The sequence below is a fragment of the Dasypus novemcinctus genome, chromosome 21 (genome assembly GCF_030445035.2).
Source record: "Dasypus novemcinctus isolate mDasNov1 chromosome 21, mDasNov1.1.hap2, whole genome shotgun sequence".
NCBI classification, from domain to species: Eukaryota; Metazoa; Chordata; class Mammalia; order Cingulata; family Dasypodidae; genus Dasypus; species Dasypus novemcinctus.
Window position 1 is genome coordinate 60,844,392 of NC_080693.1, and position 138,686 is coordinate 60,983,077.

Genomic DNA, 138,686 nt, shown 5'->3' on the forward strand with positions numbered 1-138,686 from the left:
CAGCAGAAGCCTTCCTAAGGAAAAGGGAAAGGAAAAACCAGAGAGAGATACTGAGGCCTCGCCAACACTCAGCAGAAGAGAGTTCTGGGGTGGATTAGTGATGTCTGCCTTGGACACATACAGATGCCAGATACTGTAACTCTCACCCCTGATGTAAAATTTTCTTCCAGTGAAATCTCTAAAGGATATTATGGAGGCACGAGTGAAGGATTACTTCATTCTACCTGAGATCATTAGGAGATGTTTCTCAGAGGATATGACCTCTGAATTGTCTATGAAAAGGAAAGGAGAAAACGAGGCAGCCAGAGTGGGAAGGAAGGAATGGGAAAGACAAGGGCCTGTGTGCTAGTTGCAGAGAAGACACCTCTGCAAAGAGGAATAGACTGAAAATAGGAAGGTCTGCCAGGAGACAGGAGGAGGTCGACCCAGACCCAGGTAAAGGCATTAGTCTTGAGAAGGAAATGGTTACATTCTTCTCAGACCTAAGGAATGGAGATGAGGGAGAGGCAAGCATAAGTGAGTTTGTAAGTATCTGAGCCTCACACTGGCCTTCCTGGCTTGGCAGAATGGTGTTAAGGATTACTGGCCCATTTTGCAGAAGAGGAAACAGGTTCCAAGGGTTGGCCCTCAAGGGAGTTCTTAGTCCCACCCATGCTTTCCTAGAATAAGCCTCTGATAATTCATCCCCACAAACCACTCAGACCTGGGGTCTGCCTGGGCTCTGAGGCTGCCTGGCTCCTGTTACCTCCCTCCCCAAATCCGCCCCCCCCTCAGTGTCCCCTCCCTGAGCCCAGGCCACCATCGGACCAACTTCCTATGTATTCCTATGGCTCCATTGGGAGCAGAAAGCCTCCCCAGAAACAGCACCCCACTGCACTCCCGCCTTGACATCAGGGCACTGGTGGGGAGCCCAGGGAGCCAGATCAAAGGTGGGAAAAGGCCCAGGTTCTAGATCTAAGTCCTCCTTGGAGCAGGTTGCATCTACTCCACACAGGACCTTTGCACACATTCACAATGGCACCCCCTCCCCCAGGCGGCCACCACCCCAAGCCAGGTCACTCAGCTTGGTGAGTGGCATGTGGGCTGGACTTCACACCACTTGTGCTCTCTGCTGGACACCCTTGTAGAATAAGCAGTCTACCCCATCGTGCACTGAAGCCCCATCTCTGTGGGATCTTGGCTCATGACATGACTTCCCTAAGCCTTAGTTTCCCATCTGCGATGTGGGGAGAATACTACACACCTCACAGGGCAGTGTCAAAGGTTAGAGGAGACCACAAGGTAGGAGTGCTTTGTAAACCTCCTGGCCTTCATTGGCTCAGGCAGCAGAATAGACAGGCATGGGACGCCTGCTGGGGGCTGCCCTGGTCCCGGGAAGTCTCAAATGAGCAAGGCTACTGCCACCACCACATACCCAGGTGCCTTAGGGCCTTATGGCGAGCCCCACTCTTCCCCAAGCTGGGAAGAATCAAATTCACTGGTCAAAAATGCCTGCTGGGCAGGGCAGGTGGGACAGCGAGGCTAGCCATGGCGAGGCTGGCCATGTGCGACCAGCAGGGCCCCTGCTCACCTGACCCAAGGTTACGGTGTGGTAGAAGTCGAGAGGTTCAATTATTTGCATATAGAAAGGCCCGGACTCAGGAATAATTTTAGGGAAGGAAAAATGACTTATTTACAACCAGCAGGGCTCTAGGAGCTTCTCATTCCAAAATCCAAGCCCTGAACCAGATTTTTGAGTTCCTTTTATACAGAGAAAGGGCCAAATGGTTCTTTGTTTCAGTGTTCAATAGGCTTGAATTAGTATATATCTTCCACATCCTAGGTAAGCTTTTAGCATGGACTTTATACATTCTAGATAAGCTTTTAGCACATTTGGTCTGCTTTTCCCCTGAAAAAAAAGTTTATAGAGTTTTTTATAGCGTTTATAGAGTTAGCATTGCTAAACTGTTTCTCCAGAATTGGAGTTGTCATAGTTCCAAAGGGCAGGGCTGCAGTTCTTACTGTCCCAAAGGCACTGCTCAGAAAACATACAACTCAGGTTATCTACGAAAATATGAACAGCCCCCCACCCATAGCCTACGTCAATCGGAGCTGAACAGTCCCTACAGACCAGGTCTGGCCCCCTCTGTGGCAGCTCACCTCTATCACTTCCCACAAGTGGGGACCCAGGAAAGGTGGTGCAGGGCAGGCTGGCTGGGGCAGGATGGCCCACTGTTCCTCTTGAGTCCCCAGGGTAGGAAAAACCAGCCTAACTGGAACCAGGGCCTGGGAGGGGGCAGGGAGCTGAGCCCTGGAGGGAGATTGTCCCTTGTCCAGGCGGGTGGGGGAAGGGAGAGAGCCAACCCCCCCTCCCCAGGTGCTACATTCCACACCCCAGGAAGGAGGGAGGTGTCAAGGCCGCTCCCTCTCCCCCCACCCCCACCCCTCCTGGGAGCTGGTCTAGGTCTACGTGAGGAAGCTCAGCTCCTCCGGCCCCAGGAAGGGGCCTGGCCCACTCAGCCAGGGTGTCTCCGCTTGGTCGTGGGCTCTTTGGGTCCCGTTTGGAACCCCACTCCCTGCCCCAAGTTGCAGCCCACAGCTAGGGAGAGCCAGGCACTGAGAGCGAGAAAGGACAATGCCGGGTGCCTGCCCTGGTTTGCTGGAGTCCGTGAGAGGCAGCCTGCGTGACCCTCTGCTCCCTTCCTAACCAAATAACTTCCCTCCCACCAGCCCCACCTCTCTGTGGTGGGCGGTGGGCGTGGTGCTGCCTTCCTAAAGAACAAAGACTGGCTTAAGACCCCTGCACTTCAAAACATAGCTGAACCTGTGAGTTCCTGGGCAAACTTCGGAGCCCCTACCCCCACCCTGGGGTGGTTCCCATCCAGGAACTCACAGTGCCTTCCTCTAAGTCAAGCCTTGCTCCTGGACGTGCAGAGGTAACCCTGGGAAGAGCAGAGCATGCTGCACTCCTGCCCTCAGGCCTGGAGCCCCCCATCAGCGGGGTGCCAGTAACTCCAGTTTTTCTTTTAATATTTAGCTTAGGCATCATCACCTCCTCTGCAAAGTCTGCCCTGATCCACGCAGACTGGGCCAGTTCCTCCCACTCCCACCTCCCACAGCTCCCACAACCCCCTGGTCGTTCCTTTGAACCTTGAGAAGAACCAGGAACCAAGCCCTGCTTGTCACCGAACCCCACCCAGGACTGACTCCTATACTGCTGTAGCATTTGAGAGGAGTTTAATTATTTGAGTATAGAGAGGCCAGGACTCAGGAATGATTTTGAGAAGGAAAAATGGTTTATTAACGGCCGGCCGGACTCGGGAGCTTTCTGGTTGAATCCTGAGCCCTGAACAAGATTTTCAAACGTCTTTTATACAGAGAGGAAAGGCCAAATGGTCCCTTTGTTTCAGTTCTCGATAGGCTTTAATTAACATATGTATCTTCCACATCTTAGGTAAGCTTTTAGCAGGGACTCCAGATATTCTAGATAAGCTTTTAGCATATTAGGTTTTTGCATTTCCCCTAAATACTTAAAGTTTATAGCCCTTGCATTGTTAAACTGTTTCCTGGGGCTGGAGCCGTTGCCATTGTCCCTAAGGGCAGGACTGCAGCCTCTTACCATTCCACACCCACAAGTCAAACACCTTAGGTTATCTCTGAAGAGACAAAGAGCCTTCCACTCATAGCCCACATCAATACCAATGAATGCTTGAAGATTATTTGTCAGAAAAAGGGATGAAATGAGAGACACCCCCTTTTTAGTCCTTCAGTAGATAATTATGGACCACCTTCTATGTGCCGGCACCTTCTAGACAGTCCAGGAAATCCCTGTGGCTTTCACTCTGGTGGGACACAAGGGAGAAGAGCACGGAGGGCAGAGGGGATGAAGGGCAGTTAGCCGGGAGAGGCTGTGAAGGATGGCCAGGGAAGGCCTCTGAGGAGGGGACGTGTGACAGAGACCTGAATGAGACTTCCCATAGCTGGGGGAAGAGGGCCCAGCAAATGCAAACTCCTGAGGTTGGTGTGTTCAAGGAGCACCAGGGAGGGCCTGTGGTTAAGAGGCGTAAACAGGGGTGGTGAGTGCAGGAGACGAGGCACTGGGGTGGCTGGGCCAGAACACCTGGGGTTCTGCAGTTCCCTGAGGAGTTGTAGGAGAGGAATGGGGCTTTGAGCAGAGCCAGGCGCCACGCCTCTGGCTGCTTTCTGGAGAATAGACTGTGGGGGCAGGGGAGAAGGAAGACGTCTTACAAAGTCCAGGCCAGGGGTGCTGGGGACATGAACTGGGCTGTCCCCAGTGGGCTTGGGGAGAAGCCGCCTGATGTGGTTACATTTGGAAGGCAGAGTCAACACAGGCCTGGCTAGTGGATTAAGGAGGCGCCTGAGGGACAGAGAGGAATCTGGGCTCAGGCCAGGGTGGAGGCCTGTGCCTGGTATTTGCAATACCTGCCGGGGACAGCTCTGCAGCTGAGGCTCGTCCAATTGCCCTCCAGCGGGGGGTCCTCCCGGGATCTGCTCTGGAGGAGTCCTGGCACCCAAGCACCCACCTTGCTCTATTTCTGTGTCTTCGGGGAGGGCCAAGGCTGTGTCCACCCAGGCCTGCCCTCACGGAGCCCACAGTCAGGGGTGGGGCTGCGGAGGTGACTTCTGACCAGGACCTGTGCTTTCCAGATTTCCAACAAAGCAACCATAGCATGAATCACTTCTGTATTGGGATGTGGGCAAGTGTTTATGTACTTTCATTTCTGTCTTGTCCCAGGCTTCCTGCTGGCTTCTGGCTGGCCAAGGGGGCCACGCAGCCTTGGAGAAGGGTGGTCAGGGCATGAAGGGAATGGCTTGGGTGAAACTGATGTAGGTTATGGGTGGGGAGCTGTTCATATTTTCGTAGATAACCTGAGCTGTATGTTTTCTGAGCAGTGCCTTTGGGACAGTAAGAACTGCAGCCCTGCCCTTTGTAACTATGACAACAATTCCAGAAAGAGTTTAGCAATGCAAACTCTTTAAACTTTAAATATTCAGGGGAAAAGCAGACCAAATGTGCTAAAAGCTTATCTAGAATGTATGAAGTCCCTGCTAAAAGCTTACCTAAGATGTGGAAGATATATGCTAATTCAAGCCTATTGAGCACTGAAACAAAGAACCATTTGATCCTTCCTCTGTATAAAAGGAACTCAAAAATCTTGCTCAGGGCTTGGATTTTGGAATGAGAAGCTCCGAGCCCCGCCAGTCATAAATAAGTCATTTTTCCTTCCCAAAAATTATTTCTGAGTCCTGGACTTCCTATATGCAAATAATTGAACCTCTCGACTTCTACAACAAAACAAAGACTGAATAAGTAAGCTGAGTTTCTGGGAAAAGCAGCTTCCTCTCCAGAAAGGGTCCAGAGAGGGGGTTCTTGGTGGGGGACATTCTTAAGAGCAGCTGGAAGGAGCTTCAGAGCTGCTCTGGAAACAGAATTCTGAGCCCAGCACCGCCTGGCTCTGCCTGGCTCCTCCCGGCTCCTGCCGACTGTGAGATAAACATTCACTAGGCAGAAACCGCAGAGAATCCCGTAACCAGGTGGGCTGCCAGGATCTGGGGCCACCAGAAGCACCCTGGGCCCGAGGGGAGGATGCCCTTGGTCCAGAGAAACAGCAGCGAGGCCTGACCTTGTGCCCAGAGGCCTGGTGTATGGGGGGAGAGTTGGTCAGTGGACAGGCCTTTGGGAAAGTACATTCACCACACCCCAAATACACACACACACAGCAAAGGGACAGCAAAACCTCATTGGCTCCCTCGGGCACTTCATTTCCAGGCAGAACCTATCCGATGCCAACCCCAGCACTCACCAGGAAGGCCAGAGCACCAGCCCCGGGGCCTACCAGCCATGCCAGCACCAGGGATGGACAAGCAGCCCTGCCCCTCCCCAGCTCTGCCTGAGACCGAGAGACCTGGCCCCAGTGTGCTGGAGCGGGGGAAGGGAGCCCCTCCTCTACAAGCCTGGTCTGGGATTAGGGCCAGGCCATGGGGACCAAACCATCCACCAGAGCCAGCAGGCCTGGCTCAGTGTACACAGAGCTAGGCTCCAGATACACAGAAACCAAGCAAACACCTTCCAACAGAGCACCCTGTGTCTGGGGCTTCGCGAGGAAGGGTTGGAGTTCCAGGAGGGGGAGGTGAAGCTGTGGGGATCCTAACCTTCCCATTCCTGCCATGCTTGCCATTTTATCTCATCCTTATCCTCACTTTGACCATTAAGAAACATGCTGGTCCCAGCTCTGTTGGCAACATCCAAAGCATCATAGTCAGGAGCCAGTTGAACATATGCCTTCTTCTCTCCATCAGGCCTGATCAGGGTGTTGACCTTGGCCACATCAAGAATAGAGCTTCTTCCCAGCCCGATCCCACCAACCCCAGTGCTGGCACTGCTGAGATAGACAAGCAGGAGAAGGTCAAGCTCAACTTCAACATGACGGTGTCACCCAAGATCCTGCTGAGCAAGCCCATGCTGACCGGGGGCACAGGCTGCAGGGTTTTACTGTCAGACGTGCCACACTGCCCCATAAGAACCAACTCCTCCGTGCACATGGGCTCCAACGTGGAGCAGGATGCTGAGAAGGCCACATTTTGTGGGATCATTAAACTGAGTCCAGCTGGCTAATTCTAAATGTAAGTTATTGGACCATAAAAATAAAAAAAATGTGCTGGGAATGGATGTGACTAAAGTGGTTGAGCACCAGCTTCCCACGTGGGAGATGCCAGATTCAGTTCCCCGTGCCTCCTAAAAACAAAACAAAAATAACAAACAAACAACAAGCAAACAAACGGAAAAAAACAACTCAGGGGAGCCAATGTGGCTCAATGGTTGAGTGCCGGCTTCCCACACCTGAGGTCTCAGGTTCAATCCCTGGCCCCAGTACTGAGCTTCTACTCAAGCCTAACAAAATGAATTGGAGAGAAGCACTAGATTTGTTAGGATGGAATGTAGAAATCCTCTAGGCCTACAGAATCCAGAGCCCGAAGGTGGGAGCTGAGCAGACCTGTGGCTGCCACCCACATTCACACCCACGTACTTACACACACACACTCCTTCAACCCAAAGCATTCCGGTTCTCACTGGCTTAACATGCCCAGCCTTCTGTAAGAGTTTGCTTAAGCAAGGGATTCTCCCTCTTCCAAACCTCAAAGCCTGCTGCTTTAGCCCAGCTCCTTCAGTTTATAGGTCAGGAAACTGAGCTGAATGGGGCCTCACGTGCCTGAGGCCCCCCAGACGGCTTCCTGCCGAGCTGAGATAAGCAAGCGAGTGCTCTGGTTCCAGGCTGTCTGTCCCCAGGGAAGATCTGAGCTCACGGAAGAGAAAGAGGTAAACACTACAGGCTCCTGAGCAGCACAGGTGGCGGGCAGGGTTGGGGGAGAGGCGGGACAGAGGGCTGCTGGAGCTCAGGGGAGCACAGCCCTCGGAGCAAGGGATGGAGGCCTGGGTGATCAGGGAGGGCACCTGAGCATGTGGTGAGAAGGGGGTGGCAGAGGCACGGGCCATTCCAGTAACAAGAAAGTGTCCTGTAAAAATGGCCGAGGGTCCTGGAGCCCTGGCTGGGTGTCTGACCCTGTCCACGGGTGTGGCATGCACCGGCTTTTCTAGATGGTCCTCACTCTCCTATGCTGTGGAGTGTGTTGTTATCCCTATTTGACTGATTAGGAGACTGAAGGTAACCTGCTTAAGCTTAGAGCTTGGTCAGTGGCAGAGCCGCGACCTGTGGACTAACCACTGAATCGTGGCAGCTGAGGCTGCAGAGGCTGGTTAGGACCAGGCAATGAAGGGCCCTGCAGGTCAGGCCCTTTTACCTGCAGAAGGCAACAATGGTTTGGGAGCCAAGCATTGCCACATGCAAAGGGACAGATGAGTCAGCCAACCAGGTACAGGATGTCCTGAAGCTGCTAACACAAAGGCTCCTGTCCCAGCTGGGTCATCCCAGCACTCCCTTCGCTCCTTCTTCTGTCATCCCCTAATCCTAGCCTTATCACTCCAAGAGCAAACACCATTTGTTTGCTGACCTCGGCCCATCTGTCTCAGCCCCCCTTTAAGGATTTCACTCCCCTGAACGCAAGCTCTCGGCGGCAGCCGGTCTCTGCAGCAGCAGTCCTTAGACCCCCTGCGACAGAATCATCTGTGGTGCTTGTTCAGAACACTGACTGCCCGGCTCCGCCCCAGAGTTACTGGATGGAATCTCTGCAGGTGAGCCCCAGAAGTCTGCATTTCCAATAAGTTCCTTGGGGGATTCTGGGGCTCCCTAGAGTTTGAGAACCACGGGTCCAAAGGAAGAGCTCCATTGTACACCTCTTTTGAAACCAAGCAGGAGGCACTGGAGAGACACAAAGATCCATCAGCCACGGGCCTCTGATCTTCCAGCCGGGGAGGGCTGGGCTGGCCTGCCAGAAATTGGCGTGTGGAGGAAGACTCCTGGTTCCAGACATAGTTTGCTGGGAGACGTTGATCTCAGGTAGTCTGAGCCTTCATTGGCCCAGCTGACAAATTGTCAAGACCTGTGAGAATCTGAGACTCTTACTTACAAGCTAACAAGTTGGCCTACCACAGTTTGATGGATGCCTACGGAAGACACGAGACTCCTGATAGGAAAGATGTTCGAGATATTTCATCGAACAGAAGAATGCAGAGCAAATGTACATAGTTCACCACTATTTGTATGTGTAGTCCAGGGAATATATGCACGTATATGTTTGCAAATGCAGAAGATATCTCTAGAAGGATGCACAAGGAAGTGGTAGCAAGGGATGCTTCCTGGGAAGGCAGCTGGAGACTGGATTCAGAGGGCAGAGAGAGACTGACTTTTTCTCTACAGTCTTTGTCCTTTTTGAATGTTGAACTACACATCGCTTCCCAAAACATATATGTAAAATAAGTTGTTAGGAAAAAAAAGTTGAGCAATCAGTTCTGTCAAGAAGTCTGAATGGGCTGGGGCTGGGCCCAGCAGGATCTCACAGCCTGCAGCCCTTCTGGACCCTGGAGGCTGCAAAGAGCCTCCCTGAAAAGTTCCCTTCTCTCCCCAAAGCCATCCTGGGAAGCATCAGTCACGCATCTGCTGGGCATGTGCTCTGAGTCAGACGGTGGGCTGGGAGAAAATATAGACAATGAGGCCGGCCCAGCCCCCAGAAGCTCCCCAGAGTGTGAGAGAGCAGGTGCGGGGAGAGAGAACCGGCCCCAGGAGCAGAGGGCAGCAGTTAGGAGGAAAACATGCCCATGCGATGAGACGGGGACCAGTGAGGTCTTTGAAACGAGAGGGGCCTCCTTTGAAGTGCCGCTTGTTAGCTTGGCCCGGTTATCTAACGTCCCGGAGGAGCTTCAGTTTCCTCCCTCGTAAACTGCGGACGAAAGCCCTAGCGTGCCCGGAATGAGGTTGAGGGCATGGACCCTGAGGCCGGGGTAGCCCGGGCTTTGTTCACGGATCCAGCATCCACTTATATATATACATATATATAGGTACCAGGGATTGAACCCAGGACCTCATATGGGAAGCAGGTGCTCAACCGATGAGCTACACCCACTCCCCGAGGATTCATTTTAAAGCTGTGTCATGCAAGGCCAGTTACTGAAACTCTCAGAAACGGGGTCACTACCACCACGCTCACAGGGTTGGTGGGGTGTGACGTGCAGTGCTTGGCGTGCCGCAGGCCCTCCATAGTCGATCGCTGTAACAACCAGTGTGAGGATTAAATGTGACATGGCATAATCGCTGCACTGGACAGCCACCTTGGGGTGTGGCGTTTTATAAAAGCTCCTGCGGGAGCCCCCGTCTGCCTCTGTGTGTGGTGGGGAGGAGGGAAAGGGGAACAGGAGGGCGGTATCCCCAGGAACTGAGCCTCGAAGGCTGAGGAGTAAGGAAGGGGCAGCAGGAGGGCATTTCTGATGCAGAGAAAGCTGCTGGGAAAGGCCTGGAAGTGTGAACGAAGGGGGTGAGTTGAGCAGGGAGCGGTTCACTGGGGCTGGGGCAGCCAATCCGAGGAGCGAGTCGGAGGCGTGAGGCGGGCGAGGCCAGCAGGGGAGGGCAGTATGGGCAGGGCGGGGAGTGGGCCTGAGCCCCCCAGGCCAGGCCCGTACTAGGGACTTCCTGAGCCGGCCAACAGCAGGGCCCCAGGAGTGGAAGGGGACGGGACTGAAGCGAGGACACCCCTGAGCGGACAGTGAGAAGGGTGGGAATAAAGCTGTGCAGGCCTGGAGAGGAGGGGGCGGCAGGAGGACCACGAGGCTGACGGTGGTCCTCCTCTCAGGCCAGGGACCCCGCCCCGGTCCCACCATCGTTCAGGGTGTGGCGTTCACCCCGTCACCCCTGGAGGTGGGACACGATGGTGAGTCCAGGGTCCCGGGCTCAGGTCCCAACATGGACCTTGGGTACATCCCTAACCTCGGTGGTGGCTGAAACTGGCTCCTCAGCGATGACCGTGTCCCTATCCCTGGAACCTCACGTAGCAAAAGGGCCCCTGCCGATGCGATTGAGGTAAGGATCCTGGGATGGGAGGGTTGTCCTGGACGAGCCAGGTGGCCCAGTGGAATCACAAGGGTCTTCGTGAGAGGGAGGTGAGAGTCAAAGTCAGAGAGAGGAGATGCGGAGATGGAAGCAGCCTCTGGAGCCATCTGCTTCCAGGAAGAAAAGGCCACCGGCAGCCTCGGGAGGCCGAAAAGGCAAGGAAACGGATCCTGTCCGCGGAATGCAGGTCTGCTCACAGCTCAATTTTAGCCCCTGGACCCATTTCAGACTTCAGACCTCCAGAACTGTGAAATAATAAATCTGTGTTGTTTTAAGCCACTAAGTTTGTGGCTGTTTGTCACAGCAGCTAGAGGACACCGATGTGCCACCTCCCCTGCCAGCCCTGGCACCGGCGCCCGAACACAGTCCTGTGAGGGCCTCTGGAGCTTTCTCTTAGCTCTCCTGGGCACGGGCCTCTTCCCGCCTGGGTGAGAGTTAGTTGGGTCCCTTCTCCTCCACATGCCCAGGAACGTGTCGTGCTGAGACTCCTCCCTTGAGCCTTCCCGATCCGCTCTTCATCCTCTCTGCACCCCCACCCCCACCCCACCTCCCATCCCCACCACCACCACCCCGGCCTGGAAGGCTGATCTCTGCACCTCCCAGGCTCCCTTCCCTCTGAGCACCTGTGGGGATCAGCCAATGGGAGCAGGAGCCAGGAGAGTGGAAAGAGAGAGAGAGACGGGTGTTTATTCCCCACCCTCCCATCAGGCCCCTGTGGGGTGGCCTCCCCTAGCCACAGCCCTCACCTGCTCCCGTAACCCTGGTCCCTCCTCCTGGTCCCTCCCACTACTCCCTGATGTGTCCCTGTCCCCTGCTGCTCCTGTCCACACCTCTGTGAAGAGTTTCTTCTCTAAACTCCCTTCAGCAAACCCCAAGAGGCCACCGCATGCTCAGGGACCCTGACAAATGCAGGAGGTGGGAGTCTGCATGCCGGGTGGCTGCAGCATGCCTTAGGCTTGTGGACGCTGCTTGGTCTGTCTGTCTGTCTGTTGTCTGTCTGAGATGAAGACCTGCTCAGGGGCAGGAGGAGGCCCACAGGACCTTCTCCTGGATCCCCAGTGGCCCACATAGGCAAGAGGGAAGGCCTTAGCAAGGTGCGGAGAGCAGGAGGGGCCAGGGATGCAGGAGGAAAGCAGCCGGGCGGTCACCCCCAGCTCTGGACCCCGTTTCCCACACAGACCCACGCACAGAGAAGCCCCAGCTACATTTCTCCTCCTTCTCCTGGGGAGCAAGGGCAGGACAGGGGCTGGCGGTGCTGGGACTGGCGAGGCGCCACACCCTGGCCCCGCCCAGCAGGGCTGCCTCCCGGCCTGGTATCCCAGGGCCCGGCACCGCCAGGCCCGGCCTGGCCCGGCCCAGCCCCTGCTCTCCTACCCCATCCCACCGCAGAGCCTGCACTAGCCGGTGACTCACCCACCTCCCTCGCACCTGCCCCTTCCCTGACCCCGTCACGGCTCTGCACAGCTCCCAGCAGCCTGAGCGATGCCCACCAGCCACACTCTGCACGCCTGAGTCTCCGGCAGCTCGCCCCTGCCCCGGGAGGAATAGCTGGGCTGACATTCCATCTGGGCCTCCAGGGTGAGCCGGAGGTCAGGCCAGCAGCCCCACACGTACAACTCTGCCCACCCGGTCGATCAGGCACTCTCTTGTCTCTTTACCTCCATTCTGTCCATTCCTTTCAACAACCTTCCAAGGGAGATGGTCACCGCCCATTTTACAGATGATGAAACTGAGACTCAGAGAGGTTAAGTGACTTGCCTAAGGCCGCACAGGCAGGTCTTAGTGGAGCTGACTCTCCAAGTCCCCTACATTCTGCTACAGCACACCTTACCAGGAGCCGAACTCAGGGGACATGGCAAGTGGTGTGGGAAAGAGCCCTGGATTCCAAGCCCCATGCCCTGGATGAGTCCAACCCATTGGCTGACCTTGGGCAAGTCCCTCAGCCTCTCTGAAACTGCTCCCCTATCTACGTAACAGGGACAATGGCCTGCCCTGCCCACCTCCCAGGCCCACTCAGAGGTGCAAAGAGAAGGTGCAGAATTTGGAAAGAGCAGTTTGGCCGAGGGGGTTGCAGGATAGGTCAGAGGAGAGGGTGGTGTCCACTTTGCAGCCAGCCACAGCTTTGGACAGGGCAGGCTGCCAGCCCCAGCAGGCCTCAGCTTCGCCCCGCACCCAGCACCTGCTGTAGAGGAGGTGCTGGGGCCGCCAACGTGGTGGAACAGCGCCTCCTGGGGGCTGCACAGGGACTCGCCACCCAGCTACCAGGCAGATTCCTTCTTCCCGCCCTGACTTACTGCAGGTCTGACCCTCTCAGCCCGGAACGGGCAAGGCTGGAAGAAGCAGGAAAGTCAGGGGGCGCCTGCCTGGGAAAGGGGGCAGGCCCTCCACGCCAGGATGCCCCCTCCCCTCCCTGTGGACAGCAAAGGGGCATGGCGCTGAGAGTGGTACAAGAGAAAGCCCCAGGAGGGCTAGAGGTCCAAAGATGTGGATTCTAGCTGTGTGGCCCTAGGCATGTGTCTCTCCCTCTCTGGGCAACAAGGGAGTGGAGAAGGCAAACTCTAAGGTAAGAAAGATCCTTTCCCTTCCAGCTCTGAGGTTGTAGTTTATCAAGTTCCTTGTGTGTAAAGTGGCCACAAGAGGCCGCTGTAGCCACAGCTGTGAAGGAGGCTGGGGTTGATGGAAACTGCCCTTACCTTCCCAGATGAACTACCTGCCCTCCCCAGGTCCCTCAGCACACCCTCCTGCCAGAAACACAAGGTAGCCCAGGTGTGCAAAAACTGCTCAGAATATGATGGTCCCCTGAAGCCCAGTTCTACTGGGGGGAGCATTAGCGGGGCCCTTGGGAGATCAAGCCACAGGCAGCTGGGCAAACGAGAAGCATATCAAATGAGACCTGAAAACAATCCTGACTCCTCTCCAGGGGCTGGGCCAGGGTACAGTAAGGAAATCCCCTCAGCCTTGGAATCCCACGAATGCCGGCCTGAATCCAGACTCCCTCCTCCACTTGCCCTTCCCTTTAGCCACTGAACTTCTCTGAACAGCAATTTCTCCCCAAGTACACACCTGAGGGAGGGGGATACTCTGGGAGAGGATCAGGGTTTGCTGCCTCCCTCTCACAGCAGGTCTACACACGTAAGAAATGTACCTCTCAGTAGCTTTCGAGATCGCTCTAGAAATTTGACAGGAGAAAATTCCACAGTCTGATGTACCATAGGGGTTGGGGTGGGGGGGTGGGGGGTGGTATGTTACTGTTTGAGCCTAAGAGAAAACTCTGAACAGCTTTCCCCTGCGGCGGAGGGAAACATGACTTCTGGAAGAGCTAGGCGAGCCCCGAGGGGAGGAGAAAGCTTGAGGAATGCCGATTTTCTGAGCTGAGAGTTTAGGGGTGGTAAGTCTGTACAGCCAGAGGGTCCTTGATCTCCTTCTTGCATCAGTCATGCTTGAGAAGTATGTTCGTTCAGCACAGACGCAGACTCTCCACAAGGAGAAGTGACTTGTTGAGAAGTTAACCCAGCTAGTTCCTGCCTGTCTGCACTGCTGTCGCTGAGAACTGACTGGGGGTCTTCCCCGTCCAGGCGAGGGGACTGACGGGTCCAGGTGCTGCCAAAAGCACCTTCTTTAGAGCCAGGCCAGCCTTTGTCTCAAATATAGGCCCTGTCACTTATTAACTGTATGACCTTGGGCAAGTGTCACGGTCCTGAGACAGAAAGACCTTTCTCAAATTGTGGTTGGAGGAGATACTGAAGCAGCCTATCTAATGTGCCTGGGACGGTACCTGGGACGTAGCAGAGGCATTACCAATGGGAGTCGTTAAACTCTGAGTCTTTACTCTAACAATATAGTGCTTGCAGCACACGCTGCAAAGGAAGAAGGTACCCGGCTCAGGGGCACAATGGCACAATTGTGAAAACATTAGTGAGAAAATGGGGCTTGATAAACTCACACAGGTATTTGCTGGGACAATGGCAAGGCCCTTCCTTGAGTCTTTGCTGGGAAAGGGTGTCCTGGGGGGAGCACCAGAAGTCACCAGCATTTCCCACCCACCGTGGGACTCACCTCTGGTCAAAGCAGTCAAGGAACGGCGGGATGACGCAACCCCCTCTTAGAAACTCACAAAGCACTTTTTAATTTTTTTAAATTTCTCTCCCCTTCCCCGCCATCCTCCCCCCCACCCCAGTTGTCTGCTCTCTGTGTCCATTCGCTGTGTGTTCTTCGGTGTCCACTTGTATTCTTGTCAGCAGCACCCGGAATCTGTGTCTCTTTTTGTTGCATCATCTTGCTGCATCAGCTCTCTGTGCACCACTCCTGGGCAGGCTGCACTTTTCTCGCGCTGGGCGGCTCTCCTTACGGTGCGCATGTCTTGTGCGTGGGGCTGCCCTACACGGGGGACACCCCTGCGTGGCAGGGCACTCCTTGCACGCATCAGCACTGCATGTGGGCCAGCCCATCACATGGGTTAGCAGGCCCTGGGTTTGAACCGCAGACCTCCCATGTGGTAGGCGGACGCCCTAGCCATTGGGCCAAATCTGCTTCCCACAAAGCACTTTAAGAAAACAAGAGACTCTCCATCCCTTCTTTTTTTTTTTTTTTTTTTAAAGATTTATTTTTATTTATTTAATTCCCCTCCCCTCCCCCGGTTGTCTGTTTTCTGTGTCTTTTTGCTGCGTCTTGTTTCTTTGTCCGCTTCTGTTGTCGTCAGCGGCACGGGAAGTGTGGGCGGCGCCATTCCTCGGCAGGCTGCTCCCTCCTTCGCGCTGGGCGGCTCTCCTTATGGGTACACTCCTTGCGCGTGGGACTCCCCTACGCGGGGGACACCCCTGTGTGGCAGGGCACTCCTTGCGCACATCAGCACTGCGCATGGGCCAGCTCCACACGGGTCAAGGAGGCCCGGGGCTTGAACCGCGGGCCTCCCATGTGGTAGACGGACGCCCTAACCACTGGGCCAAAGTCCGTTTCCCTCTCCATCCCTTCTTGATGGAGCGGGAGCTCCCCACCCCACCCCCACCCCACCAAGAAGTCTGTTTCCTCATCGATTTCCCACCTCTTCCCTCAGGGGCCACCCGAGCCCCTTCACGTCCCACCCCCACCCAGAACCACCACCAGGTGGCCGATTCCTCCTCCCCACCACCCCGCCCCCACCCTCATGGCCCAGCTCCCTCGAAGATTCCGGGCCCTGAGGGGACTCCAGCCGGGCCTAAGCATGGTAGGTAAGGGTGGCACTGAGCGCTGTGCCCCAGAAGGAGAGAGTGAGAAAGTGAAGTGTCCCCAGGGAGGGAGAAGGCGTCCAATCCTGCCAGTCGAGCGCAAGCAGCTGCTGCTAATGGTAACAATGTCCCACCACCACCTGGACGTTGAACACAAACCCCCAGCCCCTCCAATGAGAAACACCAGCGCTGTGATTGGTGCTGACTTGCAGAGTCGCTGGAACACGAAACCACAGGTCCAAATCTCTGCCTCCAAGCCCAGAGGAGAAGAAAAAGAAGGGCCAATTTTACCCAGCCATCTTACTCAGAGATAAAACAGATAAAAAGGAAAAGGAACAGCCAGAGAAGTCTCTTCCTTCAGTTTTTGAGCACACGGGTCACGTTGGTTTTGATGCTGTCACAGGGGAGTTCACGGGGCTGCCAAAGCAGGGGGCCCGTTTGCTTCAGTCATCAAACATCACCAAGTCGGAGCAGAAGAAAAACCCCAGGCTATTTTGGGTGCATTGGAATTTTACAACTCAGAGATCTCCAACCACCAGAAATACAAGGGCTTACAGATAAATAAGCTGAGGATTATAATTCTTCAAACATTTTGAAAGTGAAGACTGTATCTGAGACATCTGTAGGTTTCAGAAGAAGAAGATGATGATGATGATGATGCTACCCCACCTCCAGTGATAGTTCCACAGCCAGAGCACACAAAATCAGTATACACATGGTCCATGATGGAACCTCTTCCTGTTACTCCAACCCAGGATATGGCTACCTCTCCCATCTCGCCTACAGAGAATACCACCACTCAGGTAGATGCTCTGACACGGAATACTGAGAAACAGAGGGAGCCTAAAATGTCTTATGAGGAGATCTTGGAGAAACTATGGCACATAGTGAGCATGAGCAAGCCTACAAAGAAATACACACGATTTGCAAAGATCAGGCAAGGTGCTTCATGTACTGTGTACAGTGCAATAGATGTGGCCACAGACAGGAGGTGGCCATTAAGCAAATGAACCTTCAGCAGCAGTCAAATAAAGAGCTGATTATTAATGAGATTTTGGTTATGACGGAAAACAAGAACCAGAATATCGTGAACTTCTTGGACCAGTTATCTTGTGGTTGCTGAACTGTGGGTTGCCATGGAATACTTGGCAGGAGGCTCTTTGACAGATATGGTGATGATATGGGCTACGTGTGGGGGCTGTACATCTCTTCATGAATACCCTGGACTGTATGTGTCAAACAATAAGAAACTGCAGCCCTGCCCTTAATAACCATGTCGACCACTCTAGTCCTGGAAAGCCAATTAAGTGATATAGGCTCTGTAGACTGGGACTATTCAGGAAGGATGCAAAGTAAATATGTCAATTCAAGCCTACCTGGAATGTGGGAAATATGTGTTAACTCAAGCTTATCTAGCACTCAAACAAAGCACCATTTGACTCTTCACTCCTACATCCTCTGTATAAAAAGAACCTGAAAATCTTATTTGGGGCTCAGGTTTTTTAACAGAAAAGTTCCCAAACCTGGCCGGTTGTAAATAAATTTTTTCCTTCCCAAAATTATTACTGAGTCCTGGCTTTCCATACACGATTATTGAATCTCTCTGCTTCCGCAATAGTGATGGAAACCTGCATGGATGAAGGCCACATTGCAGCTGTGTGCCATGAGTGTCTGCAGCCTCTGGAGTTTCTGCATTCAACTCAGGTCATTCACTTTCACAGAGACATCAAAAATGACAACATCCTGTTGGGAATGGATGGCTCTGTCAAGCTAACTGATTTTGGATTCCTTACCCAAATCACCCCCAAGCAGAGCAAACAGAACACCATGGTGGGAACCATGTATGGCACCAGAAGTTGTGACACGGGAGGCCTATGGCTCCAAGGTTGGCATCTGGTCCCTGGACAGCATGGCCATTGAAATGACTGAAGGGGAACCCCCATACCTCAATGAAACCCTCTGAGAGCCTTGTACCTCATTGCCACCAACGGCACTCCAGAGCTTCAGAGCCCTGAGAAGCTGTCAGCTATCTTCCTGGACTTTCTGAATCACTGTCATGACGTGGATGGGGAGAAGAGAGGCTCAGCTAAAGAGCTGCTACAGCATCCGCTTCTGAAGATTGCCAAGCCCCTCTCCAGCCTCACTCCGCTGATTGCTATAGCAAAGGAGGCAAGCAAGAACAACCACTAATGCCACACTCACTTCAGCCTCATTGTGCCAAGACTTCTGTGAAATAAATGCTCAGTTCAGAATTTCCAACCCTTCGTGCCCTTTCTTGCCTTGCTCCTCCCATTTCCCGGTCAAGAGCTCTCAAGACAGTCCTTGGGAGACATGTGCCCAGCTTTGAAGAGAACCGCAACTGGTATGACTAATCAGATCATGGCCGTTCCTAAATAAGAAATTTCCCTCCAAATTGTGGAGGTAAGAGTGGTTTTATTATCAAGGGTTTTTATGAATAAAATTGGACTCCTATTTCTACATAGCAAAGTCTTTTCCCCCCACCAAATCAGTTCTTGACTATATAAATTTATGGCTTGTTAACATTATCACTTTGTAATCAGTTGAAATTTCTTTAGTGCTGCTGTTCTGTGACTGAACTGCCCAAACACTTCGTTATACTTGGAACCTGAAACAGCTTGCAGGATGCCATGGGGGTTGATAATCTGCCAGGGACATGAAGTGGCTCAGCTTTGTGGACCAGGACTTTGGCTCCCATATTTTTCTTTATGTGTGTCTCTAGCAGCTGTTTGGGGAAACCTTGACCCAATAGTGCTTCCCATGTTATTTCCTGTGAAATGGTCTTGGGTAATGTAGCAGCTCTTGATTCCCTGCATTCCCTAGGCTTCTGCCCCCATTCCGTACTTGTTTATAACATCGGGAAGTCTCCTAGGGCGCATGGTGGGTGAGAGGAGTGCGAGAAGTCAGGGGGGAAATTGAGCTGATTTTAGAGCAAGGTGGAGCATCAGCACCTCTCAGCTGGGCTTGTGCCATGTTTTGAGAACTCATCCCTTTTGTCCATCCAAGGTAAGGAGCTGACTGATTAGCTCAGATCTTCTGATGGCTGAATCTTTGGGTCAAAGAGATGGGTCTGCAGATCTGAGACTACATGTTAGTTTTGAATGGATTTGGTACCAGGGTTGCTTTTGGTCCAGGACCTGAGATGATACCTTGCCAGCTGTGAGGGGACCCTGTTTGTAAGATGGGCATGGCCAACCTCTCTGCAAATGGAAATATTTGCACTAGGTGTTGGGGATGTTTGCTACTTCCTGCTGTCTTTGTGTCTGTGGTCCTCCATTATAGGACCCCTTACCTATCAGAAAGTAACAAAAGGAAGGAAGAAAGAAAGGGAGAGTGGGAGGGAGGGAGAGGAAGGAAAAGAAAGGCTCTAAAAATACCTGCAAATAAAGAAACAAGTTTTGTTTCATTTGAGCTTATTTTCTTTTTATTAACATACATTGTTAATGATGACAGGGAACATTCATTGGAAAATCCAAAGGCCCTTAGAATTCAAGAAGGGCATCCAGCAAGGGATGATTATGAAGAGGATGCTTTGAGCACCCTTCCCCCTTTCTGTACTGCAAACATTACTATTTGCTGTAGGTTTTGAATTTTCTTTGTTTCCTTTGAATTTACCTGAAGCTTCCATTCGGGCTGACAGAAGTTCCCTAGGAAAATTCCAGCAAGTTTTAGTCATGCTCTGGGGAACAGAGGGAAGGGATTTAGTTTTGTACATGTTTGGACATGAGAAAAGGGAGAAAGGCATGACCCTGGGGCTGAGGGAGCTGGCAACAGCAGATGTGAGCCCCCAGGGGCAGAGAAAGTTCTGAAAGATTGAGTCATAGATAGATTTTCTATGGCTCTGAAAGTCAGTGGAGACCACCTGCCCCAACGCCCTCCTTCCTTCATCACCACTCCATTTGTTCCACACACCGAGGCTCTTTGGTAAGGAACCTGAGGCCCAGAGACAAGAAGTAACTGAGACAGGGTCTTGCTGTTCTTTTGTGGCCACGTGCTTTCCAAAGATTTTCTGCTCGTGGGAGGTATTCCTCTCTGCACTCGGTAGGGACACCATGATCTTTTTGGGTGGCATGGGGCAATGACGAGGATGGGTTTGGATGTCAGACCAATCCAGATCCTCCAACAGCTGAGGTGCATCCTCTCTCAGAGCCTGAGTTTCCCATCTGTGAAGTTTTGCTGCTTGTGGGAAATAAAGTAGACAACTGATGTAAAGGCCTGCCTTACTTATGGAAAAGCATGAAGAGGTCCAGTGGCCGTAGCAATGAGGAAGGGGCGGAGGTAGAGACGGCGATGACAGAGATGATCACGTTGTTGTCAATGGAGCACACTCCTGGGGGGAGTAGGGAAGCCCAACCCAGGCATACAGCACTCAGCTGGGAAGGGGGAACCTCACCAGTGACGGGGTGTGACAGGTGCACACAGGCGGCTGTTGAAGCAGTAACATGGTCCAGCCCTGGAAGTTACTCAGAGAAAATGGGTACTCAGAATTTGACAGGCGATTCTCCCCAGTCCTACTACAGCTTCTAGAGACAGGAATGGAGACCTCTTTCCAAACTGTCTTATTTCCAGAGCCATTCTCCACCTGGGGTTTATCCCTTGGGATATGGTCAGGTCATGGCCCAGTCTCCTCATCGTGGCCCACCCAGTCAGTCATCCATGATTTGCCCCCCTATTCCCACACTCCGCATTATAGCCCAGGAGACATTTTCTAGTACCTTGATTATGCCACATTCAGTCTCACTTCCAGGCCTTCACAGAATCAGTTCCCGTGCCCAGAAACCCCCTGCCAGCCCCACCTGGCACATACACTGCAACTCCACCAAACCACCAGGATAAATCCCATGCATCCTTCAGGTCTCAGCCCAGCACTTCTTCCCTGGAATGTTCCCTGACTCCCAAAACTGGGTGAGGCACTCCTGCTGTGTGCCCCAAAAGTCCCTGGCCTTGCCCATAATGGTTGCTGTTACTTGTCTGTATCCCCCATGAGACTCTTTGGGGACAGAGCCTGTGTCCATCCGGGTCGCCGTTGCAGCCCCAACAACTAGCAAGTGCCTGCAGCAGAGCGGGCCCTCCAGGTCCAGGTTCCATGAAGGAGTCAACCACCTGTTAAAGGCAGTCAGGGGCTCCCCTCAGGGCTCTCAATGAGCAGAGAGCTCAGAGGAAACAGCATTTCTCCCCACTTCCACCCTATCAAATTCAACTCTTACAGTTTTGTGTTTCTTGATTCACTTCCCTGAGTTTTCCCTCGTCTTGACAAAAATTCCTTCTGACAATCCCCAACATGACTTAGTCATGCTGATGTGAATAGAAAGGAATAATGTTGGATGGGTCTGACCTGAGTTGTGAGAACGGCATGTCCCTGAGGCTGAAGGGCCTTGTGGCAGCAAAGGTGGATCAAGAGGCTCCTGGGTAGAGAAGGCTCAGGAAGATCACGCCTCCCACGGGTTATAAGGGCCAGAAGCAGAGAGTGTTGGTGCAGAGGGTCCTTGGGGACCATCTGGACCAGTGCCCTCATTCCTTCTTTAGTTGTTTGCTCATTCACTCCTTTAACAAGCTCAGGCACAGTGTCTTCTGGGGGAAACTGAGGCCAGAGGTCACAGAGGCCGCTCTTAGTCACTTGCACAGTTGTCTCAAAACAGCTCCCTCTGTTCATCAGAAGCCCACCTTTGACCTTAGAAAGAGCTAAAAATTGTTAGAGGCCAGATGGGTGGTTTGGAGTCAGGCCTTCTCTAAGTCTCAGTTTCCTCATGTGTAAATGGAAGCAACGATATCTATATCATGTGGAGGTTATGAGAAACAGATGAGATGTCATATGAAACGCCTCTGCCCCACACCCATCACAGGAGACCCTCTGCCTTCACGGCCCCCTGTGCCCTCCCATCATTGGTCTCATTCACCCCACTATTAAGCAACAACTCCTCTGGCCCTAGATGGTGAGCCCCACAAGGGCACATCCCTCACCTGTTCACAATTTTACTTATTCCCAATCCCTGACACAAAATAGACACCCAAAAATTCTGTGGAAAAAATGAATAAATGACCTAGTGTAGGAATAAAATAGTTAAGGACTCCAATTAGGTTTCCATTAAGAGGCAGCTTGGAGGACCCCTTGCCTTACCTTTCCTCGCTGTCTTTTAACCTCAAACCTTGCTGTTTCTTCTGGGTTTTGGTTTTTTATTGGTTCATTTCCTTGAACTTTTCTGTTGATTTTGTTAAAGCCCCCTAGAGAGTCACAGTTTTTCTCTGGCATAGAAAGAGGAAGAGAGAAGGGAAATGATTTTGTTCCTTCTTGGGCCTGAGATTGGGAAAGTGCACCATGGCCCCAAGGCCAGGTGGGCCAACAGCTGCCTCCACAAGAAGAGAGTCTCCCAGGAGAAGGGAAAGTCCAGGAGATCAAAGCTCTCAAGATTTACAAGTGTGGATATAATAGGGTGTTGGAGCCAAAAGGATCCTGAGAAACTATTCATCATCCTTGTTCCTTCCCTTGGCAAGCACAGACTAGGCCATTCCAGAGGAAACGAGATCCCAGGAAAGAATCCAGATATGGGAAGCCACCCATCTTAATCTCAGCTCTTCGTATGGACATTGTTTCTCATGTAGGACATTTCTGACAAGCTTCTGCTTATGGAAGTTGCTTGTCTCTATATCCAGTGGAGCTTTAATAATTGTTTGGGACCAGAGAGAGTAGGAATAAGAGCACCAGCTTTGGAGCCAGGCCAAACTGGATTTGAATCTTTGCTTGGTCACTTATAAGCTCTGTGGCCTTGCACAAGTACTTAACCTCTGTGAGCTAGAGTTTTCTCATCTGTAAAATGGGCATAATAACTCCAGCTTCATGAGGTCAGATTTCCCAGATTCAAATCCTGTTTCCACTGTTTAAGAGGTGTATGATCTTTTTGGCAAGTCACTTAATCTCTCTAAACCAAATTTCCTTGTGCATAAAAAGGAGATATGGGGAAGCAGATGTGGCTTAACTGACCGAGAGTCCGCCTACCATATGGGAGGTCCAGGGTTCAAACCCAGGGCCTCCTGGCCCATGTGTTGAGCAGGCCCGTGTGCAGCACTGCTGCGCGCAAGGAGTGCCGTGCCACACAGGGGTGTCCGCCGCACAGGGGAGCCTCACACACAAGGAGTGCTCCCCACATTGAGCTGCCACACACAAAAAAAGTGCAGCCCGCCCAGGAGTGGCGCTGCACACACGGAGAGCTGACACAGCAATATAACACAACAAAAAGAGACACAGATTCCCGATGCTGCCAAGAATACAAGCAGACACAGAGGAATACACAGCAAATGGACACAGAGAGCGGACAACGGGAGGGGGGGAAGGAAGGAAGTGGAGATAAATAATAAAATAAATCTTTTTTTTAAAAAAGGGAGATATGGACAGCATCATAAGATTGATGTGAGATTTAAAGAAGGTAATCCATAGAAAGTAGTAAGCACAGTATCTGGTACATAGTAAGTACATAGAAAGTGATCTAATCAAAAGACCCTATCGACAGTCAGTTTACAGGCACAGGAATAGGTTTACTTTAAGAACTGGATTTTCTGACAACCAGAAAAGACTCAAACAGTACAGCCTCCCTCACCTCCATCAAGCCATTGCTTACATCTCACCTTCTCAATGAATCTGACCTTGGCCACCCTACTTAACGTTGCAACCCTCCCCATGCTACCACACCACTCTAATCCCCCTTACCATTTCCTACTTCTTTTTGCACTTATCCTCTTCAAATGTATTTACTTATTTATTACATCTGTTGTTTCCTCCCCTTCTCCCCTGCCTATAATGTAAGCTCCATGCAGGTAGGAATCTTTGGCTTTTTTGTTCATTGATTTATCCCAAGTACCTAGAACAGTGTCTAGAATAGACAGAAATTGAATATGTATTTCTCCAATGAAATTCACTGAATGAATGATGTGAGAATCAGATTGGTTAACTGGCCTAGATGGGCCTAAAAGCAGTGAAAATTCAGCTCTTATTAAAATACGGAACTCTAGAAGTCCATCATGCTCTGATAAAATAGTTCAGTAAATTACCACCTTCACTTTGGAATGAAGTATCCATTGACAACATGGCTTTGGGGGACTAAGAGGCCACTGCCACTGGAAAATATGAAGGTAATGAGGAAATCAAGGACTGCGGAGTTGGATAGTTCTTTCTTTTTCTTTTCTTTTTAAAGATTTATTTTTTATTTATTTCTCTCCCCTTCCCTGCCCCCCCGCCCAAATTGTCTGCTCTCTGTGTCCACTCACTGTGTGTTCTTCTGTGTCAGCTTGTGTCAGCAGCACCCAGAATCTGTGTCTCATTTCTGTTGCGTCATCTTGCTGTGTCAGCTTTCCGTGTGTGTGGTGCCATTCCTGGGCAGGCTGTACTTTTTTTGCCCTGGGTGGCTCTCCTTACAGGGAGCATTCCTTGCGTGTGGGGCTCCCCTACACAGGGGACATCTCTGCGTGGCATGGCATTCCTTGCGCACATCAGCACTGCACATGAGCCAGCTCATCACACAAGTCCGGAGGCCCTGGGTTTGAACCTTGAACCTCCCATTGGGCCAAATCCACTTCCCAGTTCTTTCTAGTTGTACTGTGAAGCTTAAAGAATCACATGCTCGAAGTACTAAGTTCTTTTTTTTTAAGGATTTATTTTTATTTTTTATTTCTCTTCCCCTCCCCCCACCCCACCAGTTGTCTGCTCTCTTGTGTCCATTTGCTGTGTGTTTTGTGTCTGCTTGCATTCTCGGTGGCACCAGGAATCTGTGTCTCTTTGTTGTGTCATCTTGCTGCGTCAGCTCTCCATGTGTGCGATGCCACTCCTGGGCAGGCTGCGGTTTTTTGGCATGGAGCAGCCCTCCTTGTGGGGTGCACTCCTTGCACATGGGGCTCCCCAAAACAGCGGACACTCCTGCTTGGTAAGGCACTCCTTGCACGCATCAGCACTGAGAGAGGGCCAGCTTACCACATGGGTCATGAGGCCCTGGGTTTGTACCCTGGACCTCCTATATGCTAGGTGGATGCTCTATCAGTTGAGCCACATCCACTTCCCTCAAAGCACTGAATTCTTCATCCTGTGCAAGTACTTGTCAGAAGACCAAGTACTAACCATGATTATTCTAAAAAGCTCTCTCCTGTCTTATTGTTACAAGGCAGAGGTAACTCCTAATACCAAAGCCAGATAAAGACACTACAAGAAAAGAAAATTATAGACAAATATCTCTTATAAATATAGATGCAAAGTCCCCAACAAATTACTAGTAAATCCAATCCAACAGCACATTAAAAGAATTATATTCCACACCAAATGGAATTTATTCCAGCTATGCAAGGGTGGCTCAAGATAAGAAAATCAACTAATATAACATACCACATTAACAAAACGAAGGGGAAAAAAAACACATGATCATCTCGTTTGACAAAGAAAAGACATTTGACAAAATCCAGCATCCCTTCTTGAAACACTTAGAAAAATAGGAGTAGAAGGAAACTTCCTCAATATGGTAAAGAGCATATATGAAAAACCCCACTGCTAACATCATGTTCATTGGTAAAAAACTGAAAGCTTTCCTTCTAAGATCCAGAACAAGACAAGGATGCCCACGGTCACCATTATTAGTCAACATTGAACTGGGAGTTTTAGCCAGAGCAATTAGGCAAGAAAGAGAAATGAGCCATCCAAATTGGAAAGGAAGAAGTAGAACTTACACTATTTGCAGATGATAGGATCCTCTGTATAGAAAATCCCAAAAAACCTATAACAAAACTATTAGAGCTAATTAACAAGTTCAACAAAGGGGCAGGGTACAAGATCAACACACAAAAATCAGTAGTGTTTCTGTATACTAGTAATGAGCATCTAAGGAGGAAATCAGGGAAAAAACTCCATTTACAATAGCAACTAAAAGAATGAAATATCTCAAAATAAATTTAAACAAGGATATAAAGGACTTACATATGGAAAACTGCAAAACTTTGCTAAAAAGAAATCAAAGAAAATGTAAATAAATGGAAGGATATTACTTGTTCATGGACTGGAAGACTAAGTACTGCCAAGACGTAAATTGTACCCAAAATGATTTACAGATTCAACACAATCAAAATTCCAACAGCTTACTCTGCAGAAATGGAAAAGCCAATCATCAAATATATCTGGAAGAGTAAGGGGCCACTGAATAGCCAAAATATTCTCAAAAAAGTAAAACAAAAGTTGGAGGACTCACACTACCTGACTGGAAAACTTATTACAAAACTACAGTGGTCAAAACAGCATGGGGGGCAGCGGACTTGGCCCAGTGGTTAGGGCGTCTGTCTACCACATGGGAGTTCGGTGGTTCAAACCCCGGGCCTCCTTGACCCATGTGGAGCTGGCCCATGCGCAGTGCTGATGTGCGCAGAGTGCCGCGCCACGTAGGGGTGTCCCCGCGCAGGGAAGCCCCACACGCAAGGAGTGCGCCCCGTAAAGAGAGCTGCCCAGTGCAAAAGAAAGTGCAGGCTGCCCAGGAATGGTGCAGCCCACACGGAGAGCTGACACAACAAAAAGAAACACAGATTCCCCTGCCGCTGACAACAACAGAAGCGGACGATGAAGACGTAGCAAATAGACACAGAGAACAGACAACTGGGGTGGGGGGGGAGGGGAGAGAAATAAATAAATAAATAAAGCTTTGGAAAAAAAAAAACAGCATGGGATGGCACAAGGATAAATATATAGACCAATGGAATCAAATTGAGAGTTCAGAAATAGATTCTTATATCTATGGCCGATTGATTTTTGATAAGGCTGCCAAGTCCACTCAATTGGGAACAAATAGTCTTTTTCGACAAATGGTGCTGGAAAAACTAGATATCCATAAGCAAAAGAATGAAGGAGAAAAAAAAAAGAAGGAAGGAAGATACCTATTTTATACCATATTAAAAATTAATTCACAATGAATCAAAGATCTAAATATAAGAACTAGGGCAATAAAACTCCTAGAAGAAAACAGAAGGAAGTACCTTCAGGATCTTCTGTTAGGCAATACTTTCTTGGACTTTATATCCAAAGCACAAGCAATAAAAGAAAGAAAAAAAAAGATAAATTAGACCTCATCAAAATTTAAAATCTTTGTGCAGCAAAGGACTTTATCACAAAAGTGAAAAGACAGCCTACTCAATTGAAGAAAATATTTGGAAATCATATATCAGATAAAGGCTTACTATCCAGAATATTTAAAGAAATCTCACAACTCAACAATAAAGAGACAACCCAATTTAAAAATGAGCAAAAGACTTGAATAGACATTTCTCCAAAGAGGTTATATAAATGGCTATAGTGCACATGAAAAGATGCTCAACATCATGCTATGAGGGAAATGCAAATCAAAACCACAATAAAATACCATTTCACGCCCACTAGAATGACTACTATTTAAATGTAAAATTACAAGTGTTGGAGAGGATGTAGAAAAATAGAAAAATTGCTTCATTTTTGGTGGGAGTGTAAAATGGTGCAATCACTTTGGAACAGCTTGCCAATTTATCAGAAAGCTAAGTATAGAATTACCATATGACTCAGCAATTCCACTACTAGGTATATATCCAAAAGAATTGAAAGCAGGGACTTGAACAGGTATTTACACACCAATTTTCACAGTGGTATTACTCACAATTGCCAAGAGATGAAAGTGTCCATCAACTGAAGAATGGACAAACAAAATGCGACATGTACATACAATGGAATATTATTCAGCATTAAAAAGGAACGAAGTTCTGTTTCATGTGAAAACACGGATGAACCTTGAAGACATCGTGTTGAATGAAATAAACCACACACGAAAGGACAAATATTAATATGATCTCACTGATACAAAATAATTAGAATAAGCAAATTACAGAGTCAGAATCTAGAATATAGGTTACCAGGGAACTTTCTTAACTTTTCCTTCCTGTGAGGCAGAGGACAGAGGCGGGGCTATACCCAAGCTAGGAGGAGAGATTCTCCAGCTGGAACCTATGGAGCATTCCTTTCCCTGGCACAGGGTGGCAGTCCCTTTTCTCATTGTCACCATCCTCCTTTCCCAAAACCCACGTGTCTAAAGGTCCCCCCACAGAAAAAGAAGTCCTCAATCCATAAGCCACGATGTAGAGGAGTTTTCCCAGATGTCTTTGTCCAGAGGGATAGAATTAGCATGAGGGGCCTGGATCTAGGGGTTCCATAGTGTTCTGGGGCACACACAAGTCTTCCTGGTCACACCCACAGAGGTCTGAATTTCTTCCTCCAGCTATGTCTTGATGCTGAGCAGAAGGCTGTATTTCTGGTTCTGGCACTCAATCTCCGCCCAGGTCTCAGCAAGTTGGTGCTCCACATTACTGATCTTCTCCTGGATTTGCTGCAGCTGGCCTCAGTAGAAGTTCTTGGTATCTTCCAAGAACTTCTCCAGAGCTGAGAAAAGACTCTAAGAGGGGTGCTCCATCATAGCTCCTCTCCAGTGGAGAACCTAGTGCAAGACTACCAGGTGCTGAGCTGAGACTGTAGCTCCAACGCTAACGCCTGGGCTCTATGTCAGAGTTGCATCCCCTCCTGACGCTGGACTCTCTCTTCTGGCCACTGATCATCGCCTCCTGCTCAATCTGACTTATCTGCAAACCCAAAGAGGCCAGAGACTATAGTGGGCAAGATTCTGCCCCACCCACCAGGATCTTCACCTCCAGGGCCAAGGCTGAGCCAAGGCCAAGAACAAGTCATTGAGAGTGCTGGGTCCCTTTGACTGGGCCCAGGGTTCAGCCTGACATCCTCCCTCAGCAAAGTTTCAAGACCCTTCACAATTTGTCCCCAAACCACATTTGTAACCTTATTTCAAACTTTTCCCACCCTCCAAACACGCACACATGTGCGCACACACGGCATATCGTGTCTTCAGGCTCTATACTGGGTGCTGGAGAACCAGGGAGGACGGAGACACATTTCCACCATCAAGAAGCTCACAGTTAGTGGTTGAAAAGGAAAGTCTAAGGTCATGCATCTTACTAGAAGGAAAGTTAAAAAATGTAATATGGAACTCCATAACGTAGTGAAACCTCATTTGAAATATGGATATGGGGGATATTGCATATATAAGACTGTTTTTACAAAACGTAAATACAAATGAACTAGAGAGACAGAAACAGAATAGTAGCTGTGTATGTCAGGGAAGCATAGAGAGATGGAGAGGTGATGAGGGTTTTTTTGTTTATTTGTCTGTTTTTTGTTTATTATTATTTGAATAATGAAAATGCTCTAAAAATTATTGAAGTAGTAAAATACACAACTATGTGAATATACCAAATACCATTGATTGTACACTTTGGATGAATTTTTGCTTTATTCATATGTATCAATAAAATTGATTTACTAAAATTTTTTAAAAAGAAGCTCACGAACTGAAATGGGAGGCACAATGTATGCTCTACTATAGTCTCCTATCACATGGCATTAGAATAAGTTGTTCATGCTCTGCTTTTGTGCACACACCTGACAGATCCTGAGGTTCTCAAGGGCAGCAGTCTCACTTGGCTCATCTTTGTGGCATCAGTACTTCACATAAAACCTGTCATTAGAAGCTACTTGGTAATGATGCTTGTGTGGAATAAATGAATTGGAAGATGGATGAGTGACAACTGGGTTGAGGGATAGAAGCATGGAAGGATAGAGGAACTGGGGATGGAGGGCTGCAAGGAATACATCCTTTACCCCCTTTCAGTCTGTGTGACCCGGGGCAAGCTACTGTCTCCCTAAGTTGAGGAGGTTGGAGGAGAGGTCACCCCGATTCCTTCCAGGACTGCGGCTCTGTGTTCTGAGAAGGCGGGGAGCACATTAAGGTCAAGTGGAGACCAAGAGGTCACATGACCCAGCCCAGGCCTGTGAGCAATAGTCTCTCCTGCCTCCACTAGACTGTGCTATCGAGTCACTTTCCTGGTATCCTGTCTAGAGCTGGAATTTTTTTTTGGTGAAGGCAGGTAAAGGCGGCAGGGGAGTGGCACTCTTGCCATTGTCACAGCTACTGGGCCCAGGTCTTTGGTTGGGTGCTCATGGCCTGTGGGCAAGAGCAGTGGCCAGGAGCAGGACCCAAAGTGTTGGTTCCAACCTTTCCAGTGGAGGGTGGAGTGGGAATGTGGAGTCTTCCAGAAAGTAGTGGAGTTGTGTGGGATAGTTGCCTATCTTGCCTTTCCCCCAGGGCCCCGGAGAACAGGGTGGGACCTCCTCCAAGCCCACTCTTGACTTCCTTGCCTCCCAGTTCTGAGCCTGCCTTTCAGTCAGGTGGTCTCAAACCGCCATCTTTACCCTCAAGCAAGCCCAGCTCTCCCCAAACAGTAATGGCATCCATTCCTCAGACATAAATCTTTCCCAATGGCACTCAAATCTAAGAAATCTACATTTTCTACATTCCTCTAGAGAATATCAATCTCCTTTGGGGATGGAAACATTAATAATCTCTCGTGCCACCTCAGGGTGGGGATGTGGCTTTTGGAGATTCCTGTGATTCAAGGCAGATCCTCTCATCTTCAGTCACCATTAGTGATTGTTGATATGTTTTTCCTCTGTCTGGACCCACATGGCCTCTCAGATGTGGATGACTCCCCAGTTCCATGCCACAATTCAGCTTGAAGCCAGCTGGTAAGATAGGGACTCAATAGCTGGATCTGGAACCTGGCAAGAAGTCCACATGGACATCAATAACCCCCAAGATGGCAGCTGGAAGACCTCCCCAAGATTCTGCCATCCAGAACAAGACTTCCTCTGGAAGCCAGGAGAAGCCCTGGTTATTCCCCAAGGACTTTATCATTGGGCCCTCACTGGGGATAATGGGAAGGGGGTATTCAATCAAAAGAGCAAACAGCTGGAACTCCTCTCCTGCCATTAGCAAAGGGGTGGAACAATTAACAGTTCAAAAAGCAGGTGCAAGGCCTAAATGTGCTCTCTCGCCTTCTTCTCGCCCCTGTTCCTGCCTTCTGCGCCCTGCTCTCGCTATCTTTCCTCTGCCATGATAGCCACACAAGTAAAACCTGGACATTTATCATCTTTAATGGGGAATTGTAGTCTGTAAATCAGCTTGCTTTATCACTTTTCAGCCCCTTCCTTTCCACCTGGGACCCGTGATCTCTCATTTCTCGTCCCTCCCTGCCTGAATAAATTTCTGGCCTAATTCACCCAACATGCTCTTGAAATTCATTTCTGCAGCATAGTCAAGAACCTAGACAAAATCCAGTAACAAGCTGGAGATGCATTGCCCAGTTGAGAACACCTGTATCCGGGGTCCCACATGCCTAGGGGTATCACACAGGCCCCTCCCACCAGGGTCCTATCACCCCTCTCTTCCCAGTCATCAAGGAAGCACCCTCAAACGCCCCTCCTCCCTGTGTCATCTCCTTGAACCTCCAAACTCCAGTCATTCACCTCCAGCACACCCCACCCTCACCCAGGAAGAAACCAGATCAACCCTTCTCAATGCCAAAACTCAGATAAAAGGACATTCCAGAGCTTCAGGAACACAATGCAGCCCTCTCTGCTCTCTGGGGTGGAGGTGGGACAAGAGAAACCAACATCCCTTCATTCCTTTTCCTAATAACTCACCCTCTTACACTACCATTTATAGAGTGCTACTATGTGCCAAGTATGATACTAAACTCGTGGCCTGTCTGAGCTCATCTAATCCTCCATCAGTCATATGTAGTAAGGGCTTTTTTTTTTTTTTAACTCTTAAACATTTAAAAACTTAGCTGGCAATTTGTTATACGTATATATGCACACACACATGTTAGAGCTGATGCTGTCTACATAATATCCATTTGTGACTATCTTGAATTTCTAAGAGCATAAGTAAATAGGTAAGAGTTGAGACAAACTCACATTCTGATTCCTAAAGACTCCAGGATTTTTCATTTGATTCTCCAGAGTTAGAAAACAAAGGCTTCAGAGACCAATTGAGTGATTTGTCTCAGAAAAGTTTTTTTTAAAAAGAGTTCTTAGTAAGGGCTTTTATTCCTCCCTTTGTAAAAGGGATACTGAACATGGGGTTCAGTATCTTGCCCGAACTTTTCAAGGCCAGTCCAGCTAGGAACCAGGGCTCCAAACTAGACTGTCTGATTCCGAAGGTCAGGATTTTAGACCCCTGGCCAAAGTCTTCAACCCCGGCCCCAGCCCTGGCTTCCCCTCGAAACTTTGTTCACACAGCCAAAAGACTGAGCTGTTGAAACTGATATAGTGACTGGCCAACTCTTTCCTAGCCTGGGGCAGTGGGTGCTACCCACCCCTGGAATCTTCTATACTCACAGATGAGGCTCCTTCCCTTCCCCCTACTATTCCCAGCCACTAAAAGAGGAAAAGACAGTTGCCCCAAAGGGAGGCTCCCACAATCCTGCCTCATTAATGTGCATTAACTCTTTGTATTCTCCTATCTACCCAAGAAGTAGGATTCATCATCCTTATTATACAGGTGAGGAAACTGAGACTCAGAAACTCCAAGGTCACAGACTTCATAAGGAAGACAGCCAGGACGAGAAGCCAGTCTGTTCCCAAAACCTCGCGGTGGACAGGGAGCCACCATGCATGAGAGCTCGTACACGCAGTATCACCAATGTGGCCACGCACTAGCCTGCACCATGCCCAAGCTCTGAGCTAGGGGCTTTGCAAGCATTCTTCTAGTTAAATCTCACAAGCCCATGAAGTAGGTACTTCATGCCCACTTTACAGATGCCGAAACTGAGGCTTGGCAATGATAAGCAATCTGCCCTCAGTCAACCAACCAGACCCAGCTATGGAAGCAGGAGCAGACAGGGTGGAGGGAGGCAGGACTGTCAGTGGAGCAAGCTTTCTCACCTTGGGTTCATGGACCTCCACTGAAGAGCTGAAGAGAACCCAAGAACCCCATGAAATTGTACGCAGTTGTGTGTGTGCTTGTTTGGGGGACAAGGAGGAGAAGATCTAAGACTTTAAATCTTCTCAAAGGAATCCCAGATCCTAAAAATGTTAAGAACCATTAACCTAGCACAATGCCTGGCACGTAAAAAGCCTTTAATTATCTCTTGTGAATGAATGAAAAATGAAGGATGAATGAGTAAATGAATGGATGAGTGAGTATGTTAATGAATGTTCCTCCAGGCCCCAGGAGACACCACCTATGACCTGGTACACACTTCTGTTTCTTCTGGGATGATGAAAGCCATCCTGGGATCTGAGCCCAACCCACCCTCGAGCCCTTTCTCCCAGTCCCAGAAGCCACAGCCAGGTGCTGTGACAAGTTCCAAAGACATGCTTCCTCCCCACATTCTCCCCACCTCCACTCCCACCAATAATCAGGCAGAAGCAGGAATTGTGTCACTCAGCAAAGGAAGCTTTATTGATTGCGGGAGGGGGTATGGCTGAAGCAGGGCCCAGGTGTGAAGTGCTTGGGGAGCAGGAGAGGGGATCCCCAGTGAGATCTGTATCCACACAGGGAACTTCCTAGGCTTAAGCAGTACTGGACAGCCTTAGTTCTTGGTGCGAAGGATCTGCTCATGGGTGGACACCACCTTGCCATCGTGCACATCCACAACCTTGGTGCGGACCTGGCGGCTGGAGGAGGTCACTGTGGAAGAGGGGAGAGAAGGAATTACCAGAGGTGGTCAGGCAATGGGCACGTCAGGACTGGGGGAGCCTAGGAGCTGAGAGGACTTAAGTGAACCTCTTGCCCTGCTGCCATCCTTGCCCTCTCCCCTGATTATCACCTCATTCACTTCTGTTGCCAAAGCACAGATACCATCAGCACATTTCTTTCAGACTAGGGTTAGAGGTTAGGCACAAAATCTATGACTTCAGACTGGAGCGTCCTAAGAACTCAGACCCAACTCCTCCTGTCCAAATCAACCCAAATGGGCTGGCCTTGGCAGGAGACACCCTGAGGGGCCCTGTCCATGGTGCTGGCCACCATAACCCTGGGGTCTGCCAAAGGCACTGGGTGGAGAAAATAAAGGGTGGAGAGCACAGGCCTTAAAGAAGGTTTAGAAAATGGCTTCTAAAGGATGCTGGGTGAGAAGATTCTAGCTCAGCTCCTCAAAAAGCCCCTAACCAACTCCCTAGACCCTCTGGGGAACAGAGGGTGGTCCTTGCCCAGGAATGAGGAGATGCTTACCATCTCTGGATGACTGAGAGCCAGAGGAGAACTGGGAGGAGAGGCTGCAAAGAAAGAAAGTGGCAGGGCTGTTAGACACATGAGGGCCTCAGTGAGAGAGCAGTGGGGGTGTGGACTGGGAGAGGGTGGACACTCACTGGGCATCCTCGCCCTCCAGCAGGCGGCGGTAGGTGGCGATCTCCTGCTCCAGCCGCGTCTTCACGTCCAGCAGGATCTTGTACTCTTGGCTCTGCTGCTCCATCTCACAGCGCAGCTGTGCCAGCTGCTCCTCCACGCCGCTGATCATCTCCTGGATCTGGGCCAGTTGCATGCAGTAGCGGCCTTTGGTCTCCTCCAGGCTGTTCTCCAGGGATGCTTTCTGTGAGGGAGGTAGAGAGGACCGAGGTCAGTGAGAGTGGTCCTTCCTTCCCTCCCAGTCCCTGGGCCCACACCCATGCCTGGCAGCACCCCTACCATGCTGAGCTGGGACTGCAGCTCGATCTCCAAGTTCTGCACGGTGCGCCGGAGCTCGGAGATCTCGCTCTTGCCACTCTGCACCAGCTCGCTGTTGGTGGCCACCTCACGATTCAGCTCCTCTGTCTGGAAAAAAGAGAACACCATTCACACCGGAAGGCTCTGGGGACCAGGTCTCCTGGGTCCCTTCCACCACAAATGGCACCCACCTTGCTGAAGAACCAGTCCTCTGCCTCCTTGCGGTTCTTCTCTGCCATCTTCTCATACTGGTCGCGCATCTCATTCAGGATGCGGCTCAGGTCCACACCAGGAGCTGCGTCCATCTCCACATTGACATCGCCACTCACATGGCCTCTCAGGGCATTCATCTCCTGCACGGTGAAAGAACCGTTGGCAATTAGCAGGCTCCTCAGGGCAGCTGATTGGGGTTCTCTAGTCCTGGCCTGAATACAGTCCTCCCACCACCTCAATTTCAGCTTGTCCCTCTCAGCTTGTCTCCTAAGTTGCCTCTTCCATGCAGTTCTCACCTCTTCATGGTTCTTCTTCAAGTAGGCCAGCTCCTCCTTGAGGCTCTCAATCTGCATCTCCAGGTCACTTCTGGCCAGGGTCAGTTCATCCAGCACCCTGCGCAGGCCGTTGATATCAGCCTCCACGCTCATGCGCAGGTTCAACTCCGTCTCATACCTGGAATGACCCAAGAGAAAGGAATGAGATACCTATTCTGGCCACACTGAATGAATGCTTTGTGCTCTTTCCCTGGCAACTACACCCCATCGCTGGCCCCTTGTGGGAGGTGGTTTCAGGAACCAGTCTTGAAAAGGGTGTGCTTGGGCAGAGTGTCCTTTGATCACTCAGATCTGAACATTCCTGGGGGGGCTGGATTTAAAGTCATGTGGTAGAATTTGGAGTACAGAGTGGCACTTCTAGTTTCAGCCACCAACAGCGCACAAAACCTCCAAATGCAACTACCACCTACACTTCAAGAGTAAGTGGGAAAGTGGGGAATGCCTCACAGCAGTGGTTCCTAAACCTGGATGTGAATCAGAATCATCCAGGTCATTTGTTTAAAAAAATAGCAGAACCAGATCTCCAAGGGTGGAGCCCAAGAGTCTTGTATTTTTACAAGCACCCCAGGTGCAGCCATCCTGACAGTGTTCACCTCTGTTTGGGGAGCACTGCTCCAAAACTGCCCCACCCTGGGAAAATGGGATGCTCTGGGCCACCACTGTGCGCTCACTTGCCACGGAAGTCATCAGCGGCCAGGCGGGCATTGTCGATCTGCAGGACAACATTGGCATTGTCCACAGTGCTCATGAGGATCTACAGGATGGAAAGGACACAGGACATTTGTCAGACAGACATCACCAGCCAGACTTCACTGCAGTCTGTGGGAGGGTTTTGCAGCCATCTCTAGCCTGAGCTCTCCTCCTCCCCACAGACTCCCAAGCCTTCCCACAGCAGCCCAAAGGATAACCCAGGTGGGCCAGCTTTGATCCCAGACTTTGCTGACTTGTGGTCAGCAGAGGGGGAGAAGGAGCCCTGTCTCTAGAATCAAAAGCCCTGGGCCCTGTGTTCTGGTGCCAGTTCTGCCACTGACCCACTGTGAGAACTGAAACAGGTCCCCTCCAGGCCTCAAGGTCCCCACCTACAGATGAGGGAAGTGCTCAAAGCCTCTCTAGACCCTCTTCCTGACCTAAATTCTCCTCTTTCTGCAAAAGCCAGCCCTGCCAGGCCTTTGCTGCTACATGTTTTCCTTTTCAAGCCCACAGGGCATGGGACCTTAGGTGGGATTTTCCCAAGAGATGAGACCCAACTTGTACAGAGGATTAGAGTTTAAAAAAAGAAGACAGACTGAACCCTGCACTTGGCTAGAATTCCTTCCCTCATCATCTAATTTCCCTAATCCAAAAGAGCCAACCCAGCCAGACATGAAGGGAAGAGAGCTGCCTGCCTAATGTGAGAGGCAGGGAGAAGGGGGCTGCGAGGCAGAAGATGCAAGCCCACCCAGGCTCCCTCCTGTGCAGAGGCTATGAAGGAGGCTGCAGTCCATGGTCTCCGTGGGGTTTTCACGCTGTGGGGAGGGGCCAGCGGGTGCGTCGGCTCTTGGGCGGCAACCGCCACGCGCAGACTAATGAGATAATGAGCGGGTTGGGTGCCTAGCCTGGTCCCGTTATAGCCTCACTCCTCCCCCGGGCTGGAGAACAGGTAGCTGCTGCCCGTACTAGAAGGTGGGGCCCAAGGGTTTGAGCCTGAGCATTGTCATTAATTTACTTGGTGACCTTGGGCACCTCTTAAAGCTTCAACTTCTGTTAAAATGTAAGGGTTGGAATCACTGGTCTAACATGGCCTGAGGATCTGGAGCTCAGAAGAATCTGAGCAAGGGAGGGGGATGGGAGAGCATCTTCCCCCAGACTAGCCCTCTTTGGGAAGTTCCATGGCCTTAGAAGAAGGCTGAGGTTGGAGTCTGTCCTGTCCAGGAATCTAAAGGTGCCAGTGACCTGAGGCATCTATTGTTCCCAGAGTGAGGTGCCACCCCGGCCCAGCCACCTTGTTCCGCAGGTCCTCGATGGTGTTGAAGTAGGGGGTGTAGTCTCTGGTCTCAGCAGGCCGCTGCTTCTGGTACCAGTCGCGGATCTTCACCTCCAGGTCGGTGTTGGCCTCCTCCAGGGCGCGCACCTTGTCCAGGTAGGAGGCCAGGCGGTCGTTGAGGTTCTGCATGGTGATCTTCTCGCTGCCCCCCACGAGCCCGTCGCCCCCGCCATAGCCTCCACCCAGGCCGGCACCCAGCCCACCGCCAAAGCCACCACCGAAGCCGCCACCGAAGCCACCACCAAGGCCAGCACCGTATCCCCCACCGAAGCCACCACCCAGGGCCCCTCCGAAGCTGCTGCTGCTGCTGAAGCCACCGCCATAGCCGCCCCCCATCCCGCAGGCTCCCCCGGAGGAGAAGCGGGAGGAGGAGACCGACAGGCCCCCGTAGGCGCTGGGGGCCCGGTAGGACCCTCCGGTCAGGACAGAGGAGATGCGGCTGGAGCCGCCACCCATGCCACAGGCGCCCTTCATGGAGCTGGAGGAGGTGAACTGGCGGCTGCAGGTGGTCATGGTGCCGAGCAGAAAGGAGAGTGAGCGAGTAGTGAGCTGGCGGAGGAGAGGAAGGTGCTCAAATGTGTCAGAAAGGGGTATGAGTGATTTATAGTCAGGAGCAGGGGGCGGGCCTGGCGTTTTCCATTCCTCTTGGCTTTCATCACCCGTGGGCCTGTGCCAACTCCCAGCCAAATCCCTCCTCTCCTCCGTCTCATCATGTCTGTGAGATTTTACTGGGAACTCATTGTTTGGGGTGTTCGGGGCTTTCTTATCCCGCCAGGCGTGATTCACACGGGGAGGTGTGGGCCCGCAGGCTACACTTTCCCGTCAGGCTCTGGGAGCCGCAGCCCCCAGAAGCCCAAGTGCTGAGCTCAGCCAGGGTGAGAGGAAGCAGGGCCACTCTGCATTGTAAACCTGGTGGCCTGTTAGCACCCCATCAGCCAGGTGGACCTCTCCTTCCACGTGGAAGCCACAGGTCCAGTGACCCATGCCTGACTGGAGGAACGCCAACGTGGCAAGGTCTCCTGGGGCAGAACACGCCACCGTCAGTGTGTTCTATAAAACAAGACAAGATGGTCTCGGGGGCCTCCCAGGCCTAACCTGCTGGCTGTGCTAAGGAGCCTGGTGCCGCCCTGCAAGGGACCCAGACGGTCAAGGGGCTCAGCCTCCCACCCCTACCCCCATGGAAGGGAAATCTGGGCAGCCTTATCCGCAGCCCTGGGCACAGACAACTGTGTTCCTAAGGGGAGGATCTCATGCCCTTCTCAAGCCCACGGATGGGACCTTGACATTGACAGCTCAGTCTGGTCAAGGGCAGGTGGCCTTGGGGAAGAGCCTGGAGTCTGGAGTTAGATGAGTCCAGGCCCTGCCACTCACACCTGAGTGACCCAGGACCTGGCTGCTTACCCTCTCTGAACCTCAGTTTGCTCTTCTGTGAAACGGGAGCCTGCAGAGTCTTCTCTGAGAGTCAGATAGGACAATGTCCGTGAAAGGATTGAGGGCCTCGAGTGTGGCCCGGGGGCCGGTTAGCATGACTGTAGCTCGGGCTTGGCTCCGCAGGAGGCAGAGCAACCCCCTGTGGATGTGCTCTCAGGCCCCAGAGGAACCTTGTTGGGGGGGGCAGGGGCTGGCACAGGCACCTCACTGGAGAGCCTTGTGGAGTGGTCAGGGGAGTTGGGGGGGGGGGGCCAGCGAGCAGGCACCTGGGGGTGTTGCAAGGCCCTGCGGAGGATGTGGCCAGAGCTAACCTAAGGTCCCTGGCTCCTGAGGCCCCAGGACCAGGGGACATTTCCAGGAGTCCATTTGGTCCTGCTGTGAGGGGGCTGTATAGAAGGGTCTCAGCCGTTTCACCCACACCCAACACGCCCACCAGTCTTCCTTTGAGAGGAGCTACCCCCCAAGCCAGGAGGTTTGACCCAGCCCCAAAGGCCTTCTCCCAGACAACCTCCAAAGGAATCCCTGTCCAGCCCCACCCACCCGCCACCAGCCCCTCGGCTCCAGGCCCCTGGCAGGCACGTTGGGAGGAATGTGGTCATGCCTGGGGCTGCCCGTGTCCCATCTCCCCAGACAGGTCCCAACAGCCCCCGCTGGAGGCTCCAACGTGCTTCCTAGAAGCAGCTGCTCCCAGAAGGAAGCAGAACCTGCCCACCACACCCCCACCTCCCCCCCTCCACTGCCACCAAAGCAGAAGTCAGAGAGGCCCTTTCCCTAAAAAAGCACAGCAGACAATGCTGAGGCAGACTCTTAAGGCTGTGGGATCCCCAAATCTGCCGCGCTGAGGACTTGGAAGGATGTGAGTAAGCCAGGGCCCCACCCCAATCCACCCGCCACTGACAGACACCCTTAATCTCTTTCCAAAGAATGATCCCCCCACCCTAGGCCCAGCCCTACAATGTACCCAGTGAGAGGCAGTGGGGATTTGGGTGGCTGAGGGCGCCATGCTTTCGTTGGGAGGCACGCTGTTGGCTGTAGGAGGAGAAAGGGAGGGTGCACCCCCTGGAGAGAAATGAAAGGGATCTGGGGAGCAGGACCAGGGTGCAGGGCCCAGTACCCCTTTCCTCTGTGTCCCCCACCACCCTGGTTCCCTCCACTGCAGGGATGGGCCCCCTGGAGCACAGGACACAAGCATGGCTCTTCTTCCCCTTCTCCTGGTCCCATGGGACCCAAAAGAAGCTCCCTCCTCCCCCTCCTCCAAGGGGAACCCGAAAGACCAAGACTGGTAGGAAACCAAGGGCAGATAAAGCCATGCCCACCATCTAAGAGGCCAAGGCGCCCTCCCCACCCTCATGGATTCCAGAAGTCCGGCTTGGGGCACAAGCTCTTCTCCCCGACCCAGGATTCAAATCCTGACAGGGATCCCGGGGCCAGCTGCCCTTCTCCCCGCAGACGTGAAACCCAGTGACCTCAGACCTACAGACAGCGCAGCCAGGCAGGGAGGAGGCAGGGTGCCATCCTCCTAATCCCCACTCAATGCCTGCGAGGCCCGAGGCTCACGATCTCACAATGAGAGATGGTTTCTGGGTGCCAGGCGCTAGTGGGATGGGAAGAGCGGGCACAGCAGATAACCCCTTCCCCAACCCTCGGCAGACCCTCCCTCCAGCCTGTCCCAGGAAAGGAGGTGGGTTAAGGAGGAGACAGGGCAGTGCCCCTTTGGTGAGTGAGGCTCCCCGCCAGCCTGGGAGGGGGGGACAGATGCCAAGTCAAGCAAGGGAGGCGGGTAAGGCCAGCGGCCCCCCACAGAGCAGCCTCGTGTGCTGGGGACTGCGCTGGGCCCTCAGGGGTGGGCGCCTGAGGAAGGAGGCCACCTCAGTACCTCAGTACAGCCCCTCCTGAGGAGAGGGGCTTAGCCCCTGCCCTCAGAGCACACGACGTAGTGGAAGTGACTGAGCCTGGCCCGAGGAAGCCGCAGCCTGGAAGGGGAGAGAGGATGTACGTCAAAATGACATTAGATACAAGTAAACATGGAAAAAAAAAATGCAGACCAAAGCAGTCAGGGCGCTACACAAGGTACAGAGGCGGGTGGTGAAAACTTGCTGGAAAGCTGGCAGTGATAAAATATGGGCGGGGCCCACTGGAAGAATCTGGGAGGCATCGTCAGCTCAACACATGAGGGACCTGGGCAGCGGGAGGCAGAGAGGTGCAGAAACCTCAGGCCTTGAACGCATACTTCCCACTAGCCAATGTCTCTGGCTCTTTCCCAGAGACAACGGCTTCCACGGGGCAAGAGGCTCTTGTGTATTTTTTAACTTTTTGTTTTAGGCTTTCAAGAAGAGTTGCAATAACAGAACAGAGAGGGAAGCAGATGTAGCACAAGGGATTGGGCCCCCGTCTACCATATGGGAGGCCCCGGGTTCAATTCCCGGGACCCCCTGGTGAAGGCAAGCTGGCCCCCGCCATGGAGAGCTGACAGCCCCCGCCGCAGAGGCTGGAGCAACGAGAGGATGAAACAAAGGTAGACAAGCAGACACAGAAGAATGTGCTGCAAATAGACACAGAGAGCAGGCAGTGAGTGCAGGCAGTGGGGGGTGGAATAAATAAATAAAATAAATCTTTAAAAAACGGTACAGAGTTCATGTGTACCTTCCTTTTGAAGCAGGCTAGAATGATAGGGAAGCAATAGATGGATCTGGAACCTGGCAGAGAGTCCACTTGGACATCAACAACCCCCAAGACGTGCTGAAATACCCCCACCCCCAGGATTCTGCTATCCAGAACAAAAACTTCTTCTGGAAACAGGGAAAAGCTCCAGATATTCCCCAAGGACTTTATCATTGGGCCCTCACTCGGAGATTGACAGGTGGGGTGATCAATCAAAGCAGCAAACAGCTGGAGCCCCTCCCCTGCCATTAGCAAAGAGGTGGAGTAATTAATAGTTTATAAAGCAGACGGTGAGGCCTGTGCCCACCCTGCTCTCTTACCTCTGGACCTGTTCCTGCCCAATGTGCTCTGATCTCACCATTTTTCCTATGCCATGTGGCCACGCAAGTAAACCTGGTCATTTATAACCTATAATAGAGAACTGTAGCCTATAAATCAGCCCTCTTTATCACTTTTCAACCCCTTCCTCTCTACCTAGGACCACTGCTCTGTTATTTTCTCCCATTTCTCTTCCCTCCCTACCTGAATAAATTACTGGCCTAAGTCACCTGGCATGCTCTTGAAATTCATTTCTGCAGCATAAGCAAGAGCTGAAATAAAATCCAGTAACACTTCCACCTTCCCCTAACATTAACTATTCTATTAACAATGCACACTCATCAAAACCACGAGATTAGCAATGATAGAATCCAATGAATGAAACCAGAGACTTTGAATTTAACCCATTTCCCCGCCAATGTCCTTTTCCTATTGCAGGACCTGCGTTTCGTTAGGTCTCCTCTTAGTCACCTCCAATCTGTGACAATGTCTTAATTTTTCTGTGTCGCTCATGACTTTGACAGTTTTGAAGAGCACGGATTGGTTATTTTGTAGAATAGCTCTCAAAATTTGTCCACTGTTCTCTCTTGAAGTTCTGCATTTTGGCAAGAATATCACAGAAATGACATTATGTCCTCCTCCATGCATCCTATCAGGCAGAGAGAGTATATAAGTCATATGTCAACCTTGTTCCCTTCTACCCTGGGTTTCTCCACTGGGAAGTTACTATTTTTCCCTTTGGGATTAATAAATATCTTGAGGAAAATACTTTAAGACTATGCAAACATGCTGTTACTCCTTAAATTTTCACCCACCGATTTTCTCATCCATCAGTGTAGGGAGAGAGCCCTTAGCACCCACAAGGCTCAAAAGCCTCACTTGCCCTAGATTCTTTGAAGGGCTGTGGCTTTCAGGAGAGACTTTGAGGAGCAGGGGGATGAGGGGGAGGGGGTCCAAGCCTAAAAAGGAATGCTTTCTCCTGTCCTCCAGCCCCGAGCTGAGACTGGGCCTCCTTGAGCCCTCCCCGTGCCTTGTCCGTGGCACCCCAGCTGAGTTCTCTTGGAGAGATGATGTCTGGAGTCTTTTCTTAGGCCTCTGCCAGCCCTGGGGAAAAGAAGGGGGCAGTCAGGATCACCCCCATGTCACAGGTGGACAGTCTCAGAGTCAAACGGCAAGTTGGAGCCTTCCTTGGGAGGCCGGCCCCAGGGCTGAGCATCTCCTCCCCCCTGCCCTGCCTCCCCCTGCCCCTCTACACCCTCCCCTGCTCCACCCCCTCCCCACCAAATCTCAGTCATCTGTTTGAGAGGATGAAGATTCCCAGAGCTCACAGCTGTCACCTGCAGGGACCATGGGCTGGGACCTGGGCAGTCCCAGATGTCAGTCTCTTCTGCCAGGCAGGGCCAGGCTAGCGTGGGGGCCAAGGGCACATGGTCAGGCACACGAGGCAGTCGGGAGTCTGGAGCACCTCCCTGGAGCCCTGGGGTCCCCTTTTCCCTAGAGAGCTCTGGCACCTCCTGGTTTCCCAGGCCAGCCTGCCCGACCTGGGCTGACAACACAGATAAGTGAGGCCAAGTGTTTCAGCAGCCATGACCTTGTCTGAGCCTCCCAGCTGTGCTGCAAAGCTGCGGAGCTCTGCAGAATGGAGTCTGACCATCCCACACAAGAGCTGAAGAAGGTTTAGAAGTTGAGGAACTTCCCAAGGCCACAGCAAAGTGACTCAGCCAGGATTCAACCCCAGCCTACCTTGGCTGCAAGCCTCACTTTCCAATGGCTGGTTCCCCTCCTGTGAAAGAGTCCTCAAATGTCAGGGCCAGAAAGGGCCTCAGGACTATGGTGTGGACCATTGACCATGAGGTGCAGCGGTGCTCAGAGATGTGTTCACCAAGTGCAATGAAATGTCTCAGGATGATGGAGGAGGTTGTTGTTGTGGAAGGAGGAGTGGGATCGGGGGGTGGGGGGTATATGGGACCTCATATTTTTTTGACGTAACATTAAAAAAATAAATACAGACCAAAAAAGAAACATATTTAAAAAAGGGCCTCAGGAGTCATCTAGACAAGTCTCTTAATTCTGCAGATGGAGGGTCAAAAGGTCCAGAGAGGGAAGGTACATGTCCAAAGTCACACAGCACAGCCTGCTTTGAAAGTAAAAAATGTTTAACAAATGTGTGTCCGGATTCTGAGCTAGGCAGGGGGAGAATATGTAGCACAAAGGGTGGGGTGAAAAGAATACTGCTGGCACCCCAGGATCACACTCACATTAACACCCAGGGACAGCATTAGACTGGGTCACAAACTGCCATGGGCTTGCCATACAGGGAAGGTACAGCTTAAGTTCTCCAGCCAGTTCTCCACGATGCCCCACCGTTACCAAGCCCCACCCCCAATAGGCCAATCCTCTCCTAACCCCACACCCCCTCCCATCTCCAAGCCTTTACCTGCCTTCCCACTTCTGTCCAATCTTCCTACCCAGACTCCTAACCTTCGTTCGTCAAGGCAGAGTCTCGTGTGAGACACACGAGCCCAGCTTGGTTACCCTTACTCCAGTCTGTGTGGCTTAAAGTAGGAGCTCAATAAGGGAAGGAGGGGGAAACGGACTTGGCCCAGTGGTTAGGGCGTCCGTCTACCATATGGGAGGTCCGCGGTTCAAACCCCGGGCCTCCTTGACCCGTGTGGAGCTGGCCCATGCGCAGCGCTGATGCGCGCAAGGAGTGCCCTGACACGCAGGGGTGTCCCCCGTGTAGGGGAGCCCCACGCGCAAGGAGTGCGCCCGTAAGGAGAGCCGCCCAGCACAAAAAAAAGTGCAGCCTGCCCAGGAATGGCACCACACACGCTTCCCATGCCGCTGACGACAACAGAAGTGGACAAAGAAACAAGACGCAGCAAATAGACACAGAGAACAGACAACCAGGGGAGAGGGGGAATTAAATAAATAAATCTTAAAAAAAAAAAGTAAGGGAAGGAGGAGGGAAAGGGAAGGTAGAAGAGTAGATGGATGGATGGATGGTGGGTGAGTGGGTGGATGGATGGTGGGTGGGTGGGCAGATGGATAGATGAATGCAAGGATGGCAGGAAGAAAGAAGGATGGAAAATGGACAAACGGAAGGAGGATGAATGATGGGTGGATGGAGGGTGGGCAATTGGATAGATGAAGGTGAGGAAGGAGGGACTGAGAGATGAATGGAAGGTGGGTGGGTGTGAGGGCGCCGGTGGTGGGCAGGATGGATGGAGCACAGAGAAAGGGCATTCGGCCGAGCCTGGGGGCAGAGCGGACAAACATCCTGGAGGAACTCTTAACTAAGCTGAACTGAAAGATGAGCCGTCGCTAAGCAAGCACAGGACCTGAGAAAGGACACCCATGTGCTCAGGGAAGCAACGGAGCAGAGAGGGAGAGCGTGAAACACTGGCCTGCTGGAAACTGCGAGCAGATAAGCAAGGCTGGAGCTCACAGTCCAAGGCTGGGTCCGCCTGATGAAACCGAGAGCAGAGGCCGGGCCGAGGCGCCCGGGCTCTGTCCTGATAGCAGTGGGCACCACTGAAGGAGTTTAAGCAGGCGAGTGATGCTGTCAGGTGAGGGCTTTCCAGAGACTTCTCTGGTGTCCATGTGCAGCCTCCTCGGGGGAGACAGGGAAAAACGGTAAGGAGGGTGTAGCTTCGCCTTTCCCAGCCCTCTCACTGCTTCTCTGATCCGTGGCCCCATTCTAGGCTCACCACAGAGCCTGAGAGGGCCACACAGGGTCTTGCCACGGTAGGTGCTCAGCGTGGCCACTGGCTGTGAGTATTCTGCTCTGTTTTCTCTGTTTTGTGAGCTGAGGAGAGCCCAGAGCTGAGGCACCACCAGGTGGGGCGGACAGCACACGGAAAACTTCCTGGAAAAGATGAGTTTTGAGTCAGGGATTGAAAGAAGGGAGAGCGCTGGATGGGTGGAGGGGAGAAGACATTCCCAGCCCGGGGCGTGGCTGTGGGAACCCTGGCACCCAGTGGTGAGTCGAGCACAGTCAGCACCCGGGAAAAGGCTGTGTCAGGGGTCCTGCAGAGCAGGGCTGACAGCACAGAGGGAAAGGACAGAGGGGGAAGGGTTCCCGGGCAGAGAGAAAGGAAGGGGTCTTTTCCTCCAGCCATCGGCTCAGGAGCAGGTCACTCCCCGCCCCGGACTGAGAAGGGGAGCGATGGATGGAGAGGGCCTCTGCTGCCGGTCAGGACGGGGCGCCAGCCTGGCCTCCACCACGGACCAGCCACGGGGGCTGGAGCGTGTCAGGGAAGCCCCCAAGCCTCAGTTTCCTGTGCCAGGGGCAGAACCGTTCCCACCTCGCAGGATTAGCTGAGAGGAGTAGATGATTCAGTGAGGTCATTCACACGGGGAATGTTTGGTAAAATGTTCCCTTCAGTTAAAGCCCTAGTGGGCCAGTGGGGGCCACTGGGGGCCAGTGGGGGCTGGGGAGCAGAAATGTGCTGCTCTCCAGGGCTGGAGCACTGCAGTGGTGGAGGAGGAAGCGAGCAGGAGAACGGGGAGAGAGGAGGCAGGGAGGCCTCAGAGAACTGCTGAGGCCACGGCGGAGGGGATGAGCTAGTGCGGCTGTGAGGGCCTGGCAGGGTGGAGTCTGCGGGAACAGGGCAGGCCTGGAAACACAGCTGAGGAAGAGCCAGCGGGGGTGGTCTGAGTGCAGGGGAGAGGGCTGGCTGCTTCTCATGGGCTCACGCTCCGAGGCTGGAGGCCCAGCCCTGGCTCCTCCTGCCTGGGAGGGCAGGATATGAGGAGGCAGCAGCTCAGGGCTCCAGTGGGGTCTTGAGGCCCAGGCAGGCCCCACAGTCAGTCAGCATCCCCCAGGGCCTGTTTCTCCTCCCAGGCCTGGCTGGTGGTGCCCTGGAGGCGAGATCTGCCAGGGAGGGAGGAAGGAAGGAAAAAAAAGGCATTTCTGTTTCATTCAATTCCAGAAATGAGTGTGGGCAGCAAGGATAAAAGACGCATGTAGTAAGACTAAAAACAGTCAAGAGTAATGGAAACATTCTAAAATTGATGACAGCACAACTCTGTGATGAAAATGAGAGCCGCTGAGTGTACACTTTAAATGGACTGTACAAAACACGGGGCTGCATAACACAGGGAACCCAGTGGTGGAAGATGGACTGTCGTTAACAGGACAGATATGAGAAAGTTGTCTCGTGAATGATGACAAATTAAGGAACCTGAGTTTTTGAGTTTTAACTCCCTAAGCTAGTAGTAGGCTGGGGGGTAGGGGGGAATGGATGGGAGTGAGTGAGGAGGTGTGAGTGTGTGTTTTATACATACATATATTCATATATATAGTTTTGTTATAAATTGTTCTAGAATAAAGGATGTGTAGCACTCAATTTACAAATAATACAATGTACTGTTTATTGCAAAGCCCATAGAGTCCACTGATTATCACAAGATGTTTTCACTGATTTTTGTCAAACTCTTGCAACCTACAGTTGCAACTGACAAAAATGAACAATCCTGACATGAATGCTGGTTGATATTTCTGTGTACTTAAAAGAGTAAGACGAGAGTGAAACAACAAAGACCTATGTCTTAATTTATTCGTCAATGATGTGACACCTTTACTCAACTTTTTTTTGTTAGTCACAATGCAATGGCCTAGATACACTTTTAAGGTTAATCTCCATTACTAACATTTTCCATCACTTTATAAAGCCTAGACAATCAACAATACAGTATCTCAAGCTCTGAGTGTTAGATTTGCCGATTTCTGCAGTATAAATGAGCCCACCCAGGCTGATTTCAAGCTACCGATATGAAGTCACTTCACACTGAGCTGGAAAGAGATGTGCACTGGCACACCATCACATGGTAGATAACCACTATCTACTATATGGACACAATGGTTATGAAGAACTCCAAAAGTACAGATAATAACAGCATATAGTAAAATAATCAGGAGGTAATGAATTTGAGTAGTTGCTACTTTGTTTTCAATATAATTTATTTAATTGTGAGTGTATATAATTTAATTATTAGCAGTGGCTGTATTTAACAACCAGCTTGCCAAATTCCTGAAATTTTAACAACGGACTCTCAAGAGCCACTATGAGCCTTGAAATTTTGACCATAAACAATAGGTAGGAAGAACAAATGAACAGCTGTTACAGCAAAGCCAGGAGTTCTGAACCATAGAAACTCACAACCGGCACTCCAGAAAGGTGGATGAACAAATTTATTATGCGTGGACCCAGAGGAGAGTCAATCTCCAAATTCTAAGCCCTGTTTTTCAGTTTTCATGGGTTTATATAGGATTTCAGGTGGAATCAGCAGAACTTTTGTTCATTGGCTAACACAATGCTAGGCGAAATTTTGCAAGCAGGGGTGTTACTGAGGCAGAATGCAGCAAGGTGGCGGGCTGATTTACAGAAGCAGGGGGACATCACTCGTTTGATATCTTCCTGCCGGGCTGTGCTTTCACAGGCTGATTTACAGGAGCAGGGGCAGGAGTCATTCACCTGATCTCTTTCTACAAGGTCATGCTTTCACAGGCTGATTTACTGAAGCGGGGGCAGGAGTGACTTGTTAGGTATTTTGTAAGGTTGCACTTTTATTTCTCAATACAGCAAGGCAGTGGTGAAGGTCATGGTTGTGGCATTGATGGTGGCGGTGGTGGTGTGGTGGTGGGAGGGAAAGGCAGGTGTGTAAAACAAAGCCCCGGGGACTTGTCTCTGGGTGAGACAGGAGACCATTTTGAGCAGCTCTCGCTTAGTGGTAAAACACACCCCCTCACAGACTGGTTCCAAGAAGCTGAATGACTGGAGGGCTTCTTGCAAGCCAGGCCTGAACTCTTCTTCTCTTCCTCAGAGCGACCCTAGGAGGCCGGGATAACGATCATCTCCTGTTCACACATTAAGCAGCCGAGCCTCACGGAGAGAAAGTGGAGACGCTGGTTCAAACCCACGCAGGTCTGGTCCCAGCTTATTGTTCTTCTCACAGGGCCAGCTTAGCAGCTTATTGTTCTTAGCAGGGCCAGCTAAGTTACAATCCTTGCCATTTGGGCAGATGGGCAAGCATGAGCCACTCCTTGGGCCTTGGTAAGCTCCAGAGCCCGAGGCAAGGCCAGGTCACCCCGGGCACAGCTGCCCTCCCCATGAGGGCCATCCCGGGGAGAAGGAGCACCAGAGGCCCCATGCCTTGCTGAGATGCCATGAGTCGTACCTCCCATCAGGCCCTGGATGAATCCTGACTGACGGCTGTGCATTTCCACCGCCCACCTGCCCCGTGCCAAGCGCAACAGCTGGCCCAGAGCAGCTTCTAAGTGCGTGCGGGGATTCCCTGGCTCCTGCGGGAACGTGCCTTCTCTGCGAACCTGACCAGCCCAAACGAGCCGGGTTCTGCTCCCCTGGGAGATCCGCACGCGGGCAGCACAGGGTCCCTGTTCCTGTTGTGACACCCACTTACCAGTCGCCCATCCTTGGTAAGTCGCTCAACCTCCTTGAGCCTCTTTACTCACCCGTCAGATGGGCTGGGTCAGGTGCGGGGAGGAAGTGGGCAGTCTTGGCAGAGAGCAGGCAGGAGGAGGCGTTTGCTTCAGCTCAGCCTCAGAAAGCTGCCTCTCCAGCCCTGCTGTAAGAATCAAGTGACGGCAGTGACGCAGTGACGCATCAGGCAGCCTTGAAAACTGTCAAAAGGGAGGGGAGGGAGGGATCAAGCATCCACTGGGAGCCTACAGTGCGCTATGCCGTCTGTTATTAATTTGGCCCTCACATGAACAGAGTCAACACTAATATCCTAAGTATATGGACAAGGAAACTGACTCTCAGAAAGGTAAGGGCTCTGCCCAAGGTCACCCTCCAAGTTTAACCCCAGATTGCCTGCACCTTCCTTCCGCTAACTCAACACTATCTTCTGCAAGGTGCTGTGATCTTTTTTTTTTTTTCCCTTCTCTTAACCCCACCGCGTTGTCTGCTCTCTTGTGTCCATTCTCTCTGTGTTCTTCCATGTCCCCTTGCATTCTCGGCAACACTGGGAATTTGTGTCTCTTTTCTGTTGCATCATCTTGCTGCATCAGCTCTCTGTGTGTGCAGCATCACTCCTGGGCAGGCTGCACTTTTCGCGTGGGGCACACTCCTTGCGCGTGGGGCTCCCCTACATGGGGGACACCCCTGTGTGGCAGGGCACTCCTTGTGTGCAGAAGTACTGCACGTGGGCCAGCTCACCACATGGGCCCTGGACCTCCTATATGGTAGGCAAATGCTCTATCAGTTGAGCCACAGCCTCTTCCCTCTGTGATCTTATTTGAACTTTATTTTCCTTTTGGTTATCACTTGTAAGTTGTGTAGACATTTTATTATCTAAACACAAAATGAACTGAAAATCTATTGTAGTCATAAAATTGACAGGCCAGAATATGATGAGTATGTGCAACCCATTTTTAGTTCAGAAGTTGATGTGGAATTCCACAAATTGAGGAACCGATTCTTTGGTTTTTAGTTTGTTTTTAATTGCTTCATTCATATATGCACATACCACACTTGATGTAGAGGTATAAAAATGTATGCACTTTTGTCCTTTCCTTTTTTTCTTAGCTCTGCTCATTTCCCTTTTTCCCCATTCTTCAATCCCTCTGTCCCTTCAGCCTCCTACCCCATTCCCTAGGTACTCCATGCTGATAACTTCATACGTATCCTTTCATATTTTGGGTGTTCTTATAATCATATATATGAGTATATAAAATGAATATGTCTTCTACATGTTACACACACATGTGCATTTACTTAGATGGGGGACTGGTTATTGTTTTCACCCAAGCGAAATAAACAATTACTACCTGTCTTCTTTGCATCATGCATTTCTCTCTCCACAAAACCCTCATTGCCACCCACCATAGCTCCAATTTGTTGATTGTGATGGCTGCTGCATGCTCCATTATTTACTCAAACTGTCCATTACTGATGAACGGTGACTTTACTGTTCATTTTCTGTTGCTACAAATAATGCAGCAATAAATATCCTTGCACATATGACATTTTATTCTTTCAAACATTAAACAAAATCCTTTAAATAATTTGAAAATCACTTTTGCTTTGTAGTCGAGTGTTCAGAAGCCAGAATGGAGCATGGAAGAATTAAAAATCCTTGGGATAGAACAATAGATGAATTCTTTCTTTTTTATATTTCCTTTTATGTTGCCCACACTAAGCATGTGGTAGATAAAAACTGGAAAGAATGAAACCCGTCTGTTTTCTATGGAACAATCCTAAAAATTCTGGGAAAAAGAGGCCCTTGAGACCCAGCAAAATGCCAGCAGGAGGCAAAGTCAGAAATGGACTCTCCTTCAAGGAGCTGCCACCTTGGCTTTAACATATCTTCGTCTGCTCGAGGCCCTTCAGGGGCCTTGAACTGTTGGGAAGGGAAGGGGAGGTGGACACAGCACTTTGAAGGAAGGGCCAGGTGGAGCAACCCACTTGCTCCTAGACTGGGCTCCATCCCTCCAGGGCTCAAGAAAGATGTTTGCTTTCCCTTCCAGGGCAGCTCATCAATACCTATCCATGGAGGCTGCCTTGTGCCAAGGCACCAGGTGCAGGGGAGCCAGGCAAGCTGCCCTCAAGGATCTTGCTTCTAAGAAGGTTCCATGGAGACCCGAGCGAGCAGAGACTTCTAAATTGAACTTGCATGGCTTGACTGCCCCAGATCTTTACTGAGTGTCACTGAAGAGCTGACTGCCATCTAAGGCTCCTAGGGGATGAGCAAAACAAAAAGCTTCATTTGTGTTTATGTTTCAGGGAACCTCAGCTCTTCAACAACAAGCTACAGCAGTGGGAAGACAAGCCTAGGAAACTGTTGAGCTTAGACAGTAGGAGGGACACTGAGCTTTTTAGAGCTCTCGATAACAATGGGCCCAAAGAAGGCAAAACTTTACGAGCTAACCACTAATTCATTTACATCAGCTGATGCACTTTATGGGCTATCATTAATTCTCACTCCGGCCATTGTTTTAGGACTTTGTATTTGTCTAAATTCACAAACTTTGACACTCACTCAAACATAAGGAATCTGAGGGTGTGTTCCAACTACACAAGTGGCAAGGAGTACTTGACAGCATCCAGTGTAGGTTGTGAGGATCTTAGGAAGTAGGGAAGGCCAGTCAAGAGCTAAATGCAGCCTGATGGCAGACTTGAATCTTAGCTTGAGAACACCAGCCAGCAAGGCATTTCTGGTGGAAAAGCTGGTTCCCTTCATGAAGGGGAAACACATTTCTGCTTTGATGCTGCCCTTCATTAAAAGGGGCTCATGTTTTGTTTCTGCAGGATACAGCAATGAACTGGAGAAATGTGGGTCAGCTCCCAAAGGGTTTTATTAGTAGCTATGAGAACCTAAGGAAGTTGGGTTTTTTTCCTTAATTATTTTAGGCCTCAGGTTCCTCATTGTCATAAGGTGGCCTTTCCCATGGAAGTCCCCAAGAATCCCCTAAGTGGCAGCATGTGCTCTGAAGTCACAGGTATGGATGGCTTTTTGAAAGCAGACCCCAGGTAGAGGTGCTCAAAATGCTCTGGCCTGTCTCTTTGTGAACAACTCCAGAGTTGTTTAGTATCCCAAGCCAGGATGGCATCTCTAAGTAAGGGTCTTTCCATCACATCTGCTGAAAAGTTAACAGACAATCCATTTATAAAAATTATTAAAAATAATAATAGTAACATAAAAACTTGATGAAGATGTTTTGAAATAGGTACTCCCATTCTCTGCTGGCAAAATATATAAATCAGTAAAATTAATTTGGTAATACAGACCAAGGATCTTAAAATATTTCTACTTCTCAGCTAGAAATAATCCCTCTGGAAATGTAGCCTAAGGAAATAATCCAAAGTATTTGTAAAAGCTTTGTACACAAGGATGTTTATTACTGCATTATTTAAAATGGCAACCAAAAAACCCCACTGGAAACAGCATTAAATATGTATAACAACACCTTTAATAACAGAAGAAAGTGTTTGGCTTACATGTGATATTAATGAAAACTGAATGCAAAACTGTATAAACATTCAGTGTGATTATAGTTACATATATATATGAATATATATATATATATATATATATATATATATATATATATATATATATATATATATATTTCTTAGTGAAAGAAATGCTCCAAAATGTTATCAGTGGTTACCTTTGGGTATTGGGATTAGATGGCAGCCTGAGTTATAGGCTGAACAGTCGACAGTGGTGAATCAGGCTCAGTAGAATTGAAAGATGAGTGGGATTTTAGACTGATTTTGCCTTGTAAAGCAGGGACTTCAGGTTAAACTGGCAGATTGAACATGCGTGCTTATCTTCACCAATACCACTAAAATGATTATAGATGGTTAAAACCCATATGGACAGGGAAGCAGAATTGGCTCAACTGATAGATCATCCACCTACCACATGGGAGGTCCAGGGTTCAAACCCAGGGCCTCCTGGCCCATGTGGTGAGCTGACCCACGCACAGTGCTGCTGCGCACAAGGAGTGCCGTGCCACGCAGAGGTGTCCCCCGCCTAGGGGAACCCCACGTGCAAAGAGTGCACCCCATAAGGAGAGCTGCCCCACACGAAAAAAGTGCAGCCTGCCCAGGAATGGCGCCACACACACGGAGAGCTGATGCAGCAAGATGATGCAACATAAAAGAGACACAGATTCCCAGTGTCGCTGACAAGAATGCAAGGGGACACAGAAGAACACACAACGAATGGACACAGAGAACAGACAACTGGAGAGGGGAGGGGAGAGAAATAAATTTAAAAAAATTTTTTTTTAATTAAAAAAACACATATGGACAAAGAGAACAGGAAAGGAGATCACAGCAACAAAATTTAGAAATCTGGAAAATAGAAAAAGAAAGCAAGTGCCTGCCAAGGGAGAAGCTAAGAAGCAAGCAGAGCACATATCAGAACCCTGGAAAGTGTCTGGAATGGGAGGCAGCAGGTACACAACAAAGTGGGGTACCGGTGGACTAGAAACAGAAAAATGACTTAAAATCTTTATAAAAAGCAGGGACACCCTCATAGCTCCTTTCTCCTCCAACCCTACCTGGAGGCCAGCCAGTCCTCTTTTCACCTCAGGAGAAACTGAAGGTTTGCTTTTGGAGCATTTACTCAGAGAGACCTGAGCTATGAGATACCAAGCACAGTCAGATGTGAGGAACAAACTGAAATCGGGCAGATTACCTGAAACTGACACCCTCTCAGCCTCCTTCCCCACACGGCTTCCAAAATCCTGGTAGTTTTTACACTCTAGACAGGAAATCAGAGTACCCAAGAAGCAAAACTATAAAACTCCTAGAAGAAAACATAGGGAAGCATCTTGAAACTTTTGTTAGGCAATGGTCTTGAGGCACCCTAGATAGGGAATCAATACACAAATCTGGAACGTGGCAGAAAAGCCACTGCCACTGAACACGTGTCCTTCGGTGCTCCAAAGATGACTGCGGGAAGACCTTTGGGAGAACTCTCATTCAGAACAAGATTTCCTCTGGAAGCCAGAAGCAGTCCTGGATATTCACCAGGGGGCCTTACATTGGGCCATCCCAGGGGATTTATGCCTAGGGTAATCAAAACAGCAAACAACTGCAACTCCACCCTGTCATTAGCAAAGAGGCAGAGTAATGAATGGATTAAAAGGCAAGGAGAAGATCAAACCAGCCCCTGTTCTTGCCTTCTGCCCCCTGCTCTGGCCTTCTTCCCCCCTGCCTAGAATACCAGGCAAGTAAAACCTTGGCATTTGTAATCTGAAATGGAGAATTATAGTATTGTAGTCTGTAACTGGCCCTCTTTATCACTTTTCAGCCCCTTCCTCTCTACCTGGGACCCATAATCTGTTATTTTCTCCCATTTCTCTTCCCTCCCTACCTGAATAAATAACTGACCTAACTAAACTGGCTTGCTCTTGAAATTCACTTCTTGTCACTTAGCCAAGAATCTAAAGAAAATCCAACAAGAATTTCTTAGACTTTGCACCAAAAGTATGAGCAGCAAAAGAAAAAATTGATAATGGGACCTCATCACAAAAACTTTTGTGCATCAAAGGATGTTATCAAGAAAACAAAAAAGACAACTTAGAGAATGGGAGAAAATATTTGTAAACCATATATCCAATAAGACTTTAATATCCAGAATAGCTAAAGAAACACAAAACTCAACAACAAAAAGACAAATAACCCCAATTTTTAAATGGACGAAAGACATGAATAGACGTTTCTCCAGAGAAGATATATTAACTACCAAAAAGCACATGAAAGGGTGCTCAACATCACTGGCCATCAGGAAAATGCAAATCAAAACCACAATGAGAGATCGTTCCACATCCACTAAAATGGCTACTATTTTAAAAATAGAAAATTGATAAGTGATGGAAAGAATGTGGAGAAATAGGAACACTCATTCATTATTTTTCTAAATTTTTTTAAAATTTTTATTTATTTCTCTCCCCTTCTCCACCCCCCACCCCCCACCCCCACCCCAGTTGTCTGTTCTCTGTGTCTGTTTGCTGCGTCTTCTTCTTTGTCCACTTCTGTTGTTGTCAGCGGCACGGGGATCTGTGTTTCTTTTTGTTGCGTCATCTTGCTGCGTCAGCTCTCTGTGTGTGCGGCGCCATTTCTGGGCAGGCTGAACTTTGTTTCGTGCTGGGCAGCTCTCCTTAAGGGGAGCACTCCTTGTGCATGGGGCTCCCCTACGCGGGGGACACCCCTGCGTGGCACAGCACTCCTTGCGCACATCAGCACTGCGCATGAGCCAGCTCCACACGGGTCAAGGCGGCCTGGGGCTTGAACCGCAGACCTCCCATGTGGTAGACGGACGCCCTAACCACTGGGCCAAGTCTGCTTCCCTCATTCATTATTGATGGGAACGTAAAATGATGCAGTCACTATGTAGTCAGTTTGATACTTCCTCAGAAATTTCAGTAAAGAATTACCATTTGACCTGGCAATCCCACCTCTAGGTAATACCCAATAACTGAAAGCAAGGACTTGGAAGAGATATGTGCATACCAATATTCATAGTAGCATTATTCACAATTGCCAAAATATTGGAACAACCCAAGTGTTCTTCAACCAAAGAATGGATAAATAAAATGTGGTATATACATACAATGGGATATTATTCAGCCAGAAAAAGAAATGAAGTTTTGATACATGGGACAACATAGATTAATCTTGAGGACATCAGGTTGTGTGAAATAAGCCAGATATAAAAGGACAAATATTGTGTGGTCCCACTGACATGAAATAACTAGAATAAGCAAATTCATTGAGTCAGTCACTAGAATACAGGTTACCAGGGGATAGGGAACGGTGTTTTGATATTTAAATGTTTGAGAATTTCTATTTAGGGGGAATTTCTCTTTGGGAAGTCTATTTTCTGCATGATTTTTCTGTAAATCTACAACTTCTCTAATAAAATATATATGAATATATACATTTTAAAAATCAAGAAATGGCAGTATAAGCCCAATATTTAAAAATAAGGAGAAAAATGCCAAAAGAAATAGCTAGGCCATCCTAGGGAACTCTGCCATATTCTCTGATTGAATAGCAAGTTTCCCTCAAGTACAGAGTCAATGGCTTGTAAAGGAGGATGGTCCATGGATGGGTCCTTGATATTGATGACTGAGCTTATGAACGTTTACTCCTGAAATTAAAGTTTAAGGTAGTAACACAGAGTGCCTAAGCACTACCTCCTGAGAGCCTCCTTACTGCTCAAATAAGGCCTCTCCCTAAGCTGAACTCCGCATATAAATGCAATAACTTCCCCCCAAGTATGGGATATGACTACCAGGGATGAGCCTTCCTGGCACCAAGGGATTACTACCAAGCATAAACTAGCAATGCAACTGGAAAAAGATCTTGACCAAAAGGGGGAAAAGGTAAAGACAAATGAGTTTATATGGCTAAGCGACTTCAAAGTGAGTTGGGAGGTTATGCTTAAAAGATAGCATGCCATTAAAAGAAAGGCATGGTCTTCATAGTCAGAAGGAGCTGTGTTAGGGTCCAACCATGCCACTTACCATATGGGTGGCTCTATGCAAGTTATTTAACCTCACTGAATCCCAGGCACTGTCGACTTTAAAATGGACCTCAGCACACCCTCCCAACATGATTGCTAAGAGAATATAATGAAGATTCTCTCCTGAATGCCTTCAACAGTGACTAGCCGCACAGGTGAGCTCTTACCTTCCTATGGCCCCTGTGACTTCTTTCCCACCCCCATGTTGGCCTGCACGTCTTCAAGGAAACCTCCTGAACCCACGACCTCTGAGGTCTGAGGCATTTGTGCATCCCCCAGAAGGGTTCCCAGGGAAGCCCTCCACCTCCCCTCCCACCAGTTCAAGAGGAGGCACCACACAGGTCTGCATCAAACAGAAAGCCAGCTTTATTAGCCCACCACCAGCAGAGGGAATGGGGAGACAGCTGGGAACTGTGCTGGGAGAACAGGGTCCTGACCCAGGCCTTGGGGAGGTGAGGCCAGCAGGTGGGCAGGAGGCTGTGGCAGGAGCAGCTCAGTTCTGGGAGTGCTGGCTCTGGCTGAAGCTGGACGAGCTCTGCTCCTTGAGGATGGGCCGGGTCTGGCGGCCAGAGGAGGAGGATGACGAGGAGAAGACAACTGTGGGAGGGAGGAGAGGGCGTGAGACGGACCCTGGGTGCTAAGCCAGCCCCAGCACAGGGAGAGGGGAGGGCCAGGGGCTCTGGAGAGAGGGGCCTGGCCCCCACTCCACAGACAGAGGCGCTCCAGTGCCCAATAACCTCAGGAGCCTTACCATCGCGGGTAGTATAGGACTGGCCAGATGCATGCTGGGAGGAGGACAGGCTGTGGGGGAGGAAGGAAAGGCAGAGCAGTTACAGGTGTGTATGCTGGGAGCAGGGGGTCTGAAGGGTCCCGGACAGGACTAGGGCAGGGGCACTCACTGGGCATCCTCGCCCTCCAGCAGGCGGCGGTAGGTGGCGATCTCCTGCTCCAGCCGCGTCTTCACGTCCAGCAGGATCTGGTACTCTTGGCTCTGCTGCTCCATCTCGCAGCGCAGCTGTGCCAGCTCCTCCTCCACTCTGCTGATCATCTCCTGGATCTGGGCCAGCTGCATGCAGTAGCGGCCTTTGGTCTCCTCCAGGCTGTTCTCCAGGGAGGCTTTCTGCAAGTGGGAGAGAGAGAGAGTCAACAGACGTGGTCACTCCTGTCCCTCCAGGTCTCTGGGCATGCTTCCTGAGAGGTGCAGGCGTGGATTTTGACCCCAGCTGAATGGATGGGCCTGACACCCTAGAGCAACGTTATTCCACCACTTTGCCCCTTTGATTCCTCATCTGAAAAATGGGTACAAGGATCTCTCCTGTCCACTCTGAGCAAGACGGTGAGGCAAAAAGGGAGAGGTGGAACTGTATGGTGACAGTGTAGAGGGGATGGTGGCCATTACTGTGATCGGGGGCTGGGCCGCGTCCTCCGTACCATGCTGAGCTGGGACTGCAGCTCAATCTCCAGGTCCTGGAGCACCCTCCGGAGCTCAGACACCTGGCTGCGGCTAGTCTGCACCAGTTCGCTGCTGGAGGCCACTTCTTTGTTCAGCTCCTCAGTCTGAGATAGGAAAGAAGACCAGAAAGTGTGAGGCGCTCCGGAGAACCCCCAGCTGGGAAGTCCTGCAGGAGGGCCGAGGAGGCCAGCCCACCTTGCTCAGGAACCAGGCCTCGGCGTCCCTGCGGTTCTTCTCTGCCAGCTGCTCATACTGGTCGCGCATCCTGTTCAGCACAGAGCTCAGGTCCATGCCAGGAGCTGCGTCCATCTCCACGCTGACGTCCCCGCCAGACTGACCCCGCAGGGCAAGCATATCCTAGGAAGGGGTGGCGAGATGCAGTCAGCTCAGCAGAGCCCTCTCCTGGCCCCACAAGGACCTGGTGACCGCACCAAACCATTCTCCCACCCCAACACCAGCAGAGGCCCACCTGCTCATGGTTCTTCTTCATGTAGGTCAGCTCCTCCTGCAGGCTCTCGATCTGCATCTCCAGGTCGCTTCTGGCCAGGGTCAGCTCGTCCAGCACCCTGCGCAGGCCGTTGATGTCGGCCTCCACACCCTGGCGCAGGGTCAGCTCATGCTCATACCTGGAGGACAGAGGGCCAAGCATCAGGCTCCATTCCACAGCTCCTCTCCCTCCCACAGTCCGCCACGCTGGCTGCTCACTTGGTCCTGAAGTCATCAGCCGCCAGCCTAGCATTGTCGATCTGCAGAACGGGCTGAGCGTTCTCGATGGTGGCCCTGATGATCTGGGTGGAGAGGGGAGGGGAGGAGGCCTGGTCAGCCAAGGGCCTCAGGGAGGGGGAAAGGAACTCCCAAACTGGGGGTGGCCTGGCTGGAAGATCAGGCCCCACATCACCCTCATATTCCTCCTCCCCTGAGCCCAAGGCTCAGGGAGGCTAAAGGTGCTCCGCAAAGGGCCCTCGCAGGGAATGGGGTGGCAGGATGCCAGCCCCAAATCATGCATAGATCCTGAAGACACCCTCCACCACCCACTCTCTAGGTGACCTTTGACCACGCCCCCAAGGTGGCCTTCAGTTTCCCTGTTTGCAACTTAGAGATGCTGGAAAGAGGCTTTCTAAGGGCCCCTGTGGCCTGGCCTCTCTCGAGGTCCGTCCTCCACAGCTCCCCTCCCGGCCCAGCCACCTTGTTCCGCAGGTCCTCGATGGTGTTGAAGTAGGGGGTGTAGTCTCTGGTCTCAGCAGGCCGCTGCTTCTGGTACCAGTCGCGGATCTTCACCTCCAGGTCGGTGTTGGCCTCCTCCAGGGCGCGCACCTTGTCCAGGTAGGAGGCCAGGCGGTCGTTGAGGTTCTGCATGGTGATCTTCTCGCTGCCCCCCACGAGCCCGTCGCCCCCGCCATAGCCTCCACCCAGGCCGGCACCCAGCCCACCGCCAAAGCCACCACCGAAGCCACCACCGAAGCCACCACCAAGGCCACCACCGTATCCCCCGCCGAAGCCGCCACCCAGGGCCCCTCCGAAGCTGCTGCTGCTGCTGAAGCCGCCGCCATAGCCGCCCCCCATCCCGCAGGCTCCCCCGGAGGAGAAGCGGGAGGAGGAGACCGACAGGCCCCCATAGGCGCTGGGGGCCCGGTAGGACCCTCCAGTCCGGTAGGAGGAGATGCGGCTGGAGCCGCCACCCATGCCACAGGCGCCCTTCATGGAGCTGGAGGAGGTGAACTGGCGGCTGCAGGTGGTCATGGTGCTGAGCAGAAAGGAGAGTGAGCGAGTAGTGAGCTGGCGGAGGAGAGGAGGGCTCTCGAGGAGGCTGGGAGAGGATGAGTGTGGCTGCCTGAGTCCAGGGACCTTTATATGCCACCTGGCGAGGCGGGGCCCTCCTTCTGCTGACACCGGGTTCCCCGCCAGGTTTCGCCACTGCGGGCGCCGTGCTACTCCCCACTCTGGATCATTCAGCCCCGGGTCTGCTCGCTTCGCTGTGCGCTGGCTCAGAGTTCCCACCCATCCTCTGGGCGCGTGGGGCCCGAAAAAAAAAAAACACAAACGCCCAGGTGTGACTCAGGCTGGGCAGCAGGGATCCAAGCCCAAGTCCTGGAGCCCGAGGGGCCAGCGGAGCCCCAGCTCAGGCGGCTTGGGATGAATGAATGAATGAATGGAAGGAAGGCAGGAAGGAAGGACAGAAAATGGACAAACAGAAGGAGGGTGAATGATGGGTGGATGGTGGGGAGCAATTGGATAGATGAGGTGAGGAAGGAGGGACTGAGAGATGAATGGAAGGTGGGTGGGTGTGAGGACGCCGGTGGTGGGCAGGATGGATGGAGCACAGAGAAAGGGCATTCAGCCGAGCCTGGGGGCAGAGCGGCCAAACATCCTGGAGGAACTCTTAACTAAGCTGAACTGAAAGATGAGCCGTCGCTAAGCAAGCACAGGACCTGAGAAAGGACACCCATGTGCTCAGGGAAGCAACGGAGCAGAGAGGGAGAGCGTGAAACACTGGCCTGCTGGAAACTGCGAGCAGATAAGCAAGGCTGGAGCTCACAGTCCAAGGCTGGGTCCGCCTGATGAAACCGAGAGCAGAGGCCGGGCCGAGGCGCCCGGGCTCTGTCCTGATAGCAGTGGGCACCACTGAAGGAGTTTAAGCAGGCGAGTGATGCTGTCAGGTGAGGGCTTTCCAGAGACTTCTCTGGTGTCCATGCGCAGCCTCCTCGGGGAGACAGGGAAAAACGGTAAGGAGGGTGTAGCTTCGCCTTTCCCAGCCCTCTCACTGCTTCTCTGATCCGTGGCCCCATTCTAGGCTCACCACAGAGCCTGAGAGGGCCACACAGGGTCTTGCCACGGTAGGTGCTCAGCGTGGCCACTGGCTGTGAGTATTCTGCTCTGTTTTCTCTGTTTTGTGAGCTGAGGAGAGCCCAGAGCTGAGGCACCACCAGGTGGGGCGGACAGCACACGGAAAACTTCCTGGAAAAGATGAGTTTTGAGTCAGGGATTGAAAGAAGGGAGAGCGCTGGATGGGTGGAGGGGAGAAGACATTCCCAGCCCGGGGCGTGGCTGTGGGAACCCTGGCACCCAGTGGTGAGTCGAGCACAGTCAGCACCCGGGAAAAGGCTGTGTCAGGGGTCCTGCAGAGCAGGGCTGACAGTACAGAGGGAAAGGACAGAGGGGGAAGGGTTCCCGGGCAGAGAGAAAGGAAGGGGTCTTTTCTCCAGCCAGCGGCTCAGGAGCAGGTCACTCCCCGCCCCGGACTGAGAAGGGGAGCGATGGATGGAGAGGGCCTCTGCTGCCGGTCAGGACGGGGCGCCAGCCTGGCCTCCACCACGGACCAGCCACGGGGGCTGGAGCGTGTCAGGGAAGCCCCCAAGCCTCAGTTTCCTGTGCCAGGGGCAGAACCGTTCCCACCTCGCAGGATTAGCTGAGAGGAGTAGATGATTCAGTGAGGTCATTCACACGGGGAATGTTTGGTAAAATGTTCCCTTCAGTTAAAGCCCTAGTGCTGGGCCAGTGGGGGCCAGTGGGGGCCAGTGGGGGCTGGGGAGCAGAAATGTGCTGCTCTCCAGGGCTGGAGCACTGCAGTGGTGGAGGAGGAAGCGAGCAGGAGAACGGGGGGAGAGGAGGCAGGGAGGCCTCAGAGAACTGCTGAGGCCACGGCGGAGGGGATGAGCTAGTGCGGCTGTGAGGGCCTGGCAGGGTGGAGTCTGCGGGAACAGGGCAGGCCTGGAAACACAGCTGAGGAAGAGCCAGGGGGGGTGGTCTGAGTGCAGGGGAGAGGGCTGGCTGCTTCTCATGGGCTCACGCTCCGAGGCTGGAGGCCCAGCCCTGGCTCCTCCTGCCTGGGAGGGCAGGATATGAGGAGGCAGCAGCTCAGGGCTCCAGTGGGGTCTTGAGGCCCAGGCAGGCCCCACAGTCAGTCAGCATCCCCCAGGGCCTGTTTCTCCTCCCAGGCCTGGCTGGTGGTGCCCTGGAGGCGAGATCTGCCAGGGAGGGAGGAAGGAAGGAAAAAAAAGGCATTTCTGTTTCATTCAATTCCAGAAATGAGTATGGGCAGCTAAGGATAAAAGACGCATGTAGTAAGACTAAAAACAGTCAAGAGTAATGGAAACATTCTAAAATTGACTGAGGTGATGACAGCACAACTCTGTGATGAAAATGAGAGCCGCTGAGTGTACACTTTAAATGGACTGTACAAAACACGGGGCTGCGTAACACAGGGAACCCAGTGGTGGAAGATGGACTGTGGCTAACAGGACAGATATGAGAACGTTCTCTCATGAATGATAACAAATTAAGGAACCTGAGTTTTTGAGTTTTAACTCCCTAAGCTAGTGGTAGGCTGGGGGGTGGGCGGGAATGGATGGGAGTGAGGAGGTGTGAGTGTGTGTTTTATACATATTCATATATATAGTTTTGTTATAAATTGTTCTAGAATAAAGGATGTGTAGCACTCAATTTACAAATAGTACAATGTACTGTTTATTGCAAAGCCCATAGAGTCCACTGATTATCACAAGATGTTTTCACTGATTTTTGCCAAACTTGTATTTTGTAAACTCTTGCAACCTACAGTTGCAACTGACAAAAATGAACAGTCCTGGTGAAGCGGACTTGGCCCAGTGGTTAGGGCGTCCGTCTACCACATGGGAGGTCCACGGTTCAAACCCCAGGCGCCTTGACCCATGTGGAGCTGGCCCATGTACGGTGCTGATGCGCGCAAGGAGTGCTGTGCCACGCAGGGGTGTCCCGGTGTGGGGGAGCCCCATGCACATGGAGTGCATCCCATGGGGAGGGCCGCCCAGCGCGGAATAGGGTGCAGCCTGCCCAGGAGTGGCGCCGTGCACGCGGAGAGCTGATGCAGCAAGATGACACGGTGAAGGGAGGCACAGATTCCCGTGCCGCTGACAGCAACAGAAGCGGGCAAAAAGGAGCATGCACCGAATGGACACAGAGAACTGACAACTCGGGGGGAGGGGTGAGAAATAAATAGATGGATGAATCTTTAAAAAAAAAAAAAAATGAACAGTCCTGACATGAATACTGGTTGATATTTCTGTGTACTTAAAAGAGTAAGATGAGAGTGAAACAACAAAGACCTATGTCTTAATTTCATTCGTCAATGATGTGACACCTTTGCTCAACTTTTTTTTGTTAGTCACAATGCAATGGCCTAGATACACTTTTAAGGTTAATCTCCATTACTGACATTTTCCATCACTTTATAAAGCCTAGACAATCAACAATACAGTATCTCAAGCTCTGAGTTTTAGCATTTGCCGATTTCTGCAGTATAAATGAGCCCACCCAGGCTGATTTCAAGCTACCAATGTGAAGTCACTTCACACTGAGCTGGAAAGAGATGTGCACTGGCACACCATCACATGGTAGATAACCACTATCTACTATATGGACACAATGGTTATGAAGAACTCCAAAAGTACAGATAATAACAGCATATAGTAAAATAATCAGGAGGTAATGAATTTGAGTAGTTGCTACTTTGTTTTCAATATAATTTATTTAATTGTGAGTTTATATAATTTAATTATTAACAGTGGCTGTATTTAACAACCAGCTTGCCAAACTCCTGGAATTTTAACAACAGGCTCTCAAGAGCCACTATGAGCCTTGAAATTTTGACCATAAACAATAGGTAGGAAGAACAAATGAACAGCTGTTACAGCAAAGCCAGGAGTTCTGAACCATAGAAACTCACAACCGGCACTCCAGAAAGGTGGATGAACAAATTTATTACGCGTGGACCCAGAGGAGAGTCAATCTCCAAATTCTGAGCCCTGTTTTTCAGTTTTCATGGGTTTATATAGGATTTCAGGTGGAATCAGCAGAACTTTTGTTCATTGGCTAACACAATGCTAGGCGAAATTTTGCAAGCAGGGGTGTTACTGAGGCAGAATGCAGCAAGGTGGCGGGCTGATTTACAGAAGCAGGGGGACATCACTCGTTTGATATCTTCCTGCCGGGCTGTGCTTTCACAGGCTGATTTACAGGAGCAGGGGCAGGAGTCATTCACCTGATCTCTTTCTACAAGGTCATGCTTTCACAGGCTGATTTACTGAAGCGGGGGCAGGAGTGACTTGTTAGGTATTTTGTAAGGTTGCACTTTTATTTCTCAATACAGCAAGGCAGTGGTGAAGGTCATGGTTGTGGCATTGATGGTGGCGGTGGTGGTGTGGTGGTGGGAGGGAAAGGCAGGTGTGTAAAACAAAGCCCCGGGGACTTGTCTCTGGGTGAGACAGGAGACCATTTTGAGCAGCTCTCGCTTAGTGGTAAAACACACCCCCTCACAGACTGGTTCCAAGAAGCTGAATGACTGGAGGGCTTCTTGCAAGCCAGGCCTGAACTCTTCTTCTCTTCCTCAGAGCGACCCTAGGAGGCCGGGATAACGATCATCTCCTGTTCACACATTAAGCAGCCGAGCCTCACGGAGAGAAAGTGGAGACGCTGGTTCAAACCCACGCAGGTCTGGTCCCAGCTTATTGTTCTTCTCACAGGGCCAGCTTAGCAGCTTATTGTTCTTAGCAGGGCCAGCTAAGTTACAATCCTTGCCATTTGGGCAGATGGGCAAGCATGAGCCACTCCTTGGGCCTTGGTAAGCTCCAGAGCCCGAGGCAAGGCCAGGTCACCCCGGGCACAGCTGCCCTCCCCATGAGGGCCATCCCGGGGAGAAGGAGCACCAGAGGCCCCATGCCTTGCTGAGATGCCATGAGTCGTACCTCCCATCAGGCCCTGGATGAATCCTGACTGACGGCTGTGCATTTCCACCGCCCACCTGCCCCGTGCCAAGCGCAACAGCTGGCCCAGAGCAGCTTCTAAGTGCGTGCGGGGATTCCCTGGCTCCTGCGGGAACGTGCCTTCTCTGCGAACCTGACCAGCCCAAACGAGCCGGGTTCTGCTCCCCTGGGAGATCCGCACGCGGGCAGCACAGGGTCCCTGTTCCTGTTGTGACACCCACTTACCAGTCGCCCATCCTTGGTAAGTCGCTCAACCTCCTTGAGCCTCTTTACTCACCCGTCAGATGGGCTGGGTCAGGTGCGGGGAGGAAGTGGGCAGTCTTGGCAGAGAGCAGGCAGGAGGAGGCGTTTGCTTCAGCTCAGCCTCAGAAAGCTGCCTCTCCATCCCTGCTGTAAGAATCAAGTGACGCAGTGACGCAGTGACGCATCAGGCAGCATGACGCAGCAAAAAGACACAGATTCCTGGTGCCACTGACAAGAATATAAGTGGACACAGAAGAACACATAGCGAATGGACACAGAGAGCAGACAATTGGGAGGGGAAGGGGAGAGAAATAAATTAAAAATAAATCTTTAAAAAAAAAAAAGAGGGAAGCAGGAGGGAGGGAGCAAGCATCCACTCGGAGCCTACAGTGCGCTTTGCCGTCCTCTACTCCTTTCACCCTCACATGAACCCCAGGTGGTCGGCACTAACATCCTAAGTGCATGGACAAGGAAACTGACTCTCAGAAAGGTGAGGGCTCTGCCCAAAGTCACGCTACAAGTTTAACCCCAGATTGCCTGCACCTTCCTTCCACTAACTCTACACTACCTTCTGCAAGGCGCTGTGATCTTATTTGGACTTTGTTTTCCTTTTGGTTATCACTTTTAAGTTGTGCAGTCATTTTATTATCTAAACACAAAATGAATTGAAAATCATAAAGTTGACAGGCCAGAATATGATGAGTGCGTGCAACCCGTTTTTAGTTCAGAAGTTGATGTGGTATTCAACAAATTGAGGAACCAATTCTTTGGTGTTTAGTTTTTATTGAATTGCTTCATTCATATATGTCCATACCTCACTTGACATAGATGTGTAAAAAGGCTTGCACTCTTTTTTTCCTATCCTATTTTCCTTAGCTCCCCTCTTCTCCCTTTTCCCCATTCTTCACCCTCTGCCCCTTTAGCTGCCTACCCCATCCCCAAGATAACCCATGCTAATAGCCTCATATGTACCTTTCATATTCTGGGTGCTCATATACTCATATATGATTATATGTAATAAATATATATTCTACATAAACACACACGTGCATTTACATAGACGGGGGATTTGTTATTGTTTCTTTCACCCAAGTGAAATAAACAATTTCTATCTGTCTTCTTTGCATCATGCATTTCTCTCTCCACAAAACCCTCCTTGCCACCTGCCATAGCTCCAATTTGTTGACTGTGACGGCTGCTGCATGCTCCATTATTTACTCAAACTTTCCATTACTGATGGACAGTCACTTTGCTCTTCATTTTCTGTGGCTACAAATAATGCAGCAATAATTATCCTTGCATATGTGACTTTTTATTCTTTCAAACATTAAACAAAATCCCTTAAATAATTTGAAAATCACTTTTGCTGTGTACTCGAGTGTTCAGAGGTCAGAAGGGAGCATGGAAGAATGAACCATAATCCATGCAGTGCAGCAGTACTCCAGAGTGTAGTCACCAAATGCAATGAATATGCCACAATGATGGAGGAGGTTGTTGATGTGGAAGGGGTGGGGGGACGGGGGGTGGGGTATGTGGGAACCTCGTGTATTGTTTTAATGCAACACTTTTTGTGATCTATGTATCCTTTAAAAAAAAAAGACAGTTTAATAAAAAAAAATTCTTGGGATAGAACGATGGAGAATTCTTTCTTTTTTATATTCCCTTTTATGTTGCCAAACAAAACATGTAGTACATAAAAACTGAAAAGAATGAAACCCGTCTGTTTTCTATGGAACAGTCCTAAAAACTGTAGGAAAAAGAGGCCCTTGAGACCCAGAAAAATGCCAGCAGGAGGCAAAGTCAGAAATGGACTCTCCTTCTGAGGAGCTGCCACCTTGGCTTTAACATGCCTTCGTCTGCTCGAGGTCCTTCAGGGGCCTTGAACTGTTGGGAAGGGAAGGGGGAAGTGGACACAGCACTTTGAAGAAAGGGCCAGTGGAGCAACCCACTTGCTCCTAGACTGGGCTCCATCCCTCCAGGGCTCAAGAAAGATGTTTGCTTTCCCTTCCAGGGCAACTCATCAATACCTATCCATGGAGGCTGCCTTGTGCCAAGGCACCAGGTGCAGGGGAGCCAGGCAAGCTGCCCTCAAGGATCTTGCTTCTAAGAAGGTTCCATGGAGACCCGAGCGAGCAGAGACTTCTAAATGGAACGTCCATGGCTTGACTGCCTCAGATCTTTACTGAGTGTCGTTGAAGAACTGACTGCCATCTAAGGCTCGAAGGTGATGGATGTAGGATGACGGAATACCTGAAAGTAACTTGCTTCTCTCCCTGTTGCTAGGATACAAAGAAAAGAATTGTATGTAAATCAGAAGGTAATGCAATGCAACCCTCTCTTTGGGCCAAATTCTGCTTTTGGTGGTCAAGAATATCCTGTTGAAGCAATGAAGTACGAAAAACAGCTTCAACCAGTTGGCGGGACCTGCGCAGAAGCAGCCCCTTGCTGTTCTCACTTCAACTTGCTTAATTACATAGTAAAATTCCCACCCAGGGGTGGAGTTATTCGCCCCTTTCTTGATCATGCAATGTATGTGCAAGCGTGATTTCCTGAACATACTAATCATACATTTATATAACCAGCTATGTGTGTTCATCCATCTGGATGAACACTAATGCATAATCAAAGCAAATGCTAAGTAGTAACTTGGGTATTTAAACAAGAGTGGAACTGCCGCATGGAGAGTGGGGTCTGAGTCACTTTAGACTGGCCTTGGCTCCTTACCTCTGCAGATATAATAAATGTGAGTTTGCCTAACTCTCGTGTTGAAGATTTCTTCATGCCATCTCTGGTTATCCATAAAGGCCCTGCTTTGAGGCCTAACAAAGGGACAAGCGAAACAAAAAGCTTCATTTGTGTTTATGTTTCAGGGAACCTCAGCTCTTCAACAACAAACTATAGCAGTGGGAAGACAAGCCTAGGAAACTGTTGAGCTTAGACATTAGGAGGGACACTGAGCTTTTTATAGCTCTCAATAACAATGGGCCCAAAGAAGGCAAAACTTTACGAGCTAACCACTAATTCATTTACATCAGCTGATGCACTTTATGGGCTATCATTAATTCTCACCCCGGCCATTGTTTTAGGACTTTATATTTGTCTAAATTCACACTTTGACACTCACACAAGCGTAAGGAATCTGAGGGTGTATTCAAACTACACAAGTGGCAAGAGTATTTGAGAGCCTGCAACATAGATTGTGAGGATCTTAGGAAGTGGGAAAGGTCAGCCAAAAACAAAATGTACCTGATGCCAGACTTAAATCTTAGCTTGAGAAAAACACCCAGCAAGGCATTTCCAGTGGAAAAGCTGGTTCCGTTCATGAAGGAAAAACTCACAATTCTGATTTAATACTGCCCTTCATTAAAAAGAGTTCATGGCGGTGGACTTGGCCCAATGGTTAGGGCGTTCGTCTACCACATGGGAGGTCCGCAGTTCAAACCCCCCAGGCCTCTTTGACCCGTGTGGAGCTGGCCCATGCGCCGTGCTGATGGGCACAAGGAGTGCCCTGCCACGCAGGGGTGTCCCCCGCGTAGGGGAGCCCCACGCTCAAAGAATGTGCCCCATAAGGACAGCCGCCCAGCACGAAAGAAAATGCAGCCTGCCCAGGAATGGTGCCGCACACACGGAGAGCTGACACAACAAGATGACGCAACAAAGAGAAACACAGATTCCCGTGCCGCTGACAACAACACAAGCAGACAAAGAAGACACAGCAAATAGGCACAGAGAACAGAAACCGGGATGGGGGGAAGAGAAATAAATAAATTAAATAAATCTTTAAAAAAAGGGGGGCTCATGTTTTGTTTCTGCAGGATACAGTAATAAACTGGAGAAATGTGGGTCAGCTCCCAAAGAGTTTTATTAATATGCTATGAGACCCTAAGAAAGTTGGGTTTTTTTCCTTAGTTATTTTAGGCCTCAGGTTCCTCATTTGTAATAAGGAGCTCTTTCTCTTGGAGCTCCCCAAGAGTCCCCTGAGTGGCGGCATGCGCTCTGAAGTCACAGGTATGGATGGCTTTTTGAAAGCAGTCCCCAGGTAGAGGTGCTCGAAGTGCTCTGGGCTGTCTCTTTGTGAACAACTCCAGAGTTGTTTAGTACCCCAAGCCAGGATGGCATCTCTAAGTAAGGGTCTTTCCACCACATCTGCTGAAAAATTAACAGACAATCCATTTATGAAAGTTATTAAAAATAATAATAATAACATAAAAACTTGGTGAGGATGTTTTGAAACAGGTATTCCCATTCCATGCTAGCAAAATATGTAAATTGGTAAAATTAATTTGGTAACATAGACCAAGGACCTTAAAATATTTGTAACTTCTCAGCTAGTAATTATACCTCTGGGAATCTAGCCTAAGGAAATAATCCAAAGTACTTGTAAAAGCTTTATACAAAAAGATGTTCATTGTTGCATTATTTCAAATGGCAATCTAGACATCCCACTGGAAACAGCATTAAATATGTATAACAACACCTTTAATAACTCAAAAAGTGTTTGATTTGTTTATATTAATGAAAACTGTACGCAACACTGTGTAAACATTCAGTGTGTTTATAGTTACATACATAAATGATTCTATATATATATATATTTTTTTTTTTTTTTCTCCTTACTGAAAGAAATGCTCCAAAATGTTATCAGCGGTTATCTTTGGGTATTGGGATTTGGGTTCAGCCTGAGTCATATGCTGAACAGCCAACAATGGTTATCCATTATAGAGTGATGAATCAGGCTCAGTAGTCTTGAAAGATGAGTGGGATTTTGCCATGTAAAGCAGGGACTTCAGGTTAAAAAGACAGGTTGAACACGTGTGCTTATCTTCACCAACACCACTAAAATCACTATAGATGGTTAAAACCCACATGGAAAAGAGAACAGGAAAGGAGATTGCAGCAACAAAATTTAGGAATCTGGAAAAAGACAAAAAGAAAGCAAGCGCCTGCCAAGGGAGAAGCTAAGAAGCAGGCAGAATACATATCAGAATCCTGGAAAGTGTCTGGAATGGGAGGCAGCAGGTACACAACAAAGTGGGGTGCCGGTGGACTAGAAACAGAAAAATGACTTAAAGTCTTTGTAAAAAGCAGGGAGACCGTCATAGCTCCTTTCTCCTCCAACCCTGCCAGGAGACCAACCTATCCTCTTCATATCAGGAGAAACTGAAGGTTGGCTTTTGAAGCATTTACCCAGAGAGACCTGAGCTACGAGACACCAAGCACAGTCAGATGTGGGGAACAAACTGAAATCAGGCAGATTACCTGAAACTGAGACTCTCCCAGTCCCCTTCTCCACACGGCTTCCAAAATCCTGGTAGTTTTTATGCTCCAGACAGGAAATTAGAGTCGTCCATTCTAACGAAAACCCTACCCAAGAAGCAAAACTATAAAACTCCTAGAAGAAAACATAGGGAAGCATCTTGAAACTTTTGTTAGGCAATGGTCTTGAGGCACCCTAGATAGGGAATCAATACACAAATCTGGAACGTGGCAGAAAAGCCGCCGCCACTGAACATGTGTCTTTCAGTGCTCCAAAGATGGCTGCGGGAAGACCTTTGGGAGAACTCTCATTCAGAACAAGATTTCCTCTGGAAGCCAGAAGCAGTCCAGGATATTCACCAGGGGGACTTACATTGGGCCCTCCCAGGGGATTTATGCCTAGGGTAATCAAAACAGCAGCTGAAACTCCACCTTGTCATTAGCAAAGAGGCAGAGTAATGAATGGATTAAAAGGCAAGCAGGAAATCAAACCAGCCCCTGTTCTTGCCTTCTGCCCCTTGCTCTGGCCTTCTTCCCCCCTGCCTAGAATACCAAGCAAGTAAAACCTGGGCATTTGTAATCTGTCATGGAGTACTGTAGTCTGTAACAGGCCCACTTTGTCACTTTTCAGTCCCTTCCTCTACCTGGGACCCATAATCTGTTATTTTCTCCCATTTCTCTTCCCTCCCTACCTTCATAAATAACTCACCTAACTAACCTGGCTTGCTCTTGAAATTCATTTCTTGTAGCTTAGACAAGAACTTAGAGAAAATCCAACAACAGTTTCTTAGACTTTGCACCAAAAGCATGAGCAGCAAAAGAAAAAACAGATAATGGGAACTCATCAAAATGAAAAACTTTTGTGCATCAAAGGAATTTATTATGAAAGTGAAAAAGACAACCTACAGAATGAGAAAAAATATTTGGAAATCATATATCAGATAAAGCTTTAATATCCAGAATATCTAAAGAAACCAACAACTCAACAATAAAAAGACTAATAACCCAAATTTTATATGGACACAAGACTTTTCTCTAGAGAAGATGTACAAATGGCCAAAAAGCCCATGAAAGGATGCCCAACATCATTAGCCATCAGGGAAATGCAAATCAAAACCACAATGAGTTAACATTCCAGAACTGCTAACATGGCTACTATTTTAAAAATGGAAAATAATAAGTGATGGAAAGGATGTGGCAAAATAGGAACACTCATTCATTATTGATGGGAATGTAAAATGGCAGAGACACTGTGGAAGACAGTTTGGCAGTTCCTCAGAAAGGTCAGTAAAGAATTACCACATGGCCCAGCAATCCCACTTCCAGGCAATACCCAAGGACTTGGAACAGATATTTGCACACCAATACTCATAGTAGCATTATTCACAATTGCCGAAAGATAGAAGCAACCCAAGTGTTCATTAATAAATAAATAAATAAAATGTGGTATTTACACAGGATGGGATATTATTCAGCTATAAAAAGAAATGAAGTTCTGATACACGGGACAACATAGATGAATCTTGAGGACATCATGTTGAGTGAAATAAGCCAGATATAAAAGGACAAATATCGTGTGATCTCACTGATATGATATAATTAGAATAAGAAATTCATTGAGTCAGTAACTAGAATACAGGTTACCAGGAGGTAAGGAATGGGGACTTAACATGAAAATAGTGCTGAATCTCTACGTGGGGTGATGAAAAAGTTTTGGTAATGGATGGTGGTGATAGCGTTGAAGTTTATACTGGAATGTGGTTAAAAGGGGGAATGTTTAGCTTGTATATAGGTTATTAGAATAATATTTAAAAACAAAACAGGACTGTACAGGGAACCATAATGTCAACCATGGACTTTGGCAATAGTACAATTATATTATTCTTCATCAATTATAACAAATATACCGCACTAATGCAAGATGTTGATAATGGCGAAGAGTACAAGGTACAGGTATATGGGAACTCTATTTTCTGCATGATTTTTCTGTAAACCTACAACTTCTCTAATAAAATATGTATAAATATATAAATTTTAAAAATCAAGAAATGGCAGCGTAAGCCTGATACTTAGAAATAAGGAGGAAAATGCTAAAAGAAACAGCTAAGATGGGGGAGTGGGAATGGAGGAACAAGACCCAGCCTGCGGGTGACTCTTTCATTAAAAAGTCTTACTGTGGCGGCGGACTTGGCCCAGTGGTTAGGGCGTCCGTCTACCACATGGGAGGTCTGCGGTTCAAACCCCGGGCCTCCTTGACCCGTGTGGAGCTGGCCCATGCGCAGCGCTGATGCGCGCAAGGAGTGCCCTGCTACGCAGGGGTGTCTCCCACGTAGGGGAGCCCCACGTGCAAGGAGTGCGCCCCATAAGAGAGCTGCCCAGCGCGAAAGAAAGTGCAGCCTGCCCAGGAATGGTGCCGCACACACGGAGAGCTGACACAACAAGATGACACAACAAAAAGAAACACAGATTCCCGTGCCGCTGACAACAACAGAAGTGGACAAAGACGATGCAGCAAATAGACACAGAGAACAGACAACTGGGGTGGGGTAGGGTGGGGTGCGGTGGGGTGCGGTGGGGGGAGAGGGAAGAGAAATAAATAAATTTTTAAAAATAAAAAAAAAAGTCTTATTGTGCTTTATATGTATCTGTGTGTATAACTTGATTTTTATATAATTTTTTTTTAAGTATGGAAGACATCTAGGAAGAAGGAAGAGCAAATGAGAGGTGTGGAATCCTGCAATTAGTCAGGCGTGGCTGACTCATGGGGTTCCGGGCAGGGAGGGGTGGGAAGGTGCCAAAGCTGAGCCGGCGCTGAAGGGCAGAGCACTGCAGGGGAAAGGGAACTGTCATGCTTGTTGAGCATGGGAGTCCCAAGCACATTCTTTTTATTTTTCTTTTCACTTTTGAAAAACCGTTTCTTTTTAAAAGACTCAATTTGCAAAAATGTTTCAAGAACAGCATAGAGTTTTTTCCCTTGTGCCATTCGAAAGTAAATTGCTGACCTGATGCCTCAACACCCGTGAATACTTTCTTGTGTATTTCCTAAAAACAAAGACCATTTCCAACATGACACTATGAAGAGGATGAGGAAATGTCCCTGGTCGCCGGCTAATCCTCAGGCCCTATACAAGTATCAACAACATTTCCAAGACTGTCCTTTGTAGGAAGTGTTCCGAATCACAGGCTGCATTTAGTCATCGAGTCTCCTTCGTCCATTTCTCTGTCTTTCCTTGACTTCCAAGATCTTAACACTTTTGAAGATTTACATGCCAGTTTGTTTGTTTTCCTTTTTTTTAGAGAAAATCCTTCAATCTGAATTTGTCAGATTTAAGTAGGTTTTTTTTTTTTAGAAAAGTTGTAGGTTTACCAGGAGATTGTGTAGAAAAAAATCAGAGTTCCCATTTACCCACTCCAATCACATTCTAGTTCTAGAAAGGTCCCTAGGCAGAAATTGGGAGGGAGGAGATGGACAGCAAGGTGCCTCAGTTAGTACGTTGTGCCCAGGCATAGGGAGGGAGAAAGAAGTTCTGAATGTCACCCCAGGGATGGAAAGGAGAGCATGAGTGGCAGACATCTCCTAGGGGACTTGGCAGGACTCAGTTGTCTGGTGAGAATAAGGAAGAAGAAGGACTTGATGGGGGTGATGGGGAGGAAAAGTTTGAGAGAAGAAAGGGCTCAGTTCTGATCATGGACCATCTTCAAGGCAGACAGCGTTCCCTTCTACCATCCAACACAAAAACACGTGTGCAAGTGTAGGGGGGCAAGGGGTAGAGTTAAGGATACAAGCTCTGAGGACTTTGGTTTAAAATACCTAAAAAGATAGAAGGCCATTAAAAGAAAGGCATTGTCTTCATAGGCAAAAGGAGCTGGGTTGGAACTCCAACCACGCTATTTACGATGTGGGTGGCTTTGTGCAAGTTATTTAACTTCCCTGAATCCCAGGCATTGTCTTGACTTTAAAATGGACCACAACGTGCCCTCCCAACAGGATTGCTAGGAGAATATAATGAAGACCCTCTCCTGAATGCCTTCAACAGTGACTAGCCCACAGGTGAGCTCTTACCTTCCTATGGCCCCTGTGACTTCTCTCCCACCCCCATGATGGCCTACACGTCTTCAAGGAAACCTCCTGAACCCACAACCTCTGAGGTCTGTGGCCTTTGTGCATCCCCCAGAAGGGTTCCAGGGAAGCCCTCCACCTCCCCTCCCACCAGTTCAAGAGGAGACACCACACAGGTCTGCATCAACCAGAAAGTCAGCTTTATTAGCCCACCACCAGCAGAGGGAATGGGGAGACAGCTGGGAACTGTGCTGGGAGAACAGGGTCCTGACCCAGGCCTTGGGGAGGTGAGGCCAGCAGGTGGGCAGGAGGCTGTGGCAGGAGCAGCTCAGTTCTGGGAGTGCTGGCTCTGGCTGAAGCTGGACGAGCTCTGCTCCTTGAGGATGGGCCGGGTCTGGCGGCCAGAGGAGGAGGATGACGAGGAGAAGACAACTGTGGGAGGGAGGAGAGGGCGTGAGACAGACCCTGGGTGCTAAGCCAGCCCCAGCACAGGGAGAGGGGAGGGCCAGGGGCTCTGGAGAGAGGGGCCTGGCCCCCACTCCACAGGCAGAGGCGCTCCAGTGCCCAGTAACCTCAGGAGCCTTACCATCGCGGGTAGTATAGGACTGGCCAGATGCATGCTGGGAGGAGGACAGGCTGTGGGGGAGGAAGGAAAGGCAGAGCAGTTACAGGTGTGTATGCTGGGAGCAGAGGGCCTGAAGGGTCCCGGACAGGACTAGGGCAGGGGCACTCACTGGGCATCCTCGCCCTCCAGCAGGCGGCGGTAGGTGGCGATCTCCTGCTCCAGCCGCGTCTTCACGTCCAGCAGGATCTGGTACTCTTGGCTCTGCTGCTCCATCTCGCAGCGCAGCTGTGCCAGCTCCTCCTCCACTCTGCTGATCATCTCCTGGATCTGGGCCAGCTGCATGCAGTAGCGGCCTTTGGTCTCCTCCAGGCTGTTCTCCAGGGAGGCTTTCTGCAAGTGGGAGAGAGAGAGAGTCAACAGACGTGGTCACTCCTGTCCCTCCAGGTCTCTGGGCATGCTTCCTGAGAGGTGCAGGCGTGGATTTTGACCCCAGCTGAATGGATGGGCCTGACACCCTAGAGCAACGTTATTCCACCACTTTGCCCCTTTGATTCCTCATCTGAAAAATGGGTACAAGGATCTCTCCTGTCCACTCTGAGCAAGACGGTGAGGCAAAAAGGGAGAGGTGGAACTGTATGGTGACAGTGTAGAGGGGATGGTGGCCATTACTGTGATCGGGGGCTGGGCCGCGTCCTCCGTACCATGCTGAGCTGGGACTGCAGCTCAATCTCCAGGTCCTGGAGCACCCTCCGGAGCTCAGACACCTGGCTGCGGCCAGTCTGCACCAGTTCGCTGCTGGAGGCCACTTCTTTGTTCAGCTCCTCAGTCTGAGATAGGAAAGAAGACCAGAAAGTGTGAGGCGCTCCGGAGAACCCCCAGCTGGGAAGTCCTGCAGGAGGGCCGAGGAGGCCAGCCCACCTTGCTCAGGAACCAGGCCTCGGCGTCCCTGCGGTTCTTCTCTGCCAGCTGCTCATACTGGTCGCGCATCCTGTTCAGCACAGAGCTCAGGTCCATGCCGGGAGCTGCGTCCATCTCCACGCTGACGTCCCCGCCAGACTGACCCCGCAGGGCAAGCATATCCTAGGAAGGGGTGGCGAGATGCAGTCAGCTCAGCAGAGCCCTCTCCTGGCCCCACAAGGACCTGGTGACCGCACCAAACCATTCTCCCACCCCCAACACCAGCAGAGGCCCACCTGCTCATGGTTCTTCTTCATGTAGGTCAGCTCCTCCTGCAGGCTCTCGATCTGCATCTCCAGGTCGCTTCTGGCCAGGGTCAGCTCGTCCAGCACCCTGCGCAGGCCGTTGATGTCGGCCTCCACACCCTGGCGCAGGGTCAGCTCATGCTCATACCTGGAGGACAGAGGGCCAAGCATCAGGCTCCGTTCCACAGCTCCTCTCCCTGCCTCAGCCCGCCACGCTGGCTGCTCACTTGGTCCTGAAGTCATCAGCCGCCAGCCTAGCATTGTCGATCTGCAGAACGGGCTGAGCGTTCTCGATGGTGGCCCTGATGATCTGGGTGGAGAGGGGAGGGGAGGAGGCCTGGTCAGCCAAGGGCCTCAGGGAGGGGGAAAGGAGCTCCCAAACTGGGGCTGGGCTGGCTGGAAGATCAGGCCCCACATCACCCTCATATTCCTCCTCCCCTGAGCCCAAGGCTCAGGGAGGCTAAAGGTGCTCCGCAAAGGGCCCTCGCAGGGAATGGGGTGGCAGGATGCCAGCCCCAAATCATGCATAGATCTTGAAGACACCCTCCACCACCCACTCTCTAGGTGACCTTTGACCACGCCCCCAAGGTGGCCTTCAGTTTCCCTGTTTGCAACTTAGAGATGCTGGAAAGAGGCTTTCTAAGGGCCCCTGTGGCCTGGCCTCTCTCGAGGTCCGTCCTCCACAGCTCCCCTCCCGGCCCAGCCACCTTGTTCCGCAGGTCCTCGATGGTGTTGAAGTAGGGGGTGTAGTCTCTGGTCTCAGCAGGCCGCTGCTTCTGGTACCAGTCGCGGATCTTCACCTCCAGGTCGGTGTTGGCCTCCTCCAGGGCGCGCACCTTGTCCAGGTAGGAGGCCAGGCGGTCGTTGAGGTTCTGCATGGTGATCTTCTCGCTGCCCCCCACGAGCCCGTCGCCCCCGCCATAGCCTCCACCCAGGCCAGCACCCAGCCCACCGCCAAAGCCACCACCGAAGCCGCCACCGAAGCCACCACCAAGGCCAGCACCGTATCCCCCGCCGAAGCCGCCACCCAGGGCCCCGCCGAAGCTGCTGCTGCTGCTGCTGAAGCTGCCGCCATAGCCGCCCCCCATCCCGCAGGCTCCCCCGGAGGAGAAGCGGGAGGAGGAGACCGACAGGCCCCCGTAGGCGCTGGGGGCCCGGTAGGACCCTCCAGTCCGGTAGGAGGAGATGCGGCTGGAGCCGCCACCCATGCCACAGGCGCCCTTCATGGAGCTGGAGGAGGTGAACTGGCGGCTGCAGGTGGTCATGGTGCCGAGCAGAAAGGAGAGTGAGCGAGTAGTGAGCTGGTGGAGGAGAGGAGGGCTCTCGAGGAGGCTGGGAGAGGATGAGTGTGGCTGCCTGAGTCCAGGGACCTTTATATGCCACCTGGCGAGGCGGGGCCCTCCTTCTGCTGACACCGGGTTCCCCGCCAGGTTTCGCCACTGCGGGCGCCGTGCTACTCCCCACTCTGGATCATTCAGCCCCGGGTCTGCTCGCTTCGCTGTGCGCTGGCTCAGAGTTCCCACCCATGCTCTGGGCGCGTGGGGCCCAGAGAAAGCACACCCAGGTGTGACTCAGTCTGGGCGGCAGGGATCCAAGCCCCAGTGCCTGGAGCCTGAGGGGCCAACGGGACCCGGCACAAGTGGCTTGGGGGCAGCCGCGTCCCCGGGTAGTGAGCCAGCCCATTGGAAAGACTCCCTGTCCCAGAGTGATCGCCTGGGCTGAAAGCGGCCTCAGGGACGCCATCCCAGGGCTGTCACGGGATGTGGCCGAGGAGCAGCGTTTCTAGGGCCCCTCTCTGGGTAGGAGGCAAGAGGCTGGAGGCTAGGTTTGCAACCAAGCTCTGCTTTGTATGCTGTGTGACCTAAGGCCCCTCGACTCCCTTCTCTGGCCCCTGTAAAGTGACAAGTCTGGACCAGGTGTTCACAGACTCCTTTCTAGTTCTAAAAATACCGACTCTCTTCCTCTGTTGGATCCAATCCCAGGTTGCAAGGCTGCCTTTGAGAACCCAGGGTCTCAGAAGTGGTATGCATGGTGGAAAAGCCAGACGGGTGGTAACTTGAGTCCTGCTCTGTCCCTCACCAGCTGCCCAGCTTCAGCAGCAGCTTTAGCCCCTCTGGGCTTCAGGTTTCTCATCTGCAAAAGGGGTGGACAAACTACCGGCCATCAAGGGACAGTGAGCCAGTGGGCCGGGCTCAGCAAATGGCCCTCCCGTCCCTCAGCTTCCCCAGTTCCTGTCCTCACCCCCACCTGGGGCTCTGCCCTCTCCTCTGCACCCCAAGCTCCCACCTGATGGACATCCCAACCAAATACCCAGCACCCCCTGCCCCACTGCACTGCTGTGTGCAGTCGTCATGGACACCCACTTGCCGCAGACCTGGAGAGAGTTCCATCCCACCACCCACACGGAGCATGCCCCCAAACCCCACCATTGACCTCAGCATTCCCACACAGCAAACAGTCCTATCCAGGCATTGGTTCCCAGCAGTTTACTCTGTGTGTCCAGACTCCAAGAAGGGCTTGGTGGCTTCAGCCAGCCAAGGAGCAGGGGAAAGGTACAAAGACTGCCCGGCCACCTGCCATGCTCAGGTGTGCACAGGAAGATTCTACACATGTCACCAAGCTCTGGGGGAGGGAGAGGACAGGGGCGGGAGGGTCTGCCACCCTTTCCCCAGAGGGAGCTGGGACACAGGAGGGCAAGTCACCCATAAGGCGAGGAGCTGAGATTGGGGTCCCACATGTCTGTTCCCCCAGTCCAGACACTTTCCAATTGCCCCAATATCTCAACCCCCATCGTGTTCTTGATCCTTGAATTAACTCTGTAAAGTGAGGAAGGCAGGAGAACCAGAGGAAAAGGGGAGTTCACCCAAAGTCATTCAACTTTAAACTGCAGAGTCAAGACCAGAACCTGGAGCTCTGGCTCCCTCAGGACACCCATGAAGCAGGGGCCAGGTGGATCCAATCCTCATCTACCTCCCCATGGCGCCTGGAGCTCGGCTCCACCCACACCGGGCATAACCTTGGCCTGGGAGCCCGGCTGAACCCTGGGTGCTGGAGGGGGTCTGGACCCCAAAGACAGAGGCCTTCTCCATGGTGCTAGCCCCTCTCCTGTACTCTGCTGAGGTCAAGCCCAGCCTGCTGCAGCCTGGACGAAGCTGAGTGATACCACCTTGAACCTGGGGACAGGGAATTCTCTGTCTCACCATTCCCAGGGCTTTGTTACTGCCACATCTCGCCCCATCAGTCATCTGGTGTGTAGGCACAAGGCCCAGGGGTCTGAGCAGAGCTGGGTGTCCATCCAGCTCACGCCTTCCAAGCCAGACCTAGGAGGGACAGCTCAATGCTCCCCTCTTCCAACCTCAGAGATGGACAGGGGAACCTGGAATCTTGGACAAAAACCCAACCATCCCAGGTGTCAAGGATGAGCCTGGAGCTCAGGTCCAACCATAGACCTTCAGAACTGGAAATGGCCTTCAAAGTCATCAAAGGCCACCAAGCCCCAAACAGAGAGACTGAAAACTTGCCAAGGTTAAACAGCACGAAAGAGGAGAGCTGAGACTCGATCCCTGCTCCATTCCCAAACCAAGGTTCCCACCAACTGTCCCAATGGGGTCTCTCCCACCCCACACACCCTTCCGCCTCCTCTCTAAATGGATCCTGCCTGCCTCCTCCCCCACCACAGAGGAGTCAGGGTGGAATTACAGAGGCCCAGGACTGAAAGTCTGGGGGTCTGTGTGGGCAAGCAGCTGAGAAGTTGCCGACCCACCCATCAGACCCCTCAGTCAACACCATGGGTCAGGCACCCACCAGGTGCCCAGCACTCGGGGTGGGGGGGAGACGACAGCTCAGTCCCTGACCTCAGACAGACTTAGCCGGGTAAGTCCTCAGACCAAGTCTGAGAGATACAAACCCATGTGGCAGGAAGCGAAGGGCTAGGCTGAGCGGCCAGGCCTGGGGCCCTGCGGTACGGGATCCCCTCTACCATGCCCCACCATGGGATGCATCTGGGTGAGCGCTACCCCACTCCAAGTCTCAGCAGTAAAGGAGGGGGTGGCACTGCTAGCCCTGACCCTCCGAGACCCTCTTCAGACGGTGCCTGGAGCCATCGGGAGAGTCTTCCTGCGGGAAGAGGACTTGGCCCAGTGATTAGGGTGTCCATCTACCACATGGGAGGTCGTGGTTCAAACCCCGGGCCTCCCTGACCCGTGTGGAGCTGGCCCATGCGCAGTGCTGATGCGCGCAAGGAGTGCCCTGCCTAGGGGAGCTCCACGCGCAAGGGGTGCACCCCGTAAGGAGTGTCGCCCAGCACGAAAGAAAGCGCAGTCTGCCCAAGAGACACAGATTCCTGCTGACAACAGAAGTGCACAAAGAAGACGCAGCAAATAGACACAGAAAACAGACAACCAGGGCAGAGGGCGAGGGAAGGAGAGAGAAATTAATAAATAAATAAATCTTTAAAAAAAACAAAAAAGGAGAGGCTTCCCAGCAGAAAGGAGGCTCCAGCTGGGCCTGGAAGGCTCTGAATTGGCAGAGGTGGAGTGGAAGGGCATATCCTCCCTGCCAGCAATACAAACCCACCCCAAGATTGCCAATAGCACGGAATCACTCAGTCTAGAGATCCCCAAGCACAAACGGCCCCCAGGCTTGCACCCCACCAGGCAGTGGTCCATCCTTGCCCCCACCCCAGCCTCCTGCCTCCTCCCTTCACCCTACCCCATTACAGACATGAAGTCATCTCAGCCGAGTTGGCGGGGAAACATTTTGGCCACGTGCCTCAACTTGCCGTGATTCCCAAGCCTGGCTGATGACCTCATTCCAGTTACCAGGCCCCTGCCCTCAGCCACTGTATCAGCACCTCTGAGGACAAGCTTAGGCACAGGGATGTTTTACAAGCTCCCCCAGGGGATTCCGATGACAGGCATGCAGGAAAGCTGAAGGGAAGGGAGGACAGGAGGCCCCAGGATGGCTGAGAAAGATGGGCTGCTGCAGCCTCTAGCCCCTGGCGGGCAGGCCAGAGCCACAGGCCCCAGGGCAGGATGGAGAGGCCGGGAGGGCTAGTACAGGGCTGCCAGGGGTCGGGGCAATGGGGGCCACACCTGGAGCAGGTCATGCAGCTCTGGGAACCTCGGTGTCCTTGTCTGAGAAGGGGGAGCAGTTGCACTCCTCCCATTGAGGTGAAATGAATTAGGCGCCTGGCACAGACCAGTGGCTCCCATTCCACCTGCTAGCCAAGGAGTTCGAGAGCACCCACTATGTGTCAGGCTCTGTGCTGTGCACTCAGATTCAAAGACGCCCTCAGGAAAGGGGAGGGTGGAGACAGTCACAATGGGTTCGGGGGTGACAGGTTCAGGGGACCTGCGGGGAAACAGGGGTTGCTCTCTCAAGGTGAGCAAATGTCCCCAGTCCAGGCTCTGGCCCGTGACGGGTCCCAGGATCAGGGTGAGTCTGCGAGCCCAGCTGGTCTGTGGTGCTCCGCGCCCCCCAGCTATCTGAGGTCCCCCTTTGGAGGGCAGGGGCCACCATGGCACTGCACACTGGGCTGCACAAACAAGTGACCCTCGGGGTAGCCCATGGCTCGTCAACGCCTCAGCCCTGTGCCTGGTGGCGGAACCACCCCTGGCTCTGATCCTCCCTTCCCCGCAGCCTGGGATGGCTCAAGACTCGCACTGCAGAAGGGCTGTGGGGACAGTGTCGGCCCACCATGGGGCCTGCTCCCCAGCTCCTCCCACACCCCAGACTGGGGCTCCTTAGGGCAGGCGCCGTCTCCCCCCATAGACGGGGGCCCTCTGAGCCCATGTCTCCTTGGACTCAGTGCAGACCCAGGCACAGGTGTCCCCACCACTCCACCTGCCCTGCAGGACATGCTGCAGGTCAGCCCCTTCCAGGATTGGGTGTAGCAGAGGAGGAGCCATGAGGGGCTGTCACCTGCTGCTGGCACCAGGGGCCTGGGAAACAGGGCTGTGTGTGCCCATCCTAGGAGAGCAGGCGGGTGACCTGGTGGACAGCTACAGAGCAGCAGCTTCTGCCTGGCTGGTAGGGCACAAAGCCATCTGCACAGAGGTGAGACGGAGCGCAGATGAGACCCAGGCCCTGCCATCCTGGGGCCTGCGCAGGGTGCCTTGGATGAAGCAGCCAAAGTTCCCAGCACCACCCCCAAGGGACCACAGGCCCCAGCCCCAGGTCGCTCTCCCTGTCGCTCCCACCTGCCCAGGGCAGGGCTTTCCCTCTCTGGGCCCAGAACCTTTCCCTGGGGACACCCCCATCCCGGCACAGCAGCCACTGCTTCCACTGGCCCAGCTCCCTCAGCACACCTGAGGGTTCCTCCATTCTGGCCCCCTGACCCATCCACCCACCCATCCACAGGGCAGGGGGTGGGCGGGAGCCCAGGTGAGGCAGGAGGTGGGACCCTCGGCTCCCCTTCCCAGCACAGACCTGTTCCGGGGTCCACTCCCCCACCCCACCCCACCCCCTGCTGCATGCCTGACTTGCCCCACTCTGGGACGAGGGCTGAGTCACTGCTCCTCTTGGAGCCTCAGTGTCCCCATCCACACAATGGGGCACCCTTCCCAGACCCTCCCTGCTTCCCAGGATTGTTTTAGGGGGGAATGAGATCACCCCCTGGGATGAGCCATCCAGGGCCCACGGCTGGTTTTTCTGGTTCTGGCTGATGTGCAGCCTCAGGCGTGGCAGAACCATCTCCCTCCCACCCTCCGTCCTCCTCCCCATGTGCTGCCCAGGCAGCCAGGGATGCCGGCCTCTGGCCGAGCAGGGCCCGCGCCCCAGCCTGCCCTTGCATTAAGGGAGGCGCTGCTGTCGGCCTGGGCTCCCCAGTCCAGCGGTCTCCCCACCCCGGGCTGCCAGAGCCCAGAGCTCGGGCTCACCCCACGTCCGCGTCTCATAGCGCCGCGTCCAAGGTCCAGAGACTGCCCCACGTCTCACCCCAGCTGCCCGCCCCACAGCCCAGGGTCTTCCTGCTTCCCCCACCACACACACATGCCAGGGCTCTGCTAGGCCCAAGCTCCCCCCAGCCCAGGCCTCACCCTCCAGGCACCAGGAGAGCAAGGGTGTCCGATTCTGCAGCCTGTCCGTGAAGTGGTGTGGGCGCTCCTCCTCATTAACCCCTTCCCACCATCCCACTCCTCGAAGCCACCCTGGAAAGCAGCCCCCCCCCCCAGCGGCTTCCAGATTTACTCAAAGGAAGACTCCAGGTGCCAAGGCTCCTCCCGACCTTTCACAAGCACTCTGTGCACACACACCCCTTGCTAGCCTCCCAGAATGAAGGGGGGCTGGATTCCGGGGATCCTGGGAGAGGCTGAGTGGGACTGCCTCTTGAGAGCTGCCCTGGGGACACGGCTTCCCTGCTCCCTCCCCACCCTCCCTCACCCCACCCCCATGCGGCTAGAAAGAGAGGGAGGTCAGTCCCTCCAGGCCTGCCCAGGGCAGTGTCCCTGCCCCCCCAGCCCCACCCGGACCACTTGGGCAAACACCCTTGAGAGCCCCTCTTTGCCCCCCACCCGCCTCTGAGCCACAGCCTCCTCAGGAAGCAGAGCGCCCGCCTCCGGGCACATGCCTGGGTGGGGGCACCTTCCCTGATGCCCATCTCAGTCCTCCCCAGCCCTGTCCCCTCTCCAGGGAGAGCATCACCCAAGAGGAGCCATTGGGTGTTATAGGCTAGAGGAGGTACCCAAGGCCACCCTGACTCCCCAGCTCCGCCTGCATCTGGAACTGCCCTGGACCCCCCTCCTGCCCATCACCAGCCCTTGGGAGATGCAAAGCCTCTAGCTCTCCCCAGACTTCCTCTTTACCCTGGTTTAAGATGACCCCTGACCTCCATGAGCATCCAAGGACCCCTCCCCATTAGTCCCATTCCACCCAGTTCTCACTAGGGCCCCCTTCAGTAGCCACAAGGCTATGGTTCACGTGTGAGTCAACCAGCTTTATTGGGGTCAGGCGGGACAGTGTGGGGGAGGGACTGGAGCCGGGGGCGCTGAGGCTGCGGTGCGGATGGGGCGACCATCTCTCTGCAGCCTGGGGGGCTGGCGGGGGCAGGCGACTCCTCAGTGGGTGGTCTGGTGCACCTGTTCGCGGGAGGAGATGACCTTGCCATCCTGGACCTCCTCCACAATGGTGCGCACCTGCCGGGTGGTCACGGCTGCAAGAGAGACCACACCCCGGGTGTGGGAGGGCCGAGAGGCCCCAGCCCCAGGTGCTCTCCCCGCCACTTGGTGTGAACGCCTCCGTTGGGCACCAGCGTGCCAGCGTCCTCGCCCCTCAACGTCACATCTGCACACGTGTCCCCTCTGCCCTGGCCACTGCCTCCCTCCCAGCCTGCCCTCTGCCAGTGTCCCTGGAGTCCCACCAGTCTCGATGGGCCACTTGATTCTGAGAGGGGCCATGCGGAACGGGCGCTACCCGAAACAGGGCCTCGCTCCACAGCTCTCAGTCTCCAGGGCACAGGCTGCTCCTGTCTCCCTCCTCAGACTGGTATCTCCAGTACAAGAGCCAGGCCCCCATCCCCCCTTAGACAACGTCCCCAGGGCAAGGACATCTTCCCCCTCAAACTAGGGTCTGCAAGACAAGGGCTACGTCCCTCTTTCCCCCATCAGACTAGAGTCCCCTGCTTTTGCCCCATCTGTTCGGGTCTCAGGAGCAAAGATCATGAGGCCACATCCCCATGTCCCCAGCAGATGAATATCTACAGGGAAAAGAGCATGTCTCTGCCATCAGACAAGCATGTCCAGGACCTTTGCCTTGTCCCTCTCCACCTCACCAGATCACCACGCCCCCCTCATTGGATCCTTCTCGCAGGACCAATCCTGAGCCCAAACGGGTCTCTGCCACACCAGATGAGGACCAGCCATCACTTCCTAGTGCCAGTGATGTGCAGGCGGGTGGTCCCACCCCTGCTCCCCAACCCCCCTGCCCTCAGCCTCCATGGTCCTTACGTTCTCTGGGCTTGTACTGGGTCAGGCTGCAATAAAAGAGAGGGGAGGATTAGAGGACCGTCTTAGAGCCCCACTCCAGCCCCCAGGCCCCCTCTGGCCCCCACGCACTGGGCATCCTCGCCCTCCAGCAGGCGGCGGTAGGTGGCGATCTCCTGCTCCAGCCGCGTCTTCACGTCCAGCAGGATCTGGTACTCTTGGCTCTGCTGCTCCATCTCGCAGCGCAGCTGTGCCAGCTGCTCCTCCACGCTACCAATCAGCCCCTGGATCTGGGACAGCTGCACACAGTAGCGGTTCTCCGTCTCCGCCAGGCTGCCCTCCAGGGATGCTTTCTGCAGGAGGGCGGGAGGATCAGGGGTCAGCGAGGGTGGTCAGTGTCCCCTCCTGGGCCCTGGGCCCACGCCCAGGCCTGGCAGCACCCGTACCATGCTGAGCTGAGACTGCAGCTCGATCTCCAAGGCCTGCACGTTGCGCCGGAGCTCGGAGATCTCACTCCTGCCGCTCTGCACCAGCTCGCTGTTGGTGGCCACCTCGCGGTTCAGCTCCTCCGTCTGCAGACGGGACATGCGGACAGGGCCGCGTGAGCCCGGCATCCCTTCCCCCAGGCAAAGACCCCCGGGGCCTCCGTACGCCCAGTCCAGGGCCCCATCTCCCCACTTCTCCCAGGACACCCCTGCGGGGTCCTGAGCTCTCCTGGGCCTCTCAGGCCTCCTCCCAAATCTGGCTGCGGAGGGGGCGGGGCCTTCTCACCAGCTTCCCACTTCCTGCTGCCCTTTGGGATGTTAAGTTTTTATGGTGAACCCTACAGGTGGGAGGAACTAGAACAGGAGCCTCAAGAACCAGCCAGGACCTCTAGCCTGGTCTCCAGGGCTAGTTTCTGACTTCCTGAGGAAGAGAAGGACATTCCCAGGATGCTTGCCATCTGCCTTTATTCCCAGGGGTGGGCTCCCCACCTTGCCACCCACCCAGCAAACCCACCCAGGTTTGCTCTCACAGTGGGGAACCCTCATGCCCTAGGAGCCATGCGACGACCCAAGAACAGAGCACCCCCAGGATGCCAGAGGGGGGCTCACTGTCAGAGGTGAAGCCCCCGCAGCCCTCCCCACCTTGCTGTAGAACCAGTCCTCGGCGTCCTTGCGGTTCTTCTCCACCAGCTTCTCGTACTGGTCGCGCATCTCGTTCAGGACGCGGCTCAGGTCCACGCCAGGAGCTGCATCCATCTCCACGCTGATCTCGCCGCCCATCTGGCCTCGCAGGGTGTTCATCTCCTATGGAGGAGAGGGACTCTGGTGTGGGCATCTGGCCCTGTCCTGATCCCCACTCCCAGCCCTCCCCAGGCAAAGGCTCCAGAATTTGCTATCAGAAAGAGGCAGTGGGGCCAATGCCCACCCCTTCTTGCTCCGCTTGCCCTCTATCTTCCAATCCTCCAAATGATTTTTTTTTCTTTTAAAGTACTGGGACCGGGGATTGAACCCTGGACCTTGTATGGGGGAAGCCTGCACTCAACCACTGAGCCACGTTGGCTCCCCCGAGTTAGTTCCCTTGCCTGTTTACTTGCTGTCTGCTTCCTTGTCCCAAGGAGGCACTGGGGATGAAACCTGGGACCTCCCATGTGGGAAGCAGGCACTCAACCACCTGAGTCACATCCCCTCCCCTCCAACACCTGATCTGTATGGGCCCTGCCTCCACCATCAGACTGGAGTTCCTGAGGATAGGACCTGTGTCTTCCCCACCAAACTGAGACCTCTCCAATTATAAAAGCTAATTTATTGCCACCAGCAATGAAGGAGTATTCCTATTTTTCTACATCATCCACATCACTTGTTTTTACTATTTTTTTTTAAAAAGCAGCCCATTCCCAGTGGGTGTGATGTGATATTTCATTGTGGTGTTGATTTGCATGCTCCTGATCACTCATGATGTGCTTTATGGTTTTTTCTGTATCTTCTTTGGAGAGTTGTATGATCTAATCTTTTGCCCATTTTTTCATTGATTTTTTTCTGTCTTTTTGTTAAGTTGCAAATTTTCTTTATTTGTACTGGTTATTAATCCTTTATTAAATATGTGGTTTAAAAAAAAAATTCTTAGGCTTATGCCCCAAAATTTCCCTCATAATTTCCCAACTTCTAAATGGGGCGCAGGGTTGAGGGTTTGCGTCGGGACGAGGAGCCTCCTTGCTGATCCTGTCCTCATGGAGGAGGCCAGGACGGCCCCAGGAGGTTCTCGGATGCGGGGAAGCCGTGTGGCCCGGAGGAGGCTGCCCTGCCAGCCGGCTCCTGGCGCTGGCCCTGCCTTGACCTTGAGGGACCCAGGCTCTGCAGATGAGGGAGCCCTGAGCGGTGACCAGCCTGCTCTTCCCACAGCCTTGGCCTTGGCCCAGCCCCAGGTCCTCACCACACCCTCTGCGCGGCCTCTTTGACCTGCTGCCCTACCTCCTCGTGGTTCTTCTTCAGGTAGGCCAGCTCCTCTTGCAAGGTCTCGATCTGCATCTCCAGGTCGGCTCTGGCCAGGGTCAGCTCGTCCAGCACCCTGCGCAGGCCGTTGACGTCGGCCTCCACGCTCATGCGCAGGTTCTGCTCTGTCTCCAACCTGCACCCAGAACCAGAGGCCTCAGTCCAGGCTGCTCCGAGGTCCTGGCCCCTCACGAAGGTCCTGGCCCCTCACCCCGCCTGGGCTTGGCCAGCGGCCTCAGGCCCTGTGAGGGATGATGGGGTGGGGCTGGGAGCACATTCCAGACCCCGGCCCTGGGACCGTGGCAGGGCAAGGCTTCCCCTCCTCCTCTCCGCCTCCTGCCACACCTCCCTCTCTCCCACCACCTGGTCAAGCCCAGAGATCTTCAGGATCTGCTGCCTCCTGGGCGGAGGAGTGGGCCTTCCGCTATTTCTAGAACACTCCCTGCCCCCAGCTCCTGGACCTTGCCTCAGCTGCAGAGGAGAAGGAGCAGAAGGAGTTCTGGGTAGGGGAGCGGGGGCCTTCTCCAGGCTCCTCCCCCGCCCAGGACTCACTTTGTGCGGAAGTCGTCCGCGGCCAGGCGGGCGTTGTCCATCTGCAGCACCAGGACGGTGTTTTCCGTGGTGGCGGAGATGATCTGGGAAGGTGGGAGAGTACTCAGGTGGGGGCAGCTCAGCCCAGACTCAGGTTCAGGGGGCTGGTTGTCCTGCCAGGGGGCCAGGAGGTGGCTGCCTTCTCCTTAGCGAAAACCTGAGGGGCTGAAACCTGCCTCCCCTCTCCCTCCCCGGGACCTGCTTTCCCCACACAGACCCCCATGCCAGGTCCTGCCTTAAAGGAGAGGAGACTCCAGCTGCCACTCGGAGAAAGCCAGAGAAGAATGAGAGAATGCCCCTGAGGTGGAAACCGTCCCAGGAGTCCAGAAAGGGGGGTGTGGGCAGCTCCGTGCGCCCCTGAGAGGCTCCTCTAGAAGGGAGGCTGAAGGAGCCTCACAAACAGCAGCTCCAAGTCAGCAGCCCTCGCGGTGGGCTCCAGCAGGCAGCCCTGCCCCGCGGGTGGCCTGGTCAGGACACACGCTGAGCCCCAATCTTAAGGGGCCAGCAGCAGGGATGGGGAAGCCAGAAGAATCCCCAAATAAGGCACAGAAACACCAGCCGCCCTGAGGCCCCGCCCCTGCTCTCCTGCCACCTTCCCCCACAGGTGCTTGTCAGGAGTTCGCCCTTGACTTCTACCTCGCTGTGGCCCCACATCCCCCTCCTCGTGAGCCCTGCACCCAGGGCGAGAGACACCCATGGGTCCAGGAGCCCAGAGTCCTCTTATCTCATCCCATCACCACACAAGGTGGCAGGAAGCTCTGCAAGGAGGAAACTGAGGCCCACAGGGGCTCCCCGAGGCCTGCTCATCCCTAGCCCACCTGCTGCCTTCAGAAGAGCAGGGCGAGTGCCACCTAGCTGCTCTCTGCTCAGTGAGGCCCTGTGGCAGTCCCCAGGCAGGACTGGGAGGAGTAGCAGCCATGCCCCCCAGGCCCTCTCCCACCGGCATGCTCCACCTTGTTCCGCAGGTCCTCGATGGTCTTGAAGTAGGGGCTGTAGTCGCGGGCGGGCCCCGGGGCCTGCTTCTGGTACCAGTCACGAATCTTCACCTCCAGGTCGGCGTTGGCCTCCTCCAGGGCGCGCACCTTGTCCAGGTAGGAGGCCAGGCGGTCGTTGAGGTTCTGCATGGTGGCCTTCTCACTTCCTGCCACCAGCCCGTCGATGCCCCCAAAGCTGCTGCTGTAGCTGCCACCATAGCTGCCACCGTAGCTGCCACCAGAGCTGAAGCTGTAGCAACTGGAATAGCCGCTGCCCCCGAGGGCACTGCCCAGGCCACTGGCAGACCCCAGCCTGCAGGAGCCGCCGCCCACGCTGCCAGGGAGCCGGCAGGAGGTGGGGAAGGAGCCGCCCCCCAGGCCGGAGGAGCCCTTGATGGAGCTGGAGGAGGTGAACTGGCGGATGGTGGTGGTCATGGTGGCAGAGCGGTGGCAGGCGCAGAGCGAGAGGGCTGGTCGGCTCGAGAGCAAGAGGGTGGCCCCAGGTGCGTGTGGCTGCCGGGGCTCGCTCACTCCCTTTATAGGCAGCAGTGGGCGTAGCGATTACAACAGGCTCGCTCCTCTGTTTCCATTCCCCTCGGCTTTCATCACCCCTGGCCCCCGGCCAGCTCCCAGGTGGCTGTGGGCCCCCTGCCCTCCCACCACCAGCCTTTGCCTCATTCCTCCCAAACTCCCATGCTGGGCGTCTGCGTGTGCATGTGTCTCTGGTCACAGGCCCGTCACCCGTGATTCAGGCAGGCCCTCGGGCTACGCTTTCCAATGACCTAATACGGAGAAGAAGGCAGGACGTCACCGTCACCGGCCCTCCCAGGCAGCTGCCACCCAGCCGGGCCCGCCAGGACCCACGGTCTGGCAGGAAAACCAGTCGGGAGATCAGGCAGCCCCAGCCCGAGGTTGCTCTCCTCCATCCCACGCCAGCCTGGCCCCGGGAGCTGGAGGACAGAAAGGGCCTGGACCCCAGCCCGCCTTGGAGGACCTGGATCTAAACCCCTCAACTCACCACGCAGCACATTGACTCTGCCAAGGCTCAGCTGTAACCAACCCCACTTCACACGCAGGGAAACCGGGGCTTAGAGCGGGGAGCAGCATCCCCACTGCCCCACCTAATTCCAGCCTTCTTCATCCCACCGTGCCTCAGCCCGGCCCCCCTAGGGCCCAGGCCACACCAGCCCCCCTTCTGCAGAGCCCAGACACCAGGGGCTGACCCTGCCCCCATCTGTAGGACCAGGTGGGGGTCCTGGGCTGGGATGGACACAGGAGCTTGGCTGAAGGATGGGAAATAAGCGGGGATGGGGCGAGAGCAGTCAATGTGAGGGGGACTGAAAGAACTCTGTCCTCCTTACCCCCCACCCCACCCCAAGAGGCCTCGGAGTGGGTGAGGGGCAGCTGGAAAGCAAAAGGATCTTCCCTGAGCAGACGCTCCTTAGCCGAGACCCCCAGCCAGCCCATCCTCCCCTAGCTACATCCCGGAGCTGTGGTTCCTCAGGGTGGGCCGTGCACCTTGCCCCACGGCCCACCCTGCCCTGCCCAGTTCCCCCAGCCCAGCCCTGGGTCCCAGGGACCCAGCAGGTCTGCTGGGCGGAATGTGGTCATGTCTCAGACTGCCAATGGCTTCCACCTGCCAGACAGGCCCAGACAGACCCCGCCAGCAGCCGGGAGAGTTTCCCCAACAGCCCAGCAGGAGCCAAGTCACCAAAGCAAACAGGTCGCCCCCCGCGCTCACACACACACACACACACGCCACTACCCCACCCCACACACACCCCTGCGCTGGGCAGAGCCCATCTGTTTTCCTGGCCTGGCTACGCCACCACCACCTCCTGTCCCCGCTCAGTGCCCTTGATCCCTCCTCCAGAAAGCCCCCTGCCCAGCCCCTCGCCCTCTGCTCTCAAATGCAGGCCCACCCAGGGCTGAGGCAGGGAGCTCTCTATATAGGGGCTGGGTCCCCAGCAAGTGTCGGGCCCTGCCCGGGACCAGACACACACAACAGGCCAGGGGCGCATTCTTAGGAACTTTCACAGCCCGGCTGGCCGGCCCTCCCTCTGCCTCCAGATCCTCCTGCCTCCTTCTGTATCCTTCCTCTTGTCCTCCCAGGGGCCCCAGGCCTGGGTGGGTGGGCAAGCAGGTTGGCAGGTGACAAGCCACCGATACCCAAATGCTCAACAAACTGTCATGTTCCCCCAATCCCGCCCCATCAGCCCACACTGCACCCCACACTGCCCCCCCAGGCAATGACCAGACCAGATCACACAAGGCTCCAGGCTTCAGGCAAAGCTTTAATAGCAGTTACTGGGGCAAACCCAGGAGCCCCTCGGCTGCGGGGGCGGCAGGAAGCATCAGCTCACGGGGGGCCGCACGGCCCTGAGCGCTGCGAGCTGGAGGCGGTCGGGCTCCGAATGGCCTCAGTGGGTGGAGCGGTGCACCTGCTCGCGGGAGGAGACCACCTTGCCGTCCCGCACCTCCTCCATGATGGTGCGCACCTGGCGGGTGGTCACAGTGGCTGCGGGAGTTGAGGGGAGGCACGGGAGACCTCAGGCCAGGGCCCTGCTCCTGCCACCTCCCCGCGGCTCCCCCACCCCTCTGCGTCTGCGCCGACCCTCCCTCGGGCAGGACAGGCAGGCTCTTACCTTCCCCGTTGGGCTGTGAGGTCAGGGACGAGGAGTACTGGGTGGCCAGGCTGCAGGGAAAGGGGGGCTGTCAGCACAGGGATACCCACCAGAAGCACGGGCGCCGGGGTGCCAGCAGGAGGAAAAAGAGGGCCCGGCAAAGCGAGAGAAATCACAGGTGGGAGTGCACAGAAAAGAGAGGCGACCCCAGGGGTCAGAGGGCACAGGCGCAGCTGATCAGGAGCAGGGCAAAAGGGACCTGCCAATACAAGGCCCAGCAGCACCTTACGGCTGTTGAACAGGGATTTACAAGGAGAAGCCGAGCCATTGGTTTTTCCGTATCCCCAAGGGCTCAACAGACTCCATTAAACCAGGAGAGATGGTGGTTAGACTATAAATGGACTTCTCCACCGTCAGGAAGCAAAAAGGTGGAAGGTGTGACTAAGCGTAGAGTCTCCAGGAGATTCTCAGCCCTTCACACCAAGACCGCAACCAACCTTCCCAGCGCCAAACCTGGCTGCCACCTGCCCGGCACCCCGTCCAGGCCTGGGCTGTGGTGTTACCAGCCACACACTCATCCAAACCAGAAGCCCGGTCATCACCGTCCGCTCCTTCGTGGGTCCACTCAACACGTATTGAGTCCTGACTGTGAGCCACGCTCGCCCCCACGTTTGGGCATCTGGTCCTGCTTTGCTGCGGGCCCCGCCTTCCTTCCCCTGCCTCATGGCTGGCCTTTTCAGCCGCACTCCCCACCCAGTTCCTGACCCTCTGATCCGTTTCTCCCTCGGCAGCCAGGCTGGGCATTCTAAACCACCTTCTCGATCACACCCCTCTTCTGCTCAAGATCCCTCCGTGGCTCCCCATTGCCTAACCATCTTGTCCTGATGCTTTCATTTGGCATTCAAGGCTCCTGGCAACCAGGCCCGGTCAGTGCTCTCAGTCTCCCTCCAGCAAAACCTCCGCCAGTAAGCCATGTTTCCTGGCACATGCCCCGCCCCCATACATTCACACATCAGGGTCTTCGAGGTGCTGTCTGTTCCCTCTGCTCCAATGCTCCTCACCGGGTGGAGCTGCCCCCAGCCCACCCGAGCGGGTACCAGGCCGCCCCCACTCACTGGGCATCCTCGCCCTCCAGCAGGCGGCGGTAGGTGGCGATCTCCTGCTCCAGCCGCGTCTTCACGTCCAGCAGCACCTGGTACTCGTGGTTCTGCCGCTCCATGTCGCAGCGCAGCTCGCACAGCTGCTGCTCGATGCTGCTGATGAGACCCTGCAGCTGCGCCAGCTGGGCCCCGTAGCGCGCCTCCGTCTCGGCCAGGCTGCCCTCCAGGGATGCTTTCTGGGGGTCGAGTTAACAGGTGGCTTGGTGAGGGGGGCCCCGCCTGGGTGGGTCTGTGGGCACTGCCAGCGCAGTGGGGGGAAACTGGGGCAGAGAGGGGCCCATGTCGCCAAGCGTGATGTGACAGGCTGGGCGGGGAGGTCTCTGGTTCTCCGAGAGTGGGGGCAGGTAGGGGACGGAGGCCGTACCATGCTGAGCTGGGACTGCAGCTCGATCTCCAGGTTCTGCACGGTGCGGCGCAGCTCCGTGATCTCCGTCCTGCTGCTCTGCAGGGCCTCGGTGTTGGTGGCCACCTCGCGGTTCAGCTCCTCCGTCTGGAAGGCCGGTGGGTGCCGGGGGCCGGGGGAGGCTCATGGAGGAAGGCCCCCGAGCCCTTACCTCCCAACATGCTCCCACTCCCCTTCCTGGCCTCTGTGGGGCCCCAGAGGCCCCCGCTGGCACCCAGACGCTCTGCCCCCACTGGAACCTGGTAGAATTCACCTCGCTCGGTGGTGTTTGCATCTGTTCTCCAGCTGAACCGCAACCACCTCCCAGAGAGAGCCTAGGGTTTCTTTGGTTTTGTGCCTGTTACTGTCCCTGGGACACTGTAGATGCTCAGTTTGCATTTTAACCCAAACACTTGCTGACAAAGACCTGTTGTAGGAGAAGCCCGGGGCTGGGGGTCAGCTCACCTGGATCTGCCTCCCAGGCCACAGCAGGGGGCCTCCTGAGCCTCACACTGTGCATCTAAGTCAGGAGGCATCGGTCCAACTGGTTTCCAAAGGCCTTTCCAGCTGGGACACCCGGGATCTACAAGTTTTCCAGCCTGCACCCAGCACACGGCACACCTGCTCGCACGCGGCCACCCACCTTGCTGAAGAACCAGTCCTCGGCATCCTTGCGGTTCTTCTCCGCGATCTGCTCGTACTGGTCGCGCATCTCGTTCAGGATGCGGCTCAGGTCCACTCCGGGGGCCGCGTCCATCTCCACGCTGACGTCCCCGCCCACCTGGCCCCGCAGGGCGTTCATCTCCTAGCCGGAGAGGAGAGCAGAGCTAGGAGAGACCCTGGTTCCTGCCCTCTCGACCCCAGGAGACAGGGGCGACAGTCAGACGCAGGCGGGCGGACAGATCCTCACCCCGAGGCTGGAGGTGCACGCGGTCACAGCTCAGCAGTGCAGGGGCAGAGGACACCCACAATCTGCCCCAGGACACAGTGTGATGCCAAGGGTGGACTTCACCCACCCCCAGGGTGCTGCGGCAGGAAAGAGTGACAGCACCACCACCCCCAGGCCAGCTCACCGCCCTGGCCGCCTGCCTTATAACTCACTGCCAGCTGCGCGGCACCAGCACGGGGAAAGCAACCCTTGTTGGGGTCCCGAGCCAGGCCTCCCTAGAAAGGTTAATCTGCCAGGGGGAGCAACCCATGCAACCAGCCTCAAAGCCGAGGGGAAACACTCGGTGTCCTGCCACCTGGGTCCCTTCCAGCTCAGGTCAGCCCAGAGGTCAGCTGAGAAGGAAGCCACAAGGCCCCCTCATTGGTCCCCAGCAGGGCCACGGATCTCCCCCTTTTGGTTGAGACTGGGAGTCCCTAGGACCCAGAGAGAGGTGGAGGGGTGGAGTTGGCCCTGAGTGTGGACGGGTCGCAGCGGGCCAGGGAGGGTGCCTGCCTGGCGTGGGTTAACACTTCACCTCTCTGAGCCCCAGGTTCTCACTGGTATAAAGGAAGAAAGAGTAACCTGCTGCCAAGCTGCGGGTATCAGCTGTGACAACTGCTGTGAATCACTTGTGAAGCGCTGGGCAGATGGTCACTGTTGTTATGACTATGGCTATGATAATTAATTACAATAATTAGCATGAGACAGTTAAATGCCACCAGGCAGTGGGCGGAACTGAAGACAAAGGAGGTAGCTTTGGGGAAAGAGGCCCCTCCAGGCCATGCCCCAGGCCCTCTGAAGGTCCACCAAGGTCAGGGCCAGGAATCCACCAGAGACGGGAACTGGACAGAGAGCATGGCCCCACCCCAGGAAGATTCTAGAGCCGGGTCTCGCTCCCAGGCAAGGCTGTCCCGCACTCCCTGGGCTGCGCCCACCTCCTCGTGGTTCTTCTTCAGGTAGGCCAGCTCCTCCTTCAGGCCCTCGATCTGCATCTCCAGGTCGGCCCTGGCCAGGGTCAGCTCGTCCAGCACCCTGCGCAGGCCGTTGATGTCGGCCTCCACGCTCAGGCGCAGGTTCAGCTCCGTCTCGTACCTGGGCAGGTTGGAGGCATGAGCCACGGGGGGGCCCCACGGCAGACCCCCGCCCCCAGCCCCCCGGGGCTGCCCCGCAGGCCCACGCTAACTTGGTGCGGAAGTCATCGGCCGCCAGACGGGCATTGTCGATCTGCAGCACGAGGCTGGCGTTGTCGATGGTGGCCGCCAGGATCTGCGGGAGACGGCGCACTGCGTGAGCAAGCCCCCAGCACCCGCCTGGCAGTCCTTCCGGGAGTGGGCCCGGAGTAAAGGCGATGAGGGACCAATTACTGGGGCCCCGCCGAGGCCTTGGGAGCTCACAGAGCGATGGGGCCACAGGGCCTGCTCACGATGCCTCCCTTCCACAGTGGGGTCCCTGCCCAAGCCGCCTGGACCTCACTCCATTTTCCCTAACTAAATTCACCTCCCAGCTCAGTTGACACCTTCTCCAGGAAGCCCCCCTTAATTCCCTGGCTTGGACCCTCCTCTCTGTCCTACCTCCTCCCTGCCCACCTCTTTTCATTAATCCTCCTCCCAGAGGCGATTTTATACCTATTTCCATGATTGTTTTGTTGGTTTCCTCCCACCTTGGCTTCTCTTCAGAATTCACTCAGAATCCCCAGTCCCAGGCACAAGGCCTGGGTCCAGAGCTGGCCCCAGGGAACATTTGTTTAATTGACTATTTAATTAATTAGTTAATGAGGTTATGGCTGGTCCCACCTCCAACCTACAGCCAAGTTTTTTTTTCCCACAGGGTTATCCAGGAGGTGTAAAGAGAGCATGGAAGGGAGGGGCTCTGGAAGGAGCAAGGGCTGGTTACTGTTACTGCTGCCGTCGTTGTTGTTGCTCAGAGAGCAGGCTGACCCCGGGGAAGCCCCAGCGGGCCACCCTGTGTATCGAGGGCCTCAGCGGCCCCTGTCAGGTCCCACTCGAGGCCCACGACCCTGGGTCAGGCCCAGCTCCCCGTTTCCAACAGGAACCCCAGGACCTGTCTGTCACCCACCCGCCTGGGGCCTGCAGACCCCCGCCCCCGCCCACCTCCCTGCTCGGAGGCTGTTTGGGCACAGTGAGGGCCGGTGAAAACCCCGGGCTGGGGAGGGGGTGACTCAGAGGGACGGAGGCCCCGAGCGGGGCTCTCCCCGGGTGGCTGGTGGCCAGGCGCTGGCTGACCCCGCGCTCAGGAGCGCTGCCCCACCTGGGCTGCCCTGGGGACCCACTGTCCGGACCAGCCCAGTGTCTGATCTGGCACCCACGGCTGTTCTGCTTCCAGGGGGAAGTTGCTGGGATTCCCTGCCAGGTGGAAGTCCTGCGCAGGAGCAGGCAAAGCCCCTGGCAGGGCAGCGGCAGGCCCGGGTCTCCACTGAGGACCCTGGGCAGGCCCCACCGCCCGGGGGGGGCAGTCAGCCCCAGCCCTGCTGCCCCCAGCCCGGCTACCCCAGCCTGGCTATTCATCCCTTCAGCCCCTCCCCTGCCTCTGGGGGCTGCAGCATTCTGGGACCCTCCCCCAAGGGCAGCGTTTGTGCAGAAGACTCAGGTGCCCATATTCACAGATGTCAAGGCCATGACCTTGAAGTTCACCAAGGGGTGTGTTGTCTCCACCATCAGACTAAGTCAGAGAAATTTCCTCCCTTGGAAGCTCCCAGTTTAAATGTGGAGACACAGCTCCTGCTCTGATACCCACCCCCCCAATCTGCAAGGAAAGACCCGGCCCCCAGGAAATCCCAAAGTGGCCACAGTAGAGGAGAGGAGGACACCCGACAAAGGCAGCCGTGAGAGCGTGCCAGGCTCGAAAAAAATCAGCACAATGAACAGGCCATACACTGACCCTCAAGAGACCCCAAGACCTGGGGATGAGAGACAAGGGCCATTCATCCAGGAGGATTGCCTGGAGGAGCTGAGGCAGGCGAGCAGGCGGGCAGACCCAGAGAGGAACGGAAGTGCGGGGAGGAGATGTTCTAACCTCATCTCCCAGTAGCCCCAGACCCTCCCCCCCCTCTGCGGCTTCGCCCCTGCTGCTCTCTATCCCTGCAAGGCCGTCCCTGCCTTCAAAGCGAAGGCTTCCCTGCTCGCTCCTCCGTCACCCTCCGAAGATGCTCCCACCAGAAGTGGCGGCGTCTTCTGCTGTCCTCCTGGAGAGCTCCTGTCAAGCTCCCTGCAGGCCTGGGACCAGCGGCTCCAGGCTCTGGGCAGAGCAGGTGAGTGAGTGAACGAATGAGTGCGTGAATGGTGAAGGTCTAGGGCAGAGGCGAGAGGTTTGCAAAGGTCCAAGGCTGGGATGCAGAGACTCAGAAGCAGCTACAGAGGGCCGAGGGCAGGGAACTCGCACCTTGTTCCGCAGGTCCTCGATGGTCTTGAAGTAGGGGCTGTAGTCGCGGGCAGGCCCCGGGCCCTGCTTCTTGTACCAGTCGCGGATCTTCACCTCCAGGTCGGCGTTGGCCTCCTCCAGGGCGCGCACCTTGTCCAGGTAGGAGGCCAGGCGGTCGTTGAGGTTCTGCATGGTCTCCTTCTCACCGCCCCCCAGCAGGGCGTCCCCCACGCCAAAGCTGGAGCCAAAGCCCCCGCCCAGGTTGCAGGTGTAGCCACCACTATAGCCACCCCCCAGGCTTGATGAGAAGCGGGACGAGGTAACTGACATGTTGCCACAGCTGCCAGCTCCCAGGAGGCTGGGGGCCCGGCAGGCACCCCCGGCACGGATGGAGGACATCCGGGAGAAACCGCCCCCGGGCGCACACAGGCCCTTCACGGAGCCCGAGGTTGAGAACTGGCGGATGCTGGCGGTGGTCGCCATGGTGTCCACAGGTCAGATGCAGGCTGGTGTGGACGGAGGCCTCGGGCGGCCCTTTATAGCCAAGTGGAAGAAGGGCTGGGCCCCCGGCCCTTGAAGTCCGAGCCAAACCCCGGCTGTGTAATTTGCCTGTGTCCCGGCAGCACAGGGCCTGGGGCTGGGGCTGGACACGCTGAGGGCATCCCTCCCCTCTGCCCGCAGTGGGCACTCAGCAGCCCATTGTCTGTCCAGGAACAAAGGTGGTGTTGGAGCCACAGCCGGGGGGCAGGGTGATCCTCCCGCAGCGGCAATTAGGCGGCTGAGCTCATTCTTGGGGGGTGGGGGCAGGTTCTGGAGAACCTGGCCCTGGAAAGCTTCACGGGCCCTGGAGAGGGTGACAGATTCGGGGGCTAACACCCTCCCCCAGGCACAACATGGTCCTGAGGGAGCCCCCAGTCTGAGGGGGGAGACAGTCGGGTGGGGGGGCACTCTGAGTGGGGAGACAAAGTCCTCGTCCTGAGGGAGCCCTAGTCTGAGGGGGGAGATCTCTCCTGGGGTTATTCCAGGTCTGACTGGGGGTAACCAAGTCTTGGGGAACCCACCCAATTTCTGAGGTGAGTAAACATGGCCCCTGGCCTGGGCGAGCTTTGGATCCAAGCCTTTCAGGGAGTCGGTGCACGAGCCTCAGCCTCGGTTTCTCATTTGTAAAGTGAAGATAATTCCTATCTCCCAAAGTCCCTGAGGGAAGGTGGCGCTGGCTTCAGTTCAGCTCTGATAAAACGAGCTTCGCGGTATTATCAATGACCTGTGCGCCCGGGCTACGCACCCAGAGGAGCTCCCACAGGAGCAAGAGGATCAAGGAAGGCCACAAACAGCAGGATTTGTGTGCCGGGCCCCCTCGGTCAGTGCCACGCCCAAGGAAGGGCCACGTGCCCAAGGGGGAGCAGGGCAAGCCCAGCCCTGGCACCGCGCACCACCCAGCAAGGAGATTACCAGCCTAATCTCCGCGGCGCTAACCACTTAGGCTGGCCGGGACACTGGCGTCTGCCAGCTGCTGAATGCGGAGCTCCCAGGGGTGGCCACGGCCCGCGGGATGGGGCAGGAGGGGCGAGCCTGGCACGGGCGGGAGGCGCGTGCGTGGCCCACACAGGGGACAGGGAGGGCCTAGGGCTTCCAGATGAACCTAGGCTCCTAGACGCACTTCCTGCCCAGACGGTCCACGCCCCTGGAAGGTGGCCCCTCACTTGGAGGGTGCCGACAATGGGAACCACACAGGCTACCTGGGCGGGAGGGAGAGAGGGCGAAAGGGAGAGGGGGGTTGAGCCTGACTTGACCCTGCTCCCACCTCTCCAGTGAAGTCGGTGGGCGTCTGTGGGGCTGCTCAGGGACCAAGGCCAGGGAGCAAGGCCACACCCCCAGGGCTCCTTCATTGGGGTTAGACATCAGGAAGGACTTCCTGGCAATCCAGAACTGTCTGGGGGAACAGGGAGGGGGGGAAACCAACAGAGGCCAGGAGGCAGGCCCTGCACTGGTCACCCTCACACGGAGGGACAATTGGAAATAGCTAGAACCACCCCCCCCGGAAGCCGCCCACACTCCCCCAGGAGCGGAGTGACCCCGTCCCAGGCAGGCCCGGGTTGCCCAGTCAGGCCCCACTCGACTCAGAGAAGAGATCGCCCTGCCTCGCAGCTTGGAGCAGAGTCAGGGGCTGGGGAGGGGGCCAGGCCGCAGGTCCCACCCACCCGCTCAGAGCCTCTCCCTAGAGCCCACACTCCCCAGCCTTCTCTGCATGGGAGCCCCAAGGCCAAAGCCCCCAGATCTCAGTCCTGAGGCCTAATTTGAAGGGACCTTCCACCCCCTCCTTCCGAATCAGCAAGGCCTCACGCCCACGCCAGCCCCAAGTGCGTGGCCCCCAAAGGCCCCTCAGCTCCTGACAGCAACCTGCACGCCCAGGGCCCGTTTCTTTCCCTCTCTGGGCCTCAGTTTCCCTATGCCAGTAAATGCCACGCCCTTTGCCTCTGCCCTTCAGTGTGTCTTCCTCCTCTGATGCCCAACGCTGACCCGGAAGGGCTTCGCACCCCGAGGGCAGGCTCAGCTCAGCTCTGCCCCTCCGCACCAGGGCAGAGTCAGGCCCACAGCCCGGAGCAGAAAGTGCGGCCCCGGGAAGGAAGGAAGCTCTGCCCTCTGCAGTGCGAGGCCGCCCTGGCCACAGCTGAGGAGACCCGGGCGTTCCCCCCACACCGCACAGGGACCACCCCACCAGGTCCTGAGGAGACGGAGGTGCGGGCCGGGCAGCCCAGCCGTTAGCGTCAGAGCCGGGCCTGGAGCCAGGGCCTCGGGCAGCGCCCACTCGCCCCACGGCAGAGGAAGGCGGCCACGGCCGCACGGAGGCCCCCGTGCCGTGCTTCGCCCTCCCCCAGCAGCCCGGGGAGCAGCGTGGGGCCCACAGCTGCCTGGCCCCATGGGGGAGGAAGAGCAAAAGAGGAAAAGGCCATCCGGTTCCCCCATTGCGGCCCCAGAGGCTGCTGGGAGTCGAGAACAAACGGGGGAGCGGATGTAGCTCAAGTGGTTGAGCGCCTGCTTGCCATGTACAAGATCCCGGGTTCAATCCCGGGGACCTCCTAAAAACAAACTGACAAATGAAAAAGCCAGCTCTCATTGGGGAGCTGATGTAACTCGGTGGTTGCCTCCTGCTTCCCACGTACAAGGTCCTGCGTTCAATGCGAGCGAGAGAGGGCTGGGGAAATTCCCAGCACCCTTCAGTGCCTCCCCTGCCAATCCCATGCTTGACAACACCCACAGAACCACATCTCTCCAGAGAGTGCTGGAAAGCCGGCATGCTCAAGGACGGGAACGACTGGCCCCGCCAAGGCTCTGAGCAGGTCAGGGCGCAGGTAGATGGATGGGGGGAGGGGCTCCCCCCCTAATATGTTGATGGAAGGTGCTGGGGCCCAGGGTACAGCTGATGTTCAGTGGAGTCACACGGATGCTGATGACGAAAGGCACGTCCGCCCCCACAAACACCCAGGACAGTGCCCACCCACCTCCCACCCACCTCCACTTCCCCCCCAGTGCCCAGGGCAGAGCCGGCTGGCAGATGACCTGTGTGTGCTTGTCGACCTGTCCGGGCCACGGAGCCGTGGTCCCCTACTCGGCCCCAGGGCAAAGGGCACATCAGGAAAGGCCGGGGTCCAGGCTCCCAGGTGGGGCGGCCTTGACTGAGGGCACAGGAGCCCCAGTTCTTCAGAGGTCCCGAAAGCCTCGCCCCAGCCTAGGCCCCGGCTCTCTCCTCTGCGGGCACCGTTCCCTGGGGTGGGACAGGGAGGCCCAGCGGAGGAGCTCCCAGTCCCCCACCCCTTACCTCACCCCCAAAGCACGCCCCCCCTCCAACAATACCACCCCTCAGAATGCTCCCTCCCCGCTCCCGCCCAGCCCCACCTGCCGCCCCGCCCTCGGGTGGCACCCTCCCTCTTCTCTCCTGGGTTTCCTCAGCCTGCGTCCTGAGCCCCGAGGCCCGCCACGCCCCAGAGCCACCCACTAATGGTTTGTGTCTGGCTCCACAGGCGCCCCACCCTCTGGCAATGGGAGAAGCAGGAATGTTCCTGGAACTTCAGGGAAACTCCTCCCAGTTAGGAGGCAGGGGTAGGGGCTCCGTACCTCCTGCACGCCCCTCCCCAGGGACAGCTGACTCGGTCTCCTCTCTGCCCGGTTCGGCCACCTCTTTCCGACCGGTTTCCGGGAGCCGTAGGCCTGGGATGGACCCAACACACAGGACACAGACACTCAGGGACAGCCTTCCTTCCAGGCAGAGCGACATCAGTTGCCCAGGGCCCCCTCCCCAAAAAGGAGCAGGAGGCCCGGGCATCCCCCGTGGGGCAGGAGGGCAGGGTGCTAGGGCTGGAACCAGCAGACTGGGTGGGGAGGAAGTCCGGGAAGGGAGGCTCAGGTGGGGAAGCTGCTGCTTCGCAGTTGAAGAATGCAGCTCGACAGGCCTGCCTCCCTCACTCCCCTTCCTCCCTCTGCCCTCGCTCGGCCTGAGGGAGGGGTGGGGAGGGTGAGAGGGGCAGCAGCTCAGGTGGCCCCCCTTTCGGGCCTGGGACTCCCTGAGGGGACCCTGGGGGCCTGAAGGAAGAGGGAGCCGGAGACTGCAGGGACCCAGGCCCCTTCCCACCGTCCAGACTCCTCCGGGTGCCCTCAGCCTAGCCTCCTGGCGCCTCTGCTCTTCTGCCTCCATGCCCCGCACAGGCAGGTTGCTCCTGGTTAATTTGCTCTCATTTGTACCTGCTTCTTAATCCTCTTAGATGATTTCCTGGGGGGTGTGGCCCAGCTCCCTGAGGAAAAGGCTGTCTTCTCCCCAAGCTATATCTCTCCACTCGGACCTCAGAGCAAAGGGCCATATCTCCCCCCTCAGACCATGGACGCCCTCTGACTGGGAGCTCACTTGGTGGTGGGGTGGGGGCAGGGGGCTGTGTCTCTCTATGGGAGCCCAGGAGTGGGCTGGGCATGGCCTGTCTCCTTCCTTCATCCTCTCTATCCACCCAACCCAAACTGACCGGGGAGTGGGAGACTGCTTTTGGCTCGTTGTCCTGACACTAATCCCAGAGCTCACCACACCATAAGCCACCTGCCTGCCCAACAAGGGAGGAGGATCCGGGAAGAGGACCAGGGAGGAGGACCAGGGAGGAGGATCAGGGAGGAGGATCACAGGAGGGGGATTAGGGAGGAGGATCAGGGGAGGAGAATCACAGGAGGGGGATTAGGGAGGAGGATCAGGGAGGAGGACCAGGGAGGAGGATCAGGGGAGGAGGATCATAGGAGGGGGATTAGGGAGGAGGACCAGGGGAGGAGGATCAGGGGAGAAGGACCAGAGAGGAGGACCAGGGAGGAGGATCAGGGAGGAGGACCAGGGAGGAGGATCAGGGAGGAAGATCAGGGAGGAGGACCAGGGGAGGAGGATCAGGGGAGGAAGACCACAGGAGGGGGATTAGGGAGGAGGATCATGGGAGGAGGACCACGGGAGAGGGATCAGGGAGGAGGATCAGGGAGGAGGATCAGGGGAGGAGGATCAGGGGAGGAGGACCACAGGAGGGGGATTAGGGAGGAGGACCAGGGGAGAAGGATCAGGGAGGAGGATCAGGGGAGAAGGACCAGAGAGGAGGACCAGGGAGGAGGATCAGGGAGGAGGACCAGGGGAGGAAGACCAGGGAGGAGGATCAGGGGAGGAGGATCAGGGAGGAGGACCAGGGAGGAGGATCAAGGAGGAGGACCAGGGAGGAGGACCAGGGGAGGAGGATCAGGAAAGAGGACCAGGGAGGAGGATCAGGCGAGGAGGATCAGGGAGGAGGACCAGGAGGAGGATCAGGGAGGAGGACCAGGGGAGAAGGATCAGGGAGGAGGACCAGGGGAGGAGGATCAGGGAGGAAGAGGAGGAGGATCAGGGGAAGAGGACCTGGGGGGGAGGATCCAGGGGAGGACCAGGGGAGGAGGACCAGGGGAGAAGGATCAGGGAGGAGGATCAGGGGAGGAGGATCTGGGGGGGGGGCCCAGGAGAGGATCAGGGGAGGAGGATCAGGGAGGAGGACCTGGGGAGGAGGATCAGGGGAGAAGGATCGGGGGAGGGAAGATTATGAGAGGGAGGGTCAGGGGAGGAGACTCACAGTGGGCTTCTCCCTGGGGGGCAGGGGTGAGAGGGGGCCTGCACTCCCCACGCCTCCCCTTCGGGAGGCCGTCCGCCTTTCCCAGGGCAGAACAGGAAGCAGGCGGGACCCTTCCCGTGCAGTGCTGGGGCTCCCCGCACCCCCCAGAGGTCCGCCTCACCCAGGCGGCTGCCTCAACCCCCTGCCAGAGCCATCTCCCCTCCCCTGAGCTGCAGCCTCCCGAGGGTCCCGCTCGCCTGCGCCGCCGAGCCAGGGCCCTCGGAGGCTTGTGACTCAACATTTCAGGTGGGACCCACTTTCTCCAGCTCCTCATCTTCCCCTCCCCGGGGTCAGCACCAGGTTAACTGGGACACCAGCACTACCATGCCACGAGAAGAGCTCTGAACTCCCAGTCAGAGAACCTGCGGTCAAAGCTGGACTCCGTGGGGCCTTGGGCCACACTTCCCTCCTCTCGGCCTCAGCTCTGTCTCCAAATGAGGACCCTAGACTGACCCGACAAGGTCTTCGTGAGAGTGTCCTGAGAGCAGCCAAAGGAGCTGGCGCCGTACCTTGCACGTGCTAGGAACCTAGTGCAGGTTCAGTGGCTCCAAAAGCTGGATATGGTATGACCCTGCCCTCCCCGTGCCAGGCAGAGCCCCAAAGATGCCTGAGTCCTGATCCCTGGAACCTGTGACATACACCGGACACGACAAAAGGCCTGTGCACATGCAGCGGAGGTAAGGACCTTGAGATGGGAAGATTAGCCTGGAGCCCCTGGCTGGGCCGGACATAATCACAAGGGTCCTTGTAAGAGAGAGGCCAGAGAATCAGAGAGAGGAGAGACGGCAGACGCTGAGGTCAGAGTGATGCGGACCCAGCCTCTAGAAGCTGGAAAAGGCCAGGAAACAGACTCTCCCCGGAGCTTCCCGAAGGAATGCAGCACTGCCAATGCTTTGGTTTTAGCCCCACAAGACCCAATTCAGAATTCTGAACTCCAGAATTGTAAGGTAATAAATCGATGTTGCTTTAAACCACTAAGTCTGTGGCAATTTGTTACAGCAAATACAGGAAACTAATACACTCCCCTAGCCTACTATGGCACCAACTAGTGTTAGCCACTCTCACTTGTGTTAGAATTAGCTGAAGGTGGATCTGCTCCTCTTCTGGACTTATAATCCTTTATGGCTAAAAAAAAAAATGCCTTTCTGTTTATCTCTGAACCCACCACAAGGTCTAACTAAGTGCTTTCTACACAGTAGGTGCTCAAATGATGCTTAATGAATGGATGCAGGCAATTAGAGCCCAATTCATTGTGTTCATTATGTGTCAGCAGCTGGGCTGGTGCTGAGAATTCAGATCTGAGTCAGCCCAGCCCTGCCCTTAATGAGCACAGACCAGTGGGGAGAGACCTACGCACAGACAGTTCATTGCCGTACAATGCTATTTGTGCGGGACAAAGGTGTGTGTGTACAAGCACTTCGGGAGCGACTCATTCAGACCCAGGTGCTAAGACGGTTTCACAGGGAGGGACAGCAAAACTGGGTTTCGAAGCCAGGGCAGAGCCTGGCCAGGCAGAGAAGACAGGGTGGGAGGTCACCAGGGGAGGTGGGCGGGCCCCGGCTGTGTTTGGGGAAGGCCAGGCTAGTGGCTGGATCAGCACTTCCAGGGGTGGTAAAAGGAGTGCTACAGAAAGTGGGTCTCGTAAGGAAAGGCATTTTCAGCCGCTGGTAGTTGAGCACCTACTGTGTGCCGAGCACCATGCCAGGCTCTGCAGCTTTATGATGAACCTGACAGACACTATATTCATTCAAGTGGACATTCTAGTGGGGAAGATGGACAACTGAAAAAACTGGGGACTGGTAAATACAAAGAGGGGGGCAGGGAAGGTCTCCTAGGTGATAACCAAGAGGAAGCAGAATTATTAAGGAAGGAGCCGGTCACCTACAGGGAGGGACGTTCTAGGCCAAAGGAACAGCCAGCACGAAGACCCCGAGGCTGGGGTCATGGAAAGAAGGAACAGAGAGGCTGGGCTAGAGTGAGCCAGGGAGAGAGTGGGGCCAGGCGAGGTCAGAAGGGGGCAAAGCCACCCGGCAGAGCAGCAGCTGTCATGCCCAAGACAGCAGAGCTGGCCCCATCCCCGCAGATACCAATTGCATTGATCTGGGGCGAGGCCTGAACCTTGGGACTGGGTTGGCTCCTTGGGGCTGAGAGCCACGCTGCAGGCCCTTTAGGCCAGGGCAAGGTATGACCCTTTCCGTTTTTGTTTGCTTGTTTTACTGTAGTCTTCCCAGAGCCCTTACGCATTGGAACTTCCAAGGAGGGGATAAACTGCTAGGCACTGCCCAAGCTTGTTCAGCCACCGAGCCACCTCCAGGAGGCACTTGTGGAGCTAGTGGCTCCTTGGAACCCATTTTGGGAGCCATAGAGCCTGTAAGTGGGAGGAATGGCTAGAACAGAGGTTAAAAAGAGAGCCGGCCACGAGGACATACCAAGGGGTTTGGACTTTACCGTGTAGCAACAGGCTCACCCAAGCACTGCTGTGCTCCGCACTGTTTTATTTATTTTTTATCTTTTTTTAAATTATCTTCTTTTTTAAAGATACATAGATGACACAAAATGTTTTATTTTTAATGTGTCTATTTACATAGTTTTTTTAATTAGACAATAGGGATTATACTAACAATCTCTTCAATGCCTCAATTTTCCAGATAATAATATTTTTCTTGGAGACCCTCCTCATTCTTTTTAATCCATCATGGCCATGAGCTGTAATTTATTTATCCTTCCCTATCAAGACCTTTCTCATCTCTAGGTTTTTTTGCTTTTACAAACAATTCTGGAATAAACCTCCCTGTGTTTAAATACCACGGTGAACTTTTGCAATATATCCTCAGGAAATTTTTTTGGCGTGGGATTACTGGGTTAAAGGGTAAGTCCATTTTTCCTCTGATAACGTGTTAAATTTTCTTCTGGAGTAAAATGAAAAGATACCTAGGGTTTGCTGGAAAAAAATACCCTAACATTCCAACCACACACATACACACACACAAAAAAAAAAAAAAATAGTAAGGGAGAGAGAAGAAAAGAGAACGGCAGAGTGTTAATGTTTACTGAAGCTAAGTGAAGGACAGACGAGATTTCATTTTGCTGTTCTCTCTGCTTTTGTGTTACAAATTTTTCCTGATTGAAAATAAAATGTTTTAAATATCTTTAAAAGCTCTACTAGTTCTCACTTCCACCAATCATGAAAGAGAATAACTATTTCCCCTACCCTTCCACCACCATTGGGTAACATCAAGCTTTTTTCCCCAATGTGTGTCTAATACTTGAAAATTGCCTCTCTGTTGCTTCAGTTTCCATTTCTTTAATTATGAGTGAAATTGAACATCTTTGACTGTATTTTTGGCCACTTTTCTTTTTCATCTTGTTTCTTAGGAACTGGCTGTTGCTATTCTTTTCTTTTCTTTTAAATTTATTTGTTTACCCTTCTCCCCCCATTGGCTGTGCTCTGTGTCCATTCGCTGTGTGTTCTTCTGTATCTGCTTGTATTCTCATTAGGCGGCTCCGGGAACCAATCCTGGGACTTTCTGGAGTGGGAGAGAGGTGATCATTCTTGTGCCACCTCTGCTCCCTAATCTGCTGTGTCTCTTATTGTCTCTCCTCTGTGTCTCTTTTTGTTGTGTCAGCTTGCTGCGCCAGCTCTCCTCATGGGCCAGCACTCCTGTGTGGGGCAGCACTTTTGCACAGGGCAGTACTCAGCGCAGGCCAGCACTCCACATGGGCCAGCTCGCCGCACGGGCCAGCTTGCCTTCACCAGGAAGCCCTGGGCGTTGAACCCTGGACCTTCTATATGGTAGATGGGAGCCCAACTGCTTGAGCCACATCCCCTTCCCATGTTGCTATTCTTTACCTATTTTTTTCTCTGGTGTCTTTTCCATACTCACTTGTGTGAGACTTTGGTGACTGTGGATGAGGTTTCGTATGCCCTACAAAGGTGTGACCCCTTTGGTCCCTGGTGGTCCAGCTTTGTTTATGGAGTCTTTTCTTACACAGTTTCATTTAAGTTACCTTTGTTAATTATTTCTTTCAGGCTTCTGGGCTTCATGGCTTGGGGAAGAAACTGACTATGTTTGAGAAAACTCACTTTGGGGACAATGTGAAGGCCAGATGAAGGGCAAATGCCTGTGCTGGGGCTGGGACACTGGCCTGAGAGAGAGGAGGATGGGGAAGGACGGGACAGGTGGCCAAGGGGAGGGAGGGTGAGGACAGGATGGGCGGCCAAGAGGAGGGAGGGAGAGGCAAGAAGGTGCCAAGCAGGTGGGCGGGTGATGATGCCACTGGTTGAAACAGAGAAGCAAAAGGGGAAAGTAGGATTCATCACCCTGTTTCATCCTCGCCTGTTTACCTGTCTCTTCCTTGAGACGTGGGGCAGGGATCCCGTGCCTTCCCCTTTTTGCCCCCAGAAATGGACATAGGAAATAATGTTCAATAACTGTTGAATGAATAAATGCATGAGTGAATGACTTGGGTTCAAGGTACTTCTGCCCAGGTGGAAGAGGGGATTCAAAACTGAAGGGAGGGAAGCAGACTTGGCCCAGTGGTTAGGGCGTCCGTCTACCACATGGGAGGTCCACGGTTCAAACCCCGGGCCTCCTTGACCTGTGTGGAGCTGGCCATGCGCAGTGCTGATGCGCGCAAGGAGTGCCGTGCCACGCAGGGATGTCCCCGCGTAGGGGAGCCCCACACGCAAGGAGTGCGCCCTGTAAGGAGAGCTGCCCAGCGCCAAAGAAAGTGCAGTCTGCCCAAGAATGACGCCGCACACACAGAGAGCTGACACGGCAAGATGAGACAACAAAAAGAAACACAGATTCCCAGTGCTGCTGATAAGGATAGAATCAGGCACAGAAGAACACGGAGCGAATGGACACAGAGAGCAGACAACTTGGTGGGGGGGGAGAGAAATAAATAAAAAATAAATCTTAAAAAAAAAAAACTGAAGGTAATGAACCGTAACAGATGCACTTCATTATTACAAGGTGTTAGTAATAGAATGGTATATGGGGAAAACACAACTAAAGCAAGCTATCCACTAGATCGGTTTTTTTCATCAATTGTAACAAAGGTACTATATCAATGCTAAGGGTCAAAAACAGGAGGGCATTAGGGGTAAGGGGTTTTTCTTTGTTTTATGTTGTTTTGTTTTTACATTTAGAGCAACATAAATGCTTTCAAATTGATTGTGGCGATGATTGCACAACTCTGAATATATTGAGACACTGATGGTACACTTTGGATAGATTGGTGTGTGAATAAAACTGCTATAAATAAATAAACACACAAACATACAAAGTGAAAGGACTTCCTGTTCTGTAATCTCCCAAGCAGCTGATGGAGTCCACGACACCTCAGCCTGAGCAAGCTGGACCTGGCTGGGTACACCCACCCACCGGGCTGGAAGTCTGCAGTCCTCTGTGGCAGAAGACAAAGGGCAGCATCGGATCCTGAGAGCTCTAGAAACCCCTGAGGACGAGTGCGGATGCCCTGGGGCTGCAGAGGTCTGAGGAATGGGCTGGAGACCAGGAAGGAAGAGCTCCACCTAGAGGCGGGGCATGGCTAGCAGGGGACATGGGCATGGCAATGGGACTACAGCATCAGGGAACTCTCTAGAAAGGCCGGCTGGCCCTGCCAGACCCCAGTGGCCCAGAGGAAGGCCTCCAGGGCAGGTTATGCTGGCCTCAGTCACATTTCTGGGGGTGGTTTCCAGGTCGCCAGCTGGATACACAGGGACGGAAACCTTGACCAGACAGTTGCCTGACCCAAGAAGCTGGACAAGGGAAGAAAAAGGACCCTGTGGGCTCTCCCTCCGTAAGTTCTCCTTCCACTCCTATGCCTGGCGGCCGCCAAGGGGGAAACCAGAGCGCTTCCCATCAACAGTTCCTGCTGCTTTCCAAGAACGGGCCCTATTAAATCCTGTCCTTCACCGGGGCGCGAGCTGGAGCCTCAAATTTATGACAGGAGCGCACTCTGCTGGCCACTCTGGGGCACGCCTCTGCCTGCCGCCCGGGTGGAGCCGCCAGGGACGGAAGGAGGGAGACAGGGCCTGCCACCTGCTCTCCCCTCGGGGGCCTTGCTCCTCCGCTTGGGGCCCCTCCTCACCAACTTCAGCCACTCCCCCTCCAGCCTCATCGCCCCCTCGGCACCAGCAGCCCAGGCTGGACCAAGGCCTCACGCGGTTCATTGTGTCCATTCCGCTGCCTCCAGGCCAATGAACTGAGCCTTTTGTCATGCTTCTTCCCGCCCCCTACCCATCCCTAAAAAAAAAGAAAACTTCCCCTCTCCTGGCACGATTCCCTCCTCCCCATTCCCCACTTGGTCAGCTTCTGTCCCCGCAGCTCTTCTGGAACTCCTCACCCCAAAGTCAACCTGCCTACCCAAACGCCCCCAGCCCCGAGCCCGCAGGCCCCCGAGGCAGGACGGCCCCCTCCACCGCCCGGGGCCCACCCTCCTCCCTGCCGCGTACTCCCCACGAGGGCCTGGCACTGGCTGGGGCACCTCCTCGCCACGCAAATGCGCATATCTTTGTACACGTGCGCCCCCCGTGCGTGCGTGTGCCCGGTGCTGGGGCGTCCCCGCAGGGGAGCGGGGCGGGGCTCGTCCCCGCAGCGGCAGGAAGCGGCGTCCGCCCGCAGAGGGCAGCACTGAGCTGCTCTGGCCCCGACCCGCCGCCTGCCGCGGGAGGAGAATTTCGTCTCCGTCCAGGCTTCGCGGGCCCCTGGAGCCGACGGGGCGGACGAGAATGCCTTCCGATCCGCACCCTATGATTCCATCTAGATAAGCAGCCAATATCCTGTTTAGGGGTGTGGAAAAAAAAAAAAAAACATAAAGCAAGGGAATGACAACCCCAAATCCAGGCTGGGGAGTGAGGGAAAGGGGACATGTCCAGGGTAAAAGTTTCCAAAATCGGGTGTCTAAGAATTCTTAACTCCTACACATATTCTCTAATTAGAGTTCTCTCTTGAACAGGGAAGGAACACTCACTCCTCTGGGTAAACTGAGGCAAAGTTGAGCCTCAGAGCACTTGGGAGCCCCCGGTCTCCCCCAGAGGTCCCGGGGGGCCTCGGAGCCTCTCCGGGCTTGAGCGTGGCCTTGGGGAGGGGAGGGCCTGGACCCAGGCCTTCCTGCTGGGCCCCCTGCCCTGCGCCTCCGGATAAGCCTCACACTCCCACACTCCGACTCACAGACTTACACGTCCGGACACACACTCGTGCACATTCACAGGCTCACACATTCACACTCAGACCGACAGGCTTACACACTCACACACACTCATACAGACTCGCCGGCTCACACGCACTAATAATACACGTCCACACACTCCCTCGCAGATGTACACACGCCACACATGTTCAGACTCATTCACTCACGTTCACCCACGTGCATTCACACTCGCACACACTTTCACACACACACAAAGCAGCCTCTGCAGCTCACGCATTCGCCCATTCACCTTACATCTTCACATGGCGGGGAAAGTGTTTATACTCTTCCCTGAATCCAGGAGAGTTTTCTGGCATATTCCCAGGAGACCCCCCACTCTCCCCCAAATCCCAAGAAAGATGCTTCTCCTCAGACCGGGGCAAGCAGGAGTGGGGCCAGGACTGTCTGAGACGGCTTTGCAAGTCTGCAGTCCTGAGGCCCCCCTCAAACTTCCTCATCCATGCAGCAGCTCGTTCGCTCCCTGACCTACATGAGGGACTGGCCTGGGGACACGACAGGGGACAGACAGGGCCTCACAAGCTGCCAGCCAGGCAACATGGCTGCCTGAGCAGGTTGGGCCGTTGGAGCACCTGGAAGGGGTCCCTGATGTGGCCCAAGAGTCAGGACAGCTGAGGAAGGGTCCAGGGCAGACTCTGCACTTCCAGGCAGCATGACGGCACATGCAAAGGCCAAGAGGCGCGCAGGGGCCTGGTCCCTTCGGGGAAGAGCAAGGCATCCTGGATGGGGAGTTGGCTGAGGAGGCAGGGATGGGCACTGAGCCTGGGAGGGTGGCAGGGCCAGGCTGGAACGGTCCCCACAGCCATGGCCCCCTGGTCGACTGCAGGCTGGAAGAGGACGGGCTGCTCTGCAGGGGCCAACAGCGCATGCCCAGAAGCTCCAGGAGGGCAGGTGGCCCTCGGCCCTTCCCGGGAGCAGAGCTGGCCCTGGGAACTCCCCGGCAGCTGCAGCCCCGCTCTTCCCTACCCGGTCAGAACGGAGCCCATGAACGACAGAGGGTCTGTCTGCAAAGGGTCAGAAATGGACACACAGCACCAGGGTCTGGGAAGCTTTGGGAAGAGCTGCCAGCTTCTCCCAAAGAGCCTACCCCAGCCAGGCCCAGCGGGCTCAGGTCCAGCGAGGGGGGACGGGAAAGGGGTGCCCACAGGAGGGAGGAGGGACTGGGGAAGGCTGGGAGAAGCGCTGGTCCTGGCCTCCCAGCTTGGGCCCATCCCCGGGTGAGGGGGTGGGGCCCCTTGAGCCTGTGCATTCCAGCTGCCTCGCCCTTCCAGCCTGTTCTCACCTGTTCCCACGATTTCCCAGCCTGCCCTGGACCTGGCTCTCAACTCCCAGAATCCTCCAGGGTTCAGACTCCAACTACAGGAACCCTCGTCCAAATGTCCAGAAGCCCACCGCCCCCAGGGACAACCGCCTCCCTCCAGCACACGTGCACTCAGGTGTGCACTGCACGTACACACCCACACTCACACACACACACCCTGAAGCCCTCGGGAAGCTCAGGCACTTCCTTCCACTGCAAACAGGACAAAGTGCTGCCCTCTCACCACGAGGCCCTGGCCAGAGGAGGGAAGACTGCCTAAGTCCCCAGAGGGCCCCAGGAAACAGCGTTCCCCAGACACCACCCTGGGGCGCGGCCAAAGGCAGCCTGGGAAAGGGATGCTGACCCCAGGACAGAGAGGAGCTGAGGTGGCCCCCTCAGTGGAGCGTGCACCCCACGTCCGGGTCCTGACAACTGGGCTCATCCCTCAGCCTCTCCTTCTGAAGCCCCAGGGTGGCCCTTTGTGACCTTCCCAGCAGGACAGAATTCCCACGCCCACCCTGGACCCAAAGCCAAGGCCCTCTGTTCCCACCAAGGCCTGGGGAGTGATTTCAGCAGCCCAAGCTGCCCTGGGCCATCCCTCCCTGTTCCCAGGAAGCAACTCAGCCCTGCCTGCCACAGGGGCATGACCAAGGAGACCAGCCTGGGCCCCACGGGCCAAGCTCAAAGCTACTGAGGCCCCAGAACCACCAGCCACGAGGCAAGGGGGTGCCCCCTGGCTGGCCCCGGAACTGAAAGCCTGGCTCCAGCAGCAGCCCTCGGACGAAGACTTGAACAGTGGGCAGAGGCCCCAAATCCCAGACTCGAACTCTTGCCCCTGCACCCAGGAGCCTCAGCTGACCCATAGAGGATGGTTGGGAAGCTGCAGAGTTGGGTTGGTTTGGGGAACAAGGGGTTCCCAGCACGGCCCATCTCAGGTCCCCAAGCACTTTGTCAGCTTCAAGATCCCATTCCATCCACCAAAATCCTAGGCAGGTGGCAGGCTCGGGACTCCCAGGCCCCTCTTATAGGCAAGGAAACCAAGAGGGCCTAGTCTGTGGGAGGAATTTCACCCAGAGTGGATGGTGGGGACTGACCTTGACCGACCCCCAAGTAGATCCCTCCCGACCCCAGAGGCCAAGGCGTTTAACCAGCAGGAGGTCGGGGGAAGCAGGGTGGGTGGCAAGGTGGTGTCAGCAGCCCCCAGGGCCGGCCCGTGGGCACAGCGCCCCACTCAGAGCCTCTGCCCTGAGCCCACGTGGCTCCCGAGGCCTCCAGGAGAGAGGGGCAAGGCTCAGGGTGCGCCCCCAGGGCCTCCGCTGCCACCTGGCCTCGCCCTTCCCCGTTCTTCCCACCAGCATCCACTGGGGGTAGAACAAGACCGAGACCCCAAGCCCAGACCCCCGCCGGCTCTCGGCCTCCCCGCCTCAGCCCCGGCCCTCCAACCGCAGAGAAGTGGGCACCCCCATTGCCCTGACCTTCGAGAGGCCTGGGGCCCCGCAGGCCACCGCCCCAGCACAAGGACATGCCGCGCCAGCAGTTCCCACACCCCGTTCCAGGTGGCTGCCAGGGCCTTCCTTCCCAGGCAGCTCGGGGCAGGCGCGGGCGGGGGCCCTGGGCGGGGGCCCTGGGCGCCGGCACACCTGGCTGGGAGGAATGTGGCCTCAGCCCGGGCTGGCCCTGGGAGAGCAGCCGCCGCGCCCGCTCCTTCCCGCACTGACTCAGCCCGGGTGGGCCCGGGAACCTGCCACCTCAGCAGAACCCAGCCTCTCCCACCCCCTCCCCACGGAACCCGGCCCAGCGCCCGAGATTGGGGCTGAGAACCGAGCGGCCCCCGCGGGGCCTGGGGACCTGGGGGACGGCAGGGCCCTGTCGGCTGGCCCTTCTCCCACCCGGTCCAGATCTGACCAGAGCAGGTGCCCTCGGAGTAGCAGGAGAGCTGGGTACTCTGAACACAGCGGCCTGCCCCTTACGACCTGGGCCTCAGTTTCCCCACCTGTGTGACGTTTCCTGCCTCAATGCAGGACTGAAGTGACAGAGGAGGAAGCTGGCAAGCTCCTGCTCAAGCGGGAAGCACTTGAAAAGTGGTGGCAAACGAACCCCAGCTGTCAGCTTTGGGAGAGTCCCCCAACTCTGGAAGCACCTGGGGAAGGTGCGCCCCCACCCCAGGGAGGAGACACATAAAGACCCCCAGGTAGCACCTCAGGAAGTCACAGGGCTTTTTGCCCCAAACCCAGCGCGACCTTGTGGGCCCCTACTCCTGCCGTCTGTTTCCACCTGCCGTCTGGATGTGTGAAGCTCCCCAGGACGGGGGCTGTGTCCCCCCCACCGCACCCCCACAGGCTAGGACCCCCCCGAAGCCTGGGGCCGTGTCGCTCCCTCCGGACTGAGCCTCCCCAGGAACTGAGACCCTGGTTCCTCTCTTGGTCTCCCCACAGCTCCGAGCCCAGGCCGTGGAGACCCCAGCCCGTGAGAGCCAGAACAACTGTCCCCCACCCCAGTGCCTGCTCCTGCCCCAGCCTCCGCGCCCCCAGGGAGCTGTGACGGGGTCTGACATGCCCCTGCTCACCTGGCCAGCCAGCCCCCAAACGTGCGGCTGGAGCGGCCTCGCGTACCCCTCCCCCCGGAACAGGAAGCAGAGCCCACCGGCCCCTGGTCCCACCCACCCGTCCCCGGCCTGTGAGGAGGCCATGCCGCCCCCTGCCAGGAAAGAAGGGGCCTGAGCCTTCCCTCAGCCAGGCTGGCCCGGGAGGGCTGTCCCCGCAGACCTCCACCTCACTGTCCCTCTCCCCCCCCTTCTCCTTAGGGACTGGGAGCAGGGCTGGGCATGGGGCGCCCAGAGTCCAGGGCTGCTGGGACAACAGCCTTCCCAGCATGGGACGCTCCTGGGGGGGCTCTGAGTGGAAGGGAGGGGGTGGTCTCCAGCCCCTGGGCCCCGAGGCCTGTCCCCCCCACCAGCCAGGCCCCGGCTTCCACCCCCAGCAGGGCGCAGGTCGGGGTGCGGCACTTGGCAAGACAAACTGTCTCCGGAGCTGGGTGTTGTGCCTCGGTTACCAGGGAGGAAGGGCGAGGGCCTGGCTCCCTGCCGTGTTTGGGCCCCGGGCTGAATTGGTGGGTGCAGAGCCAGCAGCGGGAGGATTTGGGGTGTGGAGCGTCACTTCCACTCCCAGGGCCGAGGGGCAGGGAGGACCAGCTGGGGCTTGCGCTCCCCGGGCCAATTCAGACCTGCTCGCGCCCCACCTTTCTGCCGGCTGTGGGAAACACCGCCAGGTGGGGCACCCTGGGTGCAAGACGGGCCCCCCGCTGCTCAGATGGCGGGGGGCCCGGGGCCCCAAACTCCCTCAGCCTGGCTCAGGCTGGACACTCAGGTTCAGACCCATGTCTTTGACCAAATCACTGCCCCTCCCTGGGCCTCAGTTTCCCCATTTGTAAAAGGTCAAGCACTGGCCCATGTGGTCCCTGAGGACCATCCCTTGATCTGTGGGCAATGGCCCTGGAGGGAGAAGTCCCCTGTCCCCGAGCCGGGTCGGCTGACACAGAGGTGCTGTGGAAGGAAATCCTGGCCTGGCCTGAGTCCCTGGCAGTGCGGCTGTGTCACCCGTCTCTGCAGGCCCAGGGGGCCCAGAGCTGGCACCCAGTGAGGGCCCATGGCTGGGTGAGTGCCCAAGCCCAGGGCTGGGGCTGGGGCTGGGCCAGACAAGGCGTTGGAGGGGAGGGGGCTCCCATCCTGCTGGCCCTGAGGGGAGGGGGCCGCTTCTCCCAGGCTCCTGGCCCCCCGTCTCCCTCACCAGGCGCTGGCCGAGGAATGGCCAAAAGAATCTCGGCCTTACCCCTGGTGACTTCTGCTCATCAGACCCCTAACTTGCAACTAAAGTGCACTTCACTCTTAGATCATTTACTGAGAGCCGATGGCATGCCCGGCTCTGTGCTGGAGACTGGGAGCAGGAAGGAGGCCCCGTCCCTGCTTTCAGGACCATCCGCCAGGTGCAGGAGGCGGAGGGGCCAAGGCCACCCCACGCGGGCGCCCGTGCTGGCTCGGGGAGGGCAGGGAAGACTTCCTGGGGGGCGGAGAGGTGGGAGCTTGACAGGAGAGGCAGGGGGGTCTTACAGACTAGCCAGGCAGTACCACAAAGGGCATGAGTGTGACTCTTTCCTGGGGCAGGAGTGGACGTGAGGCCGGGACGCAGGTGATGTCCAGGGGCCTGCCTCCAAGGGCCTTGTAGCCAGGCTGAGACCCGGGAATGGGGACCACCGTAGGCAGGAGAGACCCATCACCCACACACACAGTCTCTGGCCCCTGCCGGAGGCTCCTGACACCCCCCGGAAATGCCGAGTCCCAGTTCTCTGCTTTGGGTAAACACATGCGCTAACTCCTTTCCAGTCCAGAATTGCCCTGTAAAACCTTAACGTGGCAAAACAACAGAGAAGAGAAGCCTGCCCGGGCAAGTGCACCCAGCCCCCGGGCCGGTGGACGGGCGTGCACGGGGGCTGCTGGCAGGAGGGCTGCTGGCAGGGGCCGGGAGCTGGGGCAGCTGAGGAGCAGGTGGTCCTGGGCAGCGAAGGCCCCCAGGCAGGAGAGGGGCCAGCAGGCCACAGACACCTGGGGGCAAAGCCTGAGGGCTGTGGGAGGGGGGGTCCCTTGCTACCTACAAACCTGGGAGCCCAGAGTGGCCCCGTCTTCTCCTTTTGCTCTCAGAACTCTGGATTTTATGGGAAGCCTCCAAATCTTCCAAATCTAGAAACTTAATAATTCCAAAATAACAGCCTGTGAGGGTCAAATAAAGCATAGAATTGAGAGTGTCTCAGAGTTGACAGGCCTGAGGGACAATCTAATCCAATGGCCCCCTTTCCAAAAGGGTAAACTGAGGCCCAGAGGGACGATGGACCGACAGCCAGTCAGGATCAAGTCAGACCGAGACCCCAGGCCCCTGACTGCCCCGAGCTCTCCCAGCACTACCCCCACCTCCCGGGGGTACCCCCAGAGCAGCGGCCCTGGCGGCCTTTTCCCCCGGCGGAGGGCGAGGGCCCCGCGGCGCTCACTGAGCCCCTGCACCCCGCAGGCCTTGGCCCTCGTGGGTCTGAGCCAAAACCCTCTCACCTCCTGCATCTTGTCTGCCCTCCCCACTGCCCTGCGAGAACAAAGCAGAATTGTTCTCCTACTTCACCAAAAAGAGAACTTGAGGACAGAGAGGCCAGGCCATCGCCCTTCCATGACAAGTTCAAGGCAGGGGCGGCGGACCTGTGCCCCAGCTGAGGGTTCCTGGAACCTGGGGGTGGGAGGATTGCAGGGCAGGGAGAGACGGGGCGAGCCGGGCACAGGCCTGGCAGGGTCAGGGCGGCCTCTGCCCCCTTCCCCAGCCTCCAGGTGAGGGGCTCAGCAGGGGCCCGGGACCCCGGGGAGGGGAAACAAGGCGGGCAGACCCCCTGACCCCGAATGTCTGTGTCCCCACCCCACTCCCACCCAGGGGCCGTGAGCCCCAGCCCTCTCTCGTCTGGCACCCCCTGAGGTCCACCCTTTGTCCACTTCCTGCCTGAGGCGTTTGAATGCTGGACTTCTGGGGGGGCAAGGAGAAACAACACCCCTGGGTGGCCAGTGCCTGGGGGCTCCCCAGGGACCAGAGCTGTGGAGGAGTCACCTGTGGAATCAGCAACGGCCTCGTGCCCAGGCCAGGCGGGGGTGGAGGAACGACCCGGGCATGGGAGAGCCGGGCGGTGAGAAATAAAGACCCCACGAGGCCAGCAGCCGGGGCCGCAGCCACCCCCAAGGGCCTCCCAGATAGTGGGAGCTGCAAGGATGCTTCTGGAAATTTAAATCAGGCTTTTTTTAAACTTTATTTTTATACAGAAAAAAACGCACGTGTCATCACTGTACAGCTCAGTGGGTTTTCAGACTGACCCCTCCCGCGTAGCCACAAGACCGGCCCCCCGAAGCCCCCTGGGGACCCCTCCGGGTCCTCACCCCCCAAGACGACCTTTATCCTGCTTCTAGCAGCGCTGACTCACCCTGCCTGGACTCGCTAGGGAGGGTTCGTTCTGTCTGTTTGCTGCAGGATTCGCCCGTGGGGCCCATGCAGTCAGCAGTTCCCATTGCTCCAGAGGACCCGGCTGTGAACTGGTTCAGAGGACCCGGCTGCGCACGTACCTCAGGGACTGTGACAGGCACGGGGGCAAGGGCATTCCCAGCAGGGCGATCTGGGAGGTGGAGGCAGGGGGTGGGCAGCAGGCCAGCCCCCGGTGCCCGCAGCAATGGCCCGAGCTTGGAGACTCCAGCAGGCCCTTCCCACCCAAAGAGGGTCCATGCTGAAATGCCCCCAGGCTGGACATCAGTGAGGGGCCAGGCCTCGTGCTCCCAACACCCCAGGCCTTCTGCCCTGCCTGCACCTTCCTTCCTGGCATAAGGAGAAGCAGGGAAAGCCAGCGACTGGACACATGCCGATGAGAAGCCAATGCACCCAGGATCCCTGAGTCAACCAGGCAGTGGCCAGAGCCAGGGAAGAAGCAGCCTGCAAACACCAAGGGGCTGGACCCAGGCCCCACCGGCCTCTCTCCTCCCACCCCACCCCTGGCTCCTGGAACTCACAGCCCCACACTCCCACCCCCGAAGCTCCAGCCTGGGGGTTTTCCCCTCATTTACTAATTCCACCCTGATTCATAGAGGGCTGGGGGCCTTGAGGTGGCCCGGGGGGCTCTGGCCCTGCCCTCCAGGAGCTCTCGGCCCAGCAGGGAAGTGGACACTGACACAACACACTTCCCGACAGAGACACCCATAGAACAGAGCCTGGAATTCCCTGGGGTTTGGGAACCGCACAGGTCCAGTCTCCTGGTTCTGGTGTGGCCCGAGACTCTGCATTTCAGGCCAGCAGGGGTGCCCTCTCTGCAGCTCCAGTACCAAGGAAAGTGGATGTTTCCGCAAAATGCCCCTAGCTGGGAACACAAAGCAGGGTGGGGGAGAGGCGGGCAGGGGAGTGGGAAGCGCTGCCCTGGGGGCCAGCAGGCAGGGTGGGGCCCAGCTCCCCCATCCCACCCGCAGCCTGGGGTCCTCAGCGCCTGGCGGGGAGAACAATCCCCTCAAGGTTTCAGTGTGACAGTGTGACAGAGCCTGTCAAGGCTCCACATCCAGGACCCATTTTTTTTAAAAGCCAAAGACAACTGGGAAGGGGCACAGGGGAAGCTTTGGGGTGACAGAAATGTGCTCTCTCTTGATTGTGAGGTAGTTCCTCAGGTGTGCACATCCTCAAAACTCATGAACTCTGCATTAAAATAAGTGCAGAAATAAAAAAGAAAAAGAATAAAAATAAGTGCATTTCATGTTTTTTTAATTTTGGACATTTAATAATTGAAAATATCAATAATTTTAAAAGAAAAAGTAAAAACAGTTGAACAAAAAATATATTTCTCAATTAAACATACTGGACATGTATAAAAAATATTTTTTGAGTCATACAATATGTTACACAACGTATTTGGTTCATAGTAATGCAATCACACAGTATTTGTCCTTTTGTGTCTGGCTTGCCTCACTCAGCATAATGTCTCCAGGTTCATCCACGCTGTCATGTGCTTTATCACTTCATTTCTTCTTGCTGCTGCATAATATTCCAACGTGTGAGTACACCACAGTTTGTTTATCCGTTCATCAATGGATGGACACCTGCGTTATTTCCAGCTTTTGGCAATCATGAATAATGCCACTATGAACATTGGTGTGCAGATGTCTATTCATGCCACTGCTCTCAGTTCTTCTGGGTATATCCCCAGTAGTGGTATTGGAAGGTCACATGACAAGTCTATATTCAGCTTCTTTCAGAACTGCCAAACTGTCCTCCACAGTGGCTATACTGTTCTGCATTCCCACCACTAGTGAATAAGTGTTCCTGTCTCTCCACATCCTCTCCAACACTTGTAGTTCTCTGTCTTTTTAATAGTGGCCATTCTGATAGGTGTGAAATGGTATCTCACTGTAGTTTTGATTTACATTTCCCTAAACGTTAGTGATGTTGAGCATTTGTTCATGTGGGGTTTTTTGCCATTTGTATTTCTTCTTTGGACAAAGAAGTCTTTTGCCCATTTTTTAATTGGGTCTTTTGTCTTTTTATTGTTGAGTTGTAGCATCTCTTTATGTATCCTGAATAGTAAACCCTTATCAGACATGTGATTTCCAGATATTTTCTTCCATTGAGTTAGCTGCCTTTTCATCTTTTTTCAAAGTCTTGTGAGGTACAAAAGTGTTTAATTTTGAGGAGGTCCCATTTATCTATTTTTTCTTTTGATGTGTGTGCTTTGGGTGTAAGGTCCAGGAAACCACCACCTACTACAAGGTCTTGAAGATGTTTCCCTACATTTTCTTTTAGTAGTTTTATGGTCTCAACTTTTATATTTAGGTCTTTGATAAATAGATAGATAGATAGATAGATAGATAGATAGATAGATAGATAGATAATTTATATATTTATTTATTTATAAATACTTTTGAGTTTTTTCTTGTATAGGCAGTGAGGTAGTGGTCCTTTTTCATTCTTTTGGTTATAGATATCCAGTTGTCCCAGCACCATTTGTTGAAGAGACTCTTTTGTCCTGGTAACATTAACTTGGTAGGTTTGTCAAAAAGCAGTTGACTCTATAGGTGAGGGCTTAATTTCTGTGTTCTCAATTCTATTCCACTGATTGATGTGTCTGTCTTTACGCCAGTACCATGCTGTTTTGACCACTGTAGCTTTGTAACATGTTTCAAGTTCAGGCAGTAAAATTCTTCCCACATCACTCTTCTTTTTTGAAATGCTTTTGGCTATTCGGGTGCACTTCCCCTTCCAAATGAATGTGGTAATTGCCTTTTCTAATTCTGTAAAGTGGGATGTTAGAATTTTGATTGGTATTGCATTGACTCTGAAGTCAGTTTGGGTAAGAGTGACATCTTCATGATATTTATTCTTCCAATCCATGAACACAGAATGTCTTCCCATTTGTTTAGGTCTTTTTTTACTTCTTTTAGTATTCAAGGAGATTAGGCCTTGAAAGATGAAAAGCACAGGCGTTTCTCTAGAAGGGGAGTCGCAGACACAGATTGTGCAAATGCACGGGGGTGCCTGGATCCCCAGCTGTTGCCACAGGCAAGTGACAGTTTACCTTCACTGAGTGCTTTCAGTAAGGCAAGGGTGAGAGACAGGGGCCTGACCCAAAATTAGGAGAGCACCCTGCCCCGCCACAGGGGTTGCTGGAGAACAGGGACTAACACCTGATGGGCTAACACCAGCTACCATTAATTCAGCACTTACTATGTGCCACGCTCCAATTTGGTACTCTACCTAGATCAGGAGTCAACAAAGGAAGACCCCTCCCTGCGCAGGACCAATTCCACCCTGTACCCTCTCTGTTTTCATAGGGCCTGCGGGCTAAGAATGGTTTTTCACAGTTTTAATTTGTTTATATTTATTTTATCCAAAGAACGATATTCAGTGACCTGTGAAAATTATGTGCGATTCCAATTTCAGGATCCATAAATAAAGCTTTCTTGGAACCCAACATGCCCTTTGGTAAACCTGCGGGTCAGCGCAGCACTGAGCAGCGGAGACCACATGACCGACGGAGACCACACGACCGACCGAGACTGGGAAGTATTTGCCATCCAGCCCTTTACAGAAAGTTTGTTGACCCTGTCCTTGATCATCTCATTTGGGTCTCTACGCGGAACTCGTATAAATGCAGAAGAAAGGGTCACACAGGCTTTTCCGCTGCCGCGGCTCCGACAGCCCCGTCCTCGGCGGGCGGGCCCAGCCTCCCTAGCCCCGCTGGCACACCTGGCCAGCCTCGCCCGCACACCTGGCCAGCCTCGCCCGCACACCTGGCCAGCCTCGCCCGCACACCTGGCAGAGCAGCAGCGCCCCCTGCCGGCGGTCGTGGGCGGCGGGCGCGTGGAGCCCCTATTCTTAGCGTCTGGCGCCATCTGGTGGCCGTGGCGTGAAGCGCGGTCAGGAGCCCGCGGCGGCGAGCACGCGCTCCCCCGGGGCGAGGAGAGCAGGGAGGGGGACAGCAGGCGGAGCGGGCAGCGAGGCCCAGGCCGACGCGCAAACCCTTCCCGGCAGGACTCGAAGTCGCCAACCTTGAGTCCTCTGAAACGGAGAGCTTGGCCCTGACTGCTGACTGATCGGGGAGAAAACGCGCGACAGTGCCCAGCCGGGCGCCTGGCCCGCGGCAGGAGCTTCACGGTGTTTGTTGACTGACGCTCTGAATCTGAAAGGCCTGGAGGACTGAGCCGGGACCTGGAGCTGCGGCCACAGGGTGGAGGGAGCGGACTTAGGTCTGCTGACCCAAGTCCTCCCCCACCTCCCCCCCACACCGAGCACTGGGCCTGGCTTCGCCCCTCATTCCTCCTTTGTCAACAAGCTTCCCGAGCAGGACGGGAGGCGCCGAGCTGGCACCGCAGGCGACCCGGAGCGAGCGGCTGCGGGCGCGCGGCCCACACGCGGGAGAGACGACGAGCGATGACTTCAGTGCGTGCGAGGAGGCCCGCCGGGAGCGTGGGCCGAGGTGGACAGACGCGGAGGAACGGGGAGCCGGGCTGCGGTGAGGAGGACGGCGCCCAGCACGTCGCTGAGAGACGGCTGCGGGGCAGGAGCGCAGAGGCGGCGACCCGGCCGCGCCTGGCAGCGCCTCCAGCAGGCCAGGCGGGCGGCAGCGAGGAGCACGCGGAGGCAGGCGCTCGGGTGCCCAGGTGCCCGCAAGGCTCTTCCTGGCCCTGGGCGGAGGCAGCCGCCCACAGACCCCCGCGGCCCGGCCTGGGGGTGCGCGGATGCAGTCGGCTCCTTGCCCCCGGACACGCCCTCTCCCAGCCACACCGTGCTCCTTCAAAGTTGCCTTCCCTGGCAGAGGCCGTCTCACAGAGTGGGTGGAGAGCACGCTGGAACTGGGCTCTGGGTGCGAATCCCACACATCCCCTTTCTGCTGTGTGACCTTGAGCCCATCACTTAACCTCTCAGAACCTCGATTCTCTCCTCTGTAAAAGAGGGCTAATAACCTTGCAACTTCGGGTTACGTGTGAGAGGGAAATGCTCACCTGCAGGTGCTCCGTTAGTGGTGAGGAAGACAATGACCCTTTCCAGACAGGCTCCTCTCAGAGTCTTGCATCTTAAAATGTGCCATGTGCCACCAAAAGCTGAGCTCGGTCTTTGGGGGGAGCAGGGAGGGGACAGGTTCCCTTCACCTCTCTGAGCCTCAGTTTTCTCATCTGTAAAAAGAGAGAATCAGATAAGATAGCCTGGATAACCCCCTCCAGAGCTAAAGCTCTCAGGGCCTTGCCCTCTGACCTGTCCAGGGACCTCGTCACCTCCCTGGTCAGGGCACTCTACTCCTCATAATGGAACCAAGATGGTCTCCTCTTTATTCTTCCTCCCCACTTCTCACTGTATGACCCATGCCAGCATTCGCAGGGTTCATGGGGACTCAGAAGCTCTGAGCAGCCTTGGCCAGCCCCTGTCCTGTGGCCTCATCGCTCCCACCACCACCTGCCCCTCTGCTCCATCCCCTTGCCCACTGCTCACACCTGGGTTCTGACCTTCCAGCTGCCCCTGGCCCCTGCCCACCCCCTCTGTCCAATCTCCAGCCAGCCAGGGGTGTCCACTCTCACATCACATACGCAGCCCCACCTGTCCCCACAATCCCTCCCTCAGGAGACCCACTCACCTTCACCGGGAGTGAAGAGGCACGCCCCTGGCTCACCGGGGCTGAGATCCTAGGGCTCCACCTGCTCCTGGTTTTGTATTTGTCTGACACACACACACACATGCACACACACACACCTTTGTGAGCTCCTTACAAACAGAAACTGTGTCTTGTGCAGCTCAGCCCTGGGTACAGAGTGGCTTCGACATAGCCAGCCCTGGGCCAACATTTGGGGAGAAGGCGGTAGCTCTTGCCCCTCGCATGCTTCTCCAGCCAAAATAAGTTCCCTTCACCTCCCCAAACGGCTGAGCTGTTTCAGGCTTCCCACGCCCCCTCTTCTCTCCAGGGAGGAGGTGCCCGCTGCTCGCTGCTTCCCCCGCACCCAGGCTGGCCTCTGCCGCCTGGACATAGGGTAGTTCTCGGAGCATACCCATCCCCTGCCTCCTTCTTCCCAGTACAGTGCCTGACACGTGGGTGCTCGTGAGCGCTAGCTGAAGGAACGAAGGACCACTGTGAGGACGGCAGACAAGCCCACAGCTGGCTGCACGGGACGTGGGCCGACAATTGCAAACGTGTGGCAGTGCCCGCGGCTCCCCAACCTCACCAGCAGCACCCTGCCCCCCTCCCATCCCAGGGAAGGTGCAGAGACCCACGGTTCACGGACAAATCCGCTTGGACAAGGAGCCAGAGGGGGAACCCCGAGGTGCAGTTTGGCATGCCCACGGCACCCTCTGCGGGACAGGCCCACCAGGGTCCCCTGCTGAGTGGGTGGACGCGCAGTCCGTCCCCCCACCCCACGCCCACAACTCGGGGACAAGCCCAGCCAGCCCTGCCCTTCCCTTCCTCCCATGCCCAGGGAAGCTCCAGGCCCCGACCCTGCCTGTAGGAAGACACCCTTGTCTGTCCTCTGTCCTCTCTCTCTCCCTGCAGACATATTTTGGGCACCTACTCCCCCATCCCTACCAGCTCTCTGAGCTGGTCTCAAGGTAGTTAGAATCATGAAACGCTGGAGCAGGAAGGGGTAATGATGATGATGGCGGCTCCCGCTTACTGGGCAGCTGTAATTCGCCCAGCCCTGTGACCCAGTAACCTTTGAGCTGCCAGGAAGTGCACGCCCTCCCTTTAGAAGTGGCAACTTCGATCAGAGGTGAAAGAGCTTACCCAAGGTCACACAGCAAGAATTCCTAAGAAACTGCGTGTTTTTCATCTGCTCGAATGGGGGTAGGCCTAGCTCAATAGAGGAGGGCTTCCAGACAGGAGCGGGGCCTTCTGGGGTTCCAGGAACCCCACCCTGCTTCTCAGCCACAAAAGGAGAGCTTGAGGCTGAAGGTCAGATCGTTAGTCCGACCACTAACCAGGGAAAACCAGCCTGGGGGGCGGGACGGGCAAGGAGATGCCTGCTCAAGGGCACGTGCCCTGGGCTCGACTCAAGGGGCGCCTTCCTTCTTCAGGACCCAGTAGGGAACCAGGACCCAAACCTCCCGACTCCCTGCCCAGGGCTTCCCCCGGGGTTCTCGGGTGGAAAGGAGACTTGGGAAGCTCACACTCACCCACACCCACCCACACTCCCTCACTCCTACAAGCCACAGGCGCGAGTCCCGAGGTTCCGCCCCACAGGGCCTCGCCAGCCCCAAAGTCCCCCACGGGCACTGGGTGATGCCCTGGCGGCTGCAGCCCCAGAGAAGGTGGGAGACGCTTGGGGGCCGGCTCGGCAGGGCCCCTCCAGCCTCCCGCTTAGCGCCGCGGGTTCTGCGGCGGCACCTTTGTCCTGAGTCGGGTCTGTGCTGCCATCCCGTGGCCACCGACAGAAGTGCGCCTGTTCTAGGCTCTGCCCAGGGCCTGAAACTCCACACTGAGCAAAACTGGGCACAGCCCTGCGCCGGGGACACACGGGCCCACAGGGAAGCCTCCAAATGACAAGTCCAAAACTCAGCACAGCACAAGAGCATACCAGCCAGAACACCGAGCTTGCCAAGGTTTAGCAAAGAGGGAGAAAGCACATCCCGGAGGAGGCGGCCCGGGGAACGGCTTCAGGGAGCTGCGCCTTAAAGGGAGGGAAGACTGGGGGGGGGGGGGGGCAAGCAAAGATAAAGGACCAGCCTGAGTGAAGGCGCGGAGACAGGGAAATACGGATTCTGAGGGACCCAGTTTGTCCCAGGCTGGGTCAAATGGAGAGCAGAGGGAGAATTCACAATGTAAGCCCCTAAGTGCCCATCTAGGGAGTTTGTACTTAATTCCTTAGGGAATGGGGAGCCACTCAAGGTCTTTGAGCAAGGAAGCAGCTTGACCAGAGCATCCTTCCAGAAAAGAGCGTGAAAGCTGGGGAGAGGGAAAGTGAGCTGAAACTGTTCTGAATAGGATCTGGCTGAGGTAGGTTGGGGTGGGAGTGATGAGGGCAAAGGACAGCAAGGGGGAAAGAGCCGGAGGAAGCACGGGTGATGCTAATAGGGTGGCACTGGACGAGCTATGGGAAGTAAGTTAAGGACCAGGCAGGGGAGGGGAGGACTTCGGTTCAAGTTGTTGGCAGGACATCAAGGGGAAAACACCCTTCAGGCAATTAGAAATAATAATAAAAGTGGAAATAATGGTAATTCCTCACATGTGTCCTGGCCTAATATTAAATATTAAGCTGGTGCAAAAGTAATTGCAGTTTTGCTTTATTGAAATTGGCTGTTTGATATTGGCATACATTCTTGAATAAATGTGGTTATGTTACACATCATTTTAATGTGCATTTCTCGCTTTATGTTTTTTTGCTAATGACTTACAACTTGCTGTTTTTTTGTATTTATTTTAGACTATGGAAATGATATTAGACAAAAAGCAAATTCAATCGATTTCCTTATTTGAGTTCAAAATGGATCATAAAGCAGTGGAGACAGCTCTCATTTGTGCATTTGGCCAGGAACTGCTAACAAACATATAGTGCAGTAATGGTTCAAGAAGTTTTGGAGGGAAGTGGACTTGGCCCAGTGGTTAGGGCGTCCGTCTACCACATGGGAGGTCCGTGGTTCAAACCCCAGGCCTCCTTGACCCGTGTGCAGCTGACCCATGCACAGTGCTGATGTGCGCAAGGAGTGCCCTGCCACGCAGGGGTGTCCCCGGCGTAGGGGAGCCCCAAGCATAAGGAGTGCACCCCATAAGGAGAGCCGCCCAGTGCAAAAGAAAGTGCAGCCTGCCCAGGAATGGCCCTGCACACACGGAGAGCTGACACAACAAGATGACGCAACAAAAAGAGACACAGATTCCCGTGCCGATAACAACAGAAGCAGACAAAGAAGACACAGCAAATAGACACAGAGAACAGACAACCGGGGTGGGGGGATGAGGAGAGAAATAAATAAATAAATAAATCTTAAAAAAAAAAAAAGTTTTGGAGAGGAGATGAGAGCCTTGAATATAGGAGCGTAGTGGCCGGCCATGGGAAGTTGACCACGACCAGTTGAGAGCAATCGTCGAAGCTGATCCTCTTAAACTACATGAGAAGTTGCCACAGAACTCAATGCCGACCATTCCATGATCTTTCGGCATTTGAAGCAAATTGGAAAGATGAAAAAGCTCAATAAGCAGGTGCCTCACGAGCTGACCGAAAATCGAAACAATCATCGTTTTGAAGTGTCATCTTCTCTTATTCTACACAACAACAAACCATTTCTTGATTAGATTGTGACACGCAACAAAAAGTGGATTTTACATGACAACCAACAACTGGTGATGACCAGATCCGTGGGCGACCAAGAAGAAGCTCCAAAGCACTTGCCAAAGTCAAACTTGCACCAAAAAAAGGTCATCGTCACTGTTTGGTGGTCTGCTGCCACTACAGTTTTCTGAATCCCAGTGAAACCATGACATCTGAGAAGTATGCTCAGCAAATGGATGAGATGCACCAAAACCTGCAATGCCTGCAGCTGCCATTGGTCAACAGAAAGGGCCCAATTCTCCACAATAATGCCCGACAGTATGCCACACCACCAACCCTTCAAAAGTTGCATTAATCAGGCTATGAAGTTTTGCCTCATCCCCATATTCACCTGACCCCTCACCAACCAACTACCACTTCTTCAAGCATCTCACCAACTTTTTGCAGGGAAGACACTTCCACCACCAGCAGGATGCAGAAAATGCTTTCCAAGAGTTCGCCAAATCCCAAAGCACAGATTTTTCGCTACAGGAATAAACGAACTTATTTCTCATTGGCAACAATGTGTTGATTGTAATGGTTCCTATTTTGATCAATAAAGATGTGTTTCAGCCTAGTTATAATGATTTAAAATTCACAGTCCAAAACCACAATTCCCCCTGCATTTGGTTTATATTTATTGAACCCCTACTCTGTGCCAGACACCATGCTCAGTGGTTGGAATTCATCAGTGAATAAACGGTTACATTCCAGCAGGGGAGACAGACATTAAATACCAGCCCTAATAAATAAGTGAGTTCTGTAACATACTAGAATGGACAAGAACGATACGTGCTATAGGGAAAAAAGGAGCGGTACACCAGGGGAAGGTGTTGGGGAGGACTGGGTGATGGGCGGCAAGTTAAAACAGGGTCATCAGGGAAAGCCTCAGTATAGAGGCGACATTTAAGCAAAACCTTGTGACTTTTTGATAAAGCCCACACCCACAGCGGGAGCATTTCTGGCATGTTCTAGCCAGCGAGGAGGCTCCTGCGGTGGAGTAGGGGTAGAGGGCAGCTTAATTGAGCTGAGCTGAGGCAGGTAACTGGGTTTGGATCACGTGAGGCCTCATAGAACGCAGCAGGGACTTCGGCTTTTACCTTTGAGCAGACTTTTGTGACCCGACTTACATTTTAAGGAGATACCCCTGGCTGTCGGGGGGAGGCCAGGTGCCAGCTGGCAGGGCTGGGAGCCGGGAGACCCAGTAGAAGGCTGGGCAGTAAGCCCCGGGAGCAAGGACGGTGGCGTGGAGCAGGGCGGGGGCAGAGAAGCATGTGGAAGTGGTCCAGCTCGGGGTAAATTTTGCAGGGAGGGACTCAGGATTTCTTAACCAATTGAAGGTGGGGTTGGCGAGAAGAGTCAAGGATGCTGTCTCCAAGGAGTGGAGCTGCCAGGCCCGGGGCCAGGAGGGCTGTGCGCAGGGCAGGTTTTGGTGGGGAGAGGAGGCGCTCAGTCCCCAGTGCTGAGTTAGAGACGTGGATGGAACCCCGCGGGGGGGGGTCACGGTGTTGACTTGTCAGCGCACTTGGCAGCCCTTTGAGGGGTTACTCCACACTCACACAGGAGGGGACTAAGAATCAGAGCTGCCGAGGGCCAAAGTCCCAGGCCAAGGACCCAGAGATTGTTCGGTTCAGAGTCGCTGTGAGTCTGACATCTCTGTGAGAACCAAAGTACAAATTTAGGAGTCATCGTCACAGGACTGGTGGGGAACGAGTTTGCCACAGGAGAGAGGAGAGAGAGACCCCCAAGAACAGGAAGTGGAGGTCTGGGGATTGTGGGGGTCCAGAGAAGGAAGGGGAGCCAGCAGAGAAGGCAAAGGAAGAACGGCCATGGGGACAGCCAGTTCTTACGAGGCGGCCACTCGGCCGGGCAGCTGTGTGTGACCTTGGGCTTATGGTTCACCTTTCTAAGCCTCAGTTTTACCCACCCGGGAAATGGGATGATAAAAGTACCTGCCTCCCGGGGTTGATGTGACCACTAAGTAGGATGAACTAGGATTTGCAAAGCCCTTAGCCGAGATCTGAGAAAGGATCAAGAGGCCGAGAGAGAAGCGTTAGAGGGGTTGCTGGGAGCAAGGTAAGGCCCTGCTGCCGTGCTGGCAGATGGTTTGGGAAACGCCTTCAAAATATGCTTCTCGGGGAAACAGACTTTGGCCCAGTGGTTAGGGCGTCCGTCTACCATATGGGAGGTCCACGGTTCAAACCCCGGGCCTCCTTGACCCGTGTGGAGCTGGCCATGCGCAGTGCTGATGCGCGCAAGGAGTGCCGCGCCACGCAGGGGTGTCCCCCGCGTAGGGGAGCCCCACGCGCAAGGAGTGCACCCGTAAGGAGAGCCGCCCAGCGCGAAAGAAAGAGCAGCCTGCCCAGGAATGGCGCCGCCCACACTTCCCGTGTCGCTGACGACAACAGAAGCGGACAAAGAAACAAGACGCAGCAAAAAGACACAGAGAACAGACAACTGGGGGGGGGGGGGGAAGGAATTAAATAAATAAATAAATCTTTTTTAAAAATAAATAAATAAATGCTTCTCTACTGACCTGGAAAACTCACTTCAAGGGCTGTATCCTAAGAAATGAAGAAAGATGTGCTGGAAAGATGTTCATCCCAGTGCTGTTGATGAGAACAGATGACTGGACACCATTTAAATGCCCAAGAAAAGGGAACTGGCTGCATGATTTACACTACATCCAGACAAAGGGAGATTGTAGAATCATGTTTATCCGCCCCAAAAGCCGCTCAAGATGTTTGTCACCTTTTTATTATGAAAAAGTTTAAACATGCACAAAAGTAGAAAACATGGTATAATAGCCCCCCACCCCCTGAGCACCCAACACCCAAATTCAACAATTACCAATTTTTGGACTATTGATTTGCACCCCCACCCCCTCCCCACACACATTATTTTTAAACAAATCTCAAGCATCATATCATTGCATTCATAAATATTTTGGTATATAATTAAGCGATAACTCTTTGTCTTTTAATATAACTATAATACAATTATCACACCTAAAACAGTAATTCCTTAATATTATCAAATACCTGGTCAGTTACTACATTTCTAACTCTCTTATAAGTAATATAACTGTTTTTTTTTTTCTTTTTACAGATTGTTTGATTCAGTATCCTAATAAAGTCCCCACAGTGCACCTGGTTGCTACGTAGTCTTTCAATCTCCATCTCTTTTCTCATCCCCCACCCCCTGCAATTTATGCTTTGAAGAAACAGATCATTTGTCCTGTAGCATTTCCCACAGTTGGTAGTTTGCCGGTTGCAGTCCCATGATGTAGTTTAATATGCTCCTCTGTCCTCCAGATTTCCTGTAAATTGATTGTTAAACCTAAAAACCTTGATCAAATTAAGGGCCTCCTCCTCCATCTCAGCAAGGGCTCGTCATGGGTGGAGCTGGTTTCTCCAGCTGCAGGCAGTTGTGTCTTTTTGGGGACATTAGAAGCCATTGATGATCAACGCCCAGAAGTTGCAAAATAGTAATATTCTAAGTGTATCGTTCCTTTTCATTTATTACCTGGGATCCTTCTACAGACAGAACTCAACCCACCCCACCGTCACTTCTCCAATTCACTTCCACTGAGGTACAGTTCCTACAGGGAAGGCAAGGTGAGTAAATTCTTTCCTTTCATTTACCAGTTTTCAAAGTAATGAGATGATTCCCTAGCATCTTCCAAAGATGACCAATACTGATTTTCTTTAATTACTATAAGCTTGTGAAGTTAAGTATATTGGATTTGAGCATGTTTGATACATTTCAATCTATACAGTTATGAGCCTTCTAATTATATAAAATATTTTCAAGGTTCCAAAATCAAATCTTCAAAACAAAGTAAAGTCAACGACATCCAGAGTCTATCTTTGTACTCTCTATCTTATTCCCTCCCTTCCCTTATAGGTAACCATTCTTTTGTTTAAAAGATTTATTTTATTTATTTCTCTCCCCCCCCCCCCCCCCACCATTGTCTGCTCTCTGTGTCTATTCTCTGTGTGTTCTTCTGTGTCTACTTATATTCTCATTAGGTGGCTCCAGGAACCGATCCTGGGACCTTCCAGAGTAGGAGAGAGGTAGTAACTCTCTTGCATCACCTCAACTCCCTGTTCTGCTATGTCTTCTTACTTTCTCTCCTCCATGTCTCTTGTTGCATCATCTTGCTGCACCACCTCTCAGTGTCAGCCAGCACTCCTGTGGGGGGAGCTTTCCCACGCTGGGCGTTATCCCCACGCAGGACGGTACTCCTGCATGGGGCGGCACTCCCACATGGGCCAGCACTCCGTGTGTGCCAGCTCGCCACATGGGCCAGCTTGCCCTCACCAGGGGTCCCTGGGCATCGAACCCTGGACCTCCTATATGGTAACACTGGAGCCCAAATGGTTGAGCCACATCAGTTTCTCCCATTCTTTTTTTAATTTTTGGACAAAATATACACATAAACACATACGTATATCTCTTTTTTATACCAAGTAGCATACCTCATTACCTATCGTGTGACAAAAAGTAAGTCACAAAACAGTTTGTGGAGTATAATCACAAACAAAATTACATTTTGCTTAAATGTGTAACAATATACCCTAATTCCTAGATACTTACTAGTTTTGCTATTTTTGAACAGTATCTTATTTTCTGTTAAATGTTCTAGTTGTTATTAAAAATGTATACATTATAGACAAGACATTTTGATACTTGCAACTCTAGCTACTTTCTAAGGATCCTATAAATTAAACCAGCACACCCTTTGTTTCCCCAAGTACTGAGATAGGTCTTGGTTGTACCTGTTTTGGCGTAGGGGTGGGGCAAAGCTGATGGAGCTGCAAAACCTAGAGGGAGAAGCGGGTCAAAGAGGCAGATCAGGGAGCCAGAAAAGGCAGGTCGGAGCTGGAAACAGAAATTCTAGCAGAGAGGTCGAGAGGGATCTGGGGCAAGTTGTCTCAGAAGGGCTTTTCTTTATTATTATTAGTTGCATTGTGGTAATATATATACAACATGACATTTCCCATTTTAACCACTTTCAAGTATACAGTTCAGTGCTGTTAATGACATTCACAAATGTTATGCTCCCATCACCATCACCCATTACCATAACTTTTCCATCTCCCCAAATGGCACCTCTGTACCCATTAGGCATTAACTCCCCATTTCCCCCTCTCACCGCCTTGCTTTCTGTCTCTACGAATTTGTATATTCTAGCTATTTCATGTCAATGAGATGATACATGCCCTTTTGTGACTGGTTTATTTCACTCAACGTAAAGGCATCAAGTTCATTCACGTTCCTGCAGGTATCAGAACCTCATTCCTTTTTATGGCTGAGTATTACTCCACTGTATGGAGAGATCACATTTTGTTTATTCATCTGTTGATGGACACTTGGGTTGCTTCCACCTTTTGGCTACTGTGAATAATGCCACGATGAACATCAGCACACAAATATCTGTTCAAGTTCCTGCTTTGGATTCTTTAGGGAATGTACCTAGAAGTGGGATTGCCAGGTCATATGGTCATTCTTTACTTCCTCAGAAAGACTTGAGCTAGGTTCTATGGGAATGGGCAATGTGAATGCCCCCTGCCCCATTCAGGAGTCACTGAAAAATGTTTAAATGGCTTACTCATGTTTTAAGTGAAAATAGATTCTCAGGAGAGAATTTGAAGAGGTGACTCTGCCCCATCCCTACCACCAAAACAGGTACAACCAAGGCCTATCTCTGTCTGCATTCAGACTGACACGGCACAAAACAGAGATAGGCTCAAAGATGTTTGAAAGCGTCTTACATAGCCACAGAAATGGAAGGAAATGGGCCAAAATGGTTTGCTGGCATCTCTCAATGGTGGGTGATTTAACTGGTAAATGTTTTTATTACTTTTCTACTTTTTAAATATTTCTGCAATAAGCTTATAGTTTTACAATAAGTTGGGGAGTGAGGATCTAACCATTTTTTTAATAAAATAAAATAAAATTTAAAAATAATAAAATAACATAGAGATCCTAAAAGATCCGAAGGAAGTGGGTTCACTTACCGGCCAGGCCCGGCCACCCTGCCCCAGGCAGGGGAGCTGCTGCTTCCTCCGAGCTCCCGGAAGGGAAACCAGAAGTTACTGGGCAGTTGCCTGTGTGAGCACCAGGCTGGGCTGGTACAAGGTCCTAGAGCAAAGCCCCTCCACAGCCCTGCAACTTACTAGCTGTGATCTTGCAAAGACACATCTGCCTCTCTAAGCTTCAGTGTCCTCGTCTAGAAGAGAACAGCAATTCCTACCCCATGGACTGTTGGGAGGATTCCATGAGACAACAAATACAAAACGTTTAACTTAATGCCTCTACTTGGTAAACAGACAATGAAAAGTAGCTCTACCATAAGCCAGGAACTACCCCTGTAACCTAACCGAGGGGTCACAGGTCCTGCACAGGAGGCCTCTGTTTTTACTGCAGACCATCCTTGCAACAGAACCCAAAACCTCACCCCCACCACAAAAGAAGACCGTCTCCCCAAAAGCACCAGTGAGCAATCGCTACTTCGCTGAAGAGTCCACAGGAGCAATGGGCGCCGCTGGAGACCTAGCGTTCTCCCAGCCCTTCTCGTCTGTCCCCGCCCTCAGGCATGGCCTTCCTCGCCCACAGTCCTGCTGGCTGGGACGTCTGCCTCCCCTCAGGCGGCCCCCCGGGTCCATCCTCTGAAGAGCCTCTTGGCTCCCTCCAGGCTCCTCCATCACCCCCTTCACCCCCTCTTCCAACTAAGACCCCTCGAGGCACCTGGAGCCCCTCTCCTCAGAAGACAAACTCTAGGGTTATAAATAATCAATCCAGTTTTGGGTTTTTTTCCCCTCTAATACATATAAGAAAGAAAATTGAGACTCAGAGAGCTATTCAAGTTTCCTGAGGATACAGAGAAGGTAAGCAGCAGGGCTGCATCTCAAACAGGTCCCCTGACTCAAAATCCCAGTCGCCAGCACGCCCTCCCCCCAGGCGAGGGGCTGGGGCGCTGGCGCTGGACCTGGGCTGATGGGCGGGAAGCTCCCAGAGCCCTGAGGGAAGGAAGAAAGAACACACACACACACACATGTTCACACTCATCTCGCGTGAACACACGTGCTTACATCCACCCATGCTCTCTCGCACATGTGCTCCCACATATACACACTCACGCATGTACACACCCACTCACACACATTCGCCCCCGCGCAGGTGCACACACGCGCCCCGTCTCTGAGTTCCCACCGGGCCCACTCCTGTCTGTCCCTGCACTGTCCGTACTGAACTCTCCACCTCCCTGACCAGTCCTCAAGCTCCTCGGGGACAGAGGTGTGCTGTGGTTCCTGCTGGGTCCCCACTGTCCCTCACAGTGCCCGTCACTGTTCATTTAAATAAATGAATTAAACCCAAACAATCGCGCCGCTAGTCTGTGGGCTGTCAAGGCTGCCGGCGTCTCCCAGACTGACTCCTTCAACTCGTAGCCAGCCCCTAGGGCAGAGGTCTGGGGTGCGTTCCCAGGCATGTCCCGTCAGGACGGGGCTGACCTCCTCACGAGGGCGCGGTTATCCCGCACGTCACCCCGTAGGGGGACCCCGGGCTTCCTCAGAAGAGCCTGGCCACTCCCGGGGCCGCTGGGCAGCCACTGCCCCTGCCCGAGCCCCGATGCCTTGTCACACCTCATGGGAGCATAAAACACTCCGCACAGTACCTCACGGGTAGAAGGTGCTCCTGGCTGTTGTTTCCACAAGATGAAGAAAACTCAGTGCCCAGGAGTCCTCTCAGGGACAGTCCTGTGGTCCAAGGGGACGTGGGCTGAGCCACTGGGGCAGAGGCGTCTGACGGTCACCAGCGCCTTCCCCAGCGGTGGGCTCTGCTAGGGCCGGGCGAGTGAAAGGAGAGGAGAGAACTTGACCTTGGTGGTAGAATGGTTAGTCTGGCCCAGGTCAGTGGGTGAAAGCTCTGACAAGCCACTGGGGGTGGGAAAGATCCCTCCACACCCCTGGCCGGCCGTGAGGAACCTCTGACCAGCACGGAGCGGCTTTCTAAAGGGGCGGACATGAGCAGGCACCCAGAGGCCCGCGGCAACTGAGCCTGCAGTTTGGCCACCCAAGCGATGGGGGTGGGGGACCAGGCACGCTGGCCTTTATCTCCCCTCCTAAGTGAGCCCCCCACCCACCCATTAGGGTCTCCAGCAGGATTCCCCGAAGGAGGAGGAGTGGGAAACAGGATGGGAAAGGCAGCTGCTCTGCCGGCAAAGAGGCAAAGAGAAACTGAACAGGAGTTTCCCCCTTGAGTGGACAGAAGTGAGTCCCTGGCCAAGCGGAGGAAAGTGAGAAAAGAAGAGAGCAGTGTAGGGATGGGTTGGGGGAGATGACATGTAAGAGACGTAATACATAAAGCACACTACTAGCCTTACGGATACGGCTTGAGTTTTTGTCACCTGAATCAAGATCCAGATCGTTTCCAGCACCCCATAAGGTACCCTCCTGTTCCTTCCCAGTATCTTCCCTGGGAGGGTGGGGGATGAAGGGGAGCCTTGTTAGCTGGTGCCTAACACGAACCTCTCACAAGAGCCCCATGCAGATCTGGGTCGGAGCTGCAGCAAGCCCAGTTCTCTCTCCATTCCCCAGGGGTAGAAACATCAGCTTTCATGCACTGGGACCTTCTGTCAGGGATTCTTAACCAGGGGTCTGTGAGCTTGAACTGAAATTCAAAAAAGCATTATTCTTGTGGGGACCTGTTGGTGCAGGTGTGAGGTATTTATTAAATAACGCACATTAGTCAGGGGTCCTGCACATTAGTAAAGGGTCTGTGGTGTTCACCTGACTGGCAAAGGGGTCGGTGGAACAAAACAGGCTTGGTCTATGTGCATGGGGGGTGGTAAGTCTCAAATAAGGAACACAAGAAATAACACATTTGACTATTTTTTTTTAAGTTTTTTAAATTTATTTCTCTTCCCCCCACCCCCATTGTCTGCTCTCTGTGTCCATTTGCTGTGTGTTCTTCTGTGTCTGCTTGCATTCTTGTCAGCGGCACTGGGAATCTGTGTCTCTTTTTTGTTGCGTCATCTTGCTATGTCAGCTCTCCGTGTGTGCAGCACCACTCCTGGGCAGGCTGTGCTTTTATCGTGTGGAGTGGCTCTCCTTGTGAGGTGCACTCCTTGCACATGGGGTTCCCCTACACAGGGACACCCCTGCGTGGGCACAGCACTCCTTGCACACATCAGCACTGTGCATGGGCCAGCTCATCACACAGGTCAGGAGGCCCTGGGTTTGAACCCTGGACCTCCCATGTGGTAGGCGAATGCTCTATCAGTTGAGCCAAATCCACTTCCCTTGACTCTCTTTAAGTCAAGTTAAATCCTATGCCAAGCTACATCCCACCCAGCCGCCCAGAAATTCAATCTTGGATATGACAGGGGCTCCAACCTTCCCCCTCCCTTTTTTTTTTTTAAGATTTATTTTTATTTATTTCTCTCCCCTCCCCGCCCCCCCCCCCCCACCATTGTCTGCTGTGTCCATTTGCTGTGTGCTCCTCTGCGTCCGCTTGCGTTATCAGGAGGCACTGGGAAACTGTCTTTTTGTTGCATCATCTTGCTGTGTCAGCTTTCCATGTGTGTGGCACCACTGCTGGGCAGGCTGCGCTTTTTTCATGTGGGGTGGCCCTCCTTATGGAGTGCACTCCTTGTGCGTGGGGCACCCCTACAAAGAGATGCCCCTGCATGGCACAGCACTCCTTGCACGCAGCAGCACTGCACGTGGGCCAGCTTACCACACGGGTTAGGAGGCCCTGGGGATGGAACCCTGGACCCTCCATATGGTAGATGGATGCTCTATCAGTTGGGCCACATCCACTTCCTCCAGGATTCTCTCTAAGTCACGGGGTCTTCCATTAGCACCAGAGCTTCAGGAGATTCCTCGGACCAGATCACCCATCTGGCCTGGTTACCATGGAGACCCCTGGGTTCCCAGAGGAAGCAGTCCCTTCCTAGAGGGAGACTCTGCTGCTTCCATGCCAGGTTTTGGGTTCTGAGGACCCTCATGGAGGCTTGGGTCCCCGGGTGCCCCACACAGCCATGGCCTTGCCAAGTCCCAAGAAAAGGAGCCGGAGCACCCATCTGTCTGTCCCCATTTTGAGGGAATCACTGCCGTTCCCTGCAGTGCTCAGAGGCCTGTTTCTTTCTCTTCCCCTCTGGGAAATGGGCATCACCTATTTAGTGATTTAATAACTTTAAATATTTGTCCTGTCACAGAATAAATCCCCTCAACAACCTGAGAGAATATTATTATCCCTGTTTTACAGACCAGAAAATGGAGGCTGGGAGGAGCTGAGTCACCCAGGCAGGAAGAGGTGGAGGTGAGGTTCGGATTCAGATACTCCAGAGCCTGCACCCTGTACCACGACCTTGGCCACCCCAGGACCACAGACATGGAAGCACAGCCAAGAAAAAGCCAGCATTTACAGCAGGCGAAGATGTCGATTTGGACAAATCCATCCCAGCTCCCTCAATACTCCACAAGGTCCCACCCCTGCTGGACAGAGGACCCCTGTAGACCCTTCCTGGAAATGCTGCCAACCTGGGGACAAGAGCTTTGGGCCGTAGACCTGGGAAGGACCTTAGAAATCACCCAGTCCTCCTTTTATGGAAGATAAAACTGCAGCCCCAAGAGATAAACTGAGTCACCCAGGAGATCTCGGTCTCATGCTTCCCTGGCCACCAGCCACAGGCCTGCCCTCTGACCTGCATCTTGCCGGGGGCTAAATATGTGTGTGCTTGTGGCAATAACTGTTTACAGTGCAGTGAGGTCAGGGCTGGCACCGGGCACTGGGCACCAGCTCCAGCTGGTCAAGTTACTGCAGCGGAAGCCGGGGAACGTGGCTTAGCTACAGCCACCCTCCCCACCCTGCACCAGGAGGCAGAGTCTAACTGCTCCCTTTGGAGCCCAGAGGCAGGCCTCTGAAAAGGGATTTTTCTCAACCGTCTGCTCCAGGACTCTCTAAACAGGTGGCAGAGGTCACAGCCTGCAACCAAGGGTCAGCCATTCCTAGTAACTGAGCACCTACAATGTTCCCTCAGCAAGCACTGAGCATGTACCCTGCCCTTTGAGCCTGCAGCCTAGCAGGGGAGACAAATGAGGGAACAGCTCATGGGCCCGCGACCTGTGCAGACACAGAAGCCCTGTGCTTTGATTAATGCTCTGCTGCCTTGAAATTCTTGTTTGTTTATTTATTTATTTTAGGAGGTACCAGGGATTGAACCCAGGACCTCATACATGGGAAGCAGGCACTCAACTACTGAGCTATATCTGCTCCTCCCCCCTTAATTTTTAATTCCTAACTAAGGGCCTCACTTTTTCATTTGTGCTGGGCTTAGCAAATTAGGTAGCCACTTCAGGGACTAGGTAAGCAAACTGCAATATGATAAATACCAAAATAGAAGTGGGAGCAAAGAGAAGGACCTCC

General features: G+C 53.9%; 5 protein-coding genes, 1 long non-coding RNA gene and 1 pseudogene across 6 annotated transcripts; 2 read left to right on the forward strand and 5 right to left on the reverse strand.

Annotated features, from left to right (window-relative positions):
• Nucleotides 1-7,075: 7,075 nt before the first annotated feature.
• Nucleotides 7,076-10,774, forward strand: LOC139437167 (uncharacterized). Its single transcript, XR_011646882.1, has 2 exons — nt 7,076-7,318; nt 8,030-10,774. It is a non-coding gene; the product is annotated as an uncharacterized lncRNA (long non-coding RNA).
• A 5,054-nt stretch (nt 10,775-15,828) lies between these two features.
• LOC101435705 (serine/threonine-protein kinase PAK 1-like) lies at nt 15,829-17,893 on the forward strand (annotated as a pseudogene).
• Nucleotides 17,894-33,045: 15,152 nt separating this feature from the next.
• On the reverse strand, nt 33,046-37,471 carry LOC101436121 (keratin, type I cytoskeletal 14). The gene is made up of 8 exons (XM_004471620.5): nt 36,844-37,471; nt 35,534-35,616; nt 34,824-34,980; nt 34,506-34,667; nt 34,297-34,422; nt 33,981-34,201; nt 33,844-33,887; nt 33,046-33,300 (listed from the first exon to the last, which is right to left on the reverse strand). The coding sequence occupies exons 1-8, from the start codon at nt 37,396-37,398 to the stop codon at nt 33,203-33,205; spliced, it is 1,446 nt and encodes a 481-aa protein (XP_004471677.1). The 5' UTR covers nt 37,399-37,471; the 3' UTR covers nt 33,046-33,202.
• Nucleotides 37,472-56,648: 19,177 nt separating this feature from the next.
• On the reverse strand, nt 56,649-64,181 carry LOC131274870 (keratin, type I cytoskeletal 16-like). The gene is made up of 8 exons (XM_058283245.2): nt 58,943-64,181; nt 58,463-58,545; nt 58,227-58,383; nt 57,953-58,114; nt 57,736-57,861; nt 57,204-57,424; nt 57,056-57,105; nt 56,649-56,901 (listed from the first exon to the last, which is right to left on the reverse strand). Exons 1-8 carry the CDS (start codon nt 59,495-59,497, stop codon nt 56,798-56,800), a joined length of 1,458 nt encoding a protein of 485 aa, XP_058139228.1. The 5' UTR covers nt 59,498-64,181; the 3' UTR covers nt 56,649-56,797.
• Nucleotides 64,182-74,243: 10,062 nt separating this feature from the next.
• Nucleotides 74,244-77,274, reverse strand: LOC101436807 (keratin, type I cytoskeletal 16). Its single transcript, XM_023592628.3, has 8 exons — nt 76,528-77,274; nt 76,048-76,130; nt 75,812-75,968; nt 75,537-75,698; nt 75,320-75,445; nt 74,788-75,008; nt 74,640-74,689; nt 74,244-74,485 (listed from the first exon to the last, which is right to left on the reverse strand). Exons 1-8 carry the CDS (start codon nt 77,083-77,085, stop codon nt 74,382-74,384), a joined length of 1,461 nt encoding a protein of 486 aa, XP_023448396.2. The 5' UTR covers nt 77,086-77,274; the 3' UTR covers nt 74,244-74,381.
• A 6,458-nt stretch (nt 77,275-83,732) lies between these two features.
• LOC101437233 (keratin, type I cytoskeletal 17) lies at nt 83,733-89,319 on the reverse strand. Its single transcript, XM_004471623.4, has 8 exons — nt 88,757-89,319; nt 87,765-87,847; nt 87,192-87,348; nt 85,866-86,027; nt 85,185-85,310; nt 84,871-85,091; nt 84,763-84,788; nt 83,733-83,969 (listed from the first exon to the last, which is right to left on the reverse strand). The coding sequence occupies exons 1-8, from the start codon at nt 89,210-89,212 to the stop codon at nt 83,875-83,877; spliced, it is 1,326 nt and encodes a 441-aa protein (XP_004471680.2). The 5' UTR covers nt 89,213-89,319; the 3' UTR covers nt 83,733-83,874.
• Nucleotides 89,320-91,093: 1,774 nt separating this feature from the next.
• Nucleotides 91,094-98,554, reverse strand: LOC101437665 (keratin, type I cytoskeletal 42). The gene is made up of 8 exons (XM_004471624.4): nt 97,271-98,554; nt 95,055-95,137; nt 94,807-94,963; nt 93,587-93,748; nt 92,926-93,051; nt 92,517-92,737; nt 91,423-91,472; nt 91,094-91,295 (listed from the first exon to the last, which is right to left on the reverse strand). The coding sequence occupies exons 1-8, from the start codon at nt 97,730-97,732 to the stop codon at nt 91,198-91,200; spliced, it is 1,359 nt and encodes a 452-aa protein (XP_004471681.1). The 5' UTR covers nt 97,733-98,554; the 3' UTR covers nt 91,094-91,197.
• Between the last annotated feature and the right edge of the window lie 40,132 nt (nt 98,555-138,686).

What these genes read in the sequence shown, in the direction of transcription:
- LOC101436121 (XM_004471620.5), bottom strand. Translation starts at nt 37,398, where the DNA reads ATGACCACCTGCAGCCGCCAGTTCACCTCCTCCAGCTCCATGAAGGGC. An exon ending in AGGACTGGTTCTTCAGCAAG is followed by an intron (nt 34,423 to 34,505) that starts GTGGGTGCCATT and finishes TCTTTTTTCCAG; the next exon opens with ACAGAGGAGCTGAATCGTGA. An exon ending in TGCAGTCCCAGCTCAGCATG is followed by an intron (nt 34,202 to 34,296) that starts GTAGGGGTGCTG and finishes CCTCCCTCACAG; the next exon opens with AAAGCATCCCTGGAGAACAG.
- LOC131274870 (XM_058283245.2), bottom strand. Translation starts at nt 59,497, where the DNA reads ATGACCACCTGCAGCCGCCAGTTCACCTCCTCCAGCTCCATGAAGGGC. An exon ending in TCGAGGACCTGCGGAACAAG is followed by an intron (nt 58,546 to 58,942) that starts GTGGCTGGGCCG and finishes CTCTCCACCCAG; the next exon opens with ATCATCAGGGCCACCATCGA. An exon ending in GCTGATGACTTCAGGACCAA is followed by an intron (nt 58,384 to 58,462) that starts GTGAGCAGCCAG and finishes TCTGTCCTCCAG; the next exon opens with GTATGAGCATGAGCTGACCC.
- LOC101436807 (XM_023592628.3), bottom strand. Translation starts at nt 77,085, where the DNA reads ATGACCACCTGCAGCCGCCAGTTCACCTCCTCCAGCTCCATGAAGGGC. An exon ending in TCGAGGACCTGCGGAACAAG is followed by an intron (nt 76,131 to 76,527) that starts GTGGCTGGGCCG and finishes CTCTCCACCCAG; the next exon opens with ATCATCAGGGCCACCATCGA. An exon ending in TGCAGTCCCAGCTCAGCATG is followed by an intron (nt 75,009 to 75,319) that starts GTACGGAGGACG and finishes TCCCACTTGCAG; the next exon opens with AAAGCCTCCCTGGAGAACAG.
- LOC101437233 (XM_004471623.4), bottom strand. Translation starts at nt 89,212, where the DNA reads ATGACCACCACCATCCGCCAGTTCACCTCCTCCAGCTCCATCAAGGGC. An exon ending in GCGGACGACTTCCGCACAAA is followed by an intron (nt 87,349 to 87,764) that starts GTGAGTCCTGGG and finishes TTCTGGGTGCAG; the next exon opens with GTTGGAGACAGAGCAGAACC. An exon ending in TGCAGTCTCAGCTCAGCATG is followed by an intron (nt 85,092 to 85,184) that starts GTACGGGTGCTG and finishes GCCCTCCTGCAG; the next exon opens with AAAGCATCCCTGGAGGGCAG.
- LOC101437665 (XM_004471624.4), bottom strand. Translation starts at nt 97,732, where the DNA reads ATGGCGACCACCGCCAGCATCCGCCAGTTCTCAACCTCGGGCTCCGTG. An exon ending in TGAAGAAGAACCACGAGGAG is followed by an intron (nt 93,749 to 94,806) that starts GTGGGCGCAGCC and finishes CTCTCCGGCTAG; the next exon opens with GAGATGAACGCCCTGCGGGG. An exon ending in CTGGAGGGCGAGGATGCCCA is followed by an intron (nt 91,473 to 92,516) that starts GTGAGTGGGGGC and finishes CTTTCCCTGCAG; the next exon opens with CCTGGCCACCCAGTACTCCT.